Here is a 121,896-nt window from a genome sequence, read left to right on the forward strand (position 1 = left end):
GAATTACGCAAGTTGTGCTTCCCAACGGTGAGCAGGTTTTGGAATGACATATCAAGAAAAAGCAGAGACCTTGTGAAGACGCTGGCTAAAGCTGGTAATAGACTGTCGTTCTCCACAATTAAACAAGTTCTGTGCCCTCATGGCCAGAAAGGATGGAATCAGTGATTATTTCAAAAGTAAGAGAAATGTTGATTATAGCTCACAAAGTCCCTGTAACTACAATAAAAGTGTTTATAGACAAAGATCATTTTTACATTAGTGAGAGGAAGAGGGAAGCTTACAAGATGGAGAACACACTTCCAGATTTAAGATCCAGTGGTGGCAGCATCACAAAATATATGGTGCTAAGAGGAAACAGTAATATGTGGTCATCAGTCAGTCAGGTATAAGTTTGGACATAAATTGACTTTGCAAATGGACAATGACCAAATGGACAAATGAGTTGCAAAGTAGCTTAATGCTGATACAGTCAATGCTCTGGAGCGTCCATCACAAAATCCTGAACTCGGTTCCATTGGAAACTCGTGGAAGGGTTTGTTGATCTACAGATCTGACTCAGTTACACCAATTCTTTCAGGAGGAATCAGCAAAAAGAAGAAAACAGAAATGTTTAAGTCAACTGATGCAGTTTAAAAGTACAAGTGAGAAAAAACAAGTAAACAAATAAAGACATTCTGTATATTCAGCTTGTGGTGTGGTACATGGTGTGGTAAACTACGCGGCTCTCCGTGGCTCTAATACCAATCTAGTGTTTTTTTTCCTGCACGTCTTCATCTCTTTTCTCCTCTCAACACGTTTCCTTTCTACTGTGGACAAAGGCCACTTGTATCACACATATTTTAAGAAACACCACAAAGAATTCAAGAAATCCTAGAAAAGCGACAGTGTGATTTCACGTAAAACACTGAAAAAAAAGGAATTGTCTCTTTAAAGACGGCATTAAAATGTCTAGGTGTATTTATGTATCAAGGTGAGCTGTGTGTTTTCTAGCGTGTGTGTGCGTGAGTGAGTCTGTGTTAGCGCCATAATTTAACTGGGTCCCACCCTCCCACAGCGGAGATGGTCAGATTTAATCAGATAAACTCTCGGTGCAGCAGCTGTCGGACCAGCCCCAGCCTCCATGACCCAGTGCCCTGCCTCCCCTTCCTCCCACTCTCCTGCTCCTCCTCTTAAATCCTCTGTATTCTCTCTGAATCTGATCCTCTTTAACTACATCTGTGTATAAAGTACGCCTGGAAAACACACACACATGCAACATATTCTAGAGCATATTCTCCCGAGTGAGACGTTGCTCTTATAAACAATTCAAGCACGATAAGGTCAGAGGATAGCTCACACATCCATCTGTAATCCAAGCATCTGAGGATCTGGTTCAATAAAACTTCTGTTTGGAAAAAAACAAACCTGAGCATATATTATTCATTTGTTTATTTTGGGACTGAGGCACCAAGCACATGGTCTTTGAGCGTCCATCTGAATGAGGGATAATGAAAACAGGACACTGCATGTGTGTTGCTGTGATCTTAGACCTTTTCCTTTCATACCTCAGGGTCTATTTCTCATGCAACGCTCGCTGCGCTACTTTAGTTTTGCACCAATATTAGGTTGTGCGTGCAGGATTTCTTAACACATATCTTTCCAGTGTGAGGGAATGTATTGCCTTTCTATAGCTGTACCTTTTTCCCAGAATGACATGCTCTTTAATTATTTAAGTTCTGACGTCCGGTTCCTGAGTCGATGGTTTTATTTTGATAAGACCACCAATAATGACACTTCTAATGCAAAGTTGCTCTAAAAATTGCATTGAAAGTCCATTAGAAGTGCAAATTTGGATTATTTTGAAAACATTTTTTTTTTAACATTGGGACAAACAGTGGTAAGTATGCACAAAGACAGCTTTACTAACAATACATGTGTTTGTTATAATCTGGGCCCATGAACAGAAAACCTTCAGTTTAATATGTACTGTACCAGATTATTTCTTCTCTCCAGATAATTTCTATCTGGATTACCAGTGGCAGCTAAAAGAAAGCATAATGAGGAACAGAATACATAAGAAGAACTGAAAGTTTTAAAAGAAAAGATCCGTTTCTAAAAGTATCATAAGTAGATGAAATGTCCGATATTTTATTTATATAATCAAGGGGACTATGAATAAATAAAATCTTACCAGGTTTCTCTCAAACAGACACAATTTCTTTTCAAGACACAAATATGATCCACAACCAATACATACTGGTCTGGTGCACAAAATCTGGATTTAAAAGTAATCTACCAATCTTCTAACATCAAACAATGTTGAAATCTATTTAAAAGCATCAATAGACCAAAACAATCCAGGAACTGTTTTTTCTCTGAGATCTTGGACATTTCACAACATTCAGGAGTCATATTCAAATGCTCAAATGAATAATATTCGACTCAAAAAAATAACACCCATAGAGTCAAGCATAATCACAGACGACACTTAGTTGTCAACTTGATAATTAAAGGCAACATGCATTAATATTTATTCTACTTAACTGCCTCAGTGATGGATTTTCTTTGGTAATGAACTGACAAGTTAGCCTACAGGAACACCATGTTGCTGTATTTTAAATGAAGGGGGATAATATAACGTGATTTATTTATTCGGCTGTGGAAGAATTGCTGCTTTTGCATGCTTTCTGCAGTTATTCGTCAGGCACACGTTAATTGGCATGCTTTAATATAAACTGTCTGTTTTGAAATAGGTCTGTGAGAGGAAGGAAAACAACTGGACACATGTATAAAGAGACAAAAAAGAAAAATTTGGGAGAATGACATTAAGAGGGAGCAAGGGCCCTTTAAAAGTTAAGTTTAAACAAAGAAAATGGAAGCAAAACTTAAATACGACTGCAAATGTTTGCTTAGGGCTTAGTTAAAAATGAACAGCTGTGCTGAAAAGTATTGACACAGAAATTTTCTTGAACTCTATTGAGTTGGCATAAAGCCTGTGTGGCTGCAAAGAGCTAGCAGCTAACAAAGCTAATGAAAGTCAATCAATCACCCAGATCTCAAACACTGCTGGCGACCTGCTAGTCATTTTGTCGCTAATTCGAATCAGCTGATATGACTCCTTGTTATTCTGAATGGATTAGAAAAGTAGAGTAGCTGCTGTAGAAAAACCTGCAACCTCAAATTATTTGCTTTGTTCATCACCAGCGAGGGCCAGAGGAGTCTTTTAGCAAAATAAAAGCTGCCAAATATTGTATTTTATAAATAAGCCCGTAGATCACTGTGGCGTAACAATAGCAGAATTCCAGATTCAAGTCTTGCTCTGGAGACTCATGATGAGTGTCTTCATGCAGTGATAAATTAAACAAAAGGGAAATGCAAATGCCTTGACGTTTAAGGCACGGTTCAAAAGGATATGGGAAAATGTAGACATTTTGTTCTGCTGAATCTGCTTCTTCTCCACCCTAACGCGTGTCTCAAGGCTTTTTCATGTCCACTGATTCAGTAATTATGTAAAAGAAAAAAGAAAAACCCTCGAGTTTTACTGCTCCTTTGTATTCTGCCAAAACGAGAACACTTGTACTGGTCTCAATTATCCTGTCAACCGTATGAAATGTATATGGAAATGCTCCACTTTTAAAAGGTGTAGCGGGTTGCAAATTATTGTGCCTTCTATTTGCATTGCGGCAGGAAATCACGGGTGCAGATAATGTAGGTTAAACGGGGTTATTACTGCCATTTATTGCCTTGCAGTGTGGCAGCGTGTCTTTGAAATGCTGAGTGACAGACACTTGCCACTTTGCTGCTGTGGCCTCCAGAAGGCTGTCGACCCCAAAAGATCTGTGAGACAAAGACTTTTTCATCTCGTCTTTTTATATTTTACATTTGAAGAGCTCCCCTTGTGTTTCTAGACAGGTACGAGGTAGTGAAAGTTAAATGACAGGTGCAATCTAATGCTTTGCACTTTTTTTTTTACTTTCTTTCGGTTTACCAAACTCAAGAATAAATAAGGTTAACATGGATTCATTGCAGATCTTTAAGTAAACAGCAAATAAGACAGATCATATTAAAGATTCCCAACATATTATGTATTTTAAAGAACTGCCTTGAACAGTTATAATTTTATGTTTTTTGGGGAACTTTGGACCTTCAGAGGCTAAAATATTTGCCCATTTTTTAAAATAAAATAGCTCATTCTCAGTCTTACTGGCTGGAGAGCATCTGTGAACGTCATTTTTTGATCACTTGCCCCAGATTATTCTCCAGACATGTCTGGACTTTAGCTGAGTCATTCCAATAATAATGCTTCAATAGAAATCATTCTATGCCAGCTCAGGTTTTATGCCAGTCTAAAGCTTTTTGCTGCTTCCAACAGATTCTCTTCCAGTATTTAGCCCCATTCAATTTCCCATCAACTCTGGAGTTTCTGTGCATACAGGAGGATAGAATTTCCACAGCATGACGCTGCTACCTCCATCTTTCTTACTTGGGATGGTGTGGTCAGAATGTTGTGCAGAGTTAGCTTAGAATTAGCCTCTGAGCAGCTATTGATCTTTCCGATCTTCCCCTGGTCATGGTGGTGATCTTATTCTCATATGCATTTTTTTTATGAGTCCTTCATGAAATACCAGGATTCATATTTCAGGAGACGTCCAGGCTATTTGTTTGCACTGGAGTTTATTTAAGACTATTAGTGTAAAATCTAATTATTTATGCAGTTTATAGATTTTCTTTTTCCATGGGAGAAGTGAATCAGTCTGCTAATGGAACCAGTAGTACTTTTTCATCACTATTAAGGTTTTTTTTTTTTTTTACTTTAAACAAGCTTTTAAATATTGTTGGAATTTTACTTGTAAGTTAAATTTGTCAATTTTCAAGTGTACTGATATATTGGTATCATACTTCAGATGTTTTGTTTTTGCAGTGATAAGGAAAACAGGTTGAAACTTGTGGATGGAGCATGACAAAATATAAAATGGTTCAAGGAGCGGGAATACTTCAGCAAGGTGCGGCATGTGATCGATTAGAGTCAATTTTGCCATCAGTTATTTTCTCTCAAAGCGCTCAAGTGTAATGCAATCACGCCATTAAAGTGCAGTCTTCCCTTTTCATCATGCATTAGCGATGCTCCCCTCACAGGTAATCTGGAGACAACACAGTGAAGCAATAAGACATATCGCTCGCTCCTGGTTTCACTATTGATCCAATTTGTGATTCCCATCTGAGCTTTGGCAGCAGGCTGACTTGCAGGGTGCCAAGCAAACAGACAGACTGACTGGCTGATGCAGGAGCGAGAGCCAAGCCCGCACAAAGCTCCACTGATCTGAATGTGAACACAGTTTGACTCAAATCCAGACAGAAGACGCTCCACTCCGGGAGGGATGCAGAGATGAGTGGCACTTAACAGGCTCAGATTGCTGATGTGCTTCACAGGCTGATGACCGGTTTGGTCGTCTGATTGGGCCAAGTGCCTCTGTTATTGCGCCACGTGCCAAATTACGAGAGACGAGAAACAATATGAGCAACTGGTCTAGCTGTCTTTTAACACGTAAGATTTAGGAGAAAAAGATGAGTTTAGACATTTTTTTTAACTAGGAGTTTGCAAGAATAGCAACGGAGAGTGTGTGAATACACAGTTCAAAAAGCTTCCCAGTGCATAAAATCATATGCATAGAATCACATTATTTTTGGTTCAGTTGTCACTTTGTTTTTTTTCTTTTTTTCCTGTCATTTTTGGCAGATCAAAGAAAATATCCCAGCTTGTTTTCTGCTGTTTTTTTTTTTTTTGAGAAATGTTTTATGTTTAATCCGCATTTTCATTTCGATGCACAGAAACTACAAAGAAGGCAACTTATTGCTGCTATTTTTTTATATCTGGATACTTTTAGACAAATAAGCATAGCCTCTATTTATTAGATACATTGTATTTTCAGAGCTGTGCTGGCTCTCTGACTGTCCTCTCTCTAGCATGCTGTCACTGAAACCATGTAGAGATCATGTGTGGCTTGTCTCGGGTCTGGCATGTTGTTCAAGCTCGGTTTGAAGTCACACCTGCCGTGGACCTACAGCAGAGTGGAAACCAGGGGCGATTCTTGGATTTGACCTTGCTGGGTGTTTAGCCCCCAGCAGGGCCATGAGCCATGAGAAGATATTTGTTGATGCGTTTTCTAAATCTAACTGCTTATTTACACACATTCCCGAACAAAATTAAGAGACATGTCAGTAACTCATAGAATAAAAGAACAATGTTCATTTTACTCAAACGTATACTTATAAAGAGTAAAATCAGAGAACCTTAATTTTTTCCAGAGGTGTATGCACTCAGTTTGAAACAGAATCTCAAGACCACATCATACCTGCCAACATCTAACGTTAATGAGATACATACAGCTGTGGAGTGACACAGTCCTGGTGGGGTCTGCTCCCCTGGAAATTAAAATAAAATCTACTCAAAACTATGCATTTCCAGTCATTTGAAGAACATTAACTAAAACCAGTGTATTATCAAGGTAGAAGTTCAGGTGAATGACTCATGAAAACTAGTCATTAACCTGAACTTTATATTGCATTACCTTTATTTTTATCTGAACGTTATGCGGCTGATGGCCTTTTTCTTTAAATAAGAATGCTTGTCCATCTATGGAAAAGTAGACATTATGAATCGGGGTTTTACTATTTCAGTACCAAACACCTTTCAGAAACAGCCTAACATTCTGCACTGTTCTTTAGTTTTTCTCTAGAGTAAGTGACTCCAGAGAAATTAGGGTAATTAATTACAAAACAGCACAACAGTCACTAATCAAACTTCAAAAAAGAGGAATAAGAACCAGGATCAGACTAACCCATTATTTATCCAATTTTTTGGATATGTAAACAATTGCTTAGTATGTTTTTTTTTTCTTCATTGATTGGAAGTCAGGTTATCTAAACTGGTAAACAATATTAATAAAATGTTAATGAAGTAATACATTAAATGACCACTGAACAACTATTCATAAAATAGAATGAAACACACAGAAAGTAATGTAATGTGGAAACTATTTATGTATTTAGTGTTAATCTAGTAGTATGATTTGTTCTTTAACTGGCCACTTATTTTGGCTAATGCTATTATTTATTAAATATCCAAACTCAACATCCTAAGCAATAATAATCAAACTAAAACCAACTAAAATCACAATAAGAACCTGAATCAATCATAGCAAAATGTTCTGTACCATATCAGCCTCAGGAGATGATTGAGGATGAAGAGATGCTGACTTCTGGTTCTTTAGGTTCTGACGGGTCTGCGGTTCCTCTCCTGATCCATTCTGTCTGTTACACAGTAGCAAACTGCGCCATGACGGACACATTGTTTTATCTTTCTATGTTCACAGTATTCATCCTCAGGAAAATTGTTCAGCTTATAATGCGCGTTTTTTCACTCACGTCTGTTTATTTTCTTCTAAGGACATGGAATAAGATGGAGGATGATTTAAAAAGACGCGGGTTGATAGCAGCTCACCGCGGCTGCGGAGTGTCCGTCTCTAGGCAACCGTGACGTTCAGCGTCCGTCCGTGGCGTTCAGGGGTCCTTCAGCTCTCGCCACGACAGTGTAGCTGACCTTAATATTGCCTGTGTTTTATTTTGACCATTATTGTCAAACTTACTGTTGATGTGTTTGTTATAGGCGTGTGGGAGAAAGTAAGAAAAGAAGTGTATTTGCGTGACGTGACAGAAACCATTCAAACTGACTGAACGCTGAGACGTCACCGCGTTCAGTGGCTGTCTTCACTCTTTTCCTCTCTACCGCGTTGGTTTTTCGGTTCTTCGGACTGTCAAGCCTACCTTGTAGCACTGCGCATGCTCAGAGCGATATGCACTTTGAATGCAACAGACAGCGATAGTGACGCACAGAGTTTAGAAAATCTGACAGGTAGCACAGATCGTCAGAGCCGGTGGTCATTATGACGCAATAAATGTTGGTGACGTAGAATGCTGAATAGTTTGTTCCTCTCATTTGAAACAGAACGACCGCTTTAAGAAGACACGCTTAAATCGCAGGAAAAATCAATAGTTTTACAGGGAAAATGGAAAATCAGATTTGTGAGAATTTTGAAGAGCTTCTTCAACAAAGGTGTTTCAAATTTAGACAGGAGATCCAACGACTGAGAGAAGCTGTGTACAATCTGGAACTTCAGGCAGAAATCAGAGAAGATGAACACCGAAGTGAAACAGAACAACTTTCACACACAATAGCTGAACAGAAACACAAAATATCAACATTGAAAATGCTGAATAATCAGATGATGGATACAGAAGAAGAAAGAATCAAGAAAGAATCCTCTTTGACAGAAGAGAATAATGGATTGAGAGCAGCGATCACTAGACTGAAGTCAAAGATATCAGCACTGACGGAAGAAGCAACAATTTCAAAAAACACACAAGAAACTGCTGCGGAAAAGATTTTGAACTTGGAGGAGGAAAACAGAAAAATTATGGCTCAGATAGCACAAAATGAACGAATGATAGGAGAGATGTATGAGCTGACAGAGTCTCTGAGAGACTCAAATAGGGACTTGAAAGTGCAGCTGGAGTTAAAGCAAGAGGAGCAAGTGCTGCTACAAAAATGTGCAAAAAGCATCAAAGACGAGTTTGATGCTGTTGGAGAAAATATAACACCAAACTTTGGAGTTCAAACACAACAGCGACCTAAAACCTTTACAAAATCGACACAAACTGAAAATTTGTGGAATGTCTATACGAAGCCAAAATTATTTTCCCAAAAATCTACACAGACAGAACATTCGACATCAGAATCTAAACGGCATACAAAGGAAATATCGACACAAACAGAAGCTGTGACTTATAAACCAAGGCAGCTTCAAACTTCATCCATAACATTACCAGAAAGACAAATTTTAAGAAGGAGATCTAGGCAGGCAAGGAATTCAACGACTGCACAAGCTTTAACTTCGGTAAGGGCCACATCAATGCAACGTGAAACGTCTGCTTCTGCTAATTATAGGAGTTGGTGGAGTACGTGTGCGGATGGGCTTTTCTTTGCAGGTAAATATACGATGTTAGGAATTCTTCAAGCAGCAATTACGACGCACATTTATGAAATGACAAACAGTTATTATTTTCAAAAAGGAGAAATTCCTTTCTAAGGAATAGTTTGTAAAATTAGCTTCTTTTTTTGTTTAACCTATTATGTCATAGTAAATTATTAATGTACCCTTACATCATATTAATGTCACGGAATGTGGCTTGTCAGCGCTCTAGTGGAGAAGAAGCCAAAGCTGGTGTGTGAGGTTGAAAGGTTTTAACTAGTTTGGACTCATCTCGACACACTGCCCTGGCTCTGACAGCTGCACTGGATTGACAGACCATATGCACTATTCAAATATGCACTGTTAAAGTGCATATTTAAACCGTCTGTCTGTCCGCCTGGTAAATTGTTGTAAATAATGCCCAAAGTTGACAGTTACTGGCAATACTATCAATAATTGAGTTATCTCCATTTTATGCACTTAAAAGTTATAGCAAATTTCTGCCTTTGAAGTTTAAGCATTTTTGCTAATAGTGCATGCACAGTGCTATGTGTGGCTTTTACTTAGGTGACACTAAGCATCAAAAGTGCAACAAACATCTCTGAACGTGTGACAGAGAGCTGCGGTGACGCTTTTCATCTATAGAAAAGTGTCACCGCTTTTAATAAACCAATGAATAAACTAAACACACCAGTGTGTTGGTGAGTTCCACACCAGTGTGTTGGTGAGTTCCACACCAGTGTGTTGGTGAGTTCCACACCAGTGTGTTGGTGAGTTCCACACCAGTGTGTTGGTGAGTTACACACCAGTGTGTTGGTGAGTTCCACACCAGTGTGTTGGTGAGTTCCACACCAGTGTGTTGGTGAGTTCCACACCAGTGTGTTGGTGAGTTACACACCAGCGTGTTGGTGTTTTGCACACCAGCGTGTTGGTGAGTTACACACCAGTGTGTTGGTGTGTTACACACCAGTGTGTTGGTGTGTTGCACATCAGTGTGTTGGTGAGTTACACACGAGTGTGTTGGTGTGTTACACACCAGTGTGTTGGTGAGTTACACACCAGCGTGTTGGTGAGTTACACACCAGTGTGTTGGTGTGTTACACACCAGCGTGTTGGTGAGTTACACACCAGCGTGTTGGTGTGTTACTCACCAGTGTGTTTAGTTTATTCTATTTTATTAAAAGCGGTTTGGTGTTGTACTGTTTATGCAGATTTTTGTTTTATTACGTTTTTCAGTCTCTGTGTCTCTTTATTGTGCTACATGTGTTCAGTCACTTATGATAGCCAGCCTTCCTCAGTTGCCACAGATTTCCTGCTCATATTGAAATGGACCAAAATCAGTGAGGAATGTTTCTGACTCCTTGTTGAATCCATGGCCCAAAGAATTAAGGCCGTGCTCAAAATGTGGTCCAGCTCTGTTGAAGCATGGTGTACCTAATAAAATGGCCGGTGGGTGTAGCTTTGTCATGAAGTCTCTTCACTTGTCTCTTCACATGTCGCAGTAACTTTATGAGCTGTTCTGAGCCGAAGGTATCAGCTCACAATAAATCTTTTATATTCTGGATCAGCAATGAAAACTGGAGTATGAATCAGAGCTGTGAATCCGATGTTCACCCAGAAACGTTAGCTGTTCCTGAATCCGCCTGACGGCACATTGATCTACTCATGCTACAGCGCTGTGAGTGCTGCTGTTTTGAGCGGAGGTTGCCACGAGGAGCCATGAATCCTCTGAGTGATGCTAATGGATTCTGTCCTTGTTTTTGATCACATTCTCAGTACTAGAAACGCACTTATCTGCCCAAATTAATATTCAAAACAAGAAAAAAAACAGATCCGCCGCCCATTTTTTTGGTAGACCAAATATCTGCCAATGATAGTTTGTTTTCTGAAGATGAATTACTCCTTTCATTTCCAATTTAAACTTTTAATGCTGTGTATTCAGTGGCACTTTGCTGTCCAAATACGGCTAATGATTCCTGTATATGTTGAAGTCACAGCTTGGCATGCTTCAGATGTTTCCTGCTCCCTCATGCATGTTGTGGTACTTCGTCGTGGCTCTGTGTGTAGGTGTGTGTCTGTGTAGTGAACCATCGTTGCAGTCACAAAGTTTTTGCTCTGGAAATGTAAAACAGGCAACACAGGAATAACAAGCTCAGATATTTATAACTGAGCCGCATAATTTTGACTCCAAAAATGTCACTGTTTTCTCTCCCTCTCCTCTTTGTCTACTATTCTCTTCAACACCACTTCCCCGCCATCCATCAGAACCTTTTCCTTTCCCCGCTCCACGTCTTTTACTTACTTCTTCCCAAGTTATCATTGTTTCACATTGCTTAAACCCATGAACAGCCCTTTCCCCCAACAAGCACTCTCTATGGTTATTCTCTCTCTCTTTTTTTATTCTGTGATTTAGGTCACTGACTGACTAAAAGACTACACACAGCTGGCCTATAAACCTTGCTTTGCAGTTCCCTCCCCTCTGTATCACACGGAGCATGATGATTCAGTCTTTTTCCCTGAATCTCGTCCACAGTGTCCCAAAAAACTTCTTTTTTTTAATGTGCATTTGTAAATATCTATTTTCTTTATCCTTTAACTTGATCTGCAATTGACTTTCCCTTCCTCTAAAATGTTTGCACATTTTTCTAGTTATTCCTACGCTCTTTCATATGCAAATCCTTGGCATTCAAAATGTAATTTGTGTGCACAGAGCACGTGTTTCTGGCCTGTGGCGAATGCTGGGAAGTTTTAAAGACCTATCAGCAGATCTTTAGAGCTCTTTTCATTTATCAGACAAAACGAGGTTATGTCAGCGAACACATCATGTGTGCTGAGCAGATAGACTATTTTAAAAATCTTTTTATTTTTGTTTGTGTGTGAAACAGGATTTGATCAAATGTAACGTCAAGACCAATGGAGAGCCAACATCATGTGGTTAATTTTTATTTTATTTATTTGTTTTGATCAGAACAAAATAATAATCATAATAATAATAAACTATTCAGATGTAATCAAAAAGTTTCATAATTTAATTTAAAGATGGAGCATCCTAAAAATTCTGCCTAGTTTTATTATAATTTGTTTCTCGCCCAAAGGTGAGTTTTCTATTCATAAAAAAGGGCGAATTTGGGTTTTACTGCACTGCCTCTAGCGGCAGAAAGGAGTATTACAGCAACAAACACAAGACTCAAAAGAAGGGTTGCCTTAGTTGACTTTCAGGACTGAACAGGAGGAAATACTTTTTTCTTTTTCTTTTTTTAAAAGGAAGAATAATATAGTTGAAACTAACTAAATAATAATAAAAAAAGGACAGTTGATCAGAGTTTTTAAATCACTTTTTTTTTTACCCCCAGAGAAAACCTAATCTAGTAGTAAAAGAAAAAAAAAAACATCAGAAGATCTTTTAAAATATATTAATAAAATGTTTTTTCTTAATTGCTACATAAAGAAATTGTTTTGCTGGCATTGTAACTCAGATGAGGATATTATTGGTTTGCTATTATGTTGTTTGTTTTCTTTGGGTAAACAGAACAGCAATAGGTCAATTTAATGACCAAACTGCCCATGCATGCAGGCTCACCCTCTCTAATTTTGTCATCTAATAACATGGCCACCAGACGCAGCGTGCAATCCAACATCCAGACATACACACTCAGCGATGCGTTCAGATGAAGACAGTGACACACCCTCAGCACACACACACACACACACCGCACACACGCTTAATCACATAATCTCTGGGCAAATAATTAATGGCATCATTTTTGGATGGTGCAACGAGACGCTGGGCAATTGGGCGCCGGAGGTAATAAAGCAGAAGCAGAATAGAGGAATAGGAACAAAGACAGTCTTAAAAATGGGAAAGAACAGAGAAAACAGGTTGAAGGAAGGAATAAAGACAGAAATGTTACAGGAACAGCAACGTTGATTGTTATGGAGCTTTTGGCATTTCAGTGCAGGCTTTTACACTAACTAGTACGTTTGAGTCTAAGATGATCTGAATTAGACATTAAATTTGTCCAAAGGAAGACTCGCAGGTAAAACTAAAAACTGGAATCCGTTGAGACACAGAACACAGATTTAATTTAATTATTTATTTGTTGTAGTGTTTTACACGACCGTATTGTGATCGGATTCCGAGTGTTGAAAGTTATTTCAGACAATATAAATAAATATTGTGTATATATATATATATATATATATATATATATATATATATATATATACATTTTTTTATTTATTTAATAATTTCTTCTTAAATTTGTTGTTGCCTGACAGCCTTACCATTACCATATGTAGACAAACAAGTATAGCCGATGGATGGACGGACGGATGGATTGACAGACATTTGCTTCAAGTTTGTCCTAAGACCTTTAGACATGATCCTTAAAATGTCAACTCAGATTGGTTCACCAGACAAAACATTTATTAAACTAGTGATTCAATTCAGTTTCACCAATAGAGAACAACAGTACATAAGGTGCAATTGATCATTCAAAGTAGTTGAAAAAGTTTGTAAGGAAACCCGGCGGACTGCTTCAAGTCAGTGACATGCAGACAATTTTTAAAATTTGGATTTCAACAGAAAGAAGTCAACTTTCAAGCAACTTTGAAGGTCGACTTTGAAAGTCAAAAGTTTTGCATCACAGTCCAAATGACTGTGTTGCAAAATGTTCCCACAATAGCACTGAAAGGAGTTGGATTTATTAAAGAGCCATGCAAAAATAGAAAATGAGTAAAATGAATAAGAGATATAGCCACATTAAAAACTATACTTCACCCAGAGTCAAAATTATTTGGTACGCCTACCAGAACTTGGAACTTCCGTGTAGCTCATCAGTTCATATATGGTCTCAAAATTTTAATCTGTACGGGTCAAGAGTTGGATATGCATTTTCTTTTTTGTGCCTCCTCTGGGAGCTCTGAAGGTTTCTTCCTTGTGGCGGTGGGGAACACCTGGGAACCGTGTTCAAAAATGAGCAGGAATGACAAAAGCTAAAGAGAGCAAATGTCATTTTAACGCGAACAAGACAGAGGGTGGGCGAAGAGGCGCAGAGAACAGGGACTTTAATGATGAAACGAGAAGCCAGCTGTTAAATTTACAGCTATGGTTCACAGGAGAAGGAGCAGCTCTACAGGAGGTTTCCTTTATTTTATGTATTTTTTTGTCACCTCTTTTTTTCCCCTCCCCACTCCACAATTCTTTCATCTTTTTCATCAAGAGATGCGCGCCCTCGTGGAAAGGCGAGGCTCATTATTCATGCGCGCACAATCATGGCACGCGCTGGGCAGCTGCCGCCATATGTCTTCCTCTCTCTCTGTGTGTGTGAGTATGAAGAGAAGGGGCTTTTTTTCCAGCAAGTGTCTCTCTCGCCTCTTTGAGTGGTGGGCACCCGCGTTTAGCCACACACGTACATAAAATCAGTCCCGGCTCAGTCACCTTTGGCCTTTAGTTAAATATGCATCAGCGCTGCATCCCTTCCAGGCAGAAGGCGAGTGGCCACCTGCTGGTCCCGCACAGGAGCTCCCTGGATTTATTTGAGGGGGCTGGTAGGAGGGGGAACCCAGGATACAGACAGCCTGTGGCCTACCCCACAACCCCTTCAGCCCCCCTTCATATTCTCCCTGTGGGATGGATCAACAGAGAAAGGCTGAGGGCAGGAGGCAATTAGAGGGGAGTGTTATACGAGAGGGGAAAGGCAATGAGGACACAAAACCACCTTATCTGCAGAGGTTACCTTTGCTGTCATCATTTCTCTTTTGATATTTCTCCGTTTTGCTCTTTGCGTTTGTTGTGTTTGCGTGTGTGTCTGCGCGCGCTTAAGGTTCCACTTATTTATTTTTTTTATTTTTATTTTTTCAGCTTTTTTCCCTTTCAGTCATCTCGCCTCGACCTCGGTCGATGGTCACCTTTACGTCTCCCTTCGTCTTTCTGTCTCACTCTGTTTCGCTCAGTCTCACTGTAACCCCCCGTAAACACCCCCCACCACACACACAACACACACACACACACAAACAAACACACACACACACACACACACACACAAACAAACACACACACACACACACACACACACACACACACACACACACACAAACCAGTGGACTGTTCCCATGGAAACTCACATCGACAGAAAGCATACTGGCCTCTGCCTGGAAGCTCGAAGCAGTGTGGAGACTTCCTGCGAAGAGTCAGCCGGTTATTGATCCATCAGCACATGGAGGCCAGCTGACTGCCCAAACATACACACACACACACACACACACTTATTCTCTGGTTACCATAGACAAACAAGAAACTGAAACTGAACCCAGTGATGGTTTATGATTTTGCTTTGATGAGAGTGAAACTGAACCGTAAAACATGCCAAACAATTACCTCTATAGTCATTTTTAAGGAACTCAGCAAAATATTAATGTGATTTTTATTAGTTTGAAATGAAGAATAAGAGTAAGGGCGATGGAATGAAGAGCAGAACCAGAGATGAGGAGAGACCCAGCTGAGGGTGAGTGATAGCTGAATTGAATAAAACGAGACCAGAGGTTGAGGAGTGGCTCTGCTACCAAACTTAAGTCAATATGTTATTTATTTGGCGATGTTGGCAGAATTTTGTTCTGTTATTGGTGGGTTGCTGGTTTGAAAACCCCCAGTTGTCATGTCCTTGGGCAAGACACTTCACCTACCTTACTGTCTGGTGGCACCACTGCATGGCAGCACCACCTCTGTCAGTGTAACCAGGCACTTTGGAGTCCTCTGGACTAGATAAAGGCTTCCTTTTTTAAACAATCGATTTCCTTAAAACTAATTATTATGTGACCTCTCTAGCAAACCCCAATTGCTTTCACATAGCAACTGGATTTATGTGTGTGAAGGCAGTTGGTTTCAGTACATTTTGTTTAGGGGTTTCAGAGTAAAGGGTGTGGAAAATAGACAGATTTTCATGTTTAAATGTCTATCTTTTTCTTTCCACTTCACCATGCTGTCTCAGTGCTTCAACATGTGAAAAGGTTGAAGGATTATAAATACTTAATTTAGCATTACGCACATGCATCTATCCCAGTAACTGTCCATGTGATCCTTGCTTGTATTTTCTTACACCGTTTAATTGTGGAATGTCTCTCCTCTTAATATGATTTCTATAGTTTTTTTTCTTTTCTTCATTCAAAAATATTCTACAAGTATATCATTTCAATTGTGTTTAATGTTGCTTTTATTGTTATAGTCATGTGTGAATATCATTATAGCCTTCAAAACTGACACACAGAACATAGAGATGAATTTCAGGATAACAGAGTAAACCCACATTTGCTCAATGTTCACATTCTCATGTTTTTTGAGTGGAATGTCAGAACAGAACACACTTAAACAATCATTCCCTCGAGGCGAGTAATAATTAAATTCATAGGATTCCAACATGACCTTTAGGTTGCTTTGTAATTGTTGTAAGAGCTCCTCCCCAAACCCCCCAAGCAAAACAATTTGAAAAATACAGATTAAATCCAGTTTTTCATCACCTGACACCATGGTATTGAAATGTTTTATAGTAGTTTGTAATTGTGCCTTTTTTTTTTTTTTTTTTGCAAAAGTGACAAAATTTTGTTTTCTCATATTAAACCAAATAAACAGTTGCACAGAGCTGTTTGCAAGCAGCATTTTTTTCAGTTTTAATACTCCATTCATATTAGCATGTGGGTAGATATTAATAAGCTGCAGAGTGGATCAGTGCCCTGATCCAGCTGTTCTGACCCATATTACCTCAAGTAAATTAGGAATAAATTTTTCCATATGAATGATGTCTGCACATGTCTGATTTTGCTTCAAGCTGTTGGCTATTAGAAGCTGATCTCAGGCTCCTGATGCTACCTAGAAAAACTCAGAGGTCAGTTTTCTGTCTTTATTTTGTTAGTTCACCAAGACCACACAGCAGGGAGTACACTGTGGTCCTTATATTTCTACTTTTAGGAGAAATTCTTCCAGGAAGTCATTTCATCCCATTAACAGGCAGGTAGGAAAGCTTGGTTCTGTTTTCCTGGATAATTGCCTCTTGAGGAGTAAAGTGCTCTCTCTTTCTCTCTCTGTTTCTCTTTCTCTCTCTCTCTCATTTAAAGCTGAAATGAACAGCAGTGGTGGAAGTTATTTCTCAACTACCTGCAGATTAATTCAGACTTTAAGCTGCAGAGTCGGTCAATGGAAAAAGAAAAACAAAATTATGCAGGATCAAAACTGAAAAAAGAAAACACATTTTCTCCACTTATGGGAACAAGACTGAAGAAATCATCAAAAGAGGGCTACTGTATCTTTTCAGCTCAAAAACATTCATCAGAATTCTGCGTCCGTACGCTGCAGATTTACAAAACGCCACAGCAATGTCAATTGAAAAGCAACATTTTATAGATTGAAGAACTCATGGAGTGAAATTGATTATTTTCTTTGAAAGGGTTGGCAATCTTCTCAATTTTCTTATAAAGAAAGTTCCGCAGTAAAACAGAAGAAACCTCCATGCCAGTTCTCTAATGAAAGGCTTGAAACATTTGTTTGGTTCTGCGCTGTAGTTAGTTAGACATGAGGGTTCATTCCACAAATGGAGGTTAATAGCTTTGGATTGGATGATTATATAGCTTAATGTAATTACTTAGAGACTGGTTGCTGCCAGTTGTCAGGGAGGCAGATGCAATAAAAACACTTGTTTGGACATTTGCGTTTTACATGCAAACTGATTTTCAACTTTTATTATTTCTTCGTATATAACTGCACAACAGTTTCTGTTCTTCAGGCTACAGTCCCTAGATTAAATGTTTTGGGAAAATATTCACACTTCCCTAAACTGTTTCATGAAATTACAACCAGAAATGTCCGTAAATCTGTTCTTTGTGGAAGAAAGCCATAAGACGTCCTGCAGTTTGTTCCTAAGCAAGGACATGGAGTTAATATGAATGGAGCTGAATGCACGGCAATGCCAGAAAGAGCAGTAAAAACTGTTGTGGGCTGCAATTGCTGAAGAATGCAGCTCAACAAAAATAATGACATTAGTCATTTCATACATATTTCTGGGAAAAAAATGAAGTCAAGTGTCATTTGCTTTCCACTTTTCAATCATCTACTATTTTTTGTTAGTCTCTCACAAAAATCCCATAGAGAACGAACAGATAAGAAAATCAAATAAAAAAGGGGTATCAATATTTTTACACATTATCACACCTAATGTTTTTTGTCTTAAAAGTTCATCCTTTCTTATCTAACACAGACAGAATTTGTTGCAGGCTGTGTTTCCGCACACCACCTGCACCGCCTCCACTGTAAGTGGATCAGGCTGTTACATTCAGGACCACAGACAGCTCCCGGACATGTAGAGGAAACAGAAATGTTTGCTTATTTTCTGTCTTGAAACATGCCCTGTTGTCATTCACTGTAAGGTTGTAAAACTTCAGCTATAATAGAAGAAAACCTATGTGATCAGAAATAATCTGCTACATCTGGGAACAATTTATATATATATATATATATATATATATATATATATATATATATATATATATATATATATATATATATATATATATATATATATATATATATATATATAAATATATATATATATATATATATATATATATATATATATAATATATATATATATATATATATATATATATATATATATATATATATATCAAGTTACTTTTTCATGTCTTTCAGCTGCTCAACTTTCCTTTCCTTCCCAGCCCTTCGCAGTCTCTTCCCATCATGCTCCGTCTCTCTCTCCCTCTGATGTCAGAGCCCCACAGGGTGCCGTAGTAACTGTCTGTCAGTCAGTTTCGTTTAGCGTTTATAGTCCATCCAGCCTCTCTGATCCATAATAAATAGCTCTAAGTGGCACGGCACACTCCTCGCTGCCTCCAAACACCCCGTCTATTAGACTCCCTGCTCAGCTTAATTAATCTGACTAGATGCTTGGAATTAAAATAAAGGTGGACACGAAACAGCAGCATCCCCGATGTATAATCCTATTAGCCTACAGATTAGTAACTTTTCAAAAGATCAACTCTAAAGTTTATTTACTGAGGCATGTTGAATCTGTTTGTTTACTTAATTAGAGCTGCACAGAATCAGGGATCAGGCGCGGTTGGTTTATGTAGATATTCATGTGTATTGACATGCTTTTTTTTTTTTAAGGATGCATTGATGACTCTTCAAGGCTCACATTCTTGTGTCGTCTGTCAAATAGAACAAATCTATTAATGTTAGACTACAACTTAAGTTCTCCCTGGACATTTTTATCACTTTTAAACTGTTAATCCAGTTTTTGTGTCCTTTTGTTTACAATACAAAGGTTGGAATTTCCTCATCTGCTCTGATTGTAGGATTATTATGATTTGATTTAAATTATTTTTTTCAGCTTACCGTGATGTTTGCTTTGACAACAGCAAGACCTGGAAACACGTTGGGCTTCGTCGGTGCACAGCGTGGGCCGGTTTATATCTCAGCACGTTTCCATAATTGACCAAGAGCCCGTGCACGTTTTTTACGTCCCGGTGTTATTAGACTTCCTGTTCGCTGTAATTAACTGCCTCTCTTCCACAGCAGAAGCAGCAAAATTATTTCACGGCAGAAAATTTCCCCCGGTGGATTTTCTGCGGTCTCGATTATATGCTCCCTGATGGAGCGGGGGGCTTTTAATACCTCAAAGGCCTTGAAGGGCAAACAAGGATTAGACTAGTTTTCCTATTCTGTAATGTGGAGAGAGACTTTTAATATGAAATGTGTAATCCCGTCCATCCTCATATTTAATGATGTCTTTTTTTTTGTCTAATGGATGCTCTGTGACAGACCTGTAAATCCACTCTGAATATACTGCTGCAATATTTGTTGTGTACGGACTATAAAGATCAAATATGCCAATATTATTCTCAGTAAATTCATATATAATTGGGATATTGATGTGAAATTCACGCTCATTGTCGCTAACAACAAAAGTACTCCAAACATACAAAGAAATTAGAACAATTATCTCATAATTCAAGTCATGTGTAACGAATTGGATTGCAAAGGGATGATATTATGAAAGAGGCATAGAAACTTTAACATCATATGATGTCATCTGCTACTTGGCCAAACAGTAAGCTTTACCTGGCTTTAGCTTTGAAATACTGAACATTTCAGGGATGAAATTCTTCATTAAGGAGGATTTTTCAGCAACAGGCAAGAACGGGTCTATCAACTGACTTTAATCCATTTGGAAATCAATGGAAAAAAAATTACTCGCAACACAAATAGTAACAATGGGGTTTAATTACTGGCATTGTGCTACAATAGAGCAGATCAGATCTCAAAAAGCCTGAATGTGTTCATTTCCTCTCGATACCCTGTTACCATAATAATCCTGTGTGTGTTTGAAGGTAGTCAGACCCCTTTATTATGTTGTCACATTATATTCACAAACTCCTTTGTGTTTCTTTGTGGGGTTTTATGCAATAGCAACGCAGAACACAGCACAGATGTCAATTTGAAGGGAAAATATACATTAAAATTTATAATAATAAAACCTTGAAAAGTGCAGTATGTATTTGTGTTCAGTCATTAAGGAGTACATGAGTTAAATTTATTAATTTGTTGTTGAAAGTATAGTTGCAGTGAATTTTGATTTAGGTCTATCATAAAGGCACATGATACTTTTCAGATTTTTATTTGTCAAAAAATGTGAGAACCTTGACTGATTCTCTATCCTACTTTGTGTTAGTCTATCACATAAAGTCCTAAGAAAATACACTGAAGGTTTTGGTTGTAGTGTGCCAAAATGTGACCCAGATGTGTGATCGGACAATTCTTCACGGCCGGGACTTTACTTCATGATGCTTATTAAATACGAAGCTCTGACACCCACTTCAGCAGCCACCTGCCTCGTTAAAGCCTGGATTTCTGCGACCTCTGACCTCTGGTTGACCGGTTTCAAATTGAAGACTTCCTCTTTGTTTCCAGTTGAGCTATCATTATACTGAAGCTGTCGTTGCTGAATGGCTAAACTGCCCGGTAGCCGTCATCCCTCTTCTCACACTGACTAGTTACAACTTGTCTAGACGTCCTCGTGCTCTCCTGACACGGACCCATTCCAAATCCTGTTAACATCCGCGGCTCGCGCCACAATAACCTACATTCTGCTGCAGTCGCTCCCGCTGGCTGAGGCGGGTGTGCGAGGAGGCGCCGGGATAAAGAAAAATTAGAGAAAAAAAATGCTGCAAATCCTGGTGACAGAGCGTGAGCATGAAGGGAGGCTGCGGACACCCAGAAAGGGGAGATGAAGCCTTTTTGTGTGTGTGTGTGCATTTCTAAATCTGTGTTGGGGAAAGGAGGGTGTGTGTGATTTGGATCACCATATTGACGTGGCAGTGTTCCAGGCGTTCAAGCCAGGAAGGAAAAACACAGGAGGCAGGGATCCAGCCTGATGGGAAACACACACACACACAGCCATGTTAACACAATGTGATACAAGGCCTCCATTGGATATTTCATTCAGTAAAGAATGAAATTGCTGATTTGTTTAAAGCAGCTATTTGGACTTATGAGAGTAAATCAAAGGGCCAAGTATTCAATGTGTATATCCCAATTAAGTAAACTTTATTGAATTTAATTCAGTTTATTACAATACAACTTAGTAACTTTAGTATAAATTGAGTGAATTTCAAAGAATGGGACCAAGAGATTAATAAAGGTTTAGCTCCATAGGGAAACATTTTAATTCTTTTTTTTTCTTTCTTTCTTTTTAAATGTCTCTTTGGCTCTGCAAGCTTATTCTGTTTTCCTAACCTGGCAAAGAAACACTCTGGTCCATATCTACTGGAACCAGAACTACCTGAAAGAAAAAAAAATATTGTCATAATCATTTCATTCACATGAAAACTGATCAATTTGCAGTTTACATCAATGTCTTCTTACATACCGACATTTGAAAATATCAAATGAGGGTTGGAAAGAGCCAAAGCTTGAGTTTTGAGATGATTTAAACCGACCTAAGCATTGACCTGGTTGGCACAGAGGGATATAGCGGTGATCTGTGACATCTGTTACAGCAAAATACACTGAAGCTGTGTTATGTGGCAAAATCCTCCTTGTGTATCTCCTTCCATCAGCCGTGAAGGGGGGGAAAAAACTGATATTGAATTTGAGCCGTGTCATTAGAAACTGTGCACCACCCAGACAGCATTATAAATTGGTACTGAATGGGGAGATTGTGAGTTGGAGGAAATTTGAAGCTTAAAAATTTGCATAATGCGATTTTTTTCTTCTTCTTTTCAGCCCCCAAAACTAAGTATCAGAAAATTGATCTGCCCATTTAGCCGTGTGCAAATTAGTGTTAAACTGGGATGATTGCACGGATGTGCCTGTAATTATTCACATCACTAATCCCATATATGGGGAGATGCCATAAAGGAGATCCAAAATTACCAAAATATTTAAAATAAATAAAAAAATAATTATCATATTTCATTAATTTATAAAAATTGGAAATAGATGCACGGCTTATTGGACAAAGCTATGTATTTACATTCAAGAAATGTTTTTATCCACAAAAAAATAACTATTTCATTGTTTCACAAAAAAGACAAAAGAAAGAAAAAAAAACACTGCTAAATGCTTGAAGGTGGATGGCAACATGAAGTGATCTAAGACTTTGGTCCAGGTTGGCTCTGTTGATAAAACAGAACAGACCAACAGCAGCAGAAAGGGCTTTGCTTGTTAATATTTGCAAGGCAATAGTAATCCCTGCTGACTGTACCAACTTTTCTATACCGCTTTTTTTCTTCCACTCAAACATCTGGGACACTGTTGATGCCCCATTTCCACTTGATAAATAAAGTCATCTCTAGGAAATGTTTGCCTTTTTGTTGTTTCTTTGTAATGTATTTTGCTTTTTGGAAAGATGTGATTGATAACCTAAAACATGTGCAATAAAAAAAACAAAACAGAAGATAATTATAAGGGACGAGATGCTTTTTCACCGCACTGTAATGAATTAATTTCACTTTTTAAAGTTCAATTACTGAATATATATATGTCAGAAAATATATAAAAAATTTATAAGTTGCAGCTGAAATTGGAGTAAGCTGTGTCTGCCTGTAAGGGAGATGCAGTAATGGGCATAACAAGCAGATTACGTCACTTTTACATGATTTAATCTGATACAACCGGAGCTGACCTCACAGTGAGGGTGCGCAAAGCAAGACAATCAGAAAAATCTGAAAGGGCATCCTCAGTCATCCCTCAGCTCATATGCGTTTATTTAAGTTTCCATCACATCTTAAGTTTGCGCTCTTGTTGATGGTGCCCGTCCTGCGGGGCTCTGTCTGTGAGGCTGGTCATGCTTCATGTAAGGTGATGACGGGGTGACCGGGGAAGATGTGGACTGCTTCCCCCTCCTTTTCCAGCTGTGGGGATGGCGACGCCGCGGGTGCTGTGTAACAGCCCTGCTTACCGGAGCCGCGCATTTAAAGAGGAAAAAGGAGAGAGGGAGAGGCGGTGGAGATGCAAGCAAAAAGGGGGAGGGGAGGAGAGATGGAGGAGAGCGTGATGGTGTGTGTGTGCCTGGATGGATGCTACACATTCATACTGCTTCTCTCTCTCTCTCTCTCTCTCTCTCTCTCTCTCTCTCTCTCTCTCTCTCTCTCTCACACACACACACACACACACACACACGCTGAGAGACAGTGTGTGAGCCAGCCCGCCAGTCAGTGTGAGTGTGTGAGCCATGTTGGATGTGAATGAACAAGAGGAGAGATGCTGCCGTCGCCGCCGCCGCCGCGCCGATCCTAACGCTCACGCCTCCAGCTCCACGGAGCACAGGGGGTAGATGCCAACTCTCCAGGCCGGCAGAGAGACGGGGGAGCCTGGGGGAAGGTGTCGGGCGGTGCTGGCGGTCCTGGAAGTGGCCACCTAGCCGGAGCGGAACGAGGGTGGAGAGAAGTAAGGTGGATACGTGGAGAAGTGGAAGTGGAAGCGCGCACTCTGGATAGAAAGGTAGAGGATAGTCTGAAGTGGAGAAGGGAGAAAGGAGGAGAGGGATACGGAGAAAGGAAGAGACTAAATGGCTGCACCTATAACGGGCTTCACCCCGCTCCTGCTCTCGTCTCTGGCGCTCCACCTGCTTCTCCTCGGTCCTTTGTTAGCCCTCACCCCGGGGACGGTGAGCACAGGAGGGGCTTCCAGCAGAAGGACCCCTGCCCTCAGCTACCGAGTCGTGGGTGAAGTAAACCACCACCACCAGCAGCAGCAGCAGCAGCATCGGTGTGGGGAAGCAAGCGGATTACCGAGGGGCAGCTGGGATCTCCGCTGGAGCAGGTGGACTGTAGTGCGGACACAGAGAGAGGAATGCACCGGAGCGCAGCGCGCAGGAGGGACTCTGGGAGGAGATCAACTGGATGGGGCACGGAAACAGAGACTGAGAGGATTACAACGCCCTCGGGCTCCTTTACTACCACCTTTTACACTTCGCCTCCCCAGCACCAGGAGCATTTCTACCTCTGATGGCTTCGGCGCTGCAGAGGGCGTGGAGAGAGGCGAGATGGGGAGAAAGGGCGTTGTTTCACCTCCCGCTTCACCTGCCTTTACCTCTTTGCCGGCTCAAAACGGCAAGAAAAGGGCAGTACAAAGGACTAAAATGTGCGCGCAACGGTGGTCGGCGCCGAGGCCACACCTCGTCCAACGTGGTGCTGACAGAGCCTTTGTGCACGCCTCCGGTCCGCGCAGCTCACCCGGAAGTTGCGAGAGGAGAGGGGGAAAGGTGTGCAGAGGGGCTCCTGAGGTGAAGAGACTCTCAGCACCACGACGTGTTCACTGTCTAATCCCTAACAAGCAACACATCCTTTCAGCCAACAAGCCTTCACTTGGCTCCTTTACAGCCGCTCCCTCCTGGTGCAATGATCCTATTTCTGGATGCAGTTTACCTCATACTGACGCCTCAGATGACATCTTCAGATGTTACACAGTTTGTACCATTTCAGACTGTGTCAGAGTAACAAAACTGGACTGCGTCTGTCAGTTTCCAACTTTTAATCTCTGCAACAATGGCTGCACTTATAAAACCAATCAGCAACCAGTTTACAGGGAAAGCAGCAGCAAGATGGCTTGGGATGCCAATGGGAACTCAGCTAGTGTGGGGAGGAGGGCTGCTGATTGTTCTTATTTAAGGAGGCACAATGTTATCAATCTAAACAGGAGCAGAGAGAGGGGTGATGATGGAAAGGTGGCTTGGTCCATGACAAGAGGAGTGGCTTTCTTTGATAGTTCCCTTTTTTGTTGTGGGTTTGCAAAACCCAAGCCTGCCAGAATTACAGATGAAGGGAGGGGTGATGGTACAGATGGAAATGATCTCAGAGGAGGAGGAAAGGTTGACCACGTCAACAAACACGTTAACTTGTCTAATTACCCGGATAATGATTTAGTTTTTCCGTCTCCGACACGGGGGAAATTAGTGCCTGCATCTAGGCAGCAGAGCAGTCAAACCCAGGGAGTAAGGAGGGAGGTTACCGGCGGTTGCTTTCGCTGTTTGGGCCGAAAAGCAATGGGGGTGGCTCTTTTTATGACCCCCATGGGAGGCATGGCTCAGATGAACCTCCTCATCCAATTTGCACTCAGCAGCATTGCAGAGATGCATGGCCGACAGGTTTTACCCAACAAAAGAGCCATTACGCCACTCGTTCATACAGACGTGGGTCATTTTTCAGTGAGAGTTAAACAAGCTGAAAAGCTCCACATGTGTGCTCTAAGAGTGAAGGAAACTTCAGAGGCTGAGTCCACCGGTGACTCAGGCCTCTTCTTGCCTGCCAAATTTCCCGTTACAACTCCTTGTGCTGTGTCTGCCACGTCTCACTCTGCTGCTGAAGATAATCCCTTTCTCCCTACGCACCCTAATCGCACAGTAGTAAAGAACATCTTGTTTTTCTCGCAAGTTAATATGACAACTCAGCAGGATGAAACCATGCTTCACTCATCCTCTGCAGAGGAGGTAGTTTCAGCACCAAAAGAAGCTCTGCATGTGCTTTTGTGGGGCAAATTCAACACTAACAGCAATAACAACAACAACAACAAGACAGAAAATAATAAGAGTAATGGTCAGGAATCTGATATTGGAAAATCCTCGTGGCATAGCGAGATGCAACAAGGGGATCTTGGGTGCGCTGAAAGTATTTCCAACGACTGCTCAGCTACTGAGCGAGGTGAAGGCGCACATATGCAATTAAAATCCGGTGATCAAGAGCCATTAGAGCCCGAAGGTGTCAGACAGTCAGATAGGCAGCAGATGGGGACTGGAGAAGAAAGAGAGAGGAGTGCTGAAAGGGAGGGAGAAGGGTTGGAGGGGTCCGCTGCTGTTGCTGATGCTGTTTGGGGAGGAAAATTACAGGTGGGGGAGGGCGAGACGAGGCTGATGGGAGGCAAGGCACCACGTGCAGAAGAGGAAGAGGAGGTGTGGGAGAAGGAAAGGGTAAAGGGAGTAACAAAGGCCGGCCAGGAAGATAGTGAGGCAAAGGGAGAGTTGGGTCAGTATAGGGGCAGCAGCACCTCAACCATCACACTGTTGGATCGCAATAGAGGGAAGAGAGAAATCCAAGCAGATGAAAGCCACCAGGGAGCTGAGGGGGATGAGGTTGAGTGGGAGAAAAGACACACTTCAAGGGGAGAGAGGAGCCTGGAACGCCTGATAATAGTGGCAGATGATGATAGCTCTCAGGGAGAAAAGGCGAGGAGGATTTTGATGCCATGGTCTCGTTCCAGACGTGCAGCCAATAGACACCCTCATTTCTCACTGTATAACTACCAAGTCCAGGTAGCAGAGAACCAGCCGCCAGGCACCTCCGTCATTATAATGTCAGCCACAGACCCCGATGGAGGTGATGCAGGCCGAGTGAGCTACACAATGGCCCCACTGATGAACAGTCGATCATCTGACTATTTTCACATCCATCCAGACACAGGCCTCATCACTAGCACTCAGGTTCTGGACAGAGAACACATGGATAAGCATTACTTCCGGATCACAGCGACAGATCACGGATCCCCTCGGCTCTCTGGGACCACTATGGTAGCCATTGGTGTTTCAGACCGTAATGATCATTCGCCTATATTTGAACAGTCAGAGTACAGAGAGACAATTAGGGAGAACGTGGAAGAAGGTTATCCAATTTTACAGTTGAGAGCAACAGATTCAGACTCTCCATCCAATGCCAATATTCGTTATCGGTTTATCGGTGAATCTGCTGCAATAGCACGAGCTGCTTTCGAGATTGACCCACGTTCAGGACTGATTACAACCAGAGGATCTGTGGACAGGGAAACAAATGAACACTACACTCTTCAGGTGGAGGCCAGTGACCAGGGGAAGGATCCAGGTCCACGCTCTGCCACTGTCAAAGTTTTTATAACTGTTCTGGATGAAAATGACAATGTGCCACAGTTCAGCGAAAAGCGCTACGTGGTAGCAGTGAAGGAGGATGTTCGACCTCACTCTGAGATCCTACGTGTGAGCGCTACAGACAGGGACAAGGACAGCAATGCTGCTGTTCACTATAACATCATCAGTGGTAATAGCCGTGGACAGTTTTCCATTGATAGTGTAACAGGTGAAATTCAGGTGGTGGCACCACTGGACTATGAATCTGAGCGGGAGTACACACTCCGTGTTCGCGCTCAGGACAATGGCCGGCCACCTCTTTCCAACAATACTGGAATTGTGAGTGTCCAGGTGACCGATGTCAATGATAACCCTCCTATCTTTGTATCCACACCATTCCAAGCATCTGTACTTGAGAGTGCCCCAGTTGGTAGTTCAATCCTCCACATCCAGGCTATAGATACAGATTCAGCTGATAATGCTCGGCTGGAGTACAGGCTGACTGGGACCGGCTCAGACACACCCTTTGTCATCAACTCCGCAACGGGCTGGGTCACTGTCAGCTCGATTCTCGACAGGGAGTCTGTGGAACACTATTTCTTTGGTGTGGAGGCCAGAGATTATGGCATGCCACCTCTCTCTGCTACAGCGAGTGTCACCATTACAGTCATGGATGTTAATGACAATCGCCCCGAGTTCCTCCAAAAGGAGTATTATTCCCGCCTGAATGAGGATGCAGCTGTTGGCACCAGTGTAGTGACTGTCACGGCTGTGGATAGAGATGTAAACAGTGCAGTGACTTATCAGATCACGGGCGGAAACACCAGAAACCGTTTTGCTATCAGCACAGCTGGAGGAGCGGGACTTCTCTCCTTAGCTCTACCACTGGACTATAAGCAGGAGCGTCGTTATGTTCTAACTGTCACTGCCTCAGATCGAACACTCCATGACACTTGCCAGGTGCACATAAACATTACTGATGCCAACACACATCGACCTGTGTTCCAGAGTGCCCATTACTCTGTCAGCGTGAATGAGGACAGGCCACCAGGAAGTACAGTGGTTGTGATTAGTGCTACAGATGACGATGTAGGAGAAAATGCTCGGATCACGTACTTTCTTGAAGACAACATCCCCCAGTTCCGCATTGATCCGGCAACAGGAGCAATCACGCTCCAGGCAGAGCTTGACTATGAGGACCAAATGACCTACACTTTAGCTATCACAGCGAAAGACAATGGCATACCACAGAAATCTGACACAACATATGTTGAGGTGAACGTGAATGACGTGAATGACAATGCACCTCAGTTCCTCAGTCCCAGATATCAGGGGACAGTGAGTGAAGATGCTCCCCCCTTCACTAGTGTCCTGCAGATCTCGGCCACTGACCGTGACGCACACGCCAATGGCCGTGTTCAGTACACTTTTCAAAATGGTGAGGATGGAGATGGAGATTTTACCATTGAACCTACTTCTGGCATTGTGCGAACTGTTCGTCGTTTGGATCGGGAGAGTGTGCCGTTTTATGAGCTCACAGCATATGCCGTGGATCGTGGGGTGCCCCCTCAAAGAACACCTGTCCACATCCAGGTGACAGTTCTTGATGTAAATGACAACGCTCCTGTCTTCCCTGCTGATGATTTTGAGGTATTGGTTAAGGAAAATAGCGCTGTGGGGTCTGTGGTAGCCCAGATTACTGCCACTGACCCTGATGAAGGTGCTAATGCTCAGATCATGTATCAAATTGTTGAGGGCAATATCCCTGAGATCTTTCAGATGGACATCTTTTCAGGAGAGCTCACCTCACTCATTGATCTTGACTATGAGGCTCGCAATGAATACATTATTGTAGTCCAGGCCACATCAGCACCTCTCGTGAGCAGAGCTACCGTCAGAATCCGTTTGGTGGACCAGAACGACAATCGGCCAACCCTGCAAGACTTTCAAATCATTTTCAACAACTTTGTTTCCAATCGGTCCAACAGTTTCCCCAGTGGGGTGATTGGCAGGGTACCAGCCCATGACCCTGATGTGTCTGACAGGCTGTACTACACCATCGACAGGGGCAATGAGCTTCACCTTCTGCTCCTGAATCACACCAGCGGAGAGATTCGACTGAGCCGAAAACTGGATAACAACAGGCCCCTGGTTGCTCCCATGCTGATCACTGTCACAGGTAAGAGACCGTGAAGGGAAAATGTGTGGCAAATGCGGACTGGAGAGTGCGTGTGTGTGTGTGTGTATGTGTGTTAAGCTCATTTAGATGCCCTTAGAGCTTTATCCAGCAAGGAAAATAGTGTGAAGATAAGAACTTCAGCTCTACAAGGTTGGGAGTAAAAGATCAGTGCTAGCGCTGGAGAATGAGAGGGTTGCTTTTTGAGTTTCTCATGAAGAAAATGCTTTTATTAAATACATGAGCTGGCATTTTTAAAGCCCTCTTGAAATTACATGTTTTTACCAAGACTAAAAAAACAAACAGAAAAAATATTGCAACTCCATCCACAATTCAGAGTAGAAGAAATTTATTTTATCTCCTTTTGTTTTCTACTTTTTTTGGGGAAATAGAATATTCTCACATTGAAGCAATTTAAGAAAGTAAATTGTTAAAACAGTAGGGAATTACAGTCTAATCTTTAATAAATATTGGCTTTACTCAAAATGCATCAAAAGCTGCCCAGAGTGTCTCAAATATTTTGGTTTATATTACTTTAATTTTCTTTGTTTTACAGGGTTTCTGTAAAAACAGTAGAACATTTAGGTTAATTTGGTCTTAATCTTCCAAAATCTGGAATTGCTTGCTATAAAATAGCTACATTTTTATAGCAAGACTTGCTGAAGTACACAGACACTGCAGTACATAAATGTTTAAAACTGTGGTAAACAGTAAAAGCAATGTTTGCCATTCTGAAGTCACCAATAGTATTAGTTTATTTTATGCATTCTTTTTAACATGGGTGTTAAAATTGTTTTTGTTCTGACCAGAGTAGCTTTTGTGTTGCCAGATTTTCTAACAGTAACTTTAGATGGAATATATAAAGTGAAGATTTGCATGAAATCATGCAAATTAATAAAGACTGATGGTCATTCTATCTGGAAACTTGTAAAGCAGTCATATCAGAGAACGAATAGAATTTATGTTTTAAGCTGCTTAAATGTACCACCACCACACAAGACTTTTTTTTTTTAAATTCTAATATGTTTTTTTTTAATATGCCTTTAAAGTCGTTTTCCTTTGCACTTATTGGGTTTAGCGCTAATGCTTCACAGATCCTCTGCTGTCAGTGATCAAAGCCTTGGAGACCAAATAAGCTCCAGAAAATTAAAAGGAGAGCAACATTCATGCTTTGAGGATGTGATTGTTTTTCTGTTTGCACTCTGCTCAGCGGAGGAGAGGTTGCATGGGATTGTGCGTGACCTGCTATCCTACTAACACAGTTTAAAAAAATAAAAAATTAAAAAGAGCTTCATTTGCTTAGATGTCTGTTGATTAATATTTACTTTGGTGTCATTTTTCATGACTAAACGAGGAAAATACTGTGTGAGAGGATGAGAAAGTGGTGGATAGCATGATGAAAGTGAATGAGGGAGTAATAAGAATGAGAGAGAATGAAATATAAGCTTTTTGGGATTGTTACATGGGAGTGAGTGAGTGAGGGTGAATGAGCTTGAGAAAGAAAGTAGATAGTTTTAGTAGATAAGTGAGAGTGTAAATAGGTTTAGTAGAAGAGTTACTTCACTAATCATCCAAGTAGCAGAGTGAGAAAATATGAAGATAGACTGACTTTGTGAAAGCATATGAGTTTATGCATAAATTATAATGATTATGAAGCAGAGCAGTGATTAACTCTAAAATGTGTAATAAGCCTTAAAATGGATTCTTATCCATAGGACCAGCAATCCCACACTGAATATAAAACAAAACAAAACAAAACTTCATTTGTGTTAATTTATTTTCAGTCAGGAAAAAAAAGTCAGTAATAAGTAGTTTTTTTCACAACTAATACATGTTTCCAAAAAGATTCCGTTTTAACACACAGTTTTAGTAGAGCTTAGCAAACATTTTCCTTGCATTGGTACACAGAGCATCTACTGCTGCTCCTCCGTGGCACGCCTTACCATCTTGCTCTCTGAGCTTTTGGGAAGAGAGAGATGGGTCTCGATCAAGATGCTTTAGAACGTCTCCAACATTTACCTTTGCTTATATTTATCAACCTTTGCTTCCATCTGCCTCTTCCTGTTTGCGTCCAGGTCAGATGAGCCACATGTTGATCCATTTCCATTTTCGGTCTGTTTCTCCTCCTCTATGAAGCAATTACACCCTCCCTCACCCTTTTCCATTCCTCCTGTCCTTCTCCGCCGCTCCAAGCTGTGACAGTTATGAGATTATAATGAAACAACAGTCAGCCAGAGTCACAGTCAGAGCAAAGCTGTCACTTTCATTGTTTGCTGTGTGTTGTCTGTGTCGGCTCCCAGCTCACGACTCACTTCCTCCTGCCTTTTTCTGTCTTTCATTGTAGAGCTACGTTTCTCTGTTTTAACTTTTCTATTAGTCCCTCTTTCCTGTCTTTTTTTATTTTCACATGTGTTTTTTTGTCATATGCCTTGACTTTCGGCATTTTGCTCCCTTCGTTTTTGTCTTATTTTCATCCCACCTGAGATACGTTTACACTGGAGCACAGAAGAAGGGCCCCTGGCTGTAGCTTACGTCTGTGAACAACGCTGCAAAAGAATGATGGCTTGATTTCCAAATGCAGAAATGTGAAAATGGAGCACATTTTGAGCAACTTTGTTATTTCAAAAGCGGAAAAGGAAAATGTACTTGAGGCAAAGTTAGTGATCGTTGCACATCTGAGTGTTTGTAAACCACGTTCCTGTCAGATTTTGATGTTCCACTGAATAACTCATTTTGGACCTAATAGAACATTGACAGTAATGATAAAAATAAGTAAAAAACTTTGTAAAATGGCAGAGGTTCTTCATCCTCGTCATCATTCGCACTTGTTTAATATCAATGCTTAACCAGTTCATTGTTCAGCTGTGATAAATCACCTGACCTGAATCAAGATATACCTGCGTTTTACTCTTGATTTAATACAGTTCTTCTGTCTTTTCCCCTCCAAAATGGCACAAAGTTGTTCTTTTACCTTTATCAGATTGCATGGCTTGTTTCAAAATGTCTTTATGTTTCTGTATATTTTCAAACTAGTAATTTAAATGTGCAATTGGATAAGATTCTGAAAAGTTATCCTTTTTTGTGTCCATGCAAAGCATCATCACCATTCTAGTGTCTGCTGAATGCCATCAAAGATTTGTTCTTCAGTGGAACAAGGTTTTATCTTCCTCTCTTTTTTAAATCAAACTTCTAATTAATCTGCCGCTTAATCTGTTTTAACTATAATCTTAAATTGAATGCCTATTTCTCTGACCATAGTTTTAATTAGATTAGCAGCTACTTTATAGCACACTCCTCCTGCTGTTTGACAGACATCAGTTATTTTAGTTTTTTAAACTTGCACAGGCTCAATCCATGTCTGCTGGTCCGCGTAATAAAATTTGAGATGTTAGAAAATTTGTAAAATGTAGAGAATTGCATCACTGCAATTTTATGAGCATGACTTAGGGCAACAAAAAACTCACCTATTTTGTCTTTCTCTGAGTTTTTGCTTGTTTAATCCCTCTCTCCTCTGATTATCCCCCTCTCCCTCAGCATCTGTCTGTCATCCTCTTATGCAGAAACTATTGCTGGCTGTTTCTTTAAACGACATATTCTTTCAAAAACCCAGCTCCTTCCATTCTGTCTCCTCACAACATTTCTCTACTTCTTTTTTTTTCATTTCATTGCTTACAGAACTTCCTCCCTGTGAGTGTTTGCGTTGTGTACTGTGTTGGGTTGCGCGTTCCGTGTTATTTGCAGACATGTGCATGCTTTATTTATTTGTGTCTCTGAGCAGTGTTTTCCTGTAGCTGATAGATTTTTTTCTGTGTGTGTATATAGGTTTTTGTGCATCACTTGCGTTTGTGTATTCTCAGGTGGCTCTGGATCGCACTTGAGGGTGCATTCATATCTTCTCTATGAATAATATCTGCACACGCCAGAGTGCTGGGACTGTTTTCCTCCCATTTTTGCCCTTCGTGCTTTTCTCAAGTGCTTCCCTTTGCTCTTTCCTCCCTCTGTTTCTCTCTTTGCCCGTGTTGTCTGTCCACTTCTCTAAATCTCTTCTTTGTTCTCTTTGTGACCGTTGGTGTCTGACTATTGATTCTGAGGGGATTCCTCGTATTTGTCGTGCAAAGAGCCACGGTTTATGCCCGCAAAAACACACACATGAAGCTGGCTTTAGGGTTGAGGCTGTAAAGAGACCACTTGGCACCCCAAACAGCAGCTGCTCAAGGTGCCCTTGAGCAAAGGAACCCTCACCAGCTCCAGTGGCCAGCAGCAGAGTCTGTGGCTGGTTGTACTGGCAAACTCCCAGTGGTGGCTGTAGTTAGCCGTCTGAATGTAGAGCAGAGCTTTGCTGGGAGAAGAAACTTGTGCCTAAGTAGACATCTCTGGGTGAAGGAAGGTCGAGGCAAAGTCGGTGTGGCGTAAACATGTCTGGGAGACGTTTTCAGTCAGCATTTGTCTGAGAAGATATTTAGACAAGACAAACGTCAGTGTCTGCCCAGACACATTTTCTTCTTCAGTTTGACGGTCAAGTTGCTCAGTTAAATGTTTAAAATAAGTATGTGCAGTAATTTGTCTTTTTTAATTTTCATGGGAGTGATGCGTTTGAGGGCCAGATGGAGAGGAAAAAAAAACCCCTCCGACAAACTGAGGCTGATTCTCTGGAGATTAACTCAGACTTTTCATACATTTATGTTAAGCAGTCAGGGTTTTCCAAACACAAAGCGATGGCGAAGAGGAATAGGAATGTCTTAAGGGAACGCTTTAAACCAGCAGCTTAAAACGTATTCACTCTGCCACATTACATCTATAAACCTCAATGAATTTTATTTGATTGACTAACACAAAATGAGTGTAAAGTTGAAGAATAGAATAGAATAGTATAGAATAAAATAGAATAGAATAGACTAGAATAGAATAAAATAGAATAGAATAGACTAGAATAGAATAGAATAGAATAGAATAGACTAGAATAGAATAGAATAGAATAGAATAGAATAGAATAGAAATTATGCCCTTTATGGTTGCACAGACCAGAAAAGGAGAACAGATTATTTTCCATTGTTGGCCCATATTTAACTCCATTAATATGCAACCTCCCTACTTTATAGTTGACAGGATGTGTTCAGGTGGCTGTACAATATATGTAGGGCAAAACATTCATCTGATGAGAATACCTCCTGCAACAACATTGCTCCTTTTGACACTTTTTGGTAAAAATTCAAATTTGAGGCGTTCACTGTCAGCAGATTCTCCCACCTGAGCTGCAGATCTCTACAGCCAGTAAAATACTCAGCAGTCCCTGGTTGTGACATGACAAAATGACAAATGAAATGAAGTCAAAGTGCAAGAGGTGCGAATCCTTGTACTTGTAATATTTGCTTTGATGAATTTCATTATGTGTATATCCCTGTCATTCTCAATCGTCTTAACAAGCATATAAAATAATGTATGCTGAAGTTTGCTGCTGGCAAGTTTTACATAACATACGCAGGCAAATTAATATTGCATTCGTTTTCATGCGGGGAATTAGCAAAAGACAGATGATGTAACCCCTTCAAAGCCGATAATGGTGTATGAGCCTGTAAAAAAAATAAAAAAATAAATAAGTAAAACGGTTTGAGTTATAAGCCATTTTCTATGATGATTACAAGTTAATAAATACATTTTAGTGATTTGGTTAGACTCACTTGATGCAAAAATAAATATATGTAATTGTAAAACCCAAGGCATTCAGCTACGAGCTAAGAAATATATGCGATTTTAGATGTGCCCAGATTTGCCTGTTATTGCCTGTCAACACATTAACTGGCTAAATAAGCTAAATAGGCCGTATTTTAGTCACTCTAATTGTGACATATTAAACACGTACATATGCACAGAGCGCTATGATTGCATTTTCTTCACATCACTTCCATCAAAGCTGTCACACTCTAAGGAAGTGTGCATGTGGGTCGCATGCACACCTCTGATGTTCTGATGCTTTATTCGTGTACTTTTGTTTTGTTTTTTGATGTTGACTTCTCTGTCCAGATTTGCAACACGAAGTTGCCGGAGCTTGAACGCGTGTGTCAAAGAGTTGGCATTCTGTGAACCATCCGACGCTTACTGGAAAAACGAGTTACGCAACTATTTTTCTACCCCAGCTCAAAGTTGAAGGGGCTTTTTTTTTTTTTTCCTCTGCTATTTGCCGGGTATTCCAAGAGCTCAGATGGTGAGCACATTATATAGTATTTTCAAGCCTGGATACAGATCAGCGCACAGGAAATTCACTTACAATACATATAGGTCAACACTCTGAAGTCAACCACTGTCTTCTGGGTGAGCACGCTGACGGTTCTTGTCTAATGTGGGTCAGCTGAGAGAGGTCAGATCCCAAGTGAATATGCTTTTATTCTTGATTAAGTCCATGTGAGAAGGCAATGGGTTTTTGCTTTCCTTCTCTTTTAAAACAAGGAGAGCAAAACGAGGAGAGATTAAAGTTGCAGTGGCTCCTGAGGCAGAGCAGGATGTTCTCTCATCAATATGTCACCTGTTTGATCTCCAACTTCTCCTCCAGTCCACATGTCAAAGTGCCTTTGGGGAGAACACTGAGTCCATCAACCTCTGATGGATCAGTGAGGGAATGGAGCATTGTACATAGGATAAGATGCTCAGCTGGATGGATGAAGCTTTCAATGTAAAGAGCTTTGAGTGGTCAATAACACGATAACCTCTGTTTACTTCGCTCTGCTTTTTGCCTCCTGCATTTGATGCTATGGATAAGAACCATAATTCCTTTTCTCCTGGCCATCCAAGACTATTATATTTCAGTGCTCTGCTGCAGCAGTGGTGTCATTTAAAACCACAACGAACTGAGAAGACGAGACTCTCAAAGTCGTGTTGGGATGAAATCATTTTGATCTTTTGACTCACAGGAAGGTTTTATCTACACAGCAGCAGAGATTTTACTAGAAAAGTTCAGGATTGTGAGTTGTTCACTATCATCTCAAACAAACCAAACTAAACATCTGAGGCAGAAACACTTTTCAAATACTGAGCAACAATCTTCTAGTCATGGTCACAAAATCACAAAACAGAACATGGACTTGTATCATGACTTCCACTATATTCTGGAAATCAAATTTCAACTTTATCCTCTGATGGAATAGATTAAAAAAAAGTATTTCTTTTCTACAGGTGACACTAACATTCATTTGTAGATATCCTTGTGTATGAGGCTATCTGGTCTTACACTATTTTCTTTTGGCTGCTTTAATTGTTTCTGTTCTCTGCTGGTCGTTTGTGTTGTGCAACTATCGCACAAACACAGAAAAAACCTGCGACACAGGCGAGTTTTCACAGTGACCTAAATGTGCAGCTTTATTTTTTAAAAATATCTTTATATCTTTTAAGCTTGTTGCTTTCATCGCGTTGCCACAACAGCAGACACACACCTCCGCTTCAGAATGTTTCAGAAACGTGTAGGACCGTTTCTGACACAGAATATAGGATTAGCCTATAGCAGCGCTAATCTAATTTCATGGCATGTCGTTTAACCAGCTGCAGGCCAAAGATGCCATTGTTTTGGGTCATGTATGTTACCCCGTCACATGTGTAATTGCTTGACATTACACTGGCACTGAAAGTAAAGTGGGCTGTCTGTCTAGTCGACAAATATGCTGAAAAACGTCTGTTTCCCCAACTTGTATGATTTTCCCCCTACGTTGTCATGAGGAGGCTTTAATCATCGTCTTCTGGGAGCTGCCCTGCACAAAAAAAAAAAAAGAGGTCTCCTTGATGAGTGTCTTTCTTTCCAAAGTGATTTGAGTGACAGAATAATTCCTGGGAAGTTGAGATAAATGCAGCAGCTTTACACTGCAGGGGGCATGCTGCGGCGGCGAGTTTACGCTTTGGAACGGATGAACATTCTGTCAGGAATAGTTTCCATACAGTTCAAGCGTAACAAATTCACGCGCCCCGCTGAGAGCTTTGCAGTGAGGCCGGGGAACCTCTGCTGCAGAAAGCTGCTCCTCACACCTTTTAGGTCCAATTCACATCAAAAAGCGTCCTCACATAACAGGAAAATTACTACCTTTTTTTTTTCATTCTGGAAACATACTTAAATCATTAGAGAAAAGGAGTAGGGTTTTATAACAATGAAGTGAGCTCAAATGTTTCACATAAATCATTACCGTATAGTCAAGGAGGAAAAATTGTTTCTGTGCTCTGCTACTTTATCTTGACATTTATCTCCTGTTTGTTTCTCATTAGCAGCTTTTCGAACATATGGTTGGGTGAGTTTTTAAAATACCACAGAAGATTGCGTTTAGATAAGGAAAGTGTCTAAAAATGAAAATAGATGTTTACAGTTACAGGTTTCCAGAGAACAAACAGTAAATTGTGGAGTGGAGAAAAGTAGTCCATGAGTTTATTAGCAACAACTGTCTGTCCACATTTAAAACCGGTGGTGAATAAGATGAGTCCACATCAGTGAGTGCAGAAATCACCATGCGACTGAAATGATGAAGCACTGTCACTAAACTGGCACTGTTATGAATAAAAAACTATCACATTAGCCTTTTAATTTTAGTGTTTCATTGTGTAAAAGCAAGACTGCAGCAGTGGGAAAGAAAACACAGAGCTGTGTTTTCCGCTTTTATGTCATTGAAGACTGTTTTCCTTTTCCATGTTTTCTTGTAAAGCTAAAACTTATCAACTTTTTTTCCATTATTAATTATAATTGTAAAGTTTTGAAAAGTTTGCCCCCCTTCATTCTGACGATACTAAAGAAAAAAACCCCAAATGCAACAAAATGTTTTCAGGAAGTGTCTCGTCAGTAAACATAGTCTGTGTAGTAAAGACTCAGTGTTTTCAGCTGTTTTGTGACGGCAACAGAGGGTTTTTGAGAACAAACAAAAATCCATGTTGGACGCATGAGACATGTTGAATAAGATGTTCATGTCAGATGTGATCAAAACAAAACTTCACGGCTTACATTGAAAACACCACATGTGGCTGAAAACCAAACTGTAATTCATCCTCAAGTCCCAAGGTGAAGCATGGCGGTGGCAGCATCATTCTTTGGGTCTGTTTTTGTTCAACAGGAAAGAGAAATCCAGCAATAGACATGTTTACAAATAAACAGCCATAGCTGCAATCTAATGGCTTCGATTTTAACAATGGCCTAGTCAAAGGCCAAGCCTAAATCCAGTTAAAAATGAGTTGCAAGGCTGGAAAATTGATGTTAATAGATATTCCACTTACAAAGTTGTTGTTGAAGCTGCACATCTGAGAGAATGGCATGCAGACAGAGGCAGGTGCAGGTATGAGGAGGACAGCTGCAGCTGCCAACAGCTGCTGCCTTGTGCTGCACACACTCAGTGGAGAGGTCACTGCAGGTCACTGCAGAACATTAAACATCGGGATTTATCTGAAAGTGACTCAAGCTGGAAACTTGAGAAGATTCAGAAACTCATTGGACAGTTGACCCATATTTTAGTTTAGGCTTAAACTTAATTATACACCATAAATTAGGCTGCAGTTGTTTGTAGCTTTTCTGATTTTCATTTTCATCCGAATGCATACAATTAAACTCCATAGATCCCACGGGTGGAAAGACTTTGGCAATCAAACAGAATCCGCAAGCAAACAGAAATCTGCTGCCAGGCCAATGCCTGGGTGTCGTTGTAATGATGCATAATGCACTTTTAATTCTTGTGTTATTCTACAGGCTTTAATATATGGTCTCTCTCTCCCTCTTTCTCTTTTTCTCTTCAGACTTGCCTTAACTGAAGTGTTTCTTTATTTTGACTCTTCACACTTTCACACCGTCTTTGAGAGGGAAGTCTTTTTTCCCCCCTTTGGGGCGTGTGTGCTTCAAGCAGCCGTCTCTGAGCTCCATTAACAGCCGCGTTCAGAAGTGGCTGCATTTGCTCAGCAGCAGCGGCAGCCATTTATTTGACAGAGCCGAGGGCAGCTGGGAACGCTGCTGGATTCGTTACACGGAGTTTTGAAAATTGTCCCCTGCGCCTCCTTTTGTTGGGACTTCTCGGGAAGACCCAACAAAAGCAAACGTGACAACACAGTGTGAAATGGGATTTAAAACCATGTGATCATGAGTGCACAGCCTGTGAAGTTACGGGTTGAGGGCGTTCAGACAGAGTCTGGAACGTTTGAGGGTAAACCAGCAGAGCTTTTGTTCACTGTAAATCCGATTGTACTCTTTTTATTTATTTATTTCCTGGTTTCTGCATGAAAGCAACACTATCTTCCTGTTTGGCTTCTTTCCATTTATTTTGCCCTCATTATCGTTTTAAGAGCACAAACCGTTCCAGTCAGATCCTTTGCTTCAGCAGTGGTAATGCCATGAGTGAAGGGATTTGAACTTCTAACCCTGGCAGTGTGACTCTTCACAGGCTGCACCACCATGACTGATAAAGAAGAAGTGGATTAATGACTCTATAGGCACTACAGTTCCCTTACATCGTTTGAGTCCAGAGATCATTTTGGTCTCCTCTAATGACAGCATGCTCTTCTTTGCTGTGTGGCTTATGGAAATGTGCAAACTGGAATTTCTTTTTTTTTTAACACTGATTTTCTTCTTGCCATTCCTCCGTAAAGACCAGATTTGTGAGACGAATGATTAAAGCAGATGGTCTTATTAACAGATTCTCCCACCTGAGTTGTGGCTCTCAGCAGCTGCTCCAGAGTTGGTCGGTTTTCTGGAAGGATGTTTTGTAAAGTGACCATGATTGCTTCAATCCACTCCATGAATTTATCTCTCACCGGCCTGCTGTGCTCCTTGATCTCAGATGTTCACCAAGAAATCTTCTGACACCTTCACAGAACATCGGCACACACCGATGAAATTACATCTTGTTACTATATGTGATATTTGAAGGCAAATGTTTGCACTCTGTTTCATCCGGAGGTATCAGGGGGCTGAATGCAAATGTCCGCCACAAGTTTCTGATTTCTGTTAGTAGGTTAAATATGAAAATCCTTTGTCATTTTGCTTCCGCTTCACAGTAATGTTCTTCTTCTTTTTGGTTGTGAAATTTGTGGTGCGACAGAACAAAACATGAAAAAGTTAATGTTCGTAACCGTCCTACAAGGCCACGTTACGTTTAAGTTGTTTTCAGACTGTAAAATATTTAATTTAAATATTGGAAGCCTTTTGAAATCACAAGTCAGCTAAGTGGCATATCTGAATTTTCCCCTCTTCCTGCCGTAGGGGAAAATGCCAGGGCTCTTGTTAATAACCCCTCGCTCTGACGCATGTTGACCATTTCTGAAGCTGTTTTCCTGCCTTTCTCCTGAACGCTTCGTAATATGCTATTTCCGTTCAGATTTCCTGGCAGCAGGCTCAGGATGTTCTGACATTCAAGAAGCTTTGAGTGTGTTATTAGTCAGGCTACCTGGCGCAGAGAGATAGCACTGAACCCTCTCAACCCTTTGAAACCCTGGGACTGCTTTCCCCACAAAGCGTCTCAGGGAGCCGAAGCGCCGATCGGAGGTCAGCCTCGCTTTCATGGCTCGCGCATCGGCTGAACCTCCGCGTTGGTTCTAAATCACTGTGGTTATTCTTAGAGTTTCTATGCATGCCAGCCCCCCGACTCTCCTCCTCCTTTGAAGTGCGGACACATGCAGGGGAAAACGCCAGAAGGAAACCCATAGGAGCAGTAAAAGCTTCCAAAAGTGTCTGAAAGTTGTTATTGGCGAAAAGCTTTGTTTTCCCCTCGGTGCAAAAGATCTCAGAGTAACCTTCCATTTGTTCGGTTTTCAATTTGGAGGTTATTAATGTTTCATTGTTTTTATGCACACTGAAGTGAGTAGGTACGGAGTCTATTGGATGCATTAGTTATGACTTTCTGGCTTCAGGGGAGGATTACCTCTCGTCACCTAAAGCGATCCACATTTCATACAGTCTTCATATTTCTCTGAGGTAGATCTGATAGAGTGTGGGCGAATATTTAAGGAAGAGTTGGCGATTTAGAGAGACATGTTAGGGGCGGATGAAAAAGGTATATCTGCTTTTATGTCTTTTTAGTTAGTTTCAGAATTGACTCTTTAGATCAAATTCATCACCAGCTCAGAGTTTGGACATTTATATGCAGCTGCAAAATACTAAAATGACCTTCCTTTGAATTGTGAAGGAAAATGTGCAACAGTATTGTAAAATCTGGATCATTTCTGGACAATGGCAGAAAAATGTGACTTTTTATATACGGTGTTTGAAAATGATGATAATAGAAAACATGATGCTGTAATTTATAACATTCAAGTTGCAGCAACATGATGATAGATCACGTGTGTTTTCAGGGCATGCAAGTAGGATGACTGTACTAAAAAGGCGAATCTTATCACATCATTTTCTTGATTTCTCAGATGTCCAGCTCAGCTGTGTCAGAGTCCTCATGCAGACTGTCCAAATGTATTCAGTGCTATAAGTAAAGCAGATGCTGTTGTTCTGCTGATCAACATTTACACACTCAGCCTTACTAAACCTGAGCTGATCTGCGTAGTCAAAGCAAACGTCTTTTCTAGTGTAACGTTCCCCATCTATTCTCCTGCAACAATCCTGAGAAGAAAAACAGCCACACTGTGCACTGCTTACTTTTCACACAGGAGAATATTAGAAAAGAGTTTTCAACATGTAGCAGTGAAGTATTCACATCATGTGCTGCCTAATCAAAGCCCCAAGCAAAACAAATGTGCGAAGAAACCAAATTAAAGTTGGTGATGCTCCATGTTTCTTAAAAACAAGTCATACGTTATTCATAGTTACAATTTCACAACAATCCATACAAGTAAAAATTCATGTTACTGGGTAAAAATAAATACCATGAAGGTGCAGGAAGCAAAACTAAACTTTGAAGACTTTTATCTACTAGCTGGGTTTGGATGCAAAATTAATATCAATAGTATAATAGATATGTGGACTATCTAAGTAACTAAATATTTACTACCTTTATCTTCATGGTGCACAGTCATGTTTACACAGAAGCTTGATAATTGGTGGTCCACATTAACCCTAATCTATGCAGGGAACTTTAATGACATCATAAAAGTAAAGAACACGCAAAGATAACAGACTCATACGCATTTAGCATTTATTAGGAATGAAGTCAGGACAAAGTGAGACGCATGTCGGGTGGAATGGAAAAACATTAACATGATAATAGACGTGCAAAATAGGCCTCAAGGTCAAAGTTTTGAATGGTCTTCTGAGATCCGGTCCGCACTTCTGCACCACAAAAAATGAGAAAAAATAAATAAATATATGTATATATATATGTTTTCCTCACAGGGAAAACTCAATTTGGATGTTTGCAGCAGCTGGAAATGTTGAAGAAAGTGTCTGTTTTGTTCAATATCTGTGGCAGAGTGGAGCACACCTAGCTATTACATCTCATGCCAATCTACATGCCGGCTCTGGTGATCACTAATTAATTAGTAATCATGACGAGGTGAGACGTGGAAGTCAAGCAAAGAACAGATAGAACAAGAGATCAGCTAACATGAGAAAATAGGAGAATACCCAAGCTCTTTGTTGAAAGAAACCACATCGGGATTGGACTGCATTGCTGCTTGAGAACAGTGATACCAACTGCATCACAGCTAATGCCGCCCTGGAAACCACCAGGAGACCTGATGCTGATACCTTTAAAGGACGTTTTACGTTTGATCCAATCGTGTGATTTGTCAAAATGTGCCGCTTGAACGCCCCATGTATCTGCAGCGAGCCTCTGAAAGAGGATTCCTGTGAGGCTGTGACTCAGATGAACATTTCCTCTTTGTCTGGCAGTGGGATTGCTTTTTATGTTTGTCTGAAAACAAGCACAAGGACGGCAGCAGGCTATCATGCTTACTGTGCATAAAACAGCTTTGCAAAATATAAAAACCATCAAGCCCCTGGAGTGTTTGTGGGAAGAATAATTTTTTGGGAAAAGCTTCATTGAAAAGATTACATTTTTGTTGCAATCGAAAACACAAATTTCATTTTGAGTCATAAACTGAAGCAAAAATATAGAATAAACTAAATCTGCAATTTTTTTTGAGTGCTTCCTCTCTGCTTTTTATCGCATAACATTAGGAATCTACAAGATTTCAGCTTTCATCATTTAATCAAAAGCTGCTTAGTAACAAGCCTGCATTCAGCTGCTTTACAGATGAGGCGGTCATAGCTTGTTAGCTCCAGTTTTAAAATGGCATTACCTGAATGAAAATTCCTCTCACAGGAACTCAATGATTTGACGTAAAACCAGAGTTTAGTAGCCATTTCCAGGCTGAGCTGTGCATTTAACAGTGTACTGAATGACATGGTCGTGTGCTGCTCCAGGAGATTATCCCAGCTTTTGTCACGGATCCCAAGATCATTTTAATGACAGAGAAAGATCAGAATCAATTATTGGATTTTGTTTGCTTTTGGGTTCAGCCCAGTAATAAATAATTTGGACCATTTAACATGAGTAGAATAAACATGTCTATCATGTATGTCTGTCTATATTGTAGAGCTGTTCTTACTCTTGCTGTAAATGTATTATGAAGGCCATTTGGTTTTGAACGTGTGTGTGTGTATGTGTGTGTTGGGGGTCAGCAGGGAGTGAGGCTCCTTGTAATCCAGTAATCAAACCAGCTGCCACTGAACCCAACCCCCCACTTTTGTACTCCTGTGTTATTTCTCCCATCCTCCCTCCATCTCTTCCTCCTGTTTCAGTGATTCTGACCACTGGTTTTATTTGTATGTCCGTCTTTGTTTTGACAATCTTGCTTGTTTTATCTCTCCTTTCCCGCCTTCGTTTGCACAGTTTCAGTCCCCAGTAACTGACAAGTATTTGTTTGTTTTTTAATCCTTCATATTTTGACAAGTATGTCTTTTATTACTTTTTAAAAGCAATATTTCTTTTCCCCGCTCCTTCCCCGTCACATGCTTTTCCTCTTTCTGGGTTTTTAATAAACCTCCTTTGCTGTCCTTCATCCTCCGCTGCCTCTCTGTCCTCCTGATCCTCTGTGGCCCTCACTTCCTTTGCCCCTCACCCTCCATCAATTTCTGCCATGTTCCTCTCTTTCCTTCATCACAGTATTATGTTTTCCTGCTTTAGGGCCTTTTTATATATTGCTGCCTTACTCATTCATTCATGATTTACTGTCTTTTATTTGTTTGACTTTAACACTAAGTTACTACCGCACTGTTAGAAATTGCCTCCTCCAGTCGGTGCAGCCCCTTTGTCACAATGGATTGCTTCACAGACACACAGAGCAGCAGTCCATTGTGTTTTCTGTTCTGTATTGACGTTGAAACACAGGCTGTGGATGAAGTCGCTGTTGGTCAATAACAAACTGTTTTTAACTAAAGGAGCACGACTGGTGTTGGAAGTAAGGAGAAATGATTGGTGCATCTTTGTGACTTATTAAAACTTTCGTGGAGTGCTTTCAGGATATTTCCAACACTCGCAACAATATTTAATACAGTATATTTATGCTGTGATATGAGATTAATGAACTTCATGTTTACATTGATGCTTCTGGATTTCCTATTTACCACAGCTGAAATGTGAGATTGTTTACGAATGATAACTGCATGAGCAGTGATATCTCAAGCTGTCATTGAAAATCAGAAACATGTTGATTCTGACTGCTACAGGCTTTGCATGATGCCAAAGGTTGGAAGTCATGGATGATTTTATTGTAACCCTGGAAGTAAAACTAACAGCAGAGAAATGTTCCATCACATGACTTTTAGGGTTTTTTTTCCCAGCAATGCTTGCATCTATTTGTCATATTTAAGTGATTTCTGTTTTATTATCTTCATTAAGCAGCATTTTGGTCAAAGATGCACGTTTTAAAATGTGCCACTAACCAACAGGCTTGGATTCACACCAACAACCTTCCCCTCTTGGCTCTTTCCCTGACTTTTCAGATGGCGTCCACAGCATCTCAGCCCAGTGCGTCCTGCGCGTCCTCATCATCACGGAGGACATGCTGGGGAGCAGCGTCACCGTCCGGCTCCAGAACATGTCCCAGGAGCACTTCCTCTCCCCGCTGCTGGGCAACTTCCTGGAGGGAGTGTCCGCGGTCCTCTCTGTGCCCGTCGAGGACGTTTTCATCTTCAACATCCAGCCGGACTTGGACGCGACGCCGGGACGCATCCTGAACGTCAGCTTCTCCGCCGCGTTGCCGGGCGGCCATTTCTTCCCCTCCGAGACGCTGGAGGAGCAGCTGTATTTGAACAGGCCCAGGCTGACGTCGCTGACGCAGATGGAGGTTTGTTTACATTGAGACGCAACACAGAGACGAGGAGCTGCTTCACTTGGTCCTGTGTCCTTGTTCCAAATGCACTGGTTGTAGTAGCCATTTGTAAATTTCACTGAACAGCAAATTTATGTTTATTTTGAACAATCCTTAGTGTCTTATTTGATCATGATATAAATATCATGATCAAATAAATAATTATATATATATATATATATATATATATATATATATATATATATATATATATATATATATATATATAAATTAAGCTTATTTTAAAAAGGAAAAGGGTTGATAAAAGTTTACTACTTTTACCAACCATATATTCTTTTTTAGATTCCCAAATATACATTTAAAGGAGACAATTATGCCCTTTTGTAAAGGTTGACATCCTTTCTTTAGGGAAAAGTCTTTGACTTTAGCAGTCAATACGATACAAATATGGATGAAACACCCAACTCTTCTCATTTATCGAGACGAATGTGTGTTTGTTAAATCACCCAACTCAAATAGTTCAGATTTCTCTTGACTTACCAAAAGTGATCTCAGGAATATCTGACATGAACTGACAGTAACACGAGCCAGATGCTAATCACACAGCAGCCATATGGCTTCGCGCAAGACTACACAAATATCACCACCATATGTTACCATGCATGAAATCCACATACCTGCACACAACACTGGGCATCAGTTAACTACACGCGTACACAGCCCTGAGCAGTCCTGCGCACACAGAACCAGAAAAAAAACACACCAAAAAACACACACATCTGAACATGTGAACGTGTGAAATCTGCAGGGAGGAACATTTCTAAAATGAAGCCCAGAGATGCATTGTGAATTGTGTATGGCTGCCATTTCATGGGAACACTGAAGAACTTTGATTTTAAGAATTCAAGTTGAGTTTTTATTTCATTAAAACAGATCTGATGGGGGAAAAAATGACCGGATCTTGAAAATTAACTTGTCTTACACAGTTTACTGACAGACTATTTAATTCAACAGTATCTTAAGATACTGTTGAATTACTAGCATAATATTTCTAGTATGCAGCGAAGGAATTTTCTGGAGAAGTACTAATGCCATCCATCTTAGTCTAATACTTTTGTTTTTTGAAAATAATTTAAGAAGAAATAACGTTTTACAATTTAAAAGTGTACATCAAAAACAAAGCATATGGCAATTGAAAGTGCATAAGTGGAGATTCAGAGTCAAACCTAACATCAAACAGTAATGGCTCTCTAGGGAGGGCAAATCTGTCCTTAGATGCTGAAGATATTTGCACATGAAAAACAGAAAGTGATCACAAAATTGTAGAAAACAGGACAGGCAGAGGACACTGTCAAAAGTATCTCAGGTTAGAGAAACATTTTCAGGAAATAACCAGAGGGTTTTTAAGGACAAAAAGAACATTCAACATAAATCCATCCATCCCTGGGATGGATGGATTTTACCTTTCCATTGATACACCATGTACATTGTTGCTTACAGAAAGTACTGAGTGGTGATTGGGGTTCTGGCTGAAGGTATTGGTTTGTAATGGAATATGCTTTATTTTATTGATTCAGGTTCACAAGGGAAGAGTTTTAATTTTTCCATCACTGCTTTAAATGACTCATAGGAAGGTCCATTAAAAGAGTCATTAAAGTTTCCATCGAACTCAGCTCCCGTTTATGCAAAGCTGGCAGAAGTCTGAGCTAGATGGAGGCGGGCTGGTTCTGGTTTAATTGTAAAGTTAAGATAACAACTGGAAAGTTGAAAGAGAGAACATGAACTGTGCAGAGGCCGCATCCTGCTGGCGGTGAATATCTACAGCGACGAAGCTAACAGAGGGATCTGACAAGTCGGTGTGAAAACAAGGGAGCATGTAGAGCAGAGGTGGGTGAATAGAAACGAAGGAGAGGTGACAACCAGCAGAACAAAGACAAGGGGAAGTTCATAGTTTAATTAAATCAAAAAACATCAAAATGATTCAATTGAAAAACTAAGCCAGTCTGTAATTCTTGGGTAAGTGCAAAAAAGTAACAAGAGTAGTACTGTGTATTTTCCAGCCACATTGTGCTATAAAATGACTCTTTGATGTTATCTTTAGCTGTTATGAAAAAAACCCAACTTAAATACCAAGCAATGATGGTCTGCGATTGGGATTGTTCTCTACAAGTACCTTTCTCTTTCCTCTCTCCTCTTCCGTTGTTCAAGGTTCTCCCATTCGATGACAACGTGTGTTTGCGAGAGCCCTGCCAGAACTACATGAAGTGCATCTCAGTGCTGCGCTTCAACAGCTCTGCGCCCTTCATCTCGTCGCCTTCCATCTTGTTCCGCCCGATCCATCCCATTGCCGGCTTGCGGTGCCGGTGCCCAGTGGGCTTCACGGGCGATTACTGCGAGACGGAGATCAACCTGTGCTACTCCAACCCCTGCCTGAACGGAGGAGTGTGTGCCCGCAGAGAAGGAGGCTACACCTGCATCTGCCGTGAAGACTACACCGGTGAGCGGGGTGCAGAGGGTCCTGGATGAGGGTAAAGAAAAAGATGCAGGCACAGTTTGGTCCGTGGTATAGAAAACTCAAATGTGAGCAATTTCAGATTTCTCTCCTGAAACGGAACCATTATAATAACCATGTGTTGGTTCTGATTGCTCTGGTTGGCAGAATATGCTACACAGCCTCCGGTTTTTCATGCACTACATGGTTTATATTAACTGGTTGCTCTTCCCGGTGCAACTGGTACAATAAAACGTCAGACTCTATAAAGAATGTGTGAACTTGGCTATAAACTGGACCTTCATTGGGTAGCAGCAATAGTGAAAAGCATGGCTCAATGCATATAAACATCGAAGGTCATTGTAACCAGAAACATTCGACGTTTTAACACACTAATTGGCAAGTTTGTGAAGGAATAACTAATAACTGGTCATTGCATTTTAGCTGTGTTGTCATATTTAGCATGTTTAGTTCAAGTGACCATCATGTGTATGAATGTCATAACATAATTTTGGCCTTTTAGTGATTCATTTTAATTATTTATTTATTGAGCTTGGCCTACAACTTTCAACTATACCTAATCCCATAAACAACAAAAACACATATTGTTCCTAGTTTAATTTCTGCTTCATATTTGACCAGTCTTCTTGTCAGAAAAGGTAGAGCTTCATTGAATAGGTTCATATTCATTGAATAGGTTCATATTCATTGAATAGGTTCATATTCATTGAATAGGTTCATATTCATTGAATAGGTTCATATTTATTGAATAGGTTGGTGTCTCGCAACAAACCAAACTCTTCAGGGAAAAGATCTTTCAATTCAATTACAAATTGTTCTGTTGGAGGACACATATCTATTGAAAGGCATAATCAATATGGACTAAGAATGCAGAGATTAAGAAGGAAGCCAAAGTTTAAATAATGAATTTGTTAAAGCATAACAGAGTCGAAGATCCAGCTCAACTGTGAAGCATGGCGGGGGTTTCTGAGGGTTTGTTTTGCACTGCAATAGTATTAATAAGATCTTTGTAAATCTATCCTATTAACAAAGAAAAAAATTAAAGAATTTTTTTCTTTAATTCTTTGCAACAACCTGAAGTACATTTAGCTTAAAAATAATTTGGGATGTTTGTGGGTGTTTCAGCACAGTGTTTAGCTCTGTGTGAATGAAAAAAAAAAAAATCACAATCAAACTTTTGCAACTAATTTTATTTTAATTTTTCTTTTATTCTTTTAACAATTGTTTTTTTTTACCCAAGATACATTTTCAGTTTATTCTTTCTCAATATGCTAACCATGACATACATGTTTGAAAACTTGAAGGCATTTGAATTACTTAATTTAATAACCAAAAAAAACCATGTTTTATTACAAATACAGAAAATATATCATAATGAATTTGTTCATAGACAACAGAGGTAGGAACAAACCAGTGCTTCCACATTATTGATTTAGAAGCTGAAGACACCATGAAAATAAAGAGCAGCGAGTGCATCCGTCTGCTTTTGTTTCAAGTCTTTACGTGCGCTCTGGTAAAGTAACGCAGACTGTCAGTGATTCTTTGTTCTTGTCCCACACTGACTTCCTTTTTGATCGACTCCGTTTTCTCTCTTTTGTCATGTTGAGACGAACAACATGGAAACACACACACACACACACACACACACACACACACACACACACACACGCACGCGCACACACACACACACACACACACACACACACACACACACACACACACACACGCACGCACACACACACACCCACACACACACACACACTTACGCAGCCTCACGGGAGCCATTCCTCCTCCCGAACTACCTGTTACTTTGCCTGTAACACACAGGCATTCACACACAGACACAGACACAGAGAGGCAGTCACTCTTTTTTAATTTGTCAGCTTCTCGCCTGCTATAACCCAGACACAAGAGCTGTTGCATCTTGCTTACCTTGCCCAATGCACCAAACTCTTTTCAGACGTCATCCCTCTTCTCTGTCCCTTTATATCGCCTCAGCCATTGACTTGATATAAAAGAGTATGGAGTCTAGGTTGTGTGAGTCTGGGGGATATTTTACATTTCTTTTTATTTCGAGTCAAAAGAGAGCTGGAAGAGGGAAGCCGCACTTCTCTTTCATGAGCGAGACAGAACGTTTTCCAGCCTCCCGCTGAGACGGAGAGGAAGAGATGAGCAGAGAGATAAGAAATGAGGAGAGCAGAAAGAGAAGTGTTGCGACAAAGTGAAAGAGAGATGAAGGAGCCCAGGAAAGCTTACAGAATGGAGAGAAATCTGAGAAGTAGAGCTGCCGGGAACATGAGGGAGAAGAAGTAATAAAATCTTTATTAGGGAGAAATAGAAAAGCATCATTTTAGATAATCGGATTTAGGAGAGAAAAGTTATTTACTGGGTAAGAATTGCGGTAAAAAGTTTGGTGTGTGACTTCCCAGCTGTGTGGGCGGATCCCAGCAAAACATTACCAGAGAGGATTCAGATTTCCAGACGGAGCTCCTCTGGACCGGTGAAATAAGAAATGAGATGGGCAGCAATTTAAAAACGATGTATCACAAAGAGATGTGGAAATGGTTTTAAATTAGTAGATTTTATGACAGTGAATAAAAATAATTTGATGGAAGTTGGAGCTGGCAGCTGGGATTAAGGTCTTGGTTGCGTAACTAGTCGGAGAACCGGTGGTACTTTCTAGTTAATGCTCAGAAACCGAGCTAAGTGAAATTAGAAATACAATTTACGTTTAACATTTATGCCTATTCAATGCACTGAAACGCTACAAGACCAAGGTCACATTATTTTTTTTTTTTGTTTGTCCACTGTGGCTTATTGTTGTGACCTGGCACAATATGTCACTTCCTACTGCGAGTAAAAAAAACCTTTTAACTTTTGGATGTTTCCCAAATCATAAATTGTGATTTGTTAATTATTTTAAAAAAGATTTAAGTTTCATAAATGAAGACAAAGGGGATAAAAAAAATCACAATAAATAGATAAGTACTGAAAAGAAAAAAATACTGGGTGTCACAAAGAAAGTGTTTTACAATAACTTAACAAGACAAATTGAGAAATAATGGAGTCAGCATGAAAGGAGAGGGTTGAATATGACGACTTTAATTGTGGATGGAGGGAGACGGATGAACTGAGTGAGAATAATAAAGAGGTAAAGCTTCTGGGGAAAATGGATGAAGAGAGGTGAGCGAGAACATGGAAATCAGCCCGGTCTGTTGTTGCTGAGCTCTTCCTGCGTAGGTGTCGGGAGTTGTAGCGTCTCCTCACTGCCCCGGGGCAAACAGAAGGAAAAAAAAAAGAGGGATGACGAGGAATAGTCGGGAACGAATTGATTCTGCAACTCCAGAAATCTCCAGACATTTACTAACCTTGTTTGCTTTGTATTTCTTTCGGGTTTCAGTCCGGCCCGCCGTTACCCCTCACCCCCTTATCCTTTCTTTGTGGCTTTGATTCGGTTTTTCCCTGAAATTCAATGGATCGCTCTCACAGCCAGGAGCTGAGCTCGCCCGGGGTTTTCATCAACACTGGAAACCTTGGTTTTCCACAGAGGGAGTCTTTATTTTTATTTTTTCAGTCAAAAACAGATGTCTGCATCAGATCTGAGTCAGGTTTGATGCATGAACAACTGCACTGATGTCCCTTTGCAGCACACAAGCTCTGAAAAGAGATTACTGTACTGCCTATACCTAACTTCAAAGAATATCAAAAAGAAAAAACATTTTCTCATCTGGGCGTCGTGGCGGTGACGTTTCCACCGGACTGGAAACAGCAGGGAACAAGTCTAAGGAAGTGAGGAGATTAGACTAGTGTCAGCACAGAAATATAGAATAACTAATAATTAACTTTCACACAAAAATAACTCTAAAACACAAGGCACAAAATGCAGCAAAACACATTCAGCCTTAACTTAGTCAGAATTTAACTCTTTAAAAGAGAGGTTTTCTACTTTCCTACTGTTTAAATCGCTGTGAAAAGCCCACAGATGTCTTGGTGTTGTGTTAGAGCTTTAACTGTTTCCAGGTCTTTATACATGCATATGAGGAATAATGCATCCTTTTTCAAGAATTTTTTAATTTTCTTCTTTCTTCTTCTTCAGCTATTTGAGCCAAGCTTAAAGATACCACCCTTTCTATGAAGGCAACAAAAACCCAAAAGGGTAATAAAATATAGATTCCCAATGTGGGATTTCACATTATGCAAGGTTTTGCTTTTCTAAGACACAGGCATTAAACTGTTCATCAGGGATTAGTAGAAACAATACAGGATTTTTGATAGATTTTAACATTCCGAAACAAGTCACATTTGAATTACAAGTGGGTCAAACCGAGCCTTTAATGAGGATTCAGAGGCAAACGGTGAGAATGATGATTGTCTTCAAACCTGTCAGTGGTGGCAAATCTGTTTCATTTTCTGTTTATGTTCCCATCTGTTTGGTTAAGATTTAGGGTTTGCACTGATAAAATGACTTAATTCTGTGTTATGTGATTCACCAATACAGTGGCAGTGCATGCACACTAAACTCGTTCTACTTCAGCTCCTCTAAGCAACTCAACTTTTTCTGGCAGCGATTCTGTGGGAGACGTTGAGCTTCAGTATCTGATGTAATATCACTGGAGTAACGTGTATGCATGGAGACATGTTTTTGAAATAAATTTTATTTTCATTTTAAATGTCAAAATAAAGATAAAACCTCATGTTCTACATTATGTCAAACTAGGTCAAAATGAGCTCAACTGATCTTACAGAAAAGTCTCATGTTGTAGGAAAACAAGTGACAACAACACTCACTGTCTGAGTTTTTGGAAAAGAAAAAAAATCAGCTCTTAAGCGCCTGCAAATTTCTCGTGACCTGACATCTGCCTTCTTAAATAATTAATCTAAACTGGGAATAAAACAGCTGCTGTGGTGTTTTATATTAGTGAGTCCAAACCTCAGAGGATGTCTGCTGGCCAAAGAGCAAAACTGGTTGAAAGTTGGTTTCTGACCCTCCACTTAGTCAAATGTACAGCCATGACCATCAGATACGCTTGCTGTACCATCAAAATGTGCTTATTAAACATAAGGGCTATTTTTTATGTTGATACAGGTTCAGGGTTTGGCATTGGAGCATAAGTTTGGTTTGAATTGCAAAAATGTTCAATTCATTAAGAAATGAACACTCTTAATAAGTAACATCGATTTGAGTTATATTTCCTTTCGGAAGTGTTTTTTTTCTTGTTAACAACAAGGGTTTCTTTTTAGTGTCAGCGTTGTGCTCTGGTGGCCCAGATGGCACATTGTGCCTTTTTATTTTAGAGGCCTGCCTTAAAAAACTCTTTTTGTGTTAGATGAGTTATCTGGCTCATCTAACACAAAAAGATGAGCCAGATACATTTCTCCTGTTACTTTTCCATCCATCAATCTTTCCATAAACTCTTCTGTATTATGGGAAAATTCATCTGATTGCTTTTTAGGACATTCTATAAACATGTGACAAGTTTCTACATTTAATTGATTTATTGATTTTTGCCTTGAGAGATAGTTTTAGTGAACCTCCTGGCTCATACTGCCAAACTCTTATTATACCTTGTGATACATGACATTAACTTATGAAAGCGAAGAAAACAAGAATATTTTGGTTTAATTTATAACAGAAGTAGCTTCTACCTACCTAGAAAATATTCCCTAGAAATAAAAGTGCATGTTCTCTGACGTAAATATCATTTATTAGCTCTGAAAGTAGTCAGCGGTTTCAGGAAGTTCCCAGCAGACAGTGAACCTTACAGGTGGAGATAAAAGCCGACAGAAAGGGCAGGTATGTGATTACACTTGCTGTAACACGGGGGCAACGCCTCGCCGAGCTGAACGATACAAAGAAAAGATTCATGAGATGCAAGGGAGACGCAAGTCAGAGACACAGAAGCGAGGATCCGCACTAAATTAGTTTGTGAAAGGATGAACTGGTGAACGGCGAGAAGAGAGGACAGAGACAGAAATTAAATCTGTTGGTTTTGCAGAAGTAATTTATATTTTCACACCAGGGGAGGTGGAAGCACAGCCTAGGAGTTAGTAACGCAGAACAAGCTGGAGAAGAAATGCGGTGGGCTGGGATCAGATTAGTTTTGGGTGTGATAAAGTAGATATGCATGTTAGACTGAGAAATCTAATCCTGCCGATAGGGAGAGGAGACAGATCCCACACAGAGAACACATTAACCGGATGAAGCTTGAGAAGAAAAATGCTCGATATAAGCAAATGCTACTTTTTGTCACGAAAATGGGCCCGGTTTAGAAGTCAAGACAGGAAGCAACGTGGGAAGAGGAGGATTTATAAATGGAGAAAAAGACAAAAGGGTAGTCTGTGGTCTGACGACAAGCGACAGGAAATGGAATTAAATCAAAGATGGACACAAAATACATTTTTTAAAAAAGTTTCTTGAAAATAACACATCACTAAAGCAGAGTGCACACCTGGACTCGTGGCAGCACAAGAACATTTTCTTTAGTATTTTACTTTGAATAACAAAAACTTGAAAATTTTTTGTATATTTGAGCTAAAAATCATTCACACCCCTGCCACAGTTCGATGCAATAGCTTTTTTCAAAAGTTTTCTTTCTGAAAGTGAGCCAAGCAGCTCACAAACGTTGACATGACGCAGAAGGTGTGCAGGTTTTGAAGAAAGCATCTGCTTTAATTTACACTTTTGCCAATTATAAAATGGCTATGAATGATAAAAAGAACTGTACCTTTATTGGTGTTAAAGCAACCAGTCAACAGTTACAAAAAATAATCATAAATCATAAAGTATTAGTTGACTCAGAAATATGGAAGTATGGTGCACACATTTTGGAAACATGTCTGATATTTTGCCTCATGTATTTCTGGAATTATTTTTGGAGCACATGTGAATGTAAAGTAGCCAGAGGCAGGAATGAGTGTGACCCCAGAGCCAGGTGTAAAGGGTATGGAGCTAATTATGCAGCACACTGAAACTCTCATTGGACTGGAAAAAAAAAAAAAAATCAATGTTTTACATCAATCATTTTGATGAGGCAAGAAATTTCTCGCTTCTTTTTAAGAAATAAATTTTCATGTTCAATTTATTTGTTTTCTTTTGTCATTTTATTCTGTGAATTTTGAGCAAAGATTCCAAAATTTGAGTTATTTAAATTCTGGTGTGGTTTAAATAGTAGAATAACTCGCTGACCCTCGCTTATTACATACACAGTATCTGTGCTGTGTGATAAACACAGCACAGATACAAATAAAGGTATTTGACTTATTAAAAAGTCATTCGTGGAAAGAAAGTAAAACAAATGCAAACTCAATTAGTTGTGAAGCGAGTCTGACAGCTGGGAGAAAATGCAATGAAAGTGAGAAATCACTGCTGAGCTAAAACGCGTAGGACGCTGAGGAAATGACTGATGCTTCGAGAATCGGAGTTAAGATCACATATTGAAGAAAAAAGAGGTAATTTAGAAAAAAAATGGACAAAAAGCAGCTTGAATAAAACGTTCAAAGTGGGGGATGAGTTAGATGTAGAAACAAACATCAGAAGATGGCTGAAGAGGAAGCTGAGGGCAGCAGCTTGTCGGGAAGATAAAAACCATTCAAAGAGAGGAGAGCCAGGGACGAAAAGAGATAATGGTATAGAATGGATTCAGCGAGTGACATTCATTATAAAGGTCATTAACCGAGTGACTGATTGTGTCTCTTGTGCGTTGAGACCGGGCAACAGAGAATTAAGTGAGTGCCATCAGTACCTAAAATGATCCGTTTTTCAAGAGGTCGGAGGAAATAGGGGCGTCTAAATACACAATAGGCACTATTTAAAATATGCATGTTGAATGGGGGGGGAATTGTACTGCAGTGGGCATAATTTGCTGAACTAAGTGGGATAAATGAATAAAAGAGTTTGGTGAGGACAGGAAAAGGAGGCAGGGTTTGTTTTAAGATGATAACGCTAAGAGCTGCGAGGTTCAGGTTCAGGCTCCTCCAGGGCATTTCTGCTTTCTTTGAAAAGTGAAAAATTCAGATCAGATCAAAACTTTATGGAGTCAGTGAATATTCACACGACCTTGCCTTTTCTGTACCAATAAATTAGAAAGTAGTTATCTTCAATGTTCCTGTTTTCCAAAGGATGAAGGACAGACTTTTTAAAAAATCTTGGTATCCTTTGGTGCTGAACAACTGTATAAATTAAAGTTACGTAAAAAGAAAAAGAAAGAAAAACAGAATTTTCTTGTATTACCGTAAATTAAAACCTTAAAAACATACAAACATGTACTGCACAGTTTGTCTTTCACGTTTCACATGTTTTTTGTCACGGTGCATCCAAAAAGTGACAATGAATTTCTTTGGGCTTTTATGTGAAAAATCTTCAAAAAAATGCAGAGTAAGAGGAGAATTATGCTATTAGCATTTTTTTTTTTTTTTTTTACCAATACTTCTAAATAAAGTTGCCAACCCAAATCACAACACGAGGAACATTTTGATCTGCAAAGAATATTTTGTGGGCTTTAAATGTTGTATATTCACGTTCCAGGTATGAACTCTTTGTTTTGCTGTTGACACCTGATACGCCTCAGAAAAGATGCCTATTCCAGTTGCTTGTTTTTCTAACATTTTCCAGCCCTGCTGTTTTTTTTTTGTTGTTTTGTTTTTTTGTTTGACAGACTAGCATCAAAGAAGCCATTGTTTGCAGGTTTCCACAATCAGCTGAATCAGCAAGCATGTGCCAGAAGGTTTGGTGATCAGACGAGACCAAAATCAAAGTTTTTGTCCTACAAGCAGGGTCTGTTCAGTTTCTGAATGTGCAAAGCTGGTTTGAGACACACCAGAAAATACCTGTTGAAATAAAACAAAGTTCTATAAAGTGCTGATGAATTTTTACACAACACATGACCCTCACCTTTCCCCTTGCAGCTTTGCTCTCTGTGTTCTTCGATCACATGAAATACCTTGAAATGCCAGCTCGTGGCAAAAATGTGGACTGGTTGTGGGCGTATGGTTATTTTTGCAAGGTGTTGCACCAGATGATACTTTTACTGAAATTGATTTTGACCAATAATGTCAACTTAACCTGGACCAGATGCTTCTTCCTCTGTGCTTTTGTTCCTTCAAGTCTGGTGAGGCGTTCTCAAGAAGACCTTCAGATTTCACAAACAAAGCCCGAGGTTTGAAGGGAATAAATTGGCACCACACAGAGACTCACTGTAATGCTGAGATCACCGACACACTAATAAATAATGAAGGACACTACGAGGCTGTTTGACAGCAGCTTTTCTTTGGGTGACACATCCCTGAAATGATCAGTCCTCAGGCTGTCGGCCGGCCAGCGTCGTTTCATGACATCATCTCTATTTATGCCTCTGGGTTCTGATTCCCGTCGAAAGGGCGCAGCAGTGTTTATGATTATTGATTTTATACATCAAAGTCACAGTCTCTTCAAATGGTGCCTGTGTTTTACGTCTAGTCGAAACATTTGTTCCGGTTTTGTACAGCACACTTTTGTTTTTCTTCCAAGTTATTTCTGCTTGCTTGCAGCGCATCGGCTGAGAATTTTCTCCCACCCTGAGAAATGTGAATCTTTTGCATCACTTTGTTTTAAACGAGTAGCTAAAAAACTACACGTGGTCTAAGCTTCATAAAGTAAGAAAAAGCGAGTGCAATAGGAAGGAGTAGGGGGAAGCAAGTGGGAGCGTGCTGCCCTCTGGGGAAGCACCATGTGTTGGGCTGGAGGAAGAGGAGGAGGAGGAGGGCCACGGGGCGGAGCGAAGCAAGATGCCGGGGGGGTGGTTGAAGAATACCCGCTTTGATGAATAAAACATCTGCGTGAATGAAGGGGCGGTGTGAATGCATTAAGGCAGGCGCAGAAAAGAAAGGGGGGAAAAAAAGAAAGGGTGAGATTTGGAGAGAGATGGAGAGAAAGCGAGAGCAGGAACAGAGGGAATTGTTGAAGGACGTAAGGAAGGAAGAAACACGAGGATGCAGGGAGGGAACACGAGAACATAACGTCACATTAATGAAGCAACAAATCCAAATTGGGAGCAAAAAACTGGCTTGAGGAGCTTCTTGAATTCTGGACAGGGTGTGAGAATCACAGAAGCTGGTAGGCGTGTCCCAGTGAAAACGTAGATGGGATACATGAAAATATTAACTCTGGAACGAGATTTTCATGCTGAACACATTGATGTTAGCTGGTTAGTTAGGCTATCTGCAAACGTAGCTAGCCTGCACTCAGCTGCTTAACACTCTTAAGTTAATAACCGTTTTTATTTAAATCAGGGTAATTGCTGGTAATTTACCTTTGGTGCAATTGTTTATGTTTTTATATATGTATTTTTTATGTATGTAGAAAAGTGTTCCAATAAAGAATTTTGGAGCCAAAAGCACAGAAAAGCTTTGAGAAAACTGCAGTCACAGCAGCACTTATTTTAGTATTAGAAGACTGTAAACCAAAACAATAAACAAACAAAAAATTAAACCATAACTTTTTAAAATCTTGGTATTCTTTGGTGCTAAAGACCTCTATAAATTAATATCATGTAAAAAAAACAAACAAAAAAAAACCCATAATTTTCTTGTATTGCTATAACAAAAATATACTTTGTGTTGTCTGTTTTAGCTTAAAACAAAAAAAGGAATTAATTTTACCACAAAAACAATATGACATATTGACAGTGTTAACAACGGGCTGAACTCCTAAAGTTTGCAGATCACAAATACTTGTGTTTTTCACGGCTTGAATATTTTTTCCAAACGACCAAATTTATCTGCTTGAAAGCGAGGAAAGATGATAGTCGCTGTCTTTTGCAGCCAGTTGACCAGCAGTGTACAGCAGCAGCCTGAGGACGGGGGAGTGCTGTATCGCTCTTTGTTTCATGGCAAACAGTTACTGACTCTGAAGTCACTTCAAATGACTTAAACCATCAAAACTATAATGTAGCGTTTATCTATACCTAAACACACACACACACACCCGCCCCCCCACACACACACCAGTCTTCTCTCTTCTTCTTTGTGCTGCTGAACATTCATTCTAAGCGATCCAATTATAGTCAGTGGAGCTGTCAAACTGCTTTATGTTTGTTAAAACCTGGGACTGCCAAAGCAGTTATTAGTGGCAGTGAAGTGGAGTAAAAAGTTTAATGATCGCACCTGACATGTTGCTGTAATTTTCTCCGTTTGCCTTCAGTAGGGCTGTCTGCATGACGCGACTCACTCTATATGCTCTTCTTTGTTTGGCTGCATGTTTCTATTAAATGCCATCTCGCCTGTGCGGCCGTGTGGGCGTGTTCGCTTCCATTATGGTATGCTCATTAAAAACCATCTGTGCATGCAGCTTATGCGTGTTTTTTTTTTTTTTTTTTTTTTTGCATGAATGTCTAAGTGCTTTCTTGCAATAGGACTCCCACTGTTTTGTAATCGCTTGACCTTTGTGTCCATCTGCATGAGGAACCGCACACCATTTCCCTCCTCTCGTGTCGTGTGTGTCACGTTGCTGTTGATCAATAGGAGCCTCGGTGGAGTTCACACCTTACGAGACCAGAAATAAACCCATCTTTGATTCAGTCTGAGAAACTGTGTCTGCTGGTTTTCTAACTATAACTACAATGTATACATTCCTCTGGATGCGGAATTTTGTTTGTTCTCTTTTTGATATTGTGCATCTGCATGCACATATGGTTTACTTTTTTGCCTTTTTGACTGTCTTCCTTCAGCCAATTTATTTTCTATCTGTCTGTCAATTTGAGCTCAACTCTGTGTGCATAATAAACAGTGTATATCTGCGTGTGTGTGTGTGTGTGTGTGTGGAAGCGTTTGTAGTTGTCTGTGTTAAGGTCTCACCTCACGCATAATTCATGAGTATTAATGCGTATTTATTTATTTTAATATTAATGAGAGGGTCTCTACGGATGAACGGTTGCTGCAAACAAAGGCAGGAATATGGAGTGGTGGTTCTCCCAGTTTATATACTTCATTCTTTTTTTCCAATATAATTGTTTCCCTGTTGTGTGCACTCACAGGCGAATGTAGACTCAACCTGCGGTGACCGACGTGATGAGGGAAGGCAAAACACGGACAGGCAGATGCGATCATTTTGAAACGTCCCCAAGTCGTCGTAAGCTGAGCTGGGATTGTGTCTGGGTGTCTCTCTGTGTGGGTGAGAGCATTCGCATCCCCGGGGGTTCATGCAGCCGCGGTGTGAAAGAGAGTGCTTGTCAGCCAAAATCGGAAAGATACGGGCCTGCCCGGAGCCGTGGCAAATTAAGTGAGGCGGAGAAACAGGGTGATTAAAAGCAGAGTGGACAAACTGCGAGAGAGGAAGAAAACATGGCTCAGATGATCGAGAGTCGGATCATGAAACAGAGACCTCTTTATTAATTGATGAGATCAGGTGGGTGCTGACAAAAGCAGCAGATTTATGATATTTTTTGCAAGGATTTGATGCTTTGTACGTGCACTGCCAAATATTCACAGCCCGATAAATATTTTCACATTTCATCTTGTTAAAAAACACAAAACTTCAATGATTTACTGGGAACATTTTATTGATAGACTCAACAAAAAATAATCCAGTTTGATCTGAATCATTACTTTGTAGCTCAGATTGTTTGTTGTTGGTAAAAAAGAATCCCCACAACATCATACCTCCACTACCGTGTTTCAAAGTGGGCAGTGTGTGTTCAGGGTGGTGTGGTGTTTTGCTTGTGGTCAAAGCATATAATTTGGCCTAAGATGTTTCTGCTTGTTTGCTATATCCCAAAGGTGACTGGTAGCAAACTACAAACAGGACTTTGAGAAGCAGACAAACTAATCAACCCAGCTCTGAAATTAATTACGGCGATTCAAAGAACCCTGAGACACAAAACAAATATATAAATTTAATAGCACAACAAAAAAATCAGATCTTTATGACACTTAAATCCAATTTGCATAATAATTTGGAACACGGTGTAGAAATAACAGCGTGCCATTCGATTTTTCCTCTGTCAGATAGTCTCCGTTTCAACATGTGAATCAGACATGACTTGTTGAGCTTTTACAGCCTTCCTCTCGGTGTGTTTCTTTGGCTCGCCCTGCAGAATCTTTATGTGTTTCCCTAAATGTGTGTTTTTCCGCTGTATGTGATGCCGGTCTGGAAGTGGTCATGTCTTGCATGTGTCCTGTCGAATTTACATGTGATTGATCACCAGAAAAGGTGAGGACTTTTATTGACTCGTGTGTGTATGCATGTGTGCGTGTGTGTCCCTGTAAAGATGTGAGGTCGCTGCCAGTCATCTAAAAGCAGCGAAAACAAAGTGCCAACAGAGACAGTTACATGATCAAACCCGACAGCCTCGAGGGCAGGGGCAATGATCCATGTATGTGTTGCTGTGTGTGTATGAGGTAGAAAGAGAGGGAAATAAAGTGTTTATGTCCGGTTTGCACATAAAATATATCTGCATCGTGTTAATTATTGATGTGTTAGCAATTTGGTTTTGTTTTGTCTGGTATCTCACTGTCTGTTTGTATTTTGGGGCCGTCAGCAGGTTCTAAAGTGGGTCCTCAAGGAGCCATCTGTCTTTAGGCTACTTTCAAACCCGTCTGCTCTGCCGATGCGAGGGGGGCAGTGTGTGTGGGTGTTCTTTGTGTGCAGCTGCTAAATGTCAGACAGTGTGTGTGTCCAAATGCGCTTAAGGAAAGGTGAAAAAAGAAAGTCAATGTGCTTCCCTGCGTACCTATTTCTGCAGTGCTTCTGTTTGTGCATATGTGTGTGCGTGTGTGTGTGTGTGTGTGTGTGTGTGTGTGAGGGGAGGGCGTAGTGGTTCAAACTCACTAAAACACTCCAGACTAGCACTTTCTTGACTCGGAGCCAAATTTATGTTTATTCTCGTCTGCAGATTTGTTCATGCTGTTTTTGTTTTGCTACCCAGTTCCAAAGCAACTGAATTGCATGAACAGAAAAATATTTCTTTCTCTGTTTATTCTGCAGAGATGCACCTTCAGCTTCACACAGCCTCACCATATCTCATGGCTTTAAGGAGGAAACTTTCAAATGTAATTTTGATTTCTTTTAAAAGGATGGAAAATATTAGCCTGATGCAACCGCGGCGAAAAATTAGCATAGCATCAGCCATTCTCTGATGCTATCCTTAAGCAAGGAGGAACTTATTTTTTTAGCATTCTGATAAACCACTGCCATACATGTTAACTAATTATAAAAGTTAATTAGTTAACTTTTAACTAATTAACTTTAACCTCCTTTAACTCATCAGAAGGTTTTCAAGTCCCACACAGCATTTGATGAGACTGATTAGCTGATTTCATATCTGAATTTCTATGTTTCAAAACCAAAAGACACGATCAATTTCTGGGTTTTTAGATCCTTATGAACCTTAGAATATTCAACATGCACAACCATGTAGTCAGATTAACATGATCAATAACAGGATCTCATGACATAGTCATTGAGAGGAAGGTGTAATTTGGGAATCATCCTTGCTTTTTGCAGGTGATGTCGTTCTCTTGGCGCCATCGAGCCGTGAAGTGGATCGGTCCACAGAGTGAGAGTCGGCTTTGTTAGATCTGAGCCAATGGGCTCTTGCTTGGTTGTGGGGGTCGGTCTCTAATTCAGGCGGAGGGCTTCATGTGTCTTGGTGTGTTTTTTCACGTGGATGGCTTTGGAGAAGGATGGACAGGTTGGCCCAACGTTTGCAGTATTGCAGGCACTGAGGAGATCTTTCTTGCTGAATACAGTAAAGTCTATTTTTTCTGGTCTGTCTTCACTCTGACTGACCTTTATCTTTTCTGGATCACGGTTAAAGAAAAGAGATCATGAGTGCAGCAGAAAGAGTTATATTGAGATGCTCCATCATCTGTGCAGAGCTGCTGTTCCACATTGAAAGAAGTGAGCTGAGATAGTTTGAGCAAAAGTTGATCAGGATGCATTGATTATGCTAGTTATGTTTCCCCAAAATCTATCACCAAATTTTTCTATCGTCAGTAAGTAGCTCACCCTTTTGTTCGATAACAGAAACACATATTAACCAAGTGGGCTCTTCTTTTCTCCAATTAGTGCTTCCTCCACATGGCAAAACCAGGGGGTGAACTCTTGTAAATAGCTTTACCTTCATTTCCCCCCAATTAGTAAAACAGATGTTAACTCTTTGGTGCGGAGAAACGACCAACCTGGTTTATCACTGCTGGTATTAAGAACAATTTTAAAAGTCTGCCTTTCCTCTGCTTGCCTTAAACCCTTTGTATGTAAATATGTCGCTTTTCATTCAGGATTTCTGTATGTCTGTATGTCAGAATTAGTTTTTGAAGAGACAAGCCCTGACATATTAAAGCTTCTTTGCACTAAATGAAAAACAAAGGTTGAAATAAATCATTAGGAGCCCATAAAAAAATGTAGAATCCATTAATTATTCTCCTGAAGAGTGTGACTAAACTTCTGATAGGTTGTATAAAATAATCCAGCTACACGTTTTCAGGATTAGGATACATTTAATCTACTATTCTGACCCTTTCTGATGCATTTTTCCTGAGTACTATCTTAGGGCCTCATGCAGCCTCATTTTAAAGAGTATTTAATCTGAACCACAAGTGTTAACCAGAATGTTTGTCACAAAGACAAAGATCTGCCCGTCTGAACGATGCTCGCCTAAAGCATCTGCTTTTTGTCACTGGATTGTTTTCATCCCACTTTAAAGAAATACTTCCTGAAAAGGTTTTCTGTATTTAAGGCTGTTTGTGTCTTTTCTTGAAACATCTGATAACTCTGTTTATCATCCCACAGTCATCCCTGGTGTGAAACAAGAACTGTTTTGCAAGCAAATGTGTATTTTCTTAAGGTTTAGTTTCATCTGTTTCACTTGTTAACATGTAAACTGATGATGTGATGACTTATTTTCCTTACTGCAGGTGACCGATGTGAGTTGGACCGGAGGCAGGGTCGGTGCGTGCCCGGCGTGTGTCGTAATGGAGGGACGTGTCGGGAACTTTCCGGCGGAGGTTTCCGCTGTGAGTGTCCACCGGGAGGCTACGAGCGGCCGTACTGCACCGTCACCGCCAGGTCTTTCCCTCCGAAATCCTTCGCAATGTTCCGGGGCCTCAGGCAGAGATTTCACCTCTCCATTTCGTTGAGGTCAGTAGAGTTTAAAGCGCACAATTAGAAAGTCTTTCTTTGTAGCTTGTCTTCTGTCTGTTCCCGTACCTTATCATCCAGCCTCCATCAGACTGAGATCCATAAGTATTCATCTTTGATTCTCAAAGAACATCTTCTCTTTAATCTATTTATTTCATCTCTATGTGAGATCAATCCTGCAACTCATTTTTTTCTCCCGTTGCCGACTCCCTCCATTGAGGAGGGACTTTTCTCCACACACATCTCTTTCATCTGCCAATTTGCTGGTTTCAGTAGCATCTCTATAGCCTCCTGTCCTTAAAATTCATGTTCTTATCTTACATCTCATTCCCATTTTTGTCTCCTATTCTTTAGGCTCAGACATGAGTGACGTCATTGTTTTCATGTCAAATCAGGAACATAAAAGGCTTGGTTTTCAGAGCTGATAAGTTGTGTTTTCTTTAATTAGGTTGGATATAAATATTCAACTTATTTAATTAAGAAAGGCTAATTAAAGGATTTGTTTTTACTTCTGTGAAGTAAATGAATGCATATATAAAATCTTATGAGCTTGCTGGAACATTGTTCACTAATAAGCTACCAATTAACTATAGTTTCCAGTCTTGCTTTGTCTGCTTTTGATGAACTCTAATAGTAAGCTACGACCCCCACACTCATTTGTCTGCAGCCTCTTAACATGCCGATTGGTTCTCCAAGGGAGATCTCAAGGAGTGGCGATGCAGGATTATGGGATGGTCGCCATGGGTGAAGTCATCTAATGATAGTTGCTAAGGTGATGTTGCCTGTGGGCTTGTTGCTGGCCTGATCTGGCCACCATTAGTGGTTTCTGGGAGGCGTCAGTGGCTGGTGACTTAAAGCGCTGCGTCTGATTTGTTGTATTGATCTGTGGCGTCCATTTGTGTAGCGATGATAAGTGGAGGAATGAAGTTAGGGGCTAACAGGGGGTCTTTCTTAAAGAGAGACTTAATTTATGAGCTTTTAACAAATCTGTCAACATTTCTCCTTTATAGAAGATAGACCGATTGATGCTGGATCCCCCAAGCCCTGTAACAAGAAGCAATAAATCAATTGATGGTGTGATAGTTTAAAACAGACTCAGTAACTTCCACTTGCACGATTTATCGTTTTTCTCTTTTATCTCTCTACCAAAAACTGGATGACAAAAGTCTTCAGTCTGTCACTGAAGGACAATTTTGTTTTTGGTTTTGTTTATTTATGTTGGATATTTACAACGTCTTCTGGTTCCGGTGTTAAATGTTCATTAAAATTTAAGTTATTAACAAAGCCACACAATATGCCAACCTAATTTTACAAAAGGGAATAATCTTTTTATAGGAGGTGTTAAATAAAATCGTCACAGAAAAGCATTGCGCATAGGTAGCACACAGTTTTCACTTATTTTTTTGTTTTTACAAACATAGTTGCATTCACACTGCAGCACAGCTCCTTGCTTCAGGAGGTTAGAATAGTGTTCATAGAAATAAATAGTCATAACAGGTTTACATGGTGAATCTAGCTACACATATGAGGCTTAAACGTCAGTAATATGTTGTATTATTATCATTAAGAGCTGAGAAACGTACGCCATAGTCATAGTTTCTACATTTCTTTGATTTTCTGTGTTTTATGACACAGATTAAATCTTTGTTTACTACTACAAATAAATGTTTGTAAAGGTTCTTGTATTTGTGACCCACTGTGTTAAAGTATTGGTAGTTATTGCACTGCTGAATTAAGAGACGAAAACACGATGGTTTACCCTGAGGTAGAAACGTATTTGCAGCCCAGTTGGGGAAAAGTGTGAGTAGACAAGCTGTTTTTGTTTAGTTTTTTTTTTCAGGCATTTTTCATTTCTTCAGCTCTGCTTGAAGTCATAGCCGACTGACGAGTTGAACCAGTTTTAGGAAAAGGAATTATAACGACATCATAATATTTATTCATGCAGTTTTATTGCTAGTGGGAATAAGTCACATCATTTTGATGAGGAGTTCAAATAATGAATTTCCCCAACAGTAATTACGCTATCTAGAAGATGTAAAGCAAGCTTCTTTGCATATGTTTGCTCCCTCTAGTTGTGTGCATCTCTGATACATTAACTCTGCAGACAAAGGTCAGGATGTTCCTTTTCTTTCTCCTGTTTCTGGAGGCATGTAGAGATTTGATCTGCATGCATTAAAACATGGCATAATGACAAGTCGGATGCCCAAGGATGAGACTTGAGTTTATGTGGACGAGAATTTATCCCCAGATAAGGTTTTAGGACGGATTATCTTACGTTTCACTTAAAAGATTTTTTTCTCTATAAATTTCTACACATTGCAGCTGTTCTGTATTGAAAGAAAATATTAACAAGTATGTGCGACCGTATAAAGTTTAACCTTCTAGACATTTATTCAGCCGTATCACACATTAATTATCTTTTAGCTTGAACAAAATCCAACCTGACCTTTAACATTGGTGGAGTTAAAAATATAGTCTTGTGGGATGATTGGGTTGTACCCATTTAACCTTCCTGGTAGTTCGTAAAACTATGATAATGCCTGTTCGCCACTACTTATAGGATGAATCATATGTGTGTGTGTGTGTGTCTTGTCTAGTTTTGCCACTCTAGAGAAGAGCAGTCTTCTCTTCTACAATGGACGCTTCAATGAGAAACATGACTTCATTGCACTGGAGATCCAAGAAGGACAAGTGGTCTTCAAATATTCCACAGGTACTTCATCAGCAGAATAGTGAGGCTCTGCTTAACACTGTTTGTATTCCCAGAAGAAAGCTTTGTGCGAGTGTAAATATAGCGCATACGTCTATTGTATTTTTCTCATAAAGCTGTAGTTTTTGCTCATGCCTCATGAACATGTGCAGGCTGTGGAAAGGAATTTCCCCGCAGGGACGATAATATCTAATTATCTGTCTCCTTGTGCCTCCAGGGAGGAAATGCTTTGAGTCAAAACAAAGAGAGTAATGTTGTTGAATGAAAATTCATTTATTTTGCACATGGAATCACAGAGATCGCTGTAAACGAGCACATTTATTTTAGTCAGGACACACATCAGCAGGCTGTATTCCTGCATCGCTCTCAAAAGTAAAGTGTTTCTGTGATGAACCATGATGCCACCTGCTCAGGTTTAACATGTCTTCCTCCATCCGCCTCCAGGTGAGTCGTCCACTCAGGTGAGCCCCTTCTTGCTCGGCGGCGTGAGCGATGGAAACTGGCACACGGTTCACATCCATTACTACAACAAGGTGGGTTTGCCGCGCGTCGCTCAGTGCAAACCTCCACAATTTTCACCCCTCGACTTTGATCTCCGCTTCCTGTCGGATGGCATAATCCCTCAGTCCTCGTTTCGCTTGTTGTTCGTGCCTCTGATATGTTGGCAGAAAAGTTTTTCGTGCTGACGGAGCACTTTGATTCGAGACGATTTGTTTCTGCGTGCGCTTATTTTTTTATGTGGGCGTTTGCTTGTCCCCATTATTCTCATGCATATTTGCTGCACATCTCTTATAATTTTCTACATTGTTTTTGTTTTGTTTGTTTGTTTCATTTTCTTCAGCCGGCTACACGCTATGTGAGTATGAATGTGTGTCATGATGCACAAAACATCCGTCTTCCTTTTATTCTGCCATGCTTTCCCTGTTTAAAACTAAAACCCCGATGGAAAGATTAGGAATATCTTCTGCCTGCTGTTCTTTGTTTTTGATAAACTTCTGCTTTTACTTTTTGTCACACTAACTATGATTCCCCTCACCATTTTTTATTAACATATAATACTGTAGCAAAGTGTTCCTCAACCGTGGTTCTTAGATTTAATAAGCAAAAGCCGTTTTCTTTCCTGCATGTCATCTTAACTTGTTTCATTCCCTTCTAGCTCTTTGGATTGGTTTTTAATCCTGCGTATGTAAATGTATGTGTTCAGCCCAGACGCAGTTTGATCGGAGAAGCCCAGGGTCCGTCTGACGAGAAGGTGGCCGTGGTGAGCATCGACGACTGCGACACGGCTCTCTCGCTTCGCTTCGGTACGCAGCTTGGAAATTATAGCTGTGCTGCCCAAGGCAAACAGACCAGCAGCAAGAAGTGAGTGTTTTTCTCTTTATGTGTTCTGTTCTCTAATTACACAAAAAAGACACGTTTTTTTTTGGAGCTGAAGTAAAAACAGCACGTTGTCAGGATTTGTGGTTCTTCTTGTGTTTCTATTTAGGTCATTTAGTTTTACCAGTGTCCTTCCATATTAGTTCCTTCATTTGCACCAAGTTTCTTAATTTGTTCTTGTGCTTTTGGATAGATTTCTTTTAGATCAAAGTTAGTCTTTTTCGCCCTTGGTTTATAGACCTTTTTTGAGTCTTAGTTCTGCTCTCTTTCTTCTCTTTTTGTTTCCCTACTTTCCTCCTGCCGAGATTGTTTGGGTTAATTTGTGTTAGTATTTAGATCCTCGGTTTCCATTCAGTTTCTCTTTCCTTATTCTCTGATTATCTCCCAGCTGTTCTGCATATATTGATTTTACTCACCTGGTTGTAATGCCACAATCATATCTCTGCTCTTTTGTTAAATTGTAAAAATCCCAGTGGAAACGTTGAAAAAGCTCCCCAGTCCCTGTTGGAAGGGTTTGATTTCTGAAAACTAAGTATGGAGATTTCTGTTATTTATTGAGAAGGGTGCACATAATGTTAGATTTTTCTGAAATATCAATACAAAAGAACAATAACTTTTCAAATCGTTTTCTAATTTTCTGTATGATGTTTGTCTCATTTCATTCCACAAACATTTTATTTGAATGTAAATTTTCTATGTTCAGAAGTTGCTTTTGTAACTAAATTTCTAATCTTTGGATCTGCAACATTAATAGTGTAGCAAAAAATAAATGAATCTAATTCTCAGAAGGCTCCCACAATGCTATTCTCGATGCATTCACTGGTTATTGTTTTAATGGAACCTCACTATTATAAAATATAATCAATAATGAGGATTTCCATCAGAAAACTAAAACCACAAAAACAAAGTTTTTACTGGTGAAAATATTCAGGAGTCAACTGAACTAAATTGATTTGAACTCAATAAACTGAACGGTTTTTGGACTAAGAAATAAAAACTAAGAGTCTGAAGTAACTGGAAACTGGTCACAGTTGGAAACCTTCATAGATTTATTTTGAAAGGACGTGCTCTCCGCTATACTACCTTGATTTAACCCTCAGCTGTTTCGGAACAGATTTTATTTCTAGTGCACTGACTGAAAACCTCTTAATTGCCGCCAGCCCTGCGCTGTCAGTGGTGTTTGCACAAGAGGTGCCGGCGTCGTCGCACAGATAGCTTTCATTAAATATAATCTGGGACTGATCAGAGGCTCAGTGTTTACTCAGAGATAATTTCCACAAAGTAAAAATCCAATAAAGTTGATGTCAGTGTCAGTGCACAGCCCAGCTGGCAGTCAGCCACTAGATTAGTTTTAAAACGACTCAGCTACTGAATGCAGGTATTTGTTTAGGCAAATGTTGGGCATTTATTGAATTACTGTTTAATATTTCCTAGCAACTTCAAAAACTCTCAATCAATTTTCCAAAACTAGAAAAGCTTCTTATCACCTTTGCCAGTTTATGCAATTTTGTTTCACCTAAAAAGCTACTAAAGTTTCTTCACTAGACGCCTTAAAAACATTTCTCTCTTTCGCAAACAAAAACTGGAGAAGTGAAATAATCCAGCTCCGATTTACGCTGTCTAATCTGTTAAAACCCTGCTCTGAAGTCAGTCAGAGAGGATTCCCAGGTCTAATCTTTGCAAAGAGATGACTGAGGGAATTTTGGGGAAAACTGAAGCATAAAAATCGACACTGAAGCAAAGAGATGTCCTTATTAATTGTCTGAGTATTTCTTTTCGTACCGGTAGAGCAAAACACTACTACATTGTCAATTCTGCGAACTCACAAAACCCCTTGCAAAAGCATTCACAAACTTCTTCATACTTTGTGACAAAGTTCATGAAGCTTCATGAAGACAGTAGAGGAGTTTTTAAATAGATTTTAAAAAATCAATACACCACGCTTTCAGCAAGAACAAATAGAAAAATATGGCACTAGTGCAAACTACCAACATATTGCTGTTCACTTAAAAAGACAGACTGCGAAACAAGAAGCAGCCAAGAGGTCCAGAGTAACTCTGGAGGAGCCGCAGAGATGCACAGCTCAGGTGTGAGAATATTTGAACATATAAACTTCCATCTTTAGTAAAAAACAAATACTACACATTCCATCCAAAATTTCCAAAATGTAAAAACGTTCAAGGGGAGTAAATAGATTTTTAAGGAACTGCAGTCTGTTTTATGAGTATAACATTTGTCCTCAGATGTAATAAGATGCACCAACAGGTGCATAAAACCCAGACAGTTGATGCAGGATCATTGGCTCAAAAGACGTCGTGCCACAGTGTGAATCTCTGTCCTCTAATCAAATTCACTGTCGGCTCTGGCTGAACGCAGAAGGAAGAGGAGACTGATCAAAGACGAAGCCAAAGACTCACTTCACTTCAACGTGTTTTCCTTTTCTTTTCCATTTATCCATCACCAGCTCAGCCTCCTCTGATGCACACACCACATCCTTTGCTAATGACTCATTCTGTTGATATTTGCTTCAGTTGTTACTTAAGCTCTGTGTGTGTTTGACTCTTGCCTTTATAAAACATTCTCCACTGTCTGTTTCCTGGCATTCAGCTCTTCTGGTCGTAGATCTGCAGAAGGATGAAAGCTCTTTCTTCAGTAAAGATAAACACGTTGAACAGACAACATTTTCTCAGAGCTGCCATCAACATCCTCATCTCATTTTTACTCTGTCATTATTTAATTATTTAATCTTTTATTTGTTTCTCTCTTTCTCTCATGAGAGAGAGACCCATGTTCTCTTATCTTGCTGTGTTTTGATGCCCACTAACAGCTACAGTACTTCATGTTTCACTTCTTCCTGTTTCCTGCAGCTTTCCAGAGATTTGCTGTAACTCATGTTCAATCTTTTGTATGTTCGCCATCTGCTTTCTGGTCTGTCTCAACTTTTCCAACACTTCTCCTCCTCGGTGGCCTGAACTTTTCTCCAAAAAGCATCCAAGCCTTTTACATTCATCTCTCCTGAACTCTGAATCTGGTTCCTTTCAATGTTCTCCTTTGATGTCACATTTAATGTGTTGAGTATGTAAATCCTTTTCTAACATATGCACCTTTACACTTATCAGGTTCCTGTTTTTTTTTCTTCTTCATTCGTCTCCCCCCATTCTGTAATTCTGCTTTTATTCCCTTTTACTCACATTTTCTCTCTTTTTAATCCTCCTCTTGTGTCTTAGGTCTCTGGATCTGACTGGCCCTTTGTTTCTGGGTGGAGTCCCCAATGTACCTGACAACTTTCCCTTTGGCAGCAGGGAGTTTATTGGTTGCATGAAAGACCTGCACATTGACAGCAAGGAGGTGGATCTGGCTGGATTTATCGCTAACAACGGGACACTTCCAGGTCAGCACTGCTATTGCAATATATTGCCTTGATGCATGAATCAATGTTGAAAAAATGTACTGGATTTTTAGCTGTTTTTAATAAACAAATGACAGATCTAGGTTCTAATAGTTGATTTATTGTAATGTTCTTCTTTTGAGGAAAACAGCACATAGAATAATCCTATCTAGTTTATTTGCCTTCTATTGGCATTCTATGACATCACCATGAATTGAAATATTGCATGACTAATGATCTTAAAGTCCTGAAGAAAATACAGAATTTAATTACATTAAAGGATAAGGCTTCATATCCCTTATTTTCTTTAGTGTTATGCAGACAGTGAGTCATAGTATTTATGCCATTCAAGATGCAAAGCATAAGAGAGCGACTTTGTCATTTGTGTCATTAAGAAAAAGAAAATTGTTTGTAAATATAGTATTGTGGTTTGCCGAGTCTTTTTCTTTTTTGTCTTTTTAAACTCCAAAGTCAAGAAATTTCCATATGTGTATAGGTATAATTTTAAAACTTTAGCACAACACATAAACAGCTGCTCAGATACATAAATAATCATTTCAATGTGACCAATATTTAGCACTATGGCTAAAGTCAGCATGTCAAAAGCCTTCTAATATGATCCCCACCAATAGTTTAAGGAGGAAAGGTATAGAAATGAACTAATTGTTTGAAAAGACGAAAACAAATGCAGTAAACAAGACCAATTATTTTCTCTTGAAAAACTGAGAAAGCTACATGCTAGCTAGTTAAAATGACATTTTAAAAGGTGTTCTTTTTCCAAAAAGAACCAAACTTAAGAACATTGAACAAAAATGCTGCTGCATTGCAGTAACATTTAAACAAATTGAAAAAATAAAGTCCAAAGAAAAGTTTAACAGAACATCTAAAAGGCTAAAAAAGCTCAATCATAGCTAACTGTAGAAGGTTACAAGAATGTTTTTTTTCTTAGTTTCAAAGACGTTTTAGCAAACATTTATTCGACAAACACATCCATCGACATATTGATGCAATTATTTAAGCATAATTACAAAGAAAACCTAATTTCTTAATATTAATGACATCTGAAGATTAGCTATCAATGCTTCTTTAAACAACTAAAACATACCAATCCTCATTAATCTGCTCTGCTGCATGTGTTGCATTTCTCTGCTGGAAGTTTTTAAGGCAACCTTTTTCATTTGCGTTGTTTCCAGGTTGCAGTGCCAAACACCCGTTCTGCAAGTCCAGCCCGTGTCAGAACGGGGGAACCTGCCGGGTGAGCTGGGAGACCTTCTCCTGTGATTGTCCTCTAGGTTATGGAGGGAAGGACTGCAGCTACAGTGAGAGCCTTCATCTGCTTATAACCACCTAAGTATAGTAGCATATGTTGTGTTAATAATCTACAGTTTATTCATCTACAGTGATGTTAGTCTAATGTAATCTTTATGTAAAGTAGTTATATAATAACGTGTCATTATTTCTTGGCATCTCACCTATTTTAAGTAAATCAAGTAATGACTGTAATTACTTGGCCATGTTTAAGTTGAGGTGTGAATGCGCCGACTTTCATTCCTCAGCTGCACATCGGCTCAGGAGCGCTAAGACATTCGTTGATTGGTGTTTTCCTTTGTTCTTGCTCCATTTTTTTTTCTGCAGAGCTATTACTTCACATTCACAGCTGAGGGCTTTCAGAAAATGTAAGGTTTCTGATTGTATGAGACGAACCGTATTCCTCAGTGGAGTCAGGACTGGTGATGTTTAATCAGATAGATGTAATTAAGGGAAAAAAGGACAATGAAAAACTGCTGGGTATCTAAAAGTATCTGTGGAAACTACCTAAACTTTTCCTTTGAGATATGCACTCTGGACGTCTGGCTTTATTTATTGGGCTATAATTGGACAAAGATAAACACAGGCTGATTTCCCCTATGGCTGGACAATCTTTTGCTCAGGTGGATGCCAACTGGGTATTAATCAGTTACTTTTACTGACATTTCTTGATTGTGAGCTAAAACAACCAACCCGAAAGGAAAATCATTTAGCCAAGCTGTTTTTATCAGTTAAAGATAAAAAAAAAAAATCTTCTTTTATCATCGCTATTATGTTTTATTACCCTACAGCACAGCTACTTAATAATTCACAACATGAAGGTCATCTGATGGTGTAAAATGTAGCAGTTTATATTCCCACTTTTCGTCTCAATCCCCGTTGCAGCCATGCCACACCCCCATCGCTTCCTCGGGAACAGCGCCCTCTGGTGGGACCTGAAGAATGACGTGACCATCTCCACGCCCTGGTACCTGGGTTTGGTGTTCAGAACCAGAGCAAGAGAGGGGACGCTGCTGCAGGCCCAGGCTGGTCAGTACACCAGTCTGCTGTTCCAGGTGGGTACAGACGCACAGGTGATTTGTTTCTATTGACGTTTTAAAAGCCAAAGTTGGTTGATTCCCCGCTGCACACCTGCTCAGCATTTTGCCTCTGACACAACCTCCCTCAGTGGATCTTAGAGCCTCACAGTGATTCCCTCTGTTTCTACAAAGATCTGACCTAAACGACCAAAAAGCTTTATGGTTTGAATTGTTTTTTTCTTCCATTCATGGTGCAGCTACAGCAAAATATGAGCAAATCAAGGTTGAAATGCGGTTCAGCAGAAATATTAAGTCCATGCTGAAGCCTGACATCGAAAATATACAGAAATTTGGTCGATGACTTATTTGATGACTCAACGTTCAACTATCACTGATGTTATATCAATGTTGATTCAACTATCATTAAAATGTTGACCTATTCGCACATTTTAGATTATTTTATATTAAATCAGTTTTCATTTATCCCACATCTAAATGGTAATCTCATATATATTTGTGTAATCACAAGCATGATTGTTTGATTTTGTGCCACCTTTTAAATGGCGTTCATATTGCTTAAAGCACCAAACAGAAAAAGAAGAAAAATGAAAAGTTTGCAACCTGGAACATTTCCAAAACTCCTCAGATCAACAACCTATGGAAAGATTTTGGATCTTTGCGACACTAGTCCAGACAGAATACACAAAGTGTTGCGCAACATTTTTCTTTCTTTTAATACACGATTTGTTTACATCCCAATTAAACATCTTTACTGTACTGAACATTGGTGTGAACTTTTATGTATTGAGAACTTTTGTGATAATAATTTCTGGGACTAGTTTGCCATTTTTTTGGTCTTTTATATGAGAATAAATTCTCTCATGAATGCTGCAAGATAAATAATATCCTAATTTCCTTGTTTGCCTCTTCAGCTTGAAGCTATTTCAAACTAAATCCTGCCAGAGGCCCCATGATGTTGGAGGTGGTTAAATGTGTTAGGTGCAGTTGCACTGAAAGTGATAACACTTCACTGTCAGAATTATTCAATGGTGATTTGTTTAGTGTTTATTTCTAAATTATACACATCTGTGAAATGTGCTCTAATGACAGCTTTTTCCTTCTTGTAAAGCCAAAAATAAAAAATAAAAAATTCTTACATTTTCTGAATCTTGGCAAGAGTCATTAGATTTTATGCTTTTGCTTTCACACACAACCAGGCTCACAAGAACAGACGCGACATTTACATGGGATCTGTTTCTGTTTGTCCCTGACCCGTTCTTGTGTTTTACTTTTCTGTTCCACCGTTTTCTCTGACCTCACAGGTGATAAACGGTCAACTGGTGTTCTCAGTGACCCGCGGCGCCTCCAGACCTGTGCGCTTGCGATTGGATCAGGTTCAAGTGGCAGATGGCCGGTGGCACGACCTCCAGCTGGAACTGCGAGACGTCCGCAGCGGCCCAGAGACGCGCTACGTTGCCACGCTGCGGCTCGACTTTGGACTCTATCAGGTAAATTGTCAATGTAGACACCTCTAATTGAATGGCATCAAGATGGATGCCAACAATATATTTTTTTAGATGCTATGAATTTTCTAGCTTTAGCTTTTTAAACAAGAAACATTCAGTAGTTTTTCAAAATCTGTGGTTCAACTGTTATTAATTTTTGTCATTCTGCCCTGCTGGGGTATAAATCATAGTTAAATGATGTTTGCGGCGTGCACAGATTTTCTACATCCCTGCACAGAATCAGAGTCCCCAAGATGTGGGACACTAATCCCAGTTTGCCTAATCTCTGCTGGATTACTCTGTCAGATTATGATGTCTGTTCGATGTGTGTGTCTGCATGGGTTTGTGTGAAGCATGGGCAGCCGTAAGTACAGAGAGAAGCAGATATGCTTCATTATTTTTGGCTTGTCTGAAGTTGAATAAACACTTGTTTCATGTTGCTGGGTTTCAGAAATGATCCTTGGTTACATAATGCCTTTCATCTTTGCTGTTATTTCGGATGTTCCTCAAAGTGCATGAAAAAAAAAACACACAGGTTAGACATTGCAGAAAGCATTTGTAGATTTGAAATGTTTCCGGAGAAAACTAAAGACTGAATATTTCTGAAAGCTTGTTGCATTCTTGCAGGGATTACAAGATGCATGCTCACGTCTTCCCTTGCTGCTGAAATAGTAATGAATGGAGCTCATTGATTTAATGTTCATTCTCCTCAGAGTTTCTCACCTCGTCAGCTTTGCTTCCAGATTGTCATCTGAGTTCTCAGAGCTGAAGCTTCCGAGTTTTGACTGCACAGAGCATCCCTGCCCCATTCAGCTCCTTCAGACTAGCCAGCAGCAATTAGCAAACACCAGGTGGAACTGTGCATTGGCTGAGTTCATTTTAGGAGCTGCTTCTCAGTGACACACTAATAAAAACTTTGTTAAAGGGTTAATATTGCAGTGTTGTTGTGATAACTTCCTGAAGACAGGGTTCCAGAAAGAGCAGGAGTTTTTAGGAAGACAGAACCCTGATTACTTAACAGGAAGTAACATTATACTTGACATATACAGCATTTTTATAACAACTCAAAGTAATATAGTTACTTGTTGTGCTATAAAGTGGCACTATGTACCTGTAAAACACATAATACTGCCCCTTTAAGAAGTTACCCAAGTAGCAAATAAATCCACCTGTTTCCGTATAAATCCAGACAGCTGCTGTGTTAAAGCTTCACATTGTTCAGTGAAGCAGACAAGTGGCCCCTGGTAAATCTGGAGGAACTACAGAAATCCAAAGGTCAGATGCCAGACACTGTTAACAGGATGAATATTAGTCAAGCGCTCCACTAATCTGGTCTTTATGGATGAATGGCAACCAGCCGAAACATTAAGCGAGCGCTACAATAAGATGGTTTAGATCAAAGGCTGTTCACAGGCACTCTTAATCCAGTCTGACAAAGCAGAATGGGGAAAAAATGTCTTCTCATGTGCAGCGCTTGTCAAGACGTACCCCAATAGAGTTAAAGCTGTAACTACTGTAGGTTTTATGAAGTAACAGAGTCGGGCTGAATATAAATAGAAGATTTTGCGATTTTTATCTGTGAAAAAATGTCATACTGAGTGTAAACTTTCCCCTGCTTTACAATAATGCACTACTTTCAAAAACATTATTGTGGTTCTAGTGTGAAAAAAGGTAAATAGTCAAAGTGATATGAGCATTTGAATCTTTAATTTCTTACTTTGAGATTTATGCAGATTATTAGACTATTTTTTGTTATCAAATTAACCCTTTCAGCTCTGTGTCTTTGCTTCCCCCCGCTAGGGAACAGTGATCGTGGGAAATGACATCCACGGCTTGAAAGTGAAACACCTGCATGTCGGAGGAGTCCTGGGCTCCGGCGAGGTCCAGAACGGGATAAAAGGATGCATACAGGTGAAGATTAATGCACTAAATTTTTAATGTTTTGGTGGATGGGTAGATGGAAGCTTTCAATGTCAGAGGAAATCAGTCGTTTCTCAGCTGTTTCTTGCCTCACTTCGAAACGATCCTCGCTTCACCTGCAGGGAGTTCGTCTGGGCGTGAGGCCAGATGCCCCCGCCCTCCCGCGTCCATCCAGGCTTGTCAAGGTGGAGGCTGGCTGTAACGTCGGAAACCCCTGTGTCTCGTCTCCTTGTCCGGCTCACAGCCGCTGCACCGACGTCTGGGAGCGCCACACCTGCATCTGTGAGCCAGGTCAGGACACACACAGTTTTTCTGCATGACATTTTGCTTCAAGTGATTTACATATTAGTCTGATGATGACAATCTCTTTGGTGGGTGTAGCTAAACCATCTGCTGAATTTCATTTGTTAACATGAAGAATATTTTTATTGCTTTGCTTTGCCTTCTGATTTATGGTTTACTAAGTTTTGATTCAAGATTTTACTGGTCAAGCGTAAATGTAAACTATCATTGATATATTGATATTTTTAATAAGACAATACGTTTTCTGCTTTGAATATCGACGTGCAAACACTTTGTAGAAAATGCAGAAAGAGGTCTTCATAGTGAAGACTTCGATCCTTTACTTTGAGTACTCAGTGTGTGAACACAGCAGCAACAATCATGTTTTAGTTTTGGGTTTTTTACCCTATTTTGAACATTTAAAAAGACTTCTTACAATGAAATGTTTGATTCTTTGCTTGAAACTTTATTACATGAAGACAAGAGAGAATAGATATTGTTTTTTTTGTATTGGCTTTTTTTTCTTTGTCTAAAGATGCAGAAGCTGGGAATTGAGGTGCCTACATTTGTCTATTCTGATGAGATTCTCTTTTCGTCCTGAGCCAATTATTCTGATATCTCCTGGTAGCCACGTTATTTTAGATATTTTTCATAGAAATCTTACTGGTTTTATTTTGTTTGGAGATGTTGCAAGTATGAGCTTTTTTTTTTTCAATCATGATCACAAAGCGAATGTGCAGCACTTTGGTGCAGTTTAACACCTGTTTTTAAAGTGCTATTTTAATAAATTTGACATTGACATTATAAGGCTTTCTATTTGCTGGATTTAATGCTGAGGCAACAAAGCGTCACATAAAGAACATCAAATGATCAAATGAACCTGTTTTCTTTCCTTACAGTTCTTCTCACTTTCTGCAGGAAAGTTGACATATAGTTCCTCCTTTTGTCAAAGTGACTTTTGTCTTGTTTCCGTTTTCTGATCCATAAAGTTCAAGAAATCTTTCCCCAACTTACATTGTATATTCATTCTGGTTTCTTTTTTAAGAAGTATCATCAGGAAATGGGACATCATATCATTTTTATCCTGTGATAAACTGAAGTTCAAAAATTTATTTTACACTTGCAGAAGTTATGAGAGCTGCTGATTATTGCTCCAAGGTTTTTGCGACTGACTCTTAACAGAAGATTTGGTTCCTCCCTGAATAAAAACGTTTCAATTAAAGTTTGACATTTCCCAACGTTTTCGGTGTGAGACTATTTCATGGCTGGAAGTTCAGCCTTTTTAAAGGGATCTTTGCCATAGCTAATAAATGTGAATGTTAAATGTGTCTACTTCAGGACACATTTACCTGACAGGCATGTCAATGTGTCCTTTTTATTGAATTAAGAAATAAGAAAGGTTACGTAGACGTTCTGAAATGGAAGGAGAAATTAAATTATTACGTGCCTGACTCTCTGTAGGTGTCTGGCAGCACTCTGACTGGGTTAAACTGATATTTAGGTAAACATAATGAGCTCTGACTTGAAGCCAGAAAAAGAGGTTGAGGCCAGGCTAACTTCCAAATCCCCTTGGTTAGGTGAAATATAATGAGGCGGATTTACCACACTGGAGAAAAATATGATTAAAAGAAGAAATAGAGTTGAGAGAGCATTTAAAATATGGTATTTATAGAGAGATGGAGAGAAACAATAGGAAGGATTAAAAATGCAGAGGAGGAACAAAGGCGCCCAAATACTTTAATGATTAATGAGTTGGAGGGGAAAAAAAGCACATGGCAGAAATGGTGCAAAAATGAAAGTTTTGAGGCAACGCAAGAGCACATAAAATCACATCAAATAGCCTGAGAACTCTTGTGACACATTTGGGAATAGATGCATTAAAAGCTCACACAAAAGTGCAGAACAATTAAGATGACAGCTGCACACCCAACAGGAAAAATAAAAGGCAAATGTGAAAGCTGAAGAGAGAAGATGAACAGACATCTGGTAATAATTCAGAGATTTATTAACGACAGCTGCAGTTCAGTTCTGCAGGTATTGATTAAACATGCAAGACCAACTGAGCAGAGATGATTAAGGCATGTTATTCATACTTATGATTAAAGGAGAACGGGGAACCAAAGGTCTGATGGGGTATTAATGAAAAAAAGAAAAGAAGAACAGAAAGAAAAGATGACTCCATTATTCATTCAGAAAGCTGATTCTCTTTTTTTTTGTTGCCTCTCTTCATATTCTCATTCTCTGTCTTCCTAAGTTATCTTAAAAGTACTATTTTTATTTAAAACAAAAAAAAGTTATCCAACCAAAATGTTGCCACTTATAAAAGAAACAGCCACAGACACATAAACCTCGTGCTGGCAACATTTGCATTGATTCCAATTGTAAACGTATTGGATGAACCATTTATTTCATCGAACCACGTCTTTATTAGTTAAAATCAAATGTTTTCCTGTCCAGTTTTGAATAAAATGTACTCTTTTCTTCCTCCAGTGGAGCCTCTGTTCTTAAAAACCATCACAGCCGGAGCTCTAAGCAATAAGCTAACATGTTGCTGATCTGCAATGGTTTGATTCAGTCTCTACAGAGTTAGTGAGCTTAGACACAGATAGCATCCTCAACAGCTCTAGCAAGAGTTGCTGCTGCTGCAGCAGCACCTAAGTTCAGTGGATGGAGAGGAAACTTAAAACAAAGTTAGCAACAGAGGAGAAGTTGATCAAAAGAAATTAAAAGATGAAAGTGAAGGAGGATGGTGTGAAGGAGAAATTAATGTGCTCTGAATAAGAGCAGAGCCCCGGGTCTGGGAGCGTGGGGAGGAAGCAGAGAGGCGCTGCATCCCTGTAGCATCCTCCGCTAGCCTGCAAGCAAATGCTAACACCGTGTCTCATTACGATGGGGGCGCACACGGATGTTTTCACACCTAGATGGGATTACAGATACATGAACACACACACACACCGATCTGCAAGCTTGACGTGCGCACACCTATTTACTGTAAACTCGCTCAGGGTGTCGTTCTCATTATCATTATGTTTCATCAGCACAATAAGAATTAAAATTTAAAAGTGTTATACAATGAATGCTGCTTAGAGACAAATCAAACTTTAATAAATGTAGATGGGGGGAGAGAGAAGAGGTGTCGTGTGAATAATTCCCTTTCATTTGGGTGTGTGTGTTTTTAGCTTAATAAGTTTCACTCTGCTGACAGTTATTCAGATTTGAGCGATGCGGTCTCCTACGTGGAGAACAGATGCCTTCTGCGTAATGCACTCTCACACTGAGACGAGGCTCTGTGTGAGAAAGACGTGAGCTTTTCCAGCTCCTCGCTTCGTGTGTCTGGAAGTTTATTCACACTGGCGTTTGCTGACCTGACACGGCAGCGTCAGACGGTTGCCACTGGCTAATTTTCTGCTGTTAGACAATTTGGCCTAAAATGATAAATTACAGCCATGTAATTCACTGAATTGAGTTCCCAGAGTTGGTAGAAAAAACAACTCAATTACACTCTCTGTCTTGAGACTTTCTGTGGAGGAAAGAGTCATTTAGTGGAAGTGGGACTATTTGCTATGATGTCGGTGATTGAAAACAACTAAGAAAAAAAAAACATATTTGCATATTTGTACCTGAGGATGTTTTTTTTTTTTTTTCTGGGAAGAACTGGACGAATGTTTGTGTGTGTGTGTGTGTGTGTGTGTTTGTGTGTGTGTGTGTGTGTGTGTGTGTGTGTGTGTGTGTATGTGCGTGTGTGTGTGTGTGTGTGTGTGTGTGTGTGCGTGTGTGTGTGTGTGTGCAGCTGCAGTTTGGTTGGCTCCATCCCTCAGGGAGAAAATGGGACGGAGAAATGATTTATGAGTTTCAAGCTACGTTTTCTGTGTTGGAACCTGCAGGAGGTGCTGGATCTCCTCGAGCTGCTGAATCAGGATAACGTTGTTCTCTGTGACAAACGACTCCGCACCCGAGAACGGCATTTATTGACCAGGATTGATTATGAAGATTAGAAATTTATCAGCTGGCAATAGTTTTCCAGTTATATATGAATTATGCTTTTATAAAACTTGAGCAGTTTTGCGTCATTTAAGCTTGGATTTTACATCTTATCAGTTTGTTTACTGTAGACACACTATTTGCTTGCATTTTCTTCTTGAATCCTTTAAAATTTTCAAAGATAAAAATTATTTGATAAAGATGGAAAGAAGTAAAATAACATTTCAATAGCAACAAGGTAATTTACAGTAAGCTATCAACTCAAGCCCAACATACAGTTATGAGGCTTCTCTCCGGCTCTGTGTGGAGCCTTTGGTGGATTTTTGCCTTATTTTCTAAAGTGGAATTAAACCCAAAGTGAAAGCATAACTCCTCCTTCAGAAAGGGGGAGAGGTTATGTGGACGGAGCCAAGAGACACAGAGGGTCCTGGCCAAGTGTGGGGATGAGCGGCGCATCAGGACGAGGGGAAGCAACGTTGGCAGCTTAACAACTTTCTCGCTATATTTAGCAACTTTTCAGCAACAAATTTAGCAACTCTTTTCTGTGTTGATGGAAACCTCAGTGACATGTGAAAGCACCAATCGCTCTGCTGTGAACTTGCTTTGGGACAACTTCAGACCAACACAGGAGCTTTATGAACCCTGGACTGGATTAACAGGCTGTGACTGCAGAGTCTTTAAGACACGGTTTGCACTTCATGAAACCGCTACCACATTTGTGTGAACCAGACAGATTAGGGTAATGTTCCCAAGAATTGTTGCTAAAGTCTTCTCATGTCTTGTTCTCTTGAGCCTATTTCATGTGCGGTCTCATCTAGATGTGTTTTAAGATTAGAGAGTTTGACTGAAGCAGTAAAATCGGTGTGACATTCGCAATCTTTGTAGAGTCAAAGATGCTGTTGGAAACACATGAGAAGAAAGGCTGGTTCAGCGAACAGATGGCCTTATTGATCTGTCCTCATTAAAGTCTTTTGGGGAAAGTCAACCTGCTGTTGTGGTACAACAAAGTCAGATGAGAAACGGCGAGTCGCACCGGATGTAAGCGAAGCTCAGTGGGCATAACTTTTGAAACAAACTTATGGACCTTGACTTGGGAAGTCAGAAACATATTTAACTTCAGATGATGTATGCCTCATTGTTTTTCCAGGCTCTAACCTCTTCCTATCTATGTCTAAATCGTCTATTGTCTACTGACAAGGCCGGTTCCTCCCTTAGCCGGTTTCCCTGGTGAGAGTGTGAGGATGTGGACGTTTGACAGAATAACTGAGTGTTTACATGACGAGCCCACAGGAGGAGATGAATAGGTAAAAGAAAGATGATTAATTTACGGTTCTTAAGCCATTACTTTGCTTGAACTCCTGTTTATATGTGGAGGGGAAAAAAATCCAGAAGTGAAAACTAAAAATATAAACGCCTCAGTATTTTCTTTGCATAAATCAGAACCTATAGACAGGAGAGCTAAAAAGAAATGTCATACAGACCGCATTAGAAAATCAATGCCACTCGGTTACTCTTTTAATTTATATATGTTTTTTTACATTTCGTGAAGAATGAAGGTAGGAAATAATAGGTGGAAGTCACTGAAAAGCTGTGTGGGTCTGCAGCTGCAGTCCAAGGCCAAAGGCTTAATGGAGACTCTGCTGCGTTTTCTACAGACAAACACACAAAAGCCCACCTCACACATCATTGTCGGCTCCAGAGGGAGGGGAGAAGTGCTCGGTGCGCTGCACACATCAGTCAGTGCCTCTTCAATCCATAACAAAAATCCCTCAGTTCATTGCTTTAAAATTAAAAAGGGAGCCAGGAGGCTGTGGTTGTTTGCTTTAAGCAGGTGAAAGCAGAGATTTTTATTGATCAAGGCAATGCTTTGGGTACAGTGTGATATCTTCTCGCAAAAGCTGCATCACTTTTTAACCCGATTTGTACATATGTGCATTTTGATTCTCTCACATTGTGTATGAACAGAACAAAGAGTTTAACTGTGCTGCTTTCTTCTCTTTGCACATGTATGTTTTTCTTGTTTCCTTGGATGTTAACATTTATATTATATTCTTCAACAGTCAAGAGCCTAAATTTACCATCAAAGGGCCTTATATAAATGCATAAGTTTAACACATACCATAGATCTAAGATTAGTATTTCTTTTCTGAAGAAAGGAAATAATTAGTTAGATGTTTCACCATAAATAAATGAAAATATATATTTTTTAAATCTGAATTTAAGTTTTAAAGTAATTGGCAAGTCTACTTTGTAGAGTGATCTCCACCTGATGGTTGTGTTATAGCATGGTTACAATCTGATGGCGTGAGTTTAATATTTTATTTTTGTTTAAGCTCAGTTTGTTCACAAATACATCTCAGCAATAATCCATCACTTCTTTTAAAACCAGCCAATGATGCTTGCTGTCCCAGATTCCTCCGCATCTGAATCACTCTGCGTGGCGGTAATGTTCTGAACAGGAAAAGGGGCCCCGAAGCATAATATGCTTGTTACAGCAGATTCACAACTAAGTCACGCTTTAAAGTATTCCAAAAAGTGGATATCTTTAAAAGCATATAAACACAGAGCATAATGCAATGATGTGAATTGTTTTTGCTCTGGAATCAGTAGAAAATGAAATGCTTTATCCCAAGAATAAGTAAAATCCCTCAGATTCTTTATTCTAAACATCTATTTTCCATTTAGGGAAATGATTCCAATTGTCTTTTTATTCACCGTTTCCATCTCTGTCAATATACTAGGAACTTTTATTCACCTCCCGAAATTAAAGGTGTTTTACCCCTCAGCTGATTTATCGCTTCTGTAAATAACCCTTCCTTAAAGACTAAATTGCCCAATTATGTTGTTTTCATATTAAAATAAGCCCTTGGTGAGAAGCTGGTTCCATTCATTCTGAACACACCCCAAAGTGTTCATGAAGCACTCCGCTTTAGTCATTAGATTAGAAAGGGGTTTCATGTGTGGGCCTATATTAGCATGTAAGAGGCTGCTGTGTGTTTTGTGTGGAGTGTCTGTGGATCGCACTGACGTGAGTGACGGCTTCATCCATCACAGCGCACAGGTGCAACTCTGAAGGGAGCGCAGTCGGTGCGTTGCAGGAGTGTTTTCAACTACCTCGGAGTGTTTTAAAGTGCATATGCTGCTTTCGCCGCTGGAGATCTGGGGCTCTTACCAAAGAGAGAAGTTTGTGTTGCTTAGATAAATTCATGTTTTTTAATTATTCCTTCCCACTGGTTTTGTTTCAAGCTCACTGCTTCACTCTGTAAACTTGTAGTTAGGGGTCATTTTAGAAATTTAATAAGTGAAACGACCCAATAAAAATGATTAAATATTTTTTTTAGATAATACTTAGTAAATCTTTTTATTTTTTTTATCAAATTGAATATTTAATGTCTCTTATTAACTGAAAGTATTTTAATTTAAGTTTGGTAGATAGTTAGTTAAGATGTCGAAACTATTTCTTGCTTCTGTTTTCAAAAGCTTGCACAGTAATTCTTCTATTGTATAAAGCGGTAAATTATCATTTTCTCAGTTGCTTCTCAAGTGTGAACCATGTGGACCGTTTCAGCCTTCGGGGTTTTGCCTATGCAGCGTTCTTCGGACCGGAGCTGAACAAGACGAGGCGGTGTTTAGTTTCTGTGCTCACCAGGTCTGGAACAAACTGCACAGAAACGTTTTGTACCTTCAAATCTGGACTGTTTACTGCAGCTTCTGATCGCAAACCATCAGACCAATGAATAAATACCAAAGGATATCTTTGATATCTGCTTTGCAACTTATATTTATTTTAAGAATCGCTTTTATGTGTTGTTGCTTTGTTATTTTTCTTTCTCTTTCCTTTCATCTCCTGCAAAACCCCTTAGATTGTCTTGTGTGTGAACGGTGTTAGATAGCGCTGTCTAATGTTGTGTGAGTGAAAGTAAGTGAGTAAAACCACCTTTTGTTCAAAGATCATATTTCATGAAATCTAAACTGATCATAAAGACACAATATAAAAAGAAAAATGTGCATTTATGTCTCTCCTCGACAAAAAGAATCAGCCCTCGATTGCTTCGTGCAAACTCAGATCATTAGCAGTCTGGAAGAGGAGAGAGCGACTCCAACTGGACCCGCGTTTTAAAAGAGAGATCTGAAAACCTGTAAAATATAAATGAAAAGTTTGCAACACTGTGTTGAAAGTCTCCTTGTTGCAGCTGTTTAAATACGCCTGTAGACATGTTTGAAGAAATCTCTATATGTCTCTTATTCCGTCATGAAACACATTTTTATTCTGTAACGTCTCACATCTTCTGCACTTCTTCTGACTAATAATTACTAATTGCTGTGATTTCGTTGGCCTGTCACATCTTCAACACTGAAAAGTGTTTTCATCAAGTGTTGAAATATATTCACTGATCCGTAAACAACAGAATATTTTGTACTTCACAGGGTTCTACGGGAAGAGCTGCACTGACTCCTGCCACCTGAACCCATGTGAGAACGAGGCTCAGTGCCACCGGAAACCGAGTTCTTCTCACGGATACATTTGTGACTGTGGAGACAATCACTACGGGCAGTACTGCCAGCACAGGTACACACACACACACACACACACACGGAGACGCCTTAATTGATTCAGCAAGTGAACCCCAATCTACCTGTGAGATGTCAACAGCGTCTGAAATACTTTGAAGTCTAAAACCATTTAAGCTGGGTGAGCGTCGGTGTGTCTTGTTAGCTCCCTGTCTGACTTGTTGCCCCTCATCTCCAACTCTGCGGGACAGGTTCAGGCAGGAGTCAGAAGATGCTCTAGCATGATAAGGTTTCACGTGTATGCTCAATTTTTTCTCACAGCGAGAGTGACTCTGACCTGACACCGAGCGCTCTGCCTCTCCGAGAAATCCACTCAGCTTCAGCTTTTCCCCATGATCTGCTCTTTGTTTAAGTTTAGTTGTTTCAACCGTTCGCAGTTCAACTAATGTATGTGTTTTCTTTTAAGATGCTCCTTGACTGATAAAATAAACACTTCTTCTCATAACTCCTAATACATCTGTTACGATTATATTTAGAAGGTTGATTCATTGTCTCTTATATAACCAGTGTTCATAAATATATGCATATACTGCTGCTTACAATGCCCCATTTATCACATAAACTATAAAGTGGAGAGAACAAGAAATGTAAAAAAAAAAATAACAAAAATGCAGCTTAAAGATTTTCTGATCTTATATTTCTTTTTATGTCATGCAAATTCTTCTTTGATAAGTAAAACCAGGCTTTGTGGTGCAATGACATCCTGAGAAGTTTTTTTTTTTCAATCATCTCTGAACCTGACATAATAAATAACATTCAATAAGTTGACAGGTGAATCAAAGGCTTGTAGTTTGTACGAATGTTTGGATTGTGAGGAAAGTCTTTTCGTCTTCGCCTCTGTTCTCCCATCAAGGATTGTCGTCAAACAAAGCAGTTTGTCTTTTAAAAAGCAAATATGCACTAATGGATGAGTCAATAAATGCATTCTCCCCAGATCAATTACATCTTGTGTTTGTTATATTGAAGGAATTCACAGTAACTTCCTGCCAGATGCAATAAAGAGATGCAGACAACCAATGAAAATCTGTTTTTCAATGACTTCTCAAATTTCATATGCAGCGTTTGATTGCAAAGCCTTGAGGTTTATTTGTAAGGAGCAGAGTCTCCGCTGTGACTTTAAAGTCCCCTCTTTTCGAGTCATTTCAGAATAAAAAATTGCCAGACTGATGCTACTACTCACACGTATTGTTGTTCTGTTTCATTCGTCTGCTGTGTCTCTGTTTTCAACACTTAGGATTGACCACCAGTGCCCCAGGGGCTGGTGGGGATCTCCCACCTGTGGACCATGTCACTGTGATACGAACAAAGGTTTTGACCCCGACTGTAACAAGACGAGTGGACACTGTCACTGCAAGGTAATCAAAGCAAACGCGACAGCTTGGTTTCACAGCATAAGCTGGGCAACTTGTGCATCTACAGTATTTCCAAAAAAAACCCAAAAGAGTATCAAAAATTGAGTGGAAAATGTGTGTATTGATTACAGAAACACGAGAGGACGGTTGAAGGAAACAAAAGTAATTTATTATTTACACTGCAGCTGAGGCAACATCAGACACAGATCTTTGAACAGTTTTGAATTAAAAATGGACTGGAGCTTTTCAAAAAAAAAAAAGAAACTAATACTAAATAATTACAAGCTCTTTGGTTCAAAGTTCACCTAAAAACAGGGGGAAACATGCAGTGGCCGAGGCCAGACCTCACAGAGTATGACAGACTAATCAAGACACATGACTCTTAAGATGAGTCCTTTGTTTCAACACGTCCACCTTCTGTTCATTTATTTGTGCTGTAAAATGTTTGTGTGCAGCCAAGATGATTAACCCAGATATACCCTGCACTTAATCTGATGTTTTGACCACAATCTTTAATCTCTGACATTGACTTCAGCTCTGACCCTGACACATTACACACTCACACACACACGCAGACAGATCTATACCCATCCCAGAGGAAGAGACTTTATTGACTTAATTATGGTTCCTGGAGACTTGGAGAAACTCCAGATTTTGTACGACTGTCCAGATCAATGTCTAAGCATTGCTTTGCTTCTCCTCTGTGTTTCTCTACTGACCAGTGTTTCCATAATAATTATCCCCCCCTTCCCATTCCTGCCTCAAAGTGGCACTTGTATGTCCAATAAATCCAGCTCATACTGCTCTTACAGCTAATTTGACATTGGATTGGTAATTCATGTTATTGCTGCTTTTGTTTTTGAGTGCACAGAAGAAGAAAAAACGCAATAGTCGATGCACTTCGTTAAGCTTCTGCTGTCAGGGAAAGATGTGAAGGTGCAGATCTGGAGCAGCAGCAGGAAAAAGAAAAATGGTGGAGAAAAAGATTTTTTTTAAACTCTGTTGTCACGTCAAATACCCCCAAAGGGGAATTAGATAATTACATCAAAATATTTCATCTTTATCTTGTTGCATCATAGCGAATTTGTCCAAATTTCCAGATATTTTCCCACATCACATACCTGTACATACCTGATGTGTTGATACTGTTTCCAAAACTGAACTGCAGAACATTTTTGACAAAAGTCAGGCTGAGTTTGGTGAGTGCAGTCACTGCAGGACCTCATCTTCTCTGTTCAGGAGTTTCACTATTGGCCTCGAGCCTCTGACACCTGCCTCCCGTGCGACTGCTACCCGGTGGGCTCCTTTTCACGATCGTGTGACCCCGAGTCGGGCCAGTGTCAGTGCAGGCCTGGCGTGATCGGCCGCCAATGCAACATGTGCGACAACCCTTTCGCTGAAGTCACTAATTCAGGATGTGAAGGTGAGAAGGACGAAACAAAGCCTTTCATATGTATTTCATTTTGCCTTCTTTTTATTATTTCTGAGTCGTAAGCTTGGAAGTCTCTGAATGTGCCTGCGTTTATTTTCAAATTTCAAGTAGCTCCAAGTCTTTTTTTCAGCATATCAAAGAAAAAAATCGTATAATTTCAGTGACTTGGCTTTTTATCCTGATATGTAAAATTTTTTCACTATACTCTCCTTGCAGTTATCTATGATGGCTGTCCAAAGACCATCACTCTGGGGATCTGGTGGCCCCGAACCAAGTTTAACCTTCCTGCTGCCGTCCCCTGCCCCAAAGGCTCTGTTGGTTAGCACGCTCATATTAACGCCGTCCCGGTATAATCCTTGACTGTTTTAAACAACGTCTTTAAAGCTTCCTTTTCTGCCTCCGTCAGGCGCAGCAATCAGACACTGTGATGTGGAGAGAGGGTGGCTGGAACCCGACCTTAACAACTGCACCTCGCCTCCGTTTGTGGAGCTCAACATGGCTGTATGTAGACGACTTTACAGCCTTTTCATTCGATAATTAAAAAGATTAATTTGCGTCTGATAATTCTGATTCATTCTGTCTCTTTTGAAAGCTCAAAGTTGTTTTGCAAGGTCACCAACTCATTCAGACATTAACATGCTAATCTGTGAATTTATTACTGTATTTAAAAGTGAGGGAAGGAAACAGAAATCTAACTTTTGGTGAATCAAATTGAATTCTCTCTTAGGCTCAAGGATAGTGTTTGTAGCTCATCCTTTGAGTTCCTTGAGATTTCCATGCTGAAATTTTTTGTGTGTGAATTTCTTCTGACATTTCCAAGGATGTAAATGATGCATTTCTATTTTGTTGTTGTTGTTGTTGTGTACAGCTTGATTCCCTGGAGCGTAATGAAACAGAGCTCAACACCATCATGGAGAAGAAGCTTGCTCACCAGCTCAGGGATGTTACTGAGGCTACCGGCCGGCTCTATGGCAATGACCTGCAGATTGCCGAACGACTCCTCTCCCGCCTCTTGACGTTTGAGACCCAGCAGAGTGGTTTCGGCCTCACCGCCACTCAGGATGCTCACTTCAACGAGGTAACGGACCGTCGCGTTGTTGTTGTCTACTTGGTTCCAGCATTTCCTCTGCATGTGATGTGCATACGCCGAACGCAGATCGCCATTACCTTTATTAGGTCTGGTTTTAAACTGCTACTTTTATGACTTTCTGTGGTAACCTGCTTTACTGAGTTGCTGATGCTAGTTTATGTATCCACAGAAATAACAAGACGAGGTTCTTCTGTCATTTTCCATAGAACAATTTTATCAGTATCTATTCATATAAAATTGAAAGTATTCCTGTTTGATTCTGGATGTGTAAAGCTGGGTTGCTATGTCGAGTTAAGTTTTCTTACAGAGGAAATGCAGGTTGGAGTTGGTGCGCAATCAATTATTTTCCTGTGTGAAACATACAGAAAAGATGATACGCAATGCTTCAATCTTCAGACTAACAAATTATTAAATGATCAAAAGAAATTGCACAGATTTTCAAGCAATGTGAAAACTAATCATCAGTATGCACAGGTGATTTCTGTTATTTGCTAAGTGATGCAATTTTGCAACACTGAGGTTCAAGACTTAACTTAAAAGTTGGCACAACTGGTATTTTGAAATACCAGTAGTTAATAATTTATTCAAACATATAGGCTAATGAGACCTTCCAGTCACAGTAAGCTAGTTTCTGATATTTGCCAGCTTTAAGATTTCTCACTCTGAAACCTCATCTCGATCTTATTGCTTTATATTTTACCTTGAGTTTGAAAAAGCTGCTTTTTTAAGCACTGCCTGCACATGATTGATAGACTGCACCATTGTAAGGGACAGAGTAGGTGACTCAATGTTAAAATGAGATGTCTACCTCTCTGAAATGGGAAGTGCTGCTGCTTTGACATAACCCATGGGAGATTGCAACACGTCAACTAAACACATCAGAATCTCGTTTCTCCTGCTGCAACCCTGACAGCTGAGGATGCACCAGCTGAGGCGACCACAGCCACATGACAGACATTTCTTTTGGGTTCCTCAAATATTTAATGTGCTTCTCAAATTTAGCAAGAAAAGACAATTAAGTCACGGAAATGATGCATGACAATGTTTCACAAAGCAATGAACTTTTCCCTGTCAAAGTGTCAATATTTAAGAGGGAACAAATACTTTCACTGATTTTAAGTTGAGCAATAAATGAAGCAGCTTTTTATGATGCCACTTTTTTAACCCTTTTAAAAAAGTGACCTTTTCCATTTGCGAGGTATCAGTTGATGCTTCTAGTAGTTCCACATTGTTTGCTGTAGCAAAGACGTGAACTTGGAGCGTTCTTTCATGAAATGTAAAATTTTCATTTTCTGCTTTATCTCTGTCACTCAAAAACATTCTTACACATCACAGCAGTTCATAGCATCTTTTTCTAGCAATGCCAGTGGTGACGAAGCTTATTACAGTATTATCCAGCTTTTCTTAACACATTTAAGATTTTATGCGCATCAGCAGTGATCCAACACCACCTCATATTTTTCACTCTGTAATCTTTAGCTGTTCAGTTTCCTGGGAGTCATTTATTCATTTTAATGAGGTCCATAGCACATAAAAAAAAGAAATGTTTTTTTTTCTGATTTACAAACCTGGAAAAGTAATTAGTTTTTGCTAAAACTCAGGATTTCATTCATCTCCTGATAGATTTAGCCACATCCCTATAGAGGTAAACAAAGGCTGAAAAACCAAAGAAATAACCAATGAAATGAAGCAAAAGAATCCATCCTATATTTTGAAGTTTGGGTGCCTAATTTCAAATCTAATACACGTTTCCGTTTTAAATCTGGCAAAATGTCCAATTATTTGTGTGCTGTATGTTTTTGTCAAACAGATTTATCCTGTTAAAACCGAGAAGTGTCGATAAACTTAATTTTGTTACATTTTAAAGAGTAAATGTGCAGCTAATTACAGTGTGGTTCCCAGGCTAATACTAAATGTAGATCAAATTCTCCCTGTTGCCAAATATGTGATTGTCTGACAAAGGCAGTTTCTATGCCAACCCAGCAGCAGCATAAATTATTTCCTATACAGAGGAAAATCAAAAGGAACCAAAGAACAACCTCCTATCTGACATCTAATTTAATGTGCCAATAAATCACAACTACACCTTCAGTTGCTTGATAGAGCCATAAATCCGTTGTGCGTTGCCACAATAGCAGTTTTTCTACTTATTTTTTTTGCTAAATTTTTAAGAAAAACCTGAAATCACAGGCTTTGTAATCTGAAGCTCTACCTGTGAGAAGCAGTCCTGTTGTCTTTATGTTGTCTCTTTAAAGTTAATAAGCGGTTATCTCTGAAGCATAATCACAGACACCTAGTGTTGTGTTTTTTTCTCATCAAAATGGCCAAGAATATACATCTGATAACAGGTGACACCTCACTTTAGACAGCAGCTATTAGGCCACATGAGCAGGTGATGCAGAGGACAGTTTCTATAGTAACACGGTGGAGGCAGCAGAGATTTGCAGGAAAAACGAATAAAGGCTGACAGTAAAGTTTTCACATCAGGAATAAAGGAAGACTTAAAACATTTCACGATCAAGCTGTGCTAAAAAATTTATCTGTGAATGAGTCTTTATTGTAAGTTTGCTGTAAAAATTTGAACATTTGAAACTGTATAATTATTACAATACATATGCAAAAACAACCAAACAAAAAAAAAAACGAAACCCTGTGTCAGTTTATAGAGCTGCATGTTAGTGTATTATGGCTACGATACGATAACGGTGTATTAGAGGTATTAATTGTCGTAATATAAATTGTGTAGAACCAGAAATCATGTGATTAAAACTGTTTTGCTCAAAGCAGCACAAATATTAAAGCTTGCTCTTTGACTGGCACATGCAATTTGTCAACCATTACATTCACGCCGCCTCATTTTCAGCCTCTCATTTAATTTCTCTGCAAAATGATTTACCTTTCCCCTTGTTTCCTAGCATCTTCCTCCTGTTAGACTTGATGTAACTAAAGAAGCAGGATGGGAAACAACACCTTATTAGTGTCAATCTGTTCAGTCCCTCCACACTTTTTGAGTGGGTTACTTGTTTCATTTATTGTTACTTTTTTATCATTTGTTGTTAAAATGTTTATGTGTTATTTACATATTTGCTTTTAGTGCTAAATATATCATAAGTAGCAGACCGTGTAATGATGATGACTGACGTAGGAATATAAAGTTCATCACATTCTGAAAACCACATTTCAAAACATGAGCAGAACCCGGGGAGCGAGAACAATAAAGATAATAAAAGACACACGGCTTGCCTCTAAAACTGCATTTCAGCAACATCAAATTTACGAAACCTCCAGTACTTATGAATTTTATCTCTGCCCCAAAAGATTTCCTTTGCTGGTTTGAATTTTTCTATTTCATCCCAGCTGTCTGCCTTCCTTGCTCCTATTTCTTTTCCATCTCTTTCATTTTTTTTTTTTATTCTACACCCTTCCTAATTCCCCAAGCATGTCACCACCTTCCTTCGAACTGCACTGTCTGTAATTTCCCTTGTTTGTCTGGAGGTTGCCATATGTATTTTTTTTTACTCCTCCCTTGAGCCTTGCATGACACTGCAGTAGTTTATTAGCTTTAGTGCAGCCTGGCTGCAAAGATTCACCGCCTCAAATATTACTCTTTGTTCAGAGGAGTCTGCAAGGCTGTGGCCTTTGTCTGTGATGCCTCTAACAGGCTTCCATCCAGGGTCGCCATGACAGGAAATGACAGGCGTCATGGACGGTGGTGAAACCGGCTCTAATTGGAAAGAAGATTTTGTCTGGTGTGACGTTCAGGTTACAGTTTTGTAATTCATGGTGAAACACAGCTGAAAGGGCTCCTTTTCATTTCTCTACTCGTACATCCGACATTTACATTTTACGCTTCTACTCATAAAGTCACAGATAATAAAGAGAGACCACCTATGTGTAATTTAGTCTTAATGTGAATCCAGCTGTGAACAAATGGCACCATAAAGATCAAGGAACTCAGAGAGAACGTTGTGAAGATGTTTAAAACGGAGCTAGGTCATAAAACAAAATTCAAAACTTTGAAGGAATATTTCTTTTATCCAAGATCAGAAAATGTAAAGCATCTGACACAAGTAAACGCCGAGAGACGGCCGTCCTCATAAACCAATAAGGAGACTGTTAGTCGGAGAATCAACCAATAGGCCCATTGTAACTTTGGAAGAGCTGCGGCGGTACACAGCTCAGGTGCAAGAGACTGGCTGTTCATCCCCTGCTGTCAATCTACATTTGTGGAAGAGTTGCTATGGTGAGAGAAGACCAAAATCTAACTTTTTGGCCAGCATGTAAATCCTAATAACATGAAGAAGGCATATCACAGCTCCCACAGTGAAGCATAACAGTGGCAGTATCAGACTGCGGGGGTTGGGAGGTGATTTCTGTCACCGTGGCCGGGGAAGCGTCTCGTAGTTCATTAAGATATAGGCAGACTCAAATAAAGCACGCTCCAGAAAGAAAACCGCTCCACACTTTCCAAATTTTGATTTGTAAAAAAATGGACTGTTTAATTTTTCCTTCCACGAAACAATTTTGCTCCACTTTGTGTTGGTCTGTAACATAAAGTTCCAGTTCAGACCATGTTCCAATGACACACATTTTCTTACATCATGTTCTTATCTGCATTTTCTAATTGTTCATGTTCCTGCTGCTTTCAGAACGTTCTGCGAGGCTGCAGCGTGCTGTTGGGTCCCGCTACCTCCGGGCTTTGGCGGGCTCTCGCTCAAAATCAGAACCACCTTCTCGGCGGTGGTCCGGCTGAGTTGACGGAGCTGCTGGAGCAGTACTCCAAGAACCTAGCTCAGAACATGAAGCTTACCTACCTCAACCCTGTGGCCTTGATCTCCCCCAACATAGGTGAGAATAGGTTCATCGCACTTGCAGGCGAACGCACGGCATCGTTGAAACCAGTAAAAATGAACGAGTCGCTTGTAAAGTGCTAATTTTTGCAGAAAATTCGATTTGGTTTTCTTATAATTCTCAAAATCTCTGCTATGAAATCAACCAGAATGACTCATTGTGAAGCAGGAGCTGAAGAGCGCTAATGCAAATGATGATGGCACAGCAGGAGCGCTTGGCAGGAGCACAAAACGACTGAATTTCACACTCCCACTCAAACATAGCAGCTAATTCTGTGAGCACATGCACAAAAACCCTGAGGCGCCAACGCTCTGGCCAACGCGCCATTCAGAATAACAGATGCCAAACATACACACACGCACACACACACACACACACACGCGCATGCTGAGGAACACAAGACAGGAGTGCAAACACGCTGCAGACACACACTAATAGGAGCGAATATTAGTTTTAACACTAGTCAGATTAATGTGCGACTGAAAAATCAATTTCATATATGTAGACCTTTATACAGTCATGGCTGGGAACCACTTTTAGGGGTTTATCTGTAAAGTGGGTTCACTAACAAGCCCAATGATGCATGTGAAATCATCCTGTCTGTCTCTGCTGGTTTCAAGTATATTTTGCCCCCAAAGTATTCTCTTCTTCATTAAGTGAATGTGTCTGCATGTTGGAAATTATACAAGTTGCAGTGAAAGTGAAGCTTGATGCTCAGTAGGTGGGTATACTATATAAATGTCATGACTGGTGTAAGCAGAGGGACCAGTAGACATGACTAATGCTATATTTCTCACTCCTACACACACATATGCAACATTTATTTATTTATTTTTTGCCGTCAGGCAAATAAGATTGAATATTTTGTCGAGATTCTGTCTCGATAAAATATCTGTTAATGATTTCCCTCTTTTAATCTTATTTCCACTCATTTATATATTTATTTGGCAACAATTTAAAAAAAAGAATCAAATTTCTCCGTGTGATTTTTAAAATCAGGCAAAAAAAGAAAAACGACAGCAGCTCCAGATATGTTTTACATGAAGAATGATTTGGTTAATTTCTAAGGTTGCTCCATTTCTGATGAATGAAGAGGGTTTGTAATTTTAGTCTGTCCTTGAAATCAAGTTTGATTTCTAGTTATATTGAAATACTCCAGTGGTCGGATCCATTGAGGGCAACAGGGGCCATCTTCTTTCTGACAGAGAGTCGATTACAGTGTAATTCTGACATCTGATGTGTCCTTGATACGTTGAGTGAGAAAGAAGGACTTAAACGCAGAATGTTGCAGGCAGCTCTGCATAGCAGTTGGGCATCCTGATGGGAAAGCGATATTTTTGTATTTATTTAAAATTTTAATATGTATTTAATCAAGCTGGAGAACAGGGCTGCAACTATTGATTATTTTAGTAATCAATTACCCCACGATTACTTGGATTAATTGGATACAAAATGGCACACTTTGCTCTTTTTTATTTTGTCACTTGAGCGTTGAAAGATACAAATGAACAGATACAAATATTTTTCTTTTAAATAAGAAAAGAAACATTAAAACTAATCTATTTTAACAATGTCAAACAAACTAATATAGAAAGAAAAATGTATTTGTGCTGGAAACTGAAAGTGAAAAGTGTTGAGTGTTTTTACCGACTGTGTGGCTGCAGTTGTGACCATCACAACTTTTTTTGGACAGTTTTGGCTTAATACACTTTGACATCTTTCATTCTTTCATCAAATGGCCTTTTGTATGTCTGTTTACTTGACAGTTAATCAATTACTAAATCAGTTGACAACTATTTTAATAATCAATTCATCACAATTAATCCAATTAACTGTTTCAGCCCCACTGGAGAAAAAACTAAAATAAAGAGTAGACAGCAGCGCAGCAAAATTAAAACGACAAAATGGATTACCAAGGCAAAAATGGCCGATAAACAAAAACTTCCCTGCCCAGGAGGTTTTAGGCAGAGTTGCTAAGAAGAGCGCCATCAAAATCATCTGATGCGTTTGAATGGAATACAAAGACTGAAGTACTAGAACACCATGATGCTTTCGTTGATGCTGTTTGAGGCATTAGTGTAGTTTTTGTAGTTTTAGAAAACGTTCACATGCAGAATTTGATCTGTTTGTCCCTCAGTCATGAACTTGGACCGTGTGGAGAACCACACCCACGTGCGACGGCGCTTCCCACGTTATCAGAACAGCTTGTTCCGTGGTCAGGCTTTGTGGGACCCTTACACTCACGTGATACTGCCCCCTGCTGCCCTGGTGCCGCAGCGACAGCAGCAGCACAGCTGGAAGGAGAAGGAGCGCTCAGAGAAAGAACGTGAGCGAAGACACTCTAATGGAATCACTGAAACATCAAGAACCACAAAAATATTCTGACTGTAGCTTCTGTTTTCCAGCCTCGGCCCCTCAGACTGTCGCCTCGGCCCCTGCCAGCATTTCAGCCAATCAGACTAAGGAATATACAGCAGCAAGACGCAGCTTTTCGTTGACTGACCCACCCATCACCATCGTCATCCTGTTGATCTATCGAAGCCTTGGGGCCGCGCTGCCTCCAAAGTACCACGCAGACCGGAGAGGAGTGAGGTGGGAATGAGTTGCTCCTAAAATGTTTTGATACTTTACTGAGTGAGGCCATTCAATAATTAATTAGTAAATCATTACCGTTATTCGATCCTAAACCATCTTTCATTAATTTTATCCCACAATTGTTTTAAGTGCCATGTGCTGCAATCTCTTTAAAAGCCTTTCTAAAGAGCAGGGCCACATTGTGACCTCTTTCTACTGTTTGTTAATCTTCTAGCGAAAACATAAGCTCTGAAAACTAAAGCAAATGGTTTTGGTATTTGGTTCCTTTCCTCATGGACGGCGTGAATGAACATAGAAGTCGGAAACCTTCTAAATTAGTGAGAAACTGCTTTAGCACTAATTACAATATTGCCTTATTTGACATCTGTTCTTCTTTTCTCTATCTCGTTCTAACGGCGCCTTCCCTCCCGTCTGCTGTTTCTCACCTCTCCTCTGGGCTTAATTACACAGTAACGAGCTGTCCAGTTTGCAGTTGGCATCAATGAAAAGCCATTCATATCTAATCTGAAATGCAAATCCCGCTGCCTTTCTTCTTCACCGCCGAATTTAAAACTCTATTAGTCCGATCAAGTGACTGGTTGGCAACGCTGCGCTGTCTCTCCCCTCCCCCCCAAGGCTGCCCAGACACCCAGTCATGAACTCCCCGGTGGTGACCGTCTCCGTCTACAACAACCAGACGTTCGTGGGCGGTCACTTGGACCAGCCCATACTGCTGGAGTTTAAACTGCTGGAGACGGCCAATCGCAGCAAGCCTCTGTGTGTGCAGTGGAACCACAGCAGCCCGTGAGTGCTATTAATGATTTGGTCTTTCTAATTTTACACATTGATTTGAAAAAGTGAGCGTCCTGTAAGTCTGAAAATATATTTCTACAATTTTCCAGGCCGTGTAAGAACCATGTCCTCCTTAATTTCTGCTGAGCTGTCATAGCAGAAAGGACATCAATATATATATATGACTAAAATAATGATAGCTGAGCTCTATAAAAAGTCCACTAGAGTTCATTCTGAGTTTAAGGGTAAGAAGCGGAGCAGTTGGATGCTCCTTAGTGGGTTTAAGACATTTCGTAGCGAAATTTTACCAGCGTAATTTTACCACTGCAGAAGTGAAAAACTGTCCAAACAGACTTCTGGAAATACTTAACTTGTACTTTGATGAATCGTTTCCCATGGAATCCTCCTGTAATTGAAGCCCTTCTGTTTGCAGACATGAGAGCGGAGGCTGCTGGACGGTGAGGGACTGCATAGTGGTGTACAGGAACACCTCTCACGTCCGCTGTCAGTGCCAGAGACTGGGCACCTTCGGCGTGCTGATGGACAGCTCCCACAGAGAGGTTAGACCCCCATCAAGCATTTATATTTAATGCTGATTTGTACCATGACTGGTTCTATCATGATTTGGTGCTCAATCAATCGACCATCACTAACCCTTCTGTGTAAAACTGTCTGCCACAGCATTTCTCTTTTCATCTGAACATCTTAAATGGTTATGGAAGTTAGTTTGATCAGCTTTTTCCCTTTATTAACAGAATCCTCATCACTACTTTAACTTAGTGATGTTTATGTTCAGAATCTCGTCATATCATCGCGCTTCGTTATCACAAAGTTTCTTTCCTCTCTCCTGTGTGTGAGCAGCAGTTGGAGGGGGATCTGGAGACCCTGGCCATGGTGACTTACTCCTCCTTGTGCGTCTCCATGCTGGCCCTCCTCCTCACTGTCCTGGTGCTGTCTTGCCTCCGGGGCCTGAAGTCCAACACTAGAAGCATCCACTCGAACACAGCGGCGGCCATGTTTCTGTCTGAACTGGTGTACTTACTGGGAGTCAATCAGACTGAGCAACAGGTAGAGATGCGTAGCGTTTTTTTCCCCCTAAATGTTGGCCTTCCTTTCACGATTTTCCTGAAGCCTGTCCATCAAGCTGTTTTCTGCCTACTAAGGAAAAAACTTTACATATCGTTCTATTTTTTTTGTAATGTATGCAATATTGGCATGCTTTTTAATTCAGTCCATGTGCAATATATCATTTCCAAGACACATGAACAATTATTTACGTCCATTTTCATCTTTTTTAAAAAAACTTATGTCTTTTTATTCAACAATTTTATTGAAATTCATGTTGCTGAGCTGTTTCACTTCTGAGAAGGTTTGCAACCAAACCTGTCTGAAATCAGAAACACATGGCTCCACTCATGTGATCACTGCCACTGGAGTTACCTCCACTTTGCTGTTTCTTCCCCCCTCGCCTATTCTAACCTAAGCATGTCTGCTTTGTTACATAACACATGTTCTCATGTTGGAGTGTGTTTGAAGAGCAGTGAATCTTGCAAAGAGGGAAGTGCAAATATGTGCTCACGCTGCGTGAAATCCAATTAATTAAGCTGTATCCCACCACTCTGTGGACTGTAAGGCTCTTTGCAGAGCGATTGGTAACTTCTAGCTGAACAATATGTTCTCTAACTCATGAACATCACGCTCCGGAGAGCATGTTAGTGCTCGCAGCTGTGCTGTGCATTCTTTTTTTTGACTAGTTTGTGCCTCTTTCTGTATTAGCACGCTCCTGTTTGTTTGTGGGAGTGTGAAATTCATCGTCTGGCTGTATCGCTGCCAAGGCTGCTGTCTTTTTTTTTCTTTTCTTCCTTTTTTTTTGAGTCGTCCTTGGCTGTCAGTGTCAATTTGTGCTAAGCTTCTCTGGCCTCAAAATATGAGATTTAGCATTCTGCTTTCTTTAACCTAAACACACACAGAGCTGCACCACAAAGGTTTAGAGCCATACATGCTCATTCCAGCGTAACTATAACGTCTCAGAGATCCTAAAGTCTCATTCCAAGTTTCTTTCCTTTAAGGTAGAAACTATTCTGTAGAAACACCAGCGAAAACATTTCCACCTTATTTCTGTAAAAGAAAATGCAGCTTTTACAATTATCACTCTCTGTAACTTCCTTGTTTTTGTCATAATCAGTTAAAAGGTTCTACTGGGTCGAATTTCTCGATCACAATATTGGACCAGCCCACAATATTGACTTTTAGTGGTTTTTGTGCTTTTCCTGGAAATATTCTGCAACACCCTGCCCTAAACTCTGTCCATTAGTAATTGAATCATGATCGGCTGCTCTTTCACAGCTAACGCCTGCGCCGCTGTGCTTTAATGAAGACATCTTGTTGATTTGCAGGGAAACCTGCTTTGCATTATTGAGGCACTCCGTTTTTCCCTTTTCGCTTCTTTTAGCACTACTATTATTTGTGCTCCCATGTCTAGTACTTCTGTGCTTCTTTTTGCAAATCCATGTTCCTACTGCTGTTTTCAGTTTTCCATTCCCTCCCCCAGGTTTTTCATTTCTCTCTCTGTTTGCCTTCCAGTTCTTGTGCACGGTCGTCGCCATCCTGCTGCATTACTTCTTCATGTCAACGTTCGCTTGGATGTTTGTCGAGGGTCTCCATATCTATCGCATGCAGACTGAACAGCGCAACATCAACTACGGAGCCATGAGGTTCTACTATGCCATCGGCTGGGGCGTGCCTGCCATCATCACAGGTAAGGCGGAAACGCTTGGAAACGCAGGCAGGTCTCGCCTCAGCTACGTGCTTTCACGGCACGGCAAAACACCGCCTCGCGCTGGATCTGCACCGTCATAAGCCTCACGTTCGTTCGGAGCAAGCTTGGCTGTGGAGATAAGGCCTTCCTATTGACACTTCTATTAAAACCGTTTCGGTGGCATTTTAATATTGCGATAGTGAAGCAGAAATTCACAAGCAAGCAATTACCGCTGTGAGACATGTAATATCTGCCGGCTTTACTTTCTCTCCTCTCCCTTCACACGCGTACATTTGCAGTTTCCATCCACAGCCGTAATGTGCTGTCAGCTCACCTCTATCTGCTGCTGCTTCTGTCACCGTCAGACCTGCAAGCTGCCGTCTCCCTTCGCCTCGAGAATGGATCCATCTCCCACTACCTCACGCACACCTACTCACACGCACACGCGCGCGTCGTTCGCCTCAGGCGAGGACGGTGCGCTAATCTGTCTGCCTTCCTTTACGCTTTTCCCATCTCTTATGGTTTTGCAATTCAATTTAAATATACACATCCGTGATCATCAGAACCTTGACAGTAATCTAGAAGAATACGACTGGACTGAAAACATCGTCGATGTCCTGGCAACCGCGTCTCGCACACGAGCACAATGTCAAATGAATGCCTGCAAGTTGTGTTGCAGATCTTTCTTTTTTTTTTTTACTTTTTAATTGCAACACCTCATTTTAACTGATTTTAAAACCATTTGGACTTTCCTTTATTAAACTCCATTATAATTAAAGATACAACAGTATTTCATTTGAGCTGACAGCCCTTAAAGTAATGATTATTTTTTTCACAAAATAAAAATCAGTCTAGACTGAACCATTAATTGATTATCTTTTATATTGTTCCCATTGTGTCTCATTATAACCTTAATCCTCATTGCATTTTTGGGAACTTTTGTGGCAACTTTGTACATAGTTGTGAGTTAAAAATAAAATAAAACATGTTTTCCTTTTGTTCTTTCCTTAGAAATACAAATCTAAAGAAATGTGGCATTTGTATTCAAGATGCTTTAATACTTTGAATAAAGTGAAAAAATGAACTGCATGTCACAGTTTGTTTGTAATTGACCACAGACACAACCTTGATGTGTTATCTATCTGTCTCTGTTCTGCAGGCCTGGCTGTCGGTTTGGATCCTGAAGGTTACGGCAACCCAGATTTCTGCTGGATCTCCATGTATGACAAACTCATCTGGAGCTTCGCTGGCCCGGTTGCAATCGTCTTACTGGTAACCATCTCCCTGCACACCACATATGCTGCACTTAACTCTGAAAGCACCCAAACCTCAATGAAATATCAAAGCAGTGAAGCAAAGGATGCCGATGATCACCAATGATTCTCTTTTTTGTCTTTTTGGCTTCGTCTGAAGCAATAAAAGCCTCCAATGATGTGAAAATAAGGTCTAGTTCACTGAACATTGTGTAAAAACTTGCTTCCTACTGTCCTGACCTTTAGTATTTAGCTTAACTTCTATGGAGGTTTCTGTCATCCACCATAAGAGGCAATGCCATACTTGATCTCAGGATGAGAGCCTACTTGAACTTTACTGGAGCACAGTTTTAATTGCTTTTCTCATTGTGTTAACACCTTTCAATTTGAAAACAACCAATCTTCTAATGAATCTTCCACTTCAGTGTAACATCTCATCATGGCATGAATAGTTCTACTGAATGATTGTTCTTTGAGGTGTGGATAAATTTGTCTGAAGCCGAATTGGTTGCCGATGGGCAACTACTTTATCCCCATTGATTTTGTGTCAACTATTTACCCTGATCATAGATGTTCCCAGGAGCAGAATTGGATTTGTTGAAACGCATTCGGTGTGTTACCTTACCATTGTTATTGACCTCCCTTTATCCAGATGAATGGAGGGATTTTCACAGTTATAGCCAAGATGTCCTGTAATCCATCGCAAAAGGAGACGAAGAAACTTCCTGTCATGTAAGTTTCCTTCTCAACCCTGTTTTCAATTTACAGACACAATGCAATATATTGAGTGCTCTAAACTAAATTAAATTAAATTAAATTAAATTATCTTGATGATAAACAGCTTAGGAGGTAATCTCTCAACCAACATAACGTGGTCTCTTGTGGAAAATGTGTCAGTGTAATCCAGATTCAGATCCACACTGTGTTCCAAATTTTTATGTAAATTGGATTTAAGTGTCATAAAGATAAAATGTTTTGTTGTGCAATTAAATTTATAGATGGTATTGTGTGTCAGGGCTCTTTGAATCAGTAGAATTAATTTCAGAGAGCTGAATTGATTAGTTTGACTGGTTTGCTCAATTAAAGGAAATCTTCCTAAGAAGGATGTTCCACATTATTGAGCAGGCCGCAGGTTTCAAGCAATATGGGAAAGAGAAAGGATCTCTGCTGACAAACATTATCAGATAGTGCAGTGCCATATGACAAGATATAAAAACATTAGATATTTAACAAAAACTGAAGCGTTATTGTTCTGTGAAGAGATTTGTGACTGATTCAGAACAAAGATGGTTTGTACAGATGAGGAAGGTTTCTATTAGACAAAGTATGGGATTACGAGAGCAGCTGTTAAAATGCCTTACAAAGCAGCAAACAGTTATTTGAAGCAGCTGGTGCCTCTGACGTCCCAACATGGCTGTGACGTCAGCAAGGAGGTGGTGGAGTCATGCTTTGGGCCAAAATCATGGGGAGAGAGAGAGAGGTCGTCCCCTTCAGAGTCCCTGAAGTTGTGAAAATGCCCTCAGCAAAGTATATGGACTTTCTGACTGATCACTTTCTGTCATGGTTCAAAAAGAAGAGCCGTAACTTCAGTAGCAAAATCATCTTCATGCATGACAATGCACCATCTGATGCTGCAAGGAATACCACTGTGTCATTGGCTGCTATGGGCATAAAATTGAAGAAACTCATGGTGTGGTCACCATCCTATCCTCCTCTGACCTCTGACCCTATTGAGAACCTTCGGAGTTTCCTCAAGCAGAAGAGCTGAGGGAGGGATGCAGTTCATATCAAAACAGCAGCTCTGGGAAGGTTTTCTGACATCCTGCAAAGAAATTCAAGCAGAAACGTTCCACAAACTCACAAGTTCAATGGAAGCAAGAATTGTGCAGGTGATGTCAAAGAAGGTCCTATGTTAGCATGTAAATTTTTCTGTTAAGATGTTTTGGTTAAAATAGCTTTTGATTTTAGTACATGTTCTTTATAATCCATAAAATCTGCTGTGCATAACAATTTGGAACAATACATTTTGAGTTTGACCATCATTTGCACTGGCCATTTAAGAAAATCTGACAAAATATCACTTGTAAAATATGTACCTACACAGTGTAGGTACATATGACCCAATAAAATTTCAACTGGAGGAATTTACAGTCCAATCCAGTTGTTCAAATAATCATATTTGGTAAAAAAAAAAAAAAGAAAAATAATTTATCTAAAAGAGCAGATGACCTCGTAGAGCTGTAAACTTTACACCAATCTCTCATCCGGATCAAGAAAGTGACGACTGTGGACCCATTCTTGAAAAAGAAATCTCTGGCAGAACCAGAACCAGACTCTATACAGGCATTGCTTCTCCCTGTTTCACTCTGCCTTACTTAAATTAGCAGGTTTTCTATAATAAAAACCAATTCCCCATAAAACATTAATGATTTGTGTGTATTTATAAAATCTGTCTTCAGTAGAGCTTACCTCCAGGTTAATGGAGATTTCCTTCTTCTCTGTGCTGCCTTTCACTGTTTCAGTGCTACTATCCGAAATGCCTTCCTGCTGTTGCTGGTTGCCACCTCCACCTGGCTGTGTGGCCTCCTGGCTGTAAATAACAGCATCCTCGCCTTCTACTACATCTTTGATGTTCTCTGCCTACTGCAGGTATAAACAAAGCGCAGAGCACGCGCTCTGACTCTGCACGGATACAGCTCAGGTTTTACACCTTACTGTGTTGCTTTCTCTTTCCCAGGGCCTGTCTGTGATGCTGGTCTTCACCGTGTTCAACTCTGAGGTTCAGGAGGCCTGGAGAGTTGCCTGTTTGGGTAAGAAGAGCCCCGGAGAAGAGCCGCCGAGGCCGCCGCAGAGCACAGTGAGTCCCACACGTTTGGTTTTCCTAAACCATGCGCAGGTTTTATCTGTCGTCGGCATTAGAGGGACTTTCATGTGCATTAGTCTGAAAATAAGGATGGAGCCTTGGCAGCACCACTGAAATAATCTTTAGTGTCCCAACAGGGTGGCCATTATTGAACTGTAATGACTCACAGAGTGACTCTAAAATCCCGAAGTGAAGCCATAAATCATCTCTCTGCATGATCCCAGAGTTTGTGTCTGTGGTTTATCCCAACGCGGTCTCTCTGAACCGCATTTTCACCCATTACTTGACGACACAAAAACTCTCCTGTCCTTCGTTTCTACTTCCCTCAATCCATCCATCAATCTTTCCTGCCCTCCCTTTGCTCCTCTTCAGCTGCCCTCAGGGTTTGCTGCTGACCCACATTAAACAATACACCAGCCACTGGAACGCTGCCTGTTCTTTAGCCTCTTCAACGAAAGCTCTCCGCTGTACTTATTTCACGACTGCGTGTGTGTGCGCGTGTGTTTGTGCATGTCAGTAAAATCCGATCCTACTTTAACCTCTTTCCTCTCTTCTGCCTCACGTGTTTATTAGTTCAGCTCAGTGCACATTAGCCACTGCTATTCTCAGCTCAGGACTCTTCATTTTCTCTCTTGTTTGTGTGTGTTTGTGTGTGTGTGAGGACATGCATGTTGTGCTTTGTATGCCTCGTATACGATTTGAATACAATATGCACACGGTCCCAAGAGAGGCATGAATGCATTTGTGGGATATTTGTATGGTAGGATGGGCTTGGATGACCAATTGTGTGTGTGGGCGCGTGGGCGTGTGTGTGTGTGCGTGTGTATGTGTGTGTGTGCATGTGTGTTTTACTCCCCATTTCCTCTCCATCACTGAGTCATCTGGGGAAGATGCCTGGAGCTATTATTAGAAGAATACTTTGGAGTTTTTATCTTTGATGGGCAACATATATTAATGGCTGCTTATTAGCATGCTTTTTCCCTGTCTGACTCATGTCCTGCTGCATGTTATTTATGAGTAGTTACTTATAGCATGCAGAGTAGGAAGGGCTGTGTCAGTTAAATACTGGAGCTCATGCTCCACTTTATTTCCTATGGCAAACTACACGCTCTGAAGGTAATGGAAAAATACATCAGTGGCATCAGTTCTTTAGAGCTAACAAAGCTTAACAAAAGCTTTGATTGACTGAAATCCATTGTGATTTGTAAACTCTGAAGGCAGAATAACAACTCCAGGTTTGAAAAGTCTATTATGTTTTGTCTCAATCTGAGGTGACCCTAATGCACAACAAGTAATAGAAGGCTCCCTTTTTGATTTTGAGAGGTAAATAAATCTCAGTTCATGTGAAATGATCTGTCTCAGTGTAAATATTTAGTCTTTTTAGAGATTAGTGAGGATCAAATGAAGATTCCTTTTAAACTGTTTTTTTTACATTAGTGCTGAAGTAACAGAGCAGATGCTAAGTGTATAGGAGGTTAGCCAGATTTGAAATGGATTGTAATGCTTTACTCATGTGCTTATAAACCAAATATGCACATAATGGTTTCAAAACAAACATGGAGAAAAAAATTTAAAACTATGGAGGATTTTGTTATGTAAACAAATGTCAGACACATCAACACATCGGAGCATTTTACAAATGGCTTCCTTCCATCCTACAAAGTGTTAATTTCCCAAGATCTTATGAAACTCCAAGATAATCATCTTAATGTTGATATATTGCAAGAAAAGTCAGGACTATTTAGTACATTGGCGCTGACATTTTGCTTATTCTTTTATTCATTCAATTAAAGACATTCTTGAAAACTTGACGTCCTCCAGTGTGAATCAGTCGTGTTTTGAGTGTGTTGTGTTGTTCGTGTGTGTTCAGGCTCAGAATCCCTACCATAATGCATCTCTGCTGGAGCAGAGTGGGTTGCACCGCATCACCCTGGGAACCTCCACCGTCTCCTCTGTCAGCTCTGCCAGGTATTCATCAAACAGAAGTCAGTCTGCTTTGAAACGCTTTCAGACTTTGTGTAATTTAATTACATCCCTGATAAAGGTGTTCAAAAAGCCTCAAGATTAATTATTTGTTTTATTTTTGTTCCTGTAGCATTATTTTACTAAAATTAAGGTCCTCTATTGTGAGTACAAGTGTTCAGAAATATCTTTGTTTCCATGTCCAATTTACAGTTCAGGTAAGTTTGTTATTCTTAACCATTGTGTTCCACAGGGTATGTTCTTGGTCCTATTTTATTTCTGAAGTGTTTAATTTCTTTATGCCATCTTATAAAAGCTATGTTTATAGTATATGTGTTTCCCATTCTTTTTAAACCTTCAATTTTTGAACAATCAGTTCAGATGTACATAAAACTTGTTGCTCTTTCATTTAATTTCTGTTGACTCAGTGAATATAGAAAGAAAAAACAGTACAAAAGAGCAGAAACCAATAATTCTCCCATCTGGGATTTTAAAATAACTCTTAACTGCATACATTTATATTTATACGGAGGGAGGAGAAGTTCTCCACTGAATGACGATACTAGAATAAACATTGGAAATTACACGACATCTTTAAAAGATTAAATCATTTTCAGGCTTTTTTATGCGTCTTCAACAGTGGTGACAACAAATTGTCTCTTTGTGCTACTGCTGCAAGAAGTCTACAGCATCAGTTATCACAGACAGAACATTAAAAGTATAAACCGATGTTGGCTCCGAATGACAAAGAGATCACCGTTCAAAAGGGACTGCATTGGGGGTTTGCATCTCTGCTGCCGTCTGAGTTAGGATTAGGTTGCTTCAGAGAGGAAATTCCCTGGTTAGTAAAATCCCCACTGTGTCCCTTTTTTTGGGTCAGTGGAGTAAAGATGAAGAAGATTGGATTGAACAATGCACTGTACTACATGTAGAGCGACACTAATGGACTCTTAAAATGGTAGTTGATGTCTTTAGGGCTCAATGATTGTCTCTGAGTTTGTATACAGCACACACACACACACACACACACACACCACACACACACACGCACACACACGCACGCACGCACGATGGTCGGATGTGCTTTAAATATATGTAGGTCTACTGTGAGTTGTGTATGTACTCATTTGTCCTCGCTTGTCTCCTTTGCCTTTTAGAGAAAATCTGTTGGCGCGTCAGAATCTGGAGCAAAACATCGTCCACACCGGCGCGACTGACCTGGATGTAGCCATGTTCCACAGAGATGGAGGTCAGGGTGCAGGCACACACACACACACACACACACACACACACACACACACACACACACACACACACACACACACACACACACACACACACACACGCAAACGTGCACACCAACAGGGAAGGGTTCACATCAGCAGTGTCTAAATCTAGTCCTCAGGGTAGTGTGTTGCATGTTTTAGATGCGTTCCTGCCACAACACATCTGATTGGATGGGTAAACTGCCTGCTCAGCATGTCACCAAGCTCTGCAGGTGCCTGCTAATGGGGTGTTTGTTTAAATCAGGTGTGGCGATGCAGGGAAACCTGCAGAACATCCCTGAGGAGGTTCTGCATGGTTTGTATGACATACTCTCTCCACTTCTGGGCTCTTTTCTTTATAAAACAAAAATCACCTTCAGTGCACCCATGAAGAATGTTTTCAGTGAACTGCCTTATGTTTATGTCTAATCCTCATTTTTCAAACTGGCCCTGTTCAGGTGGGGATTCAGATTCAGACTCGGACCTCTCCATGGATGAGGAGCGAAGTCTCTCCATCCCTTCCTCTGAGAGCGACGACAACGTGCGTCTGCGGGGCCGCATCCAGCGGCGATTCAAGCGCTCCAATCACAGCGAGCGCCTGCTCACCGAACCCACCAACAATGGCACCAAAGGTATACGAGCACCTTTCCTGTTTTGAATTTCTGAGCGAACTTGCTCATGGGAAGTGAGATTTCATTATAATGTCTGATAATAAACTCATCAAAAATAATTTTTTTCTTCCACTTGACAAATGCCAACCTTCTCGTGTTGGACTTTTGCATAAAGTTTGTGGTTATATCTTGACAGAATTCAGATGTGCATTTTTAGTTTGGGGTCCATGCAGACTCAAGACAGATAATTAAAAATAGCAAAGGCTATGGAAACCGTTCAGCCAACTTCCCTGATCAGTCAGTTCTCTCGCCTCACTGAGCTGAAAGCCATATGATGAAAACACGTAGCAGAGATTGGCACAACGTCAAACACCCAATGCAAGAAAAATGTCAGCACAAGTTGTCACTATTGAATACCCTTCTCTTTCCGAAGCTTGTTAGCTTATATTACTTCTCATGCTCTTGACAATTGGTCAAATAAATGTCGTGCTTGAATTGTTCTTCTGAAAGGCCAGATATGTTTAAATCAATAAATCCATATAAGTAATCTTTTTCTTTTTTTTTTGCCTAATAAGCTGCTTGGATCAGTTGAACGTCATTTGGGTTTAAACCAGGATGCAGCTGTCCAGATGGCCAGCCGGGTCTAATCAATACATCACTGCAGTCAAATCTAAGAGCAGCGCTGAGATAGCCGGCTTTTTCACCAAAAGGTCACAATGTGAAGGGATCCATTGACGACCACAGCATTAACCCCTGAAGGAGCATAATATGTTAGAGGCTGTCAGCTGAGCTGAACTTCCCATCACTGCAGATTCACACAATGATGTGGAAAATGTCCCAGGCTAGGCAAATCAGATCAATAAAAATGACCACATCGACAAATCAAAACAGGCTCCTTAAACCTTGTTCTGTGAACAGAGACTTGAACAACAGGATGTAAAGCAAACCTTCAAATCCACAGTTCAGTTCTCAGCTTGTGTTTGCAGACTCGTTCTCATGACACAGCTTATTGACACTGAATTTATTTGAACTTTAATGAAAAACACCTTATTTGATTTGATTTTCTGCATTACATGCATTACATTACATGTCTACTCATAGATTATTTGCCGTAATCTGACATGTAATTACCATTTTTGCAAGACACACACTGAGTTTGCGGAGAACTGCTTCAGTGCTTTGCTTCTTCACTTTTCTGAATCTATTTTGACAGAGTAAAACAGAGGAAGTATAAAGTAGGACAAATTGAAAACTGAAAGGCACTAAGAGATTTTTTTTTTCACTAGTAAAAATCTGAAAAGTGTGGCATGTATTTTTATTCAGTCCCCTACACTGTCATTGCGCTGCAGAGGCACCTTCAAATCGCAATTAGATATCCAGTTTTATTTACTTTACATGTTTACCTTTCTTTTTGACCTGTGTGTCGTGTTTGCTGTTTTCCACAGTGCTGTTTTTATTCAGATTTAATCACAAACAAATTGACTTATTGATAAACGACTTCTGAAGGCACCTTTATTTGTGGATATACAAGTAGAGTAAGGAAGGCTGAACGCAAATTGCTGTCAAGCTTTTCAGATTTAATTGGTAAAATATGTTGAAGGCTTAATGTCAACCAGAAGAATGAATTAGTAAAAGTCTAATCCTGAAAGCAATAATGCATATTCCAGAACTGAAAACCAAAAACTCATCCTACTATAAGTGACTAGTGGTCATTGGTAACCTCAAAGAAATTGCTTCTGTTTTTCATGCAACAGATTTGGATGGCAATGACCTTCTATCCTACTGGCCTGCTTTGGATGAATGCGACACCTTGCAGAAGTGGGGCTCAGAGCGCCCCCTGGGGGGGGATTACAACAAAGACGCCGCCAACAACAACCAGCTTGACGCGGCGCTCACCAGCGGAGACGAAAACGGCCTCACCCAGCCACACAGGCACCGCAAGGGTGGGAGAGACATGAAGCTACTTTTTCCTCCATTTAATCAGATGCAGAAGAAAGAATTTGAATTTTTTTTTTTGTTGCATCTGATTTGCGTCACTGCAAAATTATCATGTGCAATCTGTGGCTGGATTGATTTTCATTCATATAGTAATGGTTCATTGAATTCTCCCAAAAATGTCTGCAGACGGAAAACTTCAATTCCTATTGAAGACGTCTGAAAGTCAGAAGCATAAGCTTAGGAAGTATAACTCTTTGCAGAAGAAACGACTGATTTTCATGTCTGCCTCAGGCAGTTCATTTTCACAACCAAAACCTCTGTGGTATTACGATTCACAGCCTTTTAACAGCGACTGAAGGCAGACTTCAAATATTCAAAGTGTCATTGTTGCCTTCTTCTCTTTATTCTCTATTTTTATGCGTAAACCTAAAATTTTATTTCTCTTTTAAATCTTCTCTTACATTCTCTTCAGTTGATTTTGTTTATTCCCAGTTTCCTATTTTTCCTTGACAGGTATCCTGAAGAATCGCCTTGGTTGCCAACCAGCACTGCAGGGTCTCTCCACCATGGGCCGGGTCCCTAGTGAGCTCAACTGGTACCGTACCTCCACACTCGGCCACCGAGGTGTTCCAGCAGCCTCCTACGGTCGCATGTACTCCGCCACCGCCGGTGCTACAGGAGGCTCTGGTTCTCTCTCCCAGCCAGCTTCCCGCTACTCCTCAAGGGAGCACCTAGACTCGCTTGCCAGGAGGCAGCTGTCCAGGGATCCCCTAGGAAGACAGACAGTCGGGGGGTCGAGAGAGCGTCTGGACTCCCGCGGCTCCAGGGATAACCTGGATCTTCTTCCCAGGAGGAGGGAACTAGGATTGGGACTAGGGGCGGGGCTCGGGGGCTTGGATCACCAACGAGTCTCATTGTCCAGGGAAAACCTGTCAGGATCCAGGGACAGACTGGACAACCATCACACCGCCAGCTTCCATGGGTCAAGGGAGGACTTGAGTGGGAATGGAGGAGCTGTAGGAGCCGGAATGGAGGGATACCTCAGTGGTTCCAGGTCCCAGTTGAACACATTAACTCGGCGGCAGGCCTCGTCGCGAGAGCACCTCGGAGGAGCTCTGATGAGCAGTAGGTCGAGGGAGCAGCTGGAGGCCAACGGGGTGGGAGCTCAGGCTCAGCCTTGTCGGGAGTGGCTGCGCAGTCTACCCCCCCGGCAGCCCTCGCACCCCGACCAGCCTCTGTCCGCCTCTCCTCCTCCGCCAATCTCAGAGGAGCCACAACAAGAACAGCTACCTCCTCCAGCTCATGTCAGAGGACGCCTGGACTCTGCACCTTCATGTAGGTACCCTGGTCAGACTGTCCCCCAGCTTGCAGGTTCAAATCCAAACCCTCTGGTCCGACAGCCGTCCAGTGAACAGCTGGACATTTTATCCTCAATCCTGGCATCCTTCGGTTCCTCTGTCCTTACTCCTCCTGCTGCCTCTAACCCCGGCCCTAATGGCTCTGTCCACGGACCCTCCCCTTCCCCACCCCAGTCTACCACTCACAGCATATCCGAAGTCTCTCCCGATTCAGAGTAAGTTTGTCTGTGTGCGTCATTCCAAGCCAGAGGTGACCAACGTCAGTCCTCAAGATTCGGTATCCGGCATGTTTTCGTTTCTCCCTGGTGGTAGTAACTACCTTCTCAGTATGTCAATGAACCGTTTCTGGTGTGTTGAACCAGAAAAATAACTAAAACATGCAGAATAGTGTCTCTTGAGGACTGACTTCTTTATGTTTTCATTTTCTTCTGCATTTTGTGGTCGTGATTTTTTTTTTTCAACTTACAGGCTTTAACTCACCTCTGAAGAACTGTCAACTTGTTTCTGAGTAACTATTAACATAACTCTGAGGGTTGCTTTCACACCTGTGTTATTTAGTCCTTTTAAAACAAACTTTGGTTTGTCTTACCCCTTGGTTTGTGTCAGTGTGACCACAGCAATCATTCTAGGATGTGGACCAAAACATAATATAGCAAGATCACTAGCCTCAGTACCATTTCCAAACCAACACAGCTGCCAGGTGGACACTGCAAGCTTGAGCCAATCACCTTTCTGTAGTCAAGTTTGCATTGCCTTGTGGGATCAAGCTGCAGAGTAAAGAGATTAATAAACAATGTTGGCAAGTCTTCATCAGAAAAAGTTACAAATGAACAAACTTACCAACTGAATTGAAGCAAAGTAAATGAACTACAGGGGTGAAATCATCTACATAATCATTTCAGTCTTAGAGGCTCTTAGTTTGACTCTAATTAGCTGTTAGCTTGACTCCAAGACATTTTTAGCTTGAATCTTAGTAGCTTTTAGCTTGACACTAAATTCTTGCTTCTTCAAACTGTAATTGTTCTCACTGCTATAGAAAATGCTCCACACACCACCTTCCTTAAACCTAAAAAAATATGTAATTTAGTGTTTTAGTAAAGTGAAATTGGGAGCATTGGCGTATGAACTTTCTGATGTTTCTTTTCTTTCCCCTTCACCTCAGAGCGCACAGGAGCGAGGGACAGTCTTGATGACAGCCTCCACCCCCATTAATGCATTGCAACAGTGCGGGAACAAAGTTCAAAGGTCGCGGATGGGCCTGAACTAAATGGACAACCTGTGAAGAAGAAACAGAATTGACTCAGAGGAGACAGAAAAGATGAAAAGGCAAAAGGAAAATTTACAGACAATAGAGAGTCTGTGACAAAAGAAGAAGTTTGTGAGCGGGTCGTTTTGTGTGTATCGAGTTTTCAAGTCCAACTGCTCACAATCTATCGTTCCACGTACGCTGAATAAACCATCTAATTCTCCTACCTAAGAACAGTTAGACAAAAAAGAAAATTACAAGCAGACAAAAAAAAATCTTCTCAGATGTTACACACACACACACACACACGGCCCAAGCCCAATAAGACCTGTCAAAACAGAAGAAGAAAAGGGTCTGTAAATAGCCTTTTTATACATTTTTTATCTTTTTCATTGAAGGTGAAAAAATATCTTGTGAAGTTTTTCTTTTTTTTTTATGCAGTCGTGTCCGTGCGTGAGGTTGTGAAAGAGGGCGAAGCGAGTGTTGTCTTGTGTGTTGCTGACGGAAGAAATTTCCTCTACAAGGTAAAAAAGAAAAAAAAAAAAAACTAAAGTGTCTCCCCAGAAATACTTTTCCCTCAGAATGTTGTCCTCAAACCTTTGACGTTCAGGGCTCCGGCAACAGAGCGGCGAGATTACGGAAGGACTCGGTTGAAAGGGTAATATCAAAGTATCGAAACGTGATTGTAAACAGAGAAAGAAATTATTATAGGAGAGGAGAGATGATGGAGCAAGATGATTGTGCAAAGAAAGATTGCTAACAACACATTAGATTCAAGGATGGCTGCCTAACTACTAAAACTCAGTGACACGTCTCCACTGCTATAGGGAGACTGGGCTCATGTTTTTTGATTTTATTTAAATTTTTTATACGAGCTGGCACATATAATCACGACCCGGTGCTCTCCGACCGCATCACTCCACTGACGTAACGGGAGCCTATCAGCGCAGTTTTAAAAACCTGGTGGGTGAAAGTTGATCTCGCCGTCTGCCTGTCTCCATGAGGCAGGATCGAGTAACAACCACTTTTAAGAAGCCCTCAAGGTATCCTTTTACACTTTGATGCATCATGACTCAACCTGGCCCAAGGGGCGGCACAGGAGCAGCCGAGTCTCTCCGGCAGCAACCAGGAAACTCATTTCTTAAAGCTTCTCATGCAGAAGCCTCTCGCCCAAATCTAAAGCCAAAGGGACATAAACCAGTGTGAAACTTTCTGTTGCTCTTCGTTTAGAAAATGATTTCTACATGGTGTGAAAGCACCATGTAGAAGTAAACCGCTTTTGATAAAGCTATGATTTTTTTTTTTTTTTTACACAAATATGAACCAAAATGAAAACATTTTTGTTACTGAGGCCTTAGTTCTTCACTAGGATATAAACAGCTGTTTGGCGTTTTATGTCACTGTGCAAAGCGATTTTGATTCTGAACAACGGAAGAAACAAAAGGAAAAAAAAAACGAGAACAATGCTGCTGAATCCTGACATGCTCAAATATTTATTGAAGACATGAAAGCAAGCGTGATGCTTGCACGCGAGCTGGTGTCTACCTGAATATGTCAGCTCACGTCTTTCAAATCTTTTCACTCCCAGACGCTCCCTAAAGGAAATATTCCATACAGGAAGCACTTATTTTCAAATTTAATCAGGCTCCAAAAGGTTCACTGCGAGCTCAGATAAAGTGTTTCCTTCTCTGTCAGACAGATTGTCTTTTCCTTCCATTTGGAGGATTAATGGAGAGGAGGTATTATTTGAGGTCAGTCGATGTTTCTGCTGCTGTGAGTTGGCGAAGTAAAGGAAAGAAGAGGTGTCAGCAGTGTCGGCGTTAAAAGCTATCTTCTTTTTATTTTCAGATGTAGGTATTGAATCAGCTGCTGATTCTTTCACACTGATGTTTGCAAAAGCAACGAGTTCATGATTTAAAGGTTCAGGATTCTTAAGTGAGGTTCTTTTTGAAAAGTCGCGTCGTGTTGCATCAATCTCAGTTTCTTCTTTTAGTACTAATTCACATGAGTTGGTGCTAATGGCTCAAGTTAACAGTTGCTCTTAAATGTTGACTCGCTCAACTGCTGCCATTTGTGGGTGGATATTTATGAAGGACCCAATGACTGAAGGACAGGAAATGAATTGGAGGTGGTGCGCCACCATTAATCTCCCTGTGTGAAACATGAAAATGCTTTCAGCCTGCTGGAGAAATAAAAGTTAAACCAGTGCTAATCTGATCTGACACACTTTAGATGTAGCGCTCAGGCTTCTTATAGGAAGATCACTAGCAACACTGCCTCCATTCTTTATGACAAAAAAGCAGGAATAAGTTGGTATAAGTTAGCTTTGGCCTGCAGAACCAGCTTATCTAATTCACACTAAATGATGATAAGAGGATTATGGGCATCAGGTGAAATGGTCACTGCCAATGTTCTCTCAATCTTGAACCCTGGAAGAGAAAAAACACATCTTCAGATGTATGAATGAAAAACAGGTGTTTGTTAAAACAAAACAAAAAAAAAGCAATTTGGGCAAAGTTTGTCTGAATGAGCAACATCTTAGTTCAACAAAGAATGGACCCAAAATACAAGCGGGCTAAAATCCAACAAAAACATCAGATGTTGCACAGCTGGACATCATCAGTAGGAGGATAAACTGGGACTGAAATCATGGCTGTGTTGTAAAACGCGTAGCTGCAGGGAGGAAGGCATGGACGCCGCTCGTCACGCAGACAGACATAGTCAGGAATTCAGAAAAGAGGAGGGAAATGCAGACAGTGGAGATAAAGACGCGCCTCACAAGCAAACGCGCATCTTCCCGCCCTGACTGTATCTCTGTCAGCCCCTTCTCCTCAGAACGTGACACCAAATCTGTTCCTGACAGGATTACTGCCAAAAATGTTCCTGCTGGGGGAATGCCACCTGTCAGCTAGTTAAAGAAGCAGTCCACCTAAAAAAAATGTTTTTTTTCCTTTTCACCTTTTTCCTGAGATCTATTTTATTCAGCGATACTTCATTGTCATTTTATGAAAGAGTTGTTTTACGATTATTTCTTTTATATTGTATTTATTTTTAATCATGAATGTGTTTCTTTCTAAATCCAAATGTTTCCTTTTTTTCTTACACATGTGACTTTTATTTATTGTTAATTCTGATGTTGATTATGTTTCTCAAGGCCACAAGTTCCCAGTTTGATGAACAATGGGCAAATGTGTTAAAATGTTTATATGTAAACAGCAAAAATAAAATCTAACGCCAGGCACAAGTACAGGACCTGCAAGAACCTGCCAAAACCAACAGACTGCAGTCAGTTATATTTACCTTGTTTAAATGGCTCACTTGGGTATGATGAATGTGTGATTTACTATCGCAGCGACTTCTCATTGCAAACCTGCACAAAACTGATCATTTATCTGCTTAGACACTCTGTCGACTTACCAGTAAAGGGGAGAGAACCAGAAAAAAATAAACCACCACTCCCAGATAATTTGTTTCAAGCCAACAGAAGGCAAACAACCAGGGCCAGAGAGGTGCAGATTTGAGTCTAAAATGTTGTCATCTGTTCTTGAGACTGAAAAGGAAAGCAAGGGGGAGGGGGAGAAATGCAGGGGAAAGGTGGCAGAATGATGAGAGATTGTATTTGTTGGCTTGTGTGTTCATTATGAAATGCCTTCTGTCCCGCCGTCAGGACAGAAACAGCTGTTCCCCTGTTTTCGCAGAAAAACAAGAAAAATGTTGGACATTAAAAAAAAAAAGACTTATTCCTACCAGACTGTGTGTGTGTTTACATTGTGTAACTGTTTCATATTCATGAGGACATTTTAGGGAGTGAGGCAGCGAGGAGAGGACACACACTGACAGTCTGTTTTTGTCGTCTTCGTGTTCTTGTGAAGGCTTCTTGCCGACTTGTTTTGGTTCTCAAAGTGCTCAGATGCCAACTTAATACAGTCAGCTCTGTCACAATATCATCGTTTCCCAGATAAAAAGTAGATTAACATGTGACGCAAACTTGTAATGCAGCTCTTTGCTAAATTTTTCACATCACTTGAACTTTTTGACATTCGGTTCCACTTTTTTGCAGCAGACACACTAAAAGTGGTGCATAATTGCAAAGTGCAAATGGATTCAGCTGCTTTTCATGTCTGCAAATAACTCCTTTCATTATCAGGTTCTTGACCTAAAGTCAGTAAAACGACTGAAGTGGGAACAGCAAATACTAGCGCAGAATTTCAGTGATTTCGTTTTCACTAAACTAAACTAACTAAAGTCAGTTTGGAAACATCAGAATGATGCAACAGACCCACAAAAAATGGTCAAATCTCAGAAGGAAAATTTACTATTCATTCCTTTGTTTATGAAAATTACATTTTTTGAACCGATACATTGATTTTAACAGCAAAATCTAATACCATGCTCAATAAGAGTGTTACAAATTGTGCATTTAGAGACGACCAATGAATTCAGACATCAGTTGAAGCAACTTTAAAAAAACACATTACTTTAAAAGAACATAATGCAACAACAGCAACAACAAAAAAAAAACACAATGCCATTATGTAAAAAAAATAAAAATACAGATACAGCATTTCTGTTGTGGTTAATGTGCATCTTACACAGTAATCAAATATATATTTTCTTCCACTTCACAACATTATTGTGCCTTTTTGTGTTTAAACATCAGTACCACATTCACTCTAGAACTGCTTCGTTCCAAATAAGAGTTGTGTTGTTTTTTTTTTTAAGGAAAGCTGCCACACAACCAGCTGCCATCACGCACAAACCTGTGCATTCCTGCACATGTTAAATGGCCTGTACTAGTGTAGAGCTTCATCCAGAGAACTCCAAAACACTCCACACTACTATCATTCACCCATTCACCGCCATATGTCACAGTACATATGTCATCATGGTTGCAACAAGTTATTCGTGTAAAACTTCCAGACTCAGCCTTCACTTCCACTTTAAAATATAAAATGTTAACATTCGCCAAGACTGTATGGCAGATTTTTTTTTACAAGAGATGTTGAAACAAATAAAAAACAACCGAATGAAGGATGCAAGGAAGAGAGGAAGGAGGTAGGACACAAGGACAGAAGGAAGGATGAATGAAGGAAGGTAGAACGTGAGGGAGGGAAGGAAAGACAAATATTTAGATTTTTTTCAGTCGTTTCCATTCTTGGAAAACAAATTGAATCAAATTCCAGATTTTTCCAGACCACAGAGGAACCCAAAGTTTGTATTTTTGTGTTCCGTATTGTGAATATCCAATCAATGTCTATTTTCACTAACCCACACTAGGACCTTCAGTATAGAAATCTATCAAAAATAATCCCAAAGATTATAGGCAAACACCACGAGAATGAAACAAGCGTTAAGCTCAACCGTTAAGCTCAGATATTTTTTCGTCTTCTTCACCACTGCTGGAGGAGGACGGGGGCACGTCTTCACCCAGCCTCTTTAGTTTGGCCTTGTAATAGGCCTTTTTCATCCTGAAGGCCTTCTCCTTCTGTCGAGCTGCTTTCCTTTTCTCCCTGACCAGCTCCTGTTCCCAGGCAAGCACCTTCATCCGGTTTTCCCACTCCAGGATCTTCATATGATCCAGCTGCTCCAAAGCCTCTGTCCGCTGCTGGAGCTCCAGTCTCGAAAAGTCCACAGAGTCATGAGGGGTCAGGCGGCGGCTGACCTCCTCCTCCTTGATGTCGGACGGATGGAGCTGATGGTTGATGGTTCTCGAGGTTCCTGTGAGGATGGAGGCGACAAAGGAAGCTCAGGTTTATAATAACTAGAGGCTCACTGTTCAGGGTGGCAACCGATGCCAGGCAGCACTAGAAAGGTACGATGTGATTCAGATCTTCAAATGCAAAGCTAAAGGGGTATTTAAAGGGACTTCTTGAAGAATTGCACTTGATTATCTCTACTTTAAAGATTAAGTTGCTAAGATAGACTAGATTTAAGCTGAAATAGTAACCTTTGTAGAGATTCTTTAACAAAATCTGATTTAATAGACCTGTATATCATGCAGAGCTTCAGCGCATTCGTTTTGGTGAAAGTCAGCTTTCTTTCATTCTGAAATCTATCCAATTAATAAATTCAAATGTAGGTTATGTTCTTTTTTATTATCATTATTTCTGACATAAAATAAAAATGTCTAATCAGGTTGATGACTGATTGGCTAGCGAGATAAAAACAAAATATGTCAATAGCAAGGTTCAAATATTTTATCTTTATTGTAGGTCTTAATCTGCCAGTACCTGGGACGGTGAAGTACGCAACAGGAAAAGCCGCATCCTGCAGCTCTGCATTGTGGGAGCTGGAGTTTGTAGAGGGACTCTGATGCAGGTCTGACCAGTCGCTGCCTGTGATTCTGTCCAAAGCTTCACGCTGGAGGGCAAGGGCCATTTGCTCCTTGCTCTTCTCTACCTAATAGAGCAGCGGGCCATACAATTCCCTCTTATGAATCCAATGGCTATGATTTATGAGCAACTTAGAATTTATTGTCGCTTAAATAAATTTAAACCAGAAAAAAAATTTTTTAAATGTTTACCAGATTTGTGTTGCCGTTCATCTGTCTTGAGTCGCCTATTAAACCACCTGCAATAATAGACAAAAAGGACAGAGACAGATGGGGAAGGTCTGAAGGAAAATGTATCTCAGAACAGTTTGCAAAGAGCGCCTCCATCTGGTGGACGCAGGCATTATATTATACTTGGGTTTAAACAATGGTTGCAGTAAACAACTCAATTGTTTACTGCAACACAAAACTGCAACTTTCTGGAAAAAAAAACATCTGATACTAAGAAATATTTTTCACAAACTATCATTAATATCATGACACTTTTAATATAAAGTTGACATGATTTAAAATGTCTTTATGACAACTTGTCATCAATCAAGAAATTATTATCTGACATAAATTTGTTATAAAAGTATGACTGATTAAACTTTAAAAATTATGTAGCTTCATGTTATTAAAGCTAAAGTTTAATCAGTCATAACCAGTAACAAATTTATGTCTTGGTTAATAACAAGTTGTCATAACGAAGACACTTTGTCAACTTTGTATTAAAAGTGTCATGATTCACAGAATGACACTTTATGACGTAAGTCATAAATATTGATGGAGACTGTCATGGTCATGACAGATGTTATTACATGTTTATGGCGATGTGATGACACTCTTATTCACAAATAAAGTGTAACAAGGGAGGGTAACAGGAGTATTAAATACATAAATACTCTAGCTTTGATAAAATTTGTATTCTAAAACTGTTTTAACAGGAATCAATAGGAGTTGTAAAAGAGGCAAGCCGCAGCTTTCCACGCAGACTTTGTTTATGCGATGAGTTATTCCACGTGATCAAAAACAACAGAAAGGTCCTGAGGCATCGTCCCCACTGGACGCTGCAGAGTCTGGTTCTGACTGACGGCCAGACACACAAACGCAACGCGTCCCCTTCAGCATATGCTGTTATCATTTTCCTGTCACAAACACAGAAAGAGGGAGGGAGGCGTGCTAACCTTCCAGCAGCTTTCGGACCGCAGCTTTGTGGCCGGCTCCGCCTGCGTGGCTGGTGAGAGCAGCCTCGCCCATGGTCTGAAGTTTGATTGATTTACAGCAGGCCCGGCACCGAGCGAAATGGATGTCATCGGCGTCTTTCACCAGCCAGTCCTTGAAAGCGTCCTTGGTCAGCCAGGAATCCTGGAATTTACATTTCCCAGGCATCGTTAGCTTCAAAGTTAGCTGGACCGCTACCGAACGCGGATAAGAATCCTATTTACAGTATTTTGCCATGTGATGCGTTTAGGTCCCCTGTGAAAGTGTGTTCAAAGCAGTATTCAATCTGATATTTAAAAATCATCAAAATATCCCATACGTGAGACTTAGATTCATGCACAATTGATTGATTTATAAAACATAATACCTATTTCAACTGTTCCATATGTGTCGCTATTTTTGAAAAGATAAATAAAACCACATCCATTACACACCTTGATGTTACACACAGTCACTCATAATTATTCATATAAAAACAATCTGTTTTAAGAAGCCAAAAATGTGGGCGATGACAAGAAAGCCATTGCTTGCTCTATTGGGAAATACA

The 121,896-nt window shown here is 40.2% G+C and overlaps 2 protein-coding genes across 2 annotated transcripts; one reads left to right on the forward strand and one right to left on the reverse strand.

The window, feature by feature from the left end:
• Positions 1 to 23,724: 23,724 nt before the first annotated feature.
• Positions 23,725 to 117,555, forward strand: celsr3 (cadherin, EGF LAG seven-pass G-type receptor 3). The gene is made up of 37 exons (XM_055048652.1): positions 23,725 to 29,567; positions 45,457 to 45,800; positions 47,994 to 48,282; positions 64,186 to 64,408; positions 67,006 to 67,121; positions 67,563 to 67,651; positions 67,960 to 67,974; positions 68,323 to 68,480; positions 71,723 to 71,886; positions 73,077 to 73,202; positions 74,077 to 74,246; positions 75,533 to 75,718; positions 77,516 to 77,626; positions 77,758 to 77,926; positions 86,327 to 86,468; positions 87,705 to 87,825; positions 89,062 to 89,245; positions 89,471 to 89,572; positions 89,661 to 89,755; positions 90,123 to 90,332; positions 94,994 to 95,192; positions 97,333 to 97,521; positions 97,601 to 97,787; positions 98,406 to 98,573; positions 98,995 to 99,121; positions 99,423 to 99,629; positions 101,145 to 101,319; positions 102,479 to 102,591; positions 103,225 to 103,304; positions 105,095 to 105,221; positions 105,310 to 105,429; positions 107,306 to 107,403; positions 108,555 to 108,646; positions 109,121 to 109,294; positions 111,028 to 111,216; positions 111,725 to 112,784; positions 113,732 to 117,555. Exons 1-37 carry the CDS (start codon positions 24,086 to 24,088, stop codon positions 113,757 to 113,759), a joined length of 11,829 nt encoding a protein of 3,942 aa, XP_054904627.1. The 5' UTR covers positions 23,725 to 24,085; the 3' UTR covers positions 113,760 to 117,555.
• Positions 117,556 to 118,107: 552 nt separating this feature from the next.
• On the reverse strand, positions 118,108 to 121,583 carry LOC129371831 (uncharacterized). The gene is made up of 4 exons (XM_055048657.1): positions 121,313 to 121,583; positions 120,339 to 120,385; positions 120,046 to 120,214; positions 118,108 to 119,533 (listed from the first exon to the last, which is right to left on the reverse strand). The coding sequence occupies exons 1-4, from the start codon at positions 121,515 to 121,517 to the stop codon at positions 119,172 to 119,174; spliced, it is 783 nt and encodes a 260-aa protein (XP_054904632.1). The 5' UTR covers positions 121,518 to 121,583; the 3' UTR covers positions 118,108 to 119,171.
• Between the last annotated feature and the right edge of the window lie 313 nt (positions 121,584 to 121,896).

Source organism: Poeciliopsis prolifica, unplaced genomic scaffold (assembly GCF_027474105.1).
Source record: "Poeciliopsis prolifica strain line A6 unplaced genomic scaffold, Auburn_PproV2 SCAFFOLD027, whole genome shotgun sequence".
Classification (NCBI taxonomy): Eukaryota; Metazoa; Chordata; class Actinopteri; order Cyprinodontiformes; family Poeciliidae; genus Poeciliopsis; species Poeciliopsis prolifica.

Bases quoted from the DNA above. Each gene is read 5' to 3' on its own strand.
- LOC129371831 (XM_055048657.1), bottom strand. From the start codon at position 121,517: ATGCCTGGGAAATGTAAATTCCAGGATTCCTGGCTGACCAAGGACGCT. The intron at 120,215-120,338 runs GTAAACATTTAA...CTGCTCTATTAG, and splicing joins TGAACGGCAACACAAATCTG to GTAGAGAAGAGCAAGGAGCA. The intron at 119,534-120,045 runs GTACTGGCAGAT...CCATCCTCACAG, and splicing joins TGCGTACTTCACCGTCCCAG to GAACCTCGAGAACCATCAAC.
- celsr3 (XM_055048652.1), top strand. From the start codon at position 24,086: ATGGCTGCACCTATAACGGGCTTCACCCCGCTCCTGCTCTCGTCTCTG. The intron at 101,320-102,478 runs GTAAGGCGGAAA...TCTGTTCTGCAG, and splicing joins CGTGCCTGCCATCATCACAG to GCCTGGCTGTCGGTTTGGAT. The intron at 112,785-113,731 runs GTAAGTTTGTCT...CCTTCACCTCAG, and splicing joins GAAGTCTCTCCCGATTCAGA to AGCGCACAGGAGCGAGGGAC.